The 122,195-nt window shown below is 53.4% G+C and overlaps 1 protein-coding gene across 1 annotated transcript; it reads left to right on the top strand.

Annotated features, from left to right (window-relative positions):
- The first annotated feature begins 45,400 nt into the window (after positions 1-45,400).
- On the top strand, positions 45,401-118,549 carry LOC140410707 (glutathione S-transferase theta-3-like). Its single transcript, XM_072499149.1, has 5 exons — positions 45,401-45,592; positions 103,856-103,943; positions 110,257-110,407; positions 115,320-115,496; positions 118,071-118,549. The coding sequence occupies exons 1-5, from the start codon at positions 45,481-45,483 to the stop codon at positions 118,272-118,274; spliced, it is 732 nt and encodes a 243-aa protein (XP_072355250.1). The 5' UTR covers positions 45,401-45,480; the 3' UTR covers positions 118,275-118,549.
- Positions 118,550-122,195: the final 3,646 nt, after the last annotated feature.

The following is a 122,195-nucleotide window of genomic DNA, read 5'->3' as shown; positions in this document are numbered from 1 at the left end:
GTTCCACGTGATCAGCCGGGTTGGGGGGCTCTTTACCACCCCCCCCCCCCCCCCTTGTCGACCAGCCATCCCCTTTTTTAACCCTGCTCCTCACCCGGTTCCCACGTACCCGTGTATCCCCCCGACGGTGCCCTCCCGCCTCGACCACCCCATCCCATAACAGCTCCCCTTCTCCTTAGCAGCAGCAGCCCAGTTAACCCCCCCTCCCCCCCCTCCGCTAGATCCCCCTCTAGCGTAGTTGCACCCCCCATGTTGCTCCCAGAAGTCAGCGAACTCTGGCTGACCTCGGCTTCCCCCCTTGTCCTCGGCCCCCACTGTGCAAGGCCCCCTCCTTCCTGCGTCCCTGTTCCCGCCATAATTACCGTAGCGCGGGAACAAAGCCCGCGTTTCCCACTCGGCCCCGCCCCTAATGGCCGGCGCCCACAGTTCCTCATACTCCCCCCCCCCCCCCAACATGGGGAAGAGAGAAAAGTTACAGGATCACAAAATTAACAAATTGAAAAATCATCCCCCCCTTTTCTCGCCCCACATAATCACCCCACCACTTTGTCCCAAAAGCTCTTTCTCTCGCCAGACTATCCCAGCTTCTCGTCCACAATGAATGTCCACACCTCTTCTGCCGTCTCAAAGTAGTGGTGCTTCCCTTGGTGTGTGACCCACAATCTCGCCAGTTGCAACATTCCAACTGGATCTTCTTTTTGTGAAGCACCGCCTTACCCCGATTAAAACTTGCCCTCCTTCTCGCCACCTCCGCACTCCAATCCTGGTATACGCGGATCACTGCGTTCTCCCACCTACAGCTCCGAGTTTTCTTCGCCCATCTGCGGACGATCTCTCTGTCGTTGTAGCGGAGAAACCTCACCACTACAGCTCGAGGTATTTCTCCAGCCTTTGGTCTTCGCGCCAGAACTCGATAGGCTCCCTCCACCTCCAAAGGGCCCGTCGGGGCCTCCGATCCCATTAGCGAGTGAAGCATCGTGCTCACATATGTTCCCACGTCCGCCCCTTCTGCACCTTCGAGAAGACCCAGAACTCTTAAATTCCTCCTCGAATTATTCTCCAGTACTTCCAGCCTTTCCACACACCTTTTGTGCTGTGCCTCGTGCGTCTCTGTCTTCACCACCAGGCCCTGTATTTCGTCTTCATTTTCAGCAGCCTTTGCCTTCATGACCCGAAGCTCCAGCTCTTGGGTCTTCTGCTCCTCCTTTAGCCCTTCAATCACCTGTAATATCGGGGCCAACAGCTCCTTCTTCAACTCCTTCTTCAGCTCTTCCACACAGCGCCGCAGGAACTCTTGTTGGTCCGGGCCCCATAACAAACGGCCACCTTCCGACGCCATCTTGCTTTGAGCTTCCCTTCCTTGCCGCTGCTCCAGAGGATCCTCCGCAATCCGGCCGCTATCCTCTCCCTTATCCATGCGTGTCCGGGGGAATTCCCTTCTGGTTTACCGCACAGTGTTTTTGGCCGTTTAAATTGCCGTTGGGGCTCCTATTAAGAGCCCAAAAGTCCGTTCCAATGGGAGCTGCCGAAACGTGCGACTCAGCTGGTCATCGCCGCACCCAGAAGTCACCAAAAGCCTTGCTGAAGACCAGTTAGACTACGTCAAATGCATTCCACTCATCTAAAAATCTGGTCACCTCTTTGAAAAATTCAATCAAGTAGGTCAGACATGACCTGCCCTTAACAAAGACCAGGGGTGCGATTCTCCGATCCCCCACCGAGTCGGAGAATCGCCGGGGGCTGGCGTGAATCCCGCCCCCGCCGTGTCCCGAATTCTCCGCCACCAGAGATTCGGCGGGGGCGGGAATCGGTCGGCGGGAATCGCGCCGGTTGGTTAGCCCACCCCCGGCGATTCTCCGGCCTGCGATGGGCCGAAGTCCCGCCACTGTCAACCCTTGCCAGCCGGCGTGGATTAAACCACCTACCTTACCGGCGGGACGAGGCGGCGCGGGCAGGCTCCGGGGTCCTTGTGGCGGGTGGCTATTTGGCCCCGGGGTGTGCCCCCACGGTGGGCTGGCCCGCGATCGGGGCCCACCGATCTGCGGGCGGGCCTGTGCCTTGGGGCACTCTTTTTCTTCCGCCTTCGCCATGGTCTTCACTATGGCGGAGGCGGAAGAGACCCCCTCCCCTGCGCATGCGCGGGGATGCCGTGAGCGGCCGCTAACGCTCCCGCGCATGCGTCGCCCGGCGAAGACATTTCGTCGCCGGCTGGCGTGGTGCCAAAGGCCTGTCCCGCCAGCGGAGCGGAAACCACTCCGGCGCAGGCCTAGCCCCTCAAGGTGAGGGCTTGGCCCCTAAAGGTGCGGAGAAATTCGCCCCTTTGGGCCGGCCCCACGCCGGAGTGGTTCCCGCCACTCCATTACGCCGGAACCCCCAGCCCCGTCGGGTAGCAGAGAATCCCGCCCACGATGTTTGTTTCATAGAAGCCCTATCTTGCAGAAGGAGGCCAATTGGCAGCCTTAGACTGGGTGAGGAAACCGGAGCACCAGGAGGAAATCCAGGTAGAGAAGGGGAGAATGTGCAAACTCCACACGGACAGTCGCCCAAGACCGGAATGGAACTTGGCAGTGCTAACCATTGTGCCACCGTGCTGTGATATATAGATAGAGTATCTCAACTGTGGCTATTTGAAAACTGGTGGACTGCACTCCACATTTCCCGCCCGAATTGAACTTTGCTAAAAAACAGCAGAATTCCACACATAGAATTGGTCGGAGGGTCCAATTTCCTCTAACTGGAAGGGTCCATGAACAAAGGATATGGATTTCCGGTGGGAGGTTCAGAACAGACTCAAGAGGAAATCATTTTCACCCAGAGTGGGGTTGGGATCTGGGAACCCGGCCTAAAAGAGTAGTAGAGACAGAAACCACCATCACATTTTTAAAATACTTGGGTAAGCATTTGAGGTGTTTTAAGAAAGAAATTTAGAGCACCCAATTATTTTTTTCCAATTTAAGGGGCAGTTTAACGTGGCCAATCCACCTACCCCGCACATCTTTTTAGATTCTGGGGGGGGAAACCCACGCAGACACGGGGAGAACGTGCAAACTCCACACGGACAGTGACCCGGGGCCGGGATTGAACCGCGTCCTCAGCGGCATATACTGCATTGCTAACCACTGAGCCACTGTGCTATCCTCTGGGTAAGCATTTGAGGATCTATGACCCTCAACAGTACAGTCCAAGTTCTGGATAGTGGGATTAGGGTGGATGACTGCTGTGGGACAACATGGGCCCAATGGACTGAATGATCTCCAAATGTGTTCTGGGAATGGTGTCCTCAAAGTCAGCATCGCAGAGAAGCTGTCTGGGAATGGAGACCTCACAGTCAGCGTCACAGTGAAGCAGTCTGGGAATGGTGTCCTCGCAGTCAGCGTCACAGTGAAGCAGTCTGGGAATGGTGTCCTCGCAGTCAGCGTCACAGTGAAGCTGTCTGGGAATGGTGTCCTCGCAGTCAGCCTCACAGTGAAGCAGTCTGGGAATGGTGTCCTCGCAGTCAGCGTCACAGTGAAGCTGTCTGGGAATGGTGTCCTCGCAGTCAGCGTCACAGTGAAGCAGTCTGGGAATGGTGTCCTCGCAGTCAGCGTCACAGTGAAACAGTCTGGGAATGGTGTCCTCGCAGTCAGCGTCACGGTGAAGCAGTCTGGGAATGGTGTCCTCGCAGTCAGCGTCACAGTGAAGCAGTCTGGGAATGGCGTCATCGCAGTCAGCGTCACAGTGAAGCAGTCTGGGAATGGTGTCCTCGCAGTCAGCGTCACTGAAGCATTCTGGGAATGGTGTCCTCGCAGTCAGCGTCACATTGAAGCAGTCTGGGAAAGGTGGCCTCACAGTCAGCACCACAGTGAAGCAGTCTGGGAATGGTGTCCTCGCAGTCAGCCTCACAGTGAATGAGTCTGGGAATGGTGTCTTCGCAGTCAGCGTCACGGTGAAGCAGTCTGGGAATGGTGTCCTCGCAGTCAGTGTCACAGTGGAGCAGTCTGGGAATGGTGTCCTCACAGTCAGTGTCACAGTGAAGCAGTCTGGGAATGGTGTCCTTGCAGTCAGCGTCACAGTGAAGCAGTCTGGGAATGGTGTCCTCGCAGTCAGCGTCACAGTTAAGCATTCTGGGAATGGTGTCCTCGCAATCAGCGTCACAGTGAAGCAGTCAGAGAATGGTATCCTCGCAGTCAGCGTCACAGTGAAGCAGTCTGGGAATGGTGTCCTCGCAGTCAGCGTCACAGTGAAGCAGTCTGGGAATGGTGTCCTCGCAATCAGCGTCACAGTGAAGCAGTCTGGGAATGGTGTCCTCGCAGTCAGCGTCACTGAAGCATTCTGGGAATGGTGTCTCCACTGTCAGTGTCACTGAAGCATTCTGGGAATGGTATCCTCGCAGTCAGCGTCACAGTGAAGCATTCAGAGAATGGTGTCCTCGCAGTCAGCGTCACAGTGAAGCAGTCTGGGAATGGTGTCCTCGCAGTCAGCATCAGTGAAGCAGTCTGGGAATTGTGTCCTCACAGTCAGTGTCACAGTGAAGCAGTCTGGGAATGGTGTCCTCGCAGTCAGCGTCACAGTGAAGCAGTCTGGGAATGGTGTCCTCGCTGTCAGTGTCACAGTGAAGCAGTCTGGGAATGGTGTCCTCGCAGTCAGTGTCACAGTGAAGCAGTCTGGGAATGGTGTCCTCACAGTCAGCGTCACAGTGAAGCAGTCTGGGAATGGTGTCCTCACAGTCAGTGTCACAGTGAAGCAGTCTGGGAATGGTGTCCTCGCAGTCAGTGTCACTGAAGCAGTCTGGGAATGGGGTCTCCACTGTCAGTGTCACTGAAGCATTCTGGGAATGGTGTCCTCGCAGTCAGCGTCACAGTGAAACAATCTGGGAATGATGTCTTCGCAGTCAGCGTCACAGTGAAGCAGTCTGGGAATGGTGTCCTCACAGTCAGTGTACTGAAGCATTCTGGGAATGGGGTCTCCACTGTCAGTGTCACTGAAGCATTCTGGGAATGGTGTCCTCGCAGTCAGCGTCACAGTGAAACAATCTGGGAATGATGTCTTCGCAGTCAGCGTCACAGTGAAGCAGTCTGGGAATGATGTCCTCGCAGTCAGCATTACAGTGAAGCAGTCTGGGAATGGTGTCCTCGCAGTCAGTGTCACAGTGAAGCAGTCTGGGAATGGTGTCCTCGCAGTCAGCGTCACAGTGAAGCAGTCTGGGAATGGTGTCCTCGCAGTCAGCGTCACAGTGAAGCAGTCTAGGAATGGTGTCCTCGCAGTCAGCGTCACAGTGAAGCAGTCTGGGAATGGTGTCCTCGCAGTCAGCGTCACGGTGAAGCAGTCTGGGAATGGAGACCTCGCAGTCAGCGTCACAGTGAAGCAGTCTAGGAATGGTGTCCTCGCAGTCAGCGTCACAGTGAAGCAGTCAGGGATGGTGTCCTCGCAGTCAGCGTCACAGTGAAGCAGTCAGGGAATGGTGTCTTTACAGTCTGCATCGCCGTGAAGCAGTCAGGGAATGGCGTCCACACTGACAGCATTACAGGGAAGCAGTCTGGGAATAGTGTCATCGCAGCTGTGTCACAGTGAAGCAGTCTGGAAATAGTGTCCTTGCAGCTGTGTCACAGTGAAGCAGTCTGGAAATGGTGTCCTTGCAGTCCAAGTCATAGTGAAGCAGTCTGGGATTCATGTCCTCACAGTCTGTAATGAAGTGAAGCAGTCTGGGAATTGTGTCCTTGCAACCAATATCACAGGGAACCAGTCCGGGAATTTTGGCCTAGCAGTCAGCATCACAGTGAAGCAGTCTCGGAATAATGTCCTCGCAGTCAGCGTCACAGTGAAGCAGTCTGGGAATGGTCTCCTCACAGTCAGCACCACATTGAAGCAGTCTGGGAATGGTGTCCTTGCAGTCAGCGACACAGTGAAGCAGTCTGGGAATGGTCTCCTCACAGTCAGCACCACAGTGAAGCAAACTGGGAATGGTGTCCTTGCAGTCAGCGACATAGTGAAGCAGTCTGGGAATGGTGTCTCCACTGTCAGTGTCACTGAAGCATTCTGGGAAAGGTGTCTCCATTGTCAGTGTCACTGAAGCATTCTGGGAATGGTGCCCTCGCAGTCAGCATCACACTGAAGCAGTCAGGGAATGGTGTCCGTACAGTCTGCATCACACTGAAGCAGTCAGGGAATGGTGTCCTCGCAGTCAGCGTCACAGTGAAGCAGTCTGGGAATGGGGTCCTCACAGTCAGCGTCACAGTGAAGCAGTCAGGGAATGGTGTCCTCGCAGTCAGCGTCACAGTGAAGCAGTCTGGGAATGATGTCCTCGCAGTCAGTGTCACAGTGAAGCAGTCAGGGAATGGTGTCCTCGCAGTCAGTGTCACAGTGAAGCAGTCTGGGAATGGTGTTTTTACAGTCTGCATCGCCATGAAGCAGTCAGGGAATGGAGTCCACACTGACACCATCACAGTGAAGCAGTCTGGGAATGGTGTCATCGCAGCTGTGTCACAGGGAACCAGTCTGGGAATTCTGTCCTTGCAGTCAGCGTCACAGTGAAGCAGTCTCGGAATAATGCCCTCGTAGTCAGCGACACAGTGAAGCCGTCTGGGAATGGTCTCCTCACAGTCAGCACCACAGTAAAGCAGTCTGGGAATGGTGTCCTTGCAGTCAGCGACATAGTGAAGCAGTCTGGGAATGGTGTCCTCGCAGTCAGCGTCACAGTGAAGCAGTCTGGGAATAGTGTCTCCACTGTCAGTGTCACTGAAGCATTCTGGGAAAGGTGTCTCCATTGTCAGTGTCACTGAAGCATTCTGGGAATGGTGTCCTCACAGTCAGCGTCACAGTGAAGCAGTCAGGGAATGGTGTCCTCGCAGTCAGTGTCACAGTGAAGCAGTCTGGGAATGGTGTTTTTACAGTCTGCATCGCCATGAAGCAGTCAGGGAATGGAGTCCACACTGACACCATCACAGTGAAGCAGTCTGGGAATGGTGTCATCGCAGCTGTGTCACAGGGAACCAGTCTGGGAATTCTGTCCTTGCAGTCAGCGTCACAGTGAAGCAGTCTCGGAATAATGCCCTCGCAGTCAGCGCCACAGTGAAGCCGTCTGGGAATGGTCTCCTCACAGTCAGCACCACAGTAAAGCAGTCTGGGAATGGTGTCCTTGCAGTCAGCGACATAGTGAAGCAGTCTGGGAATGGTGTCCTCGCAGTCAGCGTCACAGTGAAGCAGTCTGGGAATGGTGTCTCCACTGTCAGTGTCACTGAAGCATTCTGGGAAAGGTGTCTCCATTGTCAGTGTCACTGAAGCATTCTGGGAATGGTGTCCTCGCAGTCAGCGTCACAGTGAAGCAGTCTGGGAATGGTGTCCTTACAGTCAGCGTCACACTGAAGCAGTCAGGGAATGGTGTCCTCGCAGTCAGCGTCACAGTGAAGCAGTCTAGGAATGGTGTCATCGCAGCTGTGTCACAGGGAAACAGTCTGGGAAGTCTGTCCTTGCAGTCAGCGTCACAGTGAAGCAGTCTCGGAATAATGTCCTCGCAGTCAGCGTCACAGTGAAGCAGTCTGGGAATGATGTACTCGCAGTCAGCGTCACAGTGAAGCAGTCTCGGAATAATATCCTCGCAGTCAGCGTCACAGTGAAGCAGTCTGGGAATGACGTCCTCGCAGTCAGCACCACATTGAAGCAGTCTGGGAATGGTGTCCTTGCAGTCAGTGTCTCAGTGAAGCAGTCTGGGAATGGTGTACTCTCAGTCAGCGTCACGGTGAAGCAGTCTGGGAAAGGTGTCATCGCAGTCAGCGTCACAGTGAAGCAGTCTGGGAATGGTGTCCTCGCAGTCAGCGTCATGGTGAAGCAGTCTGGGAATGGTGTCCTCGCAGTCAGCGTCACAGTGAAGCAGTCTGGGTATGGTGTCCTCGCAGTCAGCGTCACAGTGAAGCAGTCTGGGAATGGTCTCCTCACAGTCAGCGTCACAGTGAAGCAGTCTGGGAATGGTGTCCTCGCAGTCAGCGTCACAGTGAAGCAGTCAGGGAATGGTCTCCTCACAGTCAGCACCACTGTGAAGCAGTCTGGGAATGGTGTCCTTGCAGTCAGCGACACAGTGAAGCAGTCTGGGAATGGTCTCCTCACAGTTAGCACCACTGTGAAGCAGTCTGGGAATGGTGTCCTTGCAGTCATGACATAGTGAAGCAGTCTGGGAATGGTGTCCTCGCAGTCAGCGTCACAGTGAAGCAGTCTGGGAATGGGGTCCTCACAGTCAGCGTCACAGTGAAGGGGTCTGGGAATGGTGTCCTCGCAGTCAGCGTCACAGTGAAGCAGTCTGGGAATGGTGTCCTCGCAGTCAGCCTCACAGTGAAGCAGTCTGGGAATGGTGTCCTCGCAGTCAGAGTCACACTGAAGCTGTCAGGGAATGGTGTTTTTACAGTCTGCATCGCCATGAAGCAGTCAGGGAATGGAGTCCACACTAACACCATCACAGTGAAGCAGTCTGGGAATGGTGTCATCGCAGCTGTGTCACAGGGAACCAGTCTGGGAATTCTGTCCTTGCAGTCAGCGTCACAGTGAAGCAGTCTCGGAATAATGCCCTCGCAGTCAGCGTGACAGTGAAGCAGTCTGGGAATGATGTACTCGCAGTCAGCACCACATTGAAGCAGTCTGGGAATGGTGTCCTTGCAGTCAGCGTCACAGTGAAGCAGTCTGGGAATGGTGTCCTCTCAGTCAGTGTCGCGGTGAAGCAGTCTGGGAATGGTGTCATCGCAGTCAGCGTCACAGTGAAGCAGTCTGGGAATGGTGTCCTCGCAGTCAGCTTCACAGTGAAGCAGTCTGGGAATGGTGTCCTCGCAGTCAGCGTCACAGTGAAGCAGTCTGGGAATGGTGTCCTCGCAGTCAGCGTCACAGTGAAGCAGTCTGGGAATGGTGTCCTCGCAGTCAGCGTCACAGTGAAGAAGTCTGGGAATGGTGTCCTCGCAGTCAGCGTCACAGTGAAGCAGTCTCGGAATGGTCTCCTCGCAGTCAGCGTCACAGTGAAGCAGTCTGGGAATGGTGTCCTCGCAGTCAGCGTCACAGTGAAGCAGTCAGGGAATGGTGTCCTCGCAGTCAGCCTCACAGTGAAGCAGTCAGGGAATGGTGTCCTTACAGTCTGCATCGCCGTGAAGCAGTCAGGGAATGGCGTCCACACTGACAGTATCACAGTGAAGCAGTCTGGGAATGGTGTCATCGCAGCTGTGTCACAGTGAAGTAGTCTGGGAATGGTGTCCTTGCAGTCAAAGTCATAGTGAAGCAGTCTGGGATTCATGTCCTCACAGTCAGTAATGAAGTGAAGCAGGCTGGGAATTGTGTCCTTGCAACCAATATCACAGGGAACCAGTCTGGAATTCTGTCCTAGCAGTCAGCGTCACAGTGAAGCAGTCTCGGAATAATGTCCTCGCAGTCAGCGTCACAGTGAAGCAGTCTGGGAATGATGTCCTCGCAGTCAGCACCACATTGAAGCAGTCTGGGAATGGTGTCCTTGCAGTCAGCGACACAGTGAAGCCGTCTGGGAATGGTCTCCTCACAGTCAGCACCACAGTAAAGCAGTCTGGGAATGGTGTCCTTGCAGTCAGCGACATAGTGAAGCAGTCTGGGAATGGTGTCCTCGCAGTCAGCGTCACAGTGAAGCAGTCTGGGAATGGTGTCTCCACTGTCAGTGTCACTGAAGCATTCTGGGAAAGGTGTCTCCATTGTCAGTGTCACTGAAGCATTCTGGGAATGGTGTCCTCACAGTCAGCGTCACAGTGAAGCAGTCAGGGAATGGTGTCCTCGCAGTCAGCGTCACAGTGAAGCAATCTGAGAATGGTGTCCTCGCAGTCAGCGTCACACTGAAGCAGTCAGGGAATGGTGTCCTTACAGTCTGCATCGCCGTGAAGCAGTCAGGGAATGGCGTCCACACTGACACCATCACAGTGAAGCAGTCTAGGAATGGTGTCATCGCAGCTGTGTCACAGGGAAACAGTCTGGGAAGTCTGTCCTTGCAGTCAGCGTCACAGTGACGCAGTCTCGGAATAATGTCCTCGCAGTCAGCGTCACAGTGAAGCAGTCTGGGAATGATGTCCTCGCAGTCAGCACCACATTGAAGCAGTCTCGGAATAATCTCCTTGCAGTCAGCGTCACAGTGAAGCAGTCTCGGAATAATGTCCTCACAGTCAGCGTCACAGTGAAGCAGTCTCGGAATAATGTCCTCGCAGTCAGCGTCACAGTGAAGCAGTCTGGGAATGATGTCCTCGCAGTCAGCACCACATTGAAGCAGTCTGGGAATGGTGTCCTTGCAGTCCGTGTCTCAGTGAAGCAGTCTGGGAATGGTGTCCTCTCAGTCAGCGTCACGGTGAAGCAGTCTGGGAAAGGTGTCATCGCAGTCAGCGTCACAGTGAAGCAGTCTGGGAATGGTGTCCTCGCAGTCAGCTTCACAGTGAAGCAGTCTGGGAATGGTGGCCTCGCAGTCAGCGTAACGGTGAAGCAGTCTGGGAATGGTGTCCTCGCAGTCAGCTTCACAGTGAAGCAGTCTGAGAATGGTGTCCTCGCAGTCAGTGTCACAGTGAAGCAGTCTGGGAATGGTGTTTTACAGTCTGCATCGCCATGAAGCAGTCAGGGAATGGAGTCCACACTGACACCATCACAGTGAAGCAGTCTGGGAATGGTGTCATCGCAGCTGTGTCACAGGGAACCAGTCTGGGAATTCTGTCCTTGCAGTCAGCGTCACAGTGAAGCAGTCTCGGAATAATGCCCTCGCAGTCAGCGTCACAGTGAAGCAGTCTGGGAATGATGTCCTCGCAGTCAGCACCACATTGAAGCAGTCAGGGAATGGTGTCCTTGCAGTCAGCTTCACAGTGAAGCAGTCTGGGAACGGTGTCCTCGCAGTCAGCGTCACAGTGAAGCAATCTGGGAATGGTGTCCTTGCAGTCAGCGTCACAGTGAAGCAGTCTGGGAATGGTGTCCTCTCAGTCAGCGTCACGGTGAGGCAGTCTGGGAATGGTGTCATCGCAGTCAGCGTCACAGTGAAGCAGTCTGGGAATGGTGTCCTCGCAGTCAGCTTCACAGTGAAGCAGTCTGAGAATGGTGTCCTCGCAGTCAGTGTCACAGTGAAGCAGTCTGGGAATGGTGTTTTACAGTCTGCATCGCCATGAAGCAGTCAGGGAATGGAGTCCACACTGACACCATCACAGTGAAGCAGTCTGGGAATGGTGTCATCGCAGCTGTGTCACAGGGAACCAGTCTGGGAATTCTGTCCTTGCAGTCAGCGTCACAGTGAAGCAGTCTCGGAATAATGCCCTCGCAGTCAGCGTCACAGTGAAGCAGTCTGGGAATGATGTCCTCGCAGTCAGCACCACATTGAAGCAGTCAGGGAATGGTGTCCTTGCAGTCAGCTTCACAGTGAAGCAGTCTGGGAACGGTGTCCTCGCAGTCAGCGTCACAGTGAAGCAGTCTGGGAATGGTGTCCTTGCAGTCAGCGTCACAGTGAAGCAGTCTGGGAATGGTGTGCTCTCAGTCAGCGTCACGGTGAGGCAGTCTGGGAATGGTGTCATCGCAGTCAGCGTCACAGTGAAGCAGTCTGGGAATGGTGTCCTTACAGTCAGCGTCACAGTGAAGCAGCCTGGGAATGGTGTCCTCGCAGTCAGCTTCACAGTGAAGCAGTCTGGGAATGGTGTCCTCGCAGTCAGCGTCACAGTGAAGCAGTCTCGGAATGGTCTCCTCGCAGCCAGCGTCACAGTGAAGCAGTCTGGGAATGGTCTCCTCGCAGTCAACGTCATGGTGAAGCAGTCTGGGAATGGTGTCCTCGCAGTCAGCGTCACAGTGAAGCAGTCAGGGAATGGTCTCCTCACAGTCAGCACCACTGTGAAGCAGTCTGGGAATGGTGTCCTTGCAGTCAGCGACACAGTGAAGCAGTCTGGGAATGGTCTCCTCACAGTTAGCACCACTGTGAAGCAGTCTGGGAATGGTGTCCTTGCAGTCATGACATAGTGAAGCAGTCTGGGAATGGTGTCCTCGCAGTCAGCGTCACAGTGAAGCAGTCTGGGAATGGGGTCCTCACAGTCAGCGTCACAGTGAAGGGGTCTGGGAATGGTGTCCTCGCAGTCAGCGTCACAGTGAAGCAGTCTGGGAATGGTGTCCTCGCAGTCAGCCTCACAGTGAAGCAGTCTGGGAATGGTGTCCTCGCAGTCAGAGTCACACTGAAGCTGTCAGGGAATGGTGTTTTTACAGTCTGCATCGCCATGAAGCAGTCAGGGAATGGAGTCCACACTGACACCATCACAGTGAAGCAGTCTGGGAATGGTGTCATCGCAGCTGTGTCACAGGGAACCAGTCTGGGAATTCTGTCCTTGCAGTCAGCGTCACAGTGAAGCAGTCTCGGAATAATGCCCTCGCAGTCAGCGTCACAGTGAAGCAGTCTGGGAATGATGTACTCGCAGTCAGCACCACATTGAAGCAGTCTGGGAATGGTGTCCTTGCAGTCAGCGTCACAGTGAAGCAGTCTGGGAATGGTGTCCTCTCAGTCAGTGTCGCGGTGAAGCAGTCTGGGAATGGTGTCATCGCAGTCAGCGTCACAGTGAAGCAGTCTGGGAATGGTGTCCTCGCAGTCAGCTTCACAGTGAAGCAGTCTGGGAATGGTGTCCTCGCAGTCAGCGTCACAGTGAAGCAGTCTGGGAATGGTGTCCTCGCAGTCAGCGTCACAGTGAAGCAGTCTGGGAATGGTGTCCTCGCAGTCAGCGTCACAGTGAAGAAGTCTGGGAATGGTGTCCTCGCAGTCAGCGTCACAGTGAAGCAGTCTCGGAATGGTCTCCTCGCAGTCAGCGTCACAGTGAAGCAGTCTGGGAATGGTGTCCTCGCAGTCAGCGTCACAGTGAAGCAGTCAGGGAATGGTGTCCTCGCAGTCAGCCTCACAGTGAAGCAGTCAGGGAATGGTGTCCTTACAGTCTGCATCGCCGTGAAGCAGTCAGGGAATGGCGTCCACACTGACAGTATCACAGTGAAGCAGTCTGGGAATGGTGTCATCGCAGCTGTGTCACAGTGAAGTAGTCTGGGAATGGTGTCCTTGCAGTCAAAGTCATAGTGAAGCAGTCTGGGATTCATGTCCTCACAGTCAGTAATGAAGTGAAGCAGGCTGGGAATTGTGTCCTCGCAACCAATATCACAGGGAACCAGTCTGGAACTCTGTCCTAGCAGTCAGCGTCACAGTGAAGCAGTCTCGGAATAATGTCCTCGCAGTCAGCGTCACAGTGAAGCAGTCTGGGAATGATGTCCTCGCAGTCAGCACCACATTGAAGCAGTCTGGGAATGGTGTCCTTGCAGTCAGCGACACAGTGAAGCCGTCTGGGAATGGTCTCCTCACAGTCAGCACCACAGTAAAGCAGTCTGGGAATGGTGTCCTTGCAGTCAGCGACATAGTGAAGCAGTCTGGGAATGGTGTCCTCGCAGTCAGCGTCACAGTGAAGCAGTCTGGGAATGGTGTCTCCACTGTCAGTGTCACTGAAGCATTCTGGGAAAGGTGTCTCCATTGTCAGTGTCACTGAAGCATTCTGGGAATGGTGTCCTCACAGTCAGCGTCACAGTGAAGCAGTCAGGGAATGGTGTCCTCGCAGTCAGCGTCACAGTGAAGCAATCTGAGAATGGTGTCCTCGCAGTCAGCGTCACACTGAAGCAGTCAGGGAATGGTGTCCTTACAGTCTGCATCGCCGTGAAGCAGTCAGGGATTGGCGTCCACACTGACACCATCACAGTGAAGCAGTCTAGGAATGGTGTCATCGCAGCTGTGTCACAGGGAAACAGTCTGGGAAGTCTGTCCTTGCAGTCAGCGTCACAGTGACGCAGTCTCGGAATAATGTCCTCGCAGTCAGCGTCACAGTGAAGCAGTCTGGGAATGATGTCCTCGCAGTCAGCACCACATTGAAGCAGTCTCGGAATAATGTCCTTGCAGTCAGCGTCACAGTGAAGCAGTCTCGGAATAATGTCCTCACAGTCAGCGTCACAGTGAAGCAGTCTCGGAATAATGTCCTCGCAGTCAGCGTCACAGTGAAGCAGTCTGGGAATGATGTCCTCGCAGTCAGCACCACATTGAAGCAGTCTGGGAATGGTGTCCTTGCAGTCCGTGTCTCAGTGAAGCAGTCTGGGAATGGTGTCCTCTCAGTCAGCGTCACGGTGAAGCAGTCTGGGAAAGGTGTCATCGCAGTCAGCGTCACAGTGAAGCAGTCTGGGAATGGTGTCCTCGCAGTCAGCTTCACAGTGAAGCAGTCTGGGAATGGTGGCCTCGCAGTCAGCGTAACGGTGAAGCAGTCTGGGAATGGTGTCCTCGCAGTCAGCTTCACAGTGAAGCAGTCTGAGAATGGTGTCCTCGCAGTCAGTGTCACAGTGAAGCAGTCTGGGAATGGTGTTTTACAGTCTGCATCGCCATGAAGCAGTCAGGGAATGGAGTCCACACTGACACCATCACAGTGAAGCAGTCTGGGAATGGTGTCATCGCAGCTGTGTCACAGGGAACCAGTCTGGGAATTCTGTCCTTGCAGTCAGCGTCACAGTGAAGCAGTCTCGGAATAATGCCCTCGCAGTCAGCGTCACAGTGAAGCAGTCTGGGAATGATGTCCTCGCAGTCAGCACCACATTGAAGCAGTCAGGGAATGGTGTCCTTGCAGTCAGCTTCACAGTGAAGCAGTCTGGGAACGGTGTCCTCGCAGTCAGCGTCACAGTGAAGCAGTCTGGGAATGGTGTCCTTGCAGTCAGCGTCACAGTGAAGCAGTCTGGGAATGGTGTCCTCTCAGTCAGCGTCACGGTGAAGCAGTCTGGGAATGGTGTCATCGCAGTCAGCGTCACAGTGAAGCAGTCTGGGAATGGTGTCCTTACAGTCAGCGTCACAGTGAAGCAGCCTGGGAATGGTGTCCTCGCAGTCAGCTTCACAGTGAAGCAGTCTGGGAATGGTGTCCTCGCAGTCAGCGTCACAGTGAAGCAGTCTCGGAATGGTCTCCTCGCAGCCAGCGTCACAGTGAAGCAGTCTGGGAATGGTCTCCTCGCAGTCAACGTCATGGTGAAGCAGTCTGGGAATGGTGTCCTCGCAGTCAGCGTCACAGTGAAGCAGTCTGGGAATGGTGTCCTCGCAGTCAGCGTCACAGTGAAGCAGTCTCGGAATGGTCTCCTCGCAGTCAGCGTCACACTGAAGCAGTCTGGGAATGGTGTTTTTACAGTCTGCATCGCCATGAAGCAGTCAGGGAATGGAGTCCACACTGACACCATCACAGTGAAGCAGTCTGGGAATGGTGTCATCGCAGCTGTGTCACAGGGAACCAGTCTGGGAATTCTGTCCTTGCAGTCAGCGTCACAGTGAAGCAGTCTCGGAATAATGCCCTCGCAGTCAGCGTCACAGTGAAGCAGTCTGGGAATGATGTACTCGCAGTCAGCACCACATTGAAGCAGTCTGGGAATGGTGTCCTTGCAGTCAGCGTCACAGTGAAGCAGTCTGGGAATGGTGTCCTCTCAGTCAGCGTCACGGTGAAACAGTCTGGGAATGGTGTCATCGCAGTCAGCGTCACAGTGCAGCAGTCTGGGAATGGTGTCCTCGCAGTCAGCTTCACAGTGAAGCAGTCTGGGAATGGTGTCCTCGCAGTCAGCGTCACAGTGAAGCAGTCAGGGAATGGTGTCCTCGCAGTCAGCGTCACAGTGAAGCAGTCTGGGAATGGTGTCCTCGCAGTCAGCGTCACAGTGAAGCAGTCAGGGAATGGTGTCCTCGCAGTCAGCCTCACAGTGAAGCAGTCAGGGATGGTGTCCTTACAGTCTGCATCGCCGTGAAGCAGTCAGGGAATGGCGTCCACACTGACAGTATCACAGTGAAGCAGTCTGGGAATGGTGTCCTCGCAGTCAGCGTCACAGTGAAGCAGTCTGGGAATGGTGTCCTCGCAGTCAGCATCAAATGAAGCAGTCTGGGAATGGTGTCCTCGCAGTCAGCGTCACAGTGAAGCAGTCTGGGAATGGTGTCCTCGCAGTCAGCGTCACAGTGAAGCATTCTGGGAATGGTGTCCTCGCAGTCAGCGTCACAGTGAAGCAGTCTGGGAATGATGTCCTCGCAGTCAGCGTCACAGTGAAGCAGTCTGGGAATGGTGTCCTCGCATTCAGCGTCACAGTGAAGGATTCTGGGAATGGTGTCCTCGCAGTCAGCGTCACAGTGAAGCATTCTGGGAATGGTGTCCTCGCAGGCAGTGTCGCAGTGAAGAAGTCTGGGAATGGTGTCCTCGCAGTCAGTGTCGCAGTGAAGCAGTCTGGGAATGGTGTCCTCGCAGTCAGCGTCACAGTGAAGCAGTCTGGCAATGGTGTCCTCGCAGTCAGCGTCACAGTGAAGCAATCTGGGAATGGTGTCCTCGCAGTCAGCGTCACAGTGAAGCAGTCTGGGAAAGGTGTCCTCGCAGTCAGCGTCACAGTGAAGCAGTCTGGCAATGGTGTCCTCGCAGTCAGTGTCACAGTGAAGCAGTCTGGGAATGGTGTCATCGCAGTCAGCGTCACAGTGAAGCAGTCTGGGAATGATGTCCTCGCAGTCAGCGCCACAGTGAAGCAGTCTGGGAATGGTGTCCTCGCAGTCAGCGTCACGGTGAAGTTGTCTGGGAATGGTGTCCTCGCATTCAGCGTCACAGCGAAGCAGTCTGGGAATGGAGACATCGCAGTCAGCATCACAGTGAAGCATTCTTGCAATGGTGTCCTCGCAGTCAGTGTCACAGTGTCGCAGTCTGGGAATGGTGTCATCGCAGTCAGCGTCACAGTGAAGCAGTCTGGGAATGATGTCCTCGCAGTCAGCGTCACAGTGAAGCAGTCTGGGAATGGTGTCCTCGCAGTCAGCGTCACAGTGAAGCAGTCTGGGAATGGTGTCCTCGCAGTCAGCGTCACGGTGAAGCAGTCTGGGAATGGTGTCCTCGCAGTCAGCGTCACAGTGAAGCAGTCTGGCAATGGTGTCCTCGCAGTCAGCCTCACAGTGAAGCAGTGTGGGAATGATGTCCTCGCAGTCAGCGTCACAGTGAAGCAGTCTGGGAATGGTGTCATCGCAGTCAGCGTCACAGTGAAGCAGTCTGGGAATGATGTCCTCGCAGTCAGCGTCACAGTGAAGCATTCTGGGAATGGTGTCCTCGCAGTCAGCGTCACATTGAATCAGTCTGGGAATGGTGTCCTCGCAGTCAGCATCACAGTGAAGCAGTCTGGGAACGGTGTCCTCGCAGTCAGCGTCACAGTGAAGCATTCTGGGAATGATGTCCTCGCAGTCAGCATCACAGTGAAGCATTCTGGGAATGATGTCCTCGCAGTCAGCGTCACAGTGAAGCATTCTGGGAATGATGTCCTCGCAGTCAGCGTCACAGTGAAGCAGTCTGGGAATGGTGTCCTCGCAGTCAGCATCAAATGAAGCAGTCTGGGAATGGTGTCCTCGCAGTCAGCGTCACAGTGAAGCATTCTGGGAATGGTGTCCTCGCAGTCAGTGTCACATTGAAGCAGTCTGGGAATGGTGTCCTCGCAGTCAGCATCACAGTGAAGCATTCTGGGAATGGTGACCTCGCAGTCAGCGTCACAGTGAAGCAGTCTGGGAATGATGTCCTCGCAGTCAGCATCACAGTGAAGCATTCTGGGAATGGTGTTCTCGCAGTCAGCGTCACAGTGAAGCAGTCTGGGAATGGTGTCCTCGCAGTCAGCGTCACAGTGAAGCAGTCTGGGAATGGTGGCCTCGCAGTCAGCGTCACAGTGAAGAAGTCTGGGAATGGTGTCCTCGCAGTCAGCATCACAGTGAAGCAGTCTGGGAATGGTGTCCTCGCAGTCAGCGTCACAGTGAAGCAGTCTGGGAATGGTGTCCTCGCAGTCAGCGTCACAGTGAAGAAGTCTGGGAATTGGTGTCCTCGCAGTCAGCGTCACAGTGAAGCAGTCTGGGAATGGTGTCCTCGCAGTCAGCGTCACAGTGAAGCAGTCTGGCAATGGTGTCCTCGCAGTCAGCGTCACGGTGAAGCAGTCTGGCAATGGTGTCCTCGCAGTCAGCGTCACGGTGAAGCAGTCTGGGAATGGTGTCCTCGCGGTCAGCGTCACAGTGAAGCAGTCTGGGAATGGTGTCCTCGCGGTCAGTGTCACAGTGAAGCAGTCTGGGAATGGTGTCCTCGCAGTCAGTGTCACAGTGAAGCAGTCTGGGAATGGTGTCCTCGCAGTCAGCGTCACAGTGAAGCAGTCAGGGAATGGTTTCCTCGCAGTCAGCCTCACAGTGAAGCAGTCAGGGAATGGTGTCCTTACAGTCTGCATCGCCGTGAAGCAGTCAGGGAATGGCGTCCACACTGACAGTATCACAGTGAAGCAGTCTGGGAATGGTGTCATCGCAGCTGTGTCACAGTGAAGCAGTCTGGGAATTGTGTCCTCACAGTCAGTGTCACAGTGAAGCAGTCTGGGAATGGTGTCCTTGCACTCAGTGTCACAGTGAAGCAGTCTGGGAATGATGTCCTCGCAGTCAGCACCACATTGAAGCAGTCTGGGAATGGTGTCCTTGCAGTCAGCGTCACAGTGAAGCAGTCTGGGAATGGTGTCCTCTCAGTCAGCGTCACGGTGAAGCAGTCTAGGAATGGTGTCCTCGCAGTCAGCGTCACAGTGAAGCAGTCTGGGAATGGTGTCCTCGCAGTCAGCGTCACTGAAGCATTCTGGGAATGGTGTCCTCGCAGTCAGCGTCACTGAAGCATTCTGGGAATGGTGTCATCGCAGTCAGCGTCACAGTGAAGCAGTCTGGGAATGGTGTCCCCGCAGTCAGCGTCACTGAAGCATTCTGGGAATGGTGTCCTCGCAGTCAGCGTCACAGTGAAGCAGTCTGGGAATGGTGTCATCGCAGTCAGCGTCACAGTGAAGCAGTCTGGGAATGGTGTCCTCGCAGTCAGCGTCACAGTGAAGCTGTCTGGGAATGGTGTCCTCGCAGTCAGCGTCACAGTGAAGCATTCTGGGAATGGTGTCCTCGCAGTCAACGTCACATTGAAGCAGTCTGGGAATGGTGTCCTTGCAGTCAGCGTCACAGTGAAGCATTCTGGGAATGGTGTCCTCGCAGTCAGCTTCACAGTGAAGCAGTCTGGGAATGGTGTCCTCGCAGTCAGCGTCACAGTGAAGCAGTCGGGGAATGGTGTCCTTATAGTCTGCATCGCCGTGAAGCAGTCAGGGAATGGCGTCCTCGCAGTCAGCATCACAGTGAAGCAGTCAGGGAATGGTGTCCTTACAGTCTGCATCGCCGTGAAGCAGTCAGGGAATGGCGTCCACACTGACACCATCACAGTGAAGCAGTCTAGTAATGGTGTCATCACACCTGTGTCACAGTGATGCAGTCTGGGAATTGTGTCCTCACAGTCAGTGTCACAGTGAAGCAGTCTGGGAATGGTGTCCTTGCACTCAGTGTCACAGTGAAGCAGTCTGGGAATTGTGTCCTCACAGTCAGTGTCACAGTGAAGCTGTCTGGGAATGGTGTCCTTGCAGTCAGCGTCACAGTGAAGCAGTCTGGGAATGGTGTCCTCGCAGTCAGCGTCACAGTGAAGCAGTCTGGGAATGGTGTCCTCGCAGTCAGCGTCACAGTGAAGCAGTCTGGGAATGGTGTCCTCGCATTCAGCGTCACAGTGAAGCAGTCTGGGAATGGAGACATCGCAGTCAGCGTCACAGTGAAGCAGTCAGGGAATGGTGTCCTTACAGTCTGCATCGCCGTGAAGCAGTCAGGGAATGGCGTCCACACTGACAGTATCACAGTGAAGCAGTCTGGGGATGGTGTCATCGCAGCTGGGTCACAGTGAAGCAGTCTGGGAATTGTGTCCTCACAGTCAGTGTCACAGTGAAGCAGTCTGGGAATTGTGTCCTCACAGTCAGTGTCACAGTGAAGCAGTCTGGGAATTGTGTCCTCTCAGTCAGTGTCACAGTGAAGCAGTCTGGGAATGATGTCCTCGCAGTCAGCACCACATTGAAGCAGTCTGGGAATGGTGTCCTTGCAGTCAGCGTCACAGTGAAGCAGTCTGGGAATGGTGTCCTCTCAGTCAGCGTCACGGTGAAGCAGTCTGGGAATGGTGTCCTCGCAGTCAGCGTCACGGTCAAGCAGTCTGGGAATGGTGTCCTCGCATTCAGCGTCACAGTGAAGCAGTCTGGGAATGGAGACATCGCAGTCAGCGTCACAGTGAAGCAGTCTGGCAATGGTGTCCTCGCAGTCAGTGTCACAGTGAAGCAGTCTGGGAATGGTGTCATCGCAGTCAGCGTCACAGTGAAGCAGTCTGGGAATGATGTCCTCGCAGTCAGCGTCACAGTGAAGCAGTCTGGGAATGGTGTCCTCGCAGTCAGCGTCACTGTGAAGCAGTCTGGGAATGGCGACCTCGCAGTCAGCGTCACGGTGAAGCAGTCTGGGAATGGTGTCCTCGCAGTCAGCGTCACAGTGAAGCAGTCTGGCAATGGTGTCCTCGCAGTCGGCCTCACAGTGAAGCAGTCTGGGAATGATGTCCTTGCAGTCAGCGTCACAGTGAAGCAGTCTGGGAATGGTGTCATCGCAGTCAGCGTCACAGTGAAGCAGTCTGGGAATGATGTCCTCGCAGTCAGCGTCACACTGAAGCAGTCTGGGAATGGTGTCCTCGCAGTAAGCATCAAATGAAGCAGTCTGGGAATGGTGTCCTCGCAGTCAGCGTCACAGTGAAGCATTCTGGGAATGGTGTCCTCGCAGTCAGCGTCACATTGAAGCAGTCTGGGAATGGTGTCCTCGCAGTCAGCATCACAGTGAAGCATTCTGGGAATGGTGTCCTCGCAGTCAGCGTCACAGTGAAGCATTCTGGGAATGGTGTCCTCGCAGTCAGCGTCACAGTGAAGCAGTCTGGGAATGGTGTCCTCGCAGTCAGCGTCACAGTGAAGCAGTCTGGGAATGGTGTCCTCGCAGTCAGCGTCACAGTGAAGAAGTCTGGGAATGGTGTCCTCGCAGTCAGCGTCACAGTGAAGCAGTCTCGGAATGGTGTCCTCGCAGTCAGCGTCACAGTGAAGCAGTCTGGGAATGGTGTCCTCGCAGTCAGCGTCACAGTGAAGCAGTCTGGCAATGGTGTCCTCGCAGTCAGAGTCACAGTGAAGCAGTCTGGGAATGGTGTCCTCGCAGTCAGCGTCACGGTGAAGCAGTCTGGCAATGGTGTCCTCGCAGTCAGCGTCACGGTGAAGCAGTCTGGGAATGGTGTTCTCGCAGTCAGCGTCACAGTGAAGCAGTCTGGGAATGGTGTCCTCGCATTCAGTGTCACAGTGAAGCAGTCTGGGAATGGTGTCATCGCAGCTGTGTCACAGTGAAGCAGTCTGGGAATTGTGTCCTCACAGTCAGTGTCACAGTGAAGCAGTCTGGGAATGGTGTCCTCGCAGTCAGTGTCACAGTGTAGCAGTCTGGGAATGATGTCCTCGCAGTCAGCACCACATTGAAGCAGTCTGGGAATGGTGTCCTTGCAGTCAGCGTCACAGTGAAGCAGTCTGGGAATGGTGTCCTCTCAGTCAGCGTCACGGTGAAGCAGTCTAGGAATGGTGTCCTCGCAGTCAGCGTCACAGTGAAGCAGTCTGGGAATGGTGTCCTCGCAGTCAGTGTCACTGAAGCATTCTGGGAATGGTGTCCTCGCAGTCAGCGTCACTGAAGCATTCTGGGAATGGTGTCATCGCAGTCAGCGTCACAGTGAAGCAGTCTGGGAATGGTGTCCCCGCAGTCAGCGTCACTGAAGCATTCTGGGAATGGTGTCCTCGCAGTCAGCGTCACAGTGAAGCAGTCTGGGAATGGTGTCATCGCAGTCAGCGTCACAGTGAAGCAGTCTGGGAATGGTGTCCTCGCAGTCAGCGTCACAGTGAAGCTGTCTGGGAATGGTGTCCTCGCAGTCAGCGTCACAGTGAAGCATTCTGGGAATGGTGTCCTCGAAGTCAACGTCACATTGAAGCAGTCTGGGAATGGTGTCCTTGCAGTCAGCGTCACAGTGAAGCATTCTGGGAATGGTGTCCTCGCAGTCAGCTTCACAGTGAAGCAGTCTGGGAATGGTGTCCTCGCAGTCAGCGTCACAGTGAAGCAGTCAGGGAATGGTGTCCTTACAGTCTGCATCGCCATGAAGCAGTCAGGGAATGGCGTCCACACTGACACCATCACAGTGAAGCAGTCTAGGAATGGTGTCATCACACCTGTGTCACAGTGAAGCAGCCTGGGAATTGTGTCCTCACAGTCAGTGTCACAGTGAAGCAGTCTGGGAATGGTGTCCTTGCACTCAGTGTCACAGTGAAGCAGTCTGGGAATTGTGTCCTCACAGTCAGTGTCACAGTGAAGCAGTCTGGGAATGGTGTCCTTGCAGTCAGCGTCACAGTGAAGCAGTCTGGGAATGGTGTCCTCGCAGTCAGCGTCACAGTGAAGCAGTCTGGGAATGGTGTCCTCGCAGTCAGCGTCACAGTGAAGCAGTCTGGGAATGGTGTCCTCGCATTCAGCGTCACAGTGAAGCAGTCTGGGAATGGAGACATCGCAGTCAGCGTCACAGTGAAGCTGTCAGGGAATGATGTCCTCGCAGTCAGCGTCACAGTGAAGCAGTCAGGGAATGGTGTCCTTACAGTCTGCATCGCCGTGAAGCAGTCAGGGAATGGCGTCCACACTGACACCATCACAGTGAAGCAGTCTGGGAATGGTGTCATCGCAGCTGTGTCACAGTGAAGCAGTCTGGGAATTGTGTCCTCACAGTCAGTGTCACAGTGAAGCAGTCTGGGAATTGTGTCCTCACAGTCAGTGTCAGTGTGAAGCAGTCTGGGAATTGTGTCCTCTCAGTCAGTGTCACAGTGAAGCAGTCTGGGAATGATGTCCTCGCAGTCAGCACCACATTGAAGCAGTCTGGGAATGGTGTCCTCGCAGTCAGCGTCACAGTGAAGCAGTCTGGGAATGGTGTCCTTGCAGTCAGCGTCACAGTGAAGCAGTCTGGGAATGGTGTCCTCTCAGTCAGCGTCACGGTGAAGCAGTCTGGGAATGGTGTCCTCGCAGTCAGCGTCACGGTCAAGCAGTCTGGGAATGGTGTCCTCGCATTCAGCGTCACAGTGAAGCAGTCTGGGAATGGAGACATCGCAGTCAGCGTCACAGTGAAGCAGTCTGGCAATGGTGTCCTCGCAGTCAGTGTCACAGTGAAGCAGTCTGGGAATGGTGTCATCGCAGTCAGCGTCACAGTGAAGCAGTCTGTGAATGATGTCCTCGCAGTCAGCGTCACAGTGAAGCAGTCTGGGAATGGTGTCCTCGCAGTCAGCGTCACAGTGAAGCAGTCTGGGAATGATGTCCTCGCAGTCAGCGTCACACTGAAGCAGTCTGGGAATGGTGTCCTCGCAGTTAGCATCAAATGAAGCAGTCTGGGAATGGTGTCCTCGTAGTCATCGTCACAGTGAAGCATTCTGGGAATGGTGTCCTCGCAGTCAGCGTCACATTGAAGCAGTCTGGGAATGGTGTCCTCGCAGTCAGCATCACAGTGAAGCATTCTGGGAATGGTGTCCTCGCAGTCAGCGTCACAGTGATGCAGTCTGGGAATGATGTCCTCGCAGTCAGCATCACAGTGAAGCATTCTGGGAATGGTGTCCTCGCAGTCAGCGTCACAGTGAAGCAGTCTGGGAATGGTGTCCTCGCAGTCAGCGTCACAGTGAAGCAGTCTGGGAATGGTGTCCTCGCAGTCAGCGTCACAGTGAAGAAGTCTGGGAATGGTGTCCTCGCAGTCAGCGTCACAGTGAAGCAGTCTCGGAATGGTGTCCTCGCAGTCAGCGTCACAGTGAAGCAGTCTGGGAATGGTGTCCTCGCAGTCAGCGTCACAGTGAAGCAGTCTGGCAATGGTGTCCTCGCAGTCAGCGTCACAGTGAAGCGGTCTGGGAATGGTGTCCTCGCAGTCAGCGTCACGGTGAAGCAGTCTGGCAATGGTGTCCTCGCAGTCAGCGTCACGGTGAAGCAGTCTGGGAATGGTGTTCTCGCAGTCAGCGTCACAGTGAAGCAGTCTGGGAATGGTGTCCTCGCATTCAGTGTCACAGTGAAGCAGTCTGGGAATGGTGTCCTCGCAGTCAGTGTCACAGTGAAGCAGTCTGGGAATGGTGTCCTCGCAGTCAGTGTCACAGTGAAGCAGTCTGGGAATGGTGTCCTCGCAGTCAGCGTCACAGTGAAGCAGTCAGGGAATGGTGTCCTCGCAGTCAGCCTCACAGTGAAGCAGTAAGGGAATGGTGTCCTTACAGTCTGCATCGCCGTGAACAGTCAGGGAATGGCGTCCACACTGACAGTATCACAGTGAAGCAGTCTGGGAATTGTGTCCTCACAGTCAGTGTCACAGTGAAGCAGTCTGGGAATGGTGTCCTCGCAGTCAGAGTCACAGTGAAGCAGTCTGGGAATGGTGTCATCGCAGCTGTGTCACAGTGAAGCAGTCTGGGAATTGTGTCCTCACAGTCAGTGTCACAGTGAAGCAGTCTGGGAATGGTGTCCTTGCACTCAGTGTCACAGTGAAGCAGTCTGGGAATCATGTCCTCGCAGTCAGCACCACATTGAAGCAGTCTGGGAATGGTGTCCTTGCAGTCAGCGTCACAGTGAAGCAGTCTGGGAATGGTGTCCTCTCAGTCAGCGTCACGGTGAAGCAGTCTAGGAATGGTGTCATCGCAGTCAGCGTCACAGTGAAGCAGTCTGGGAATGGTGTCCTCGCAGTCAGCGTCACTAAAGCATTCTGGGAATGGTGTCATCGCAGTCAGCGTCACACTGAAGCAGTCTGGGAATGGTGTCCTCGGAGTCAGCGTCACTGAAGCATTCTGGGAATGGTGTCATAGCAGTCAGCGTCACAGTGAAGCAGTCTGGGAATGGTGTCCCCGCAGTCAGCTTCACAGTGAAGCAGTCTGGGAATGGTGTCCTCGCAGTCAGCGTCACAGTGAAGCAGTCTGGGAATGGTGTCATCGCAGTCAGCGTCACAGTGAAGCAATCTGGGAATGGAGACATCGCAGTCAGCGTCACAGTGAAGCAGTCTGGGAATGATGTCCTCGCAGTCAGCGTCACAGTGAAGCTGTCTGGGAATGGTGTCCTCGCAGTCAGCGTCACAGTGAAGCAGTCTGGGAATGATGTCCTCGCAGTCAGCGTCACAGTGAAGCATTCTGGGAATGGTGTCCTCGCAGTCAGCGTCACATTGAAGCAGTCTGGGAATGGTGTCCTTGCAGTCAGCGTCACAGTGAAGCAGTCTGGGAATGGTGTCCTCGCAGTCAGCTTCACAGTGAAGCAGTCTGGGAATGGTGTCCTCGCAGTCAGCGTCACAGTGAAGCAGTCAGGGAATGGTGTCCTTACAGTCTGCATCGCCGTGAAGCAGTCAGGGAATGGCGTCCACACTGACACCATCACAGTGAAGCAGTCTAGGAATGGTGTCATCACAGCTGTGTCACAGTGAAGCAGTCTGGGAATTGTGTCCTGACAGTCAGTGTCACAGTGAAGCAGTCTGGGAATGGTGTCCTTGCACTCAGTGTCACAGTGAAGCAGTCTGGAAATTGGGTCCTCACAGTCAGTGTCACAGTGAAGCAATCTGGGAATGGTGTCCTTGCAGTCAGCACCACATTGAAGCAGTCTGGGAATGGTGTCCTCGCAGTCAGCGTCACGGTGAAGCAGTCTGGGAATGGTGTCCTTGCAGTCAGCGTCACAGTGAAGCAGTCTGGGAATGGTGTCCTCGCAGTCAGCGTCACAGTGAAGCAGTCTGGGAATGGTGTCCTCGCAGTCAGCGTCACAGTGAAGCAGTCTGGGAATGGTGTCCTCGCAGTCAGCGTCACAGTGAAGCAGTCTGGGAATGGTGTCCTCGCAGTCAGCGTCACAGTGAAGCAGTCTGGGAATGGTGTCCTCGCATTCAGCGTCACAGTGAAGCAGTCTGGGAATGGAGACATCGCAGTCAGCGTCACAGTGAAGCTGTCAGGGAATGATGTCCTCGCAGTCAGCGTCACAGTGAAGCAGTCAGGGAATGTTGTCCTTACAGTCTGCATCGCCGTGAAGCAGTCAGGGAATGGCGTCCACACTGACAGTATCACAGTGAAGCAGTCTGGGAATGGTGTCATCGCAGCTGTGTCACAGTGAAGCAGTCTGGGAATTGTGTCCTCACAGTCAGTGTCACAGTGAAGCAGTCTGGGAATTGTGTCCTCACAGTCAGCGTCACAGTGAAGCAGTCTGGGAATGATGTCCTCGCAGTCAGCACCACATTGAAGCAGTCTGGGAATGGTGTCCTTGCAGTCAGCGTCACAGTGAAGCAGTCTGGGAATGGTGTCCTCGCAGTCAGCACCACATTGAAGCAGTCTGGGAATGGTGTCCTTGCAGTCAGCGTCACAGTGAAGCAGTCTGGGAATGGTGTCCTCTCAGTCAGCCTCACAGTGAAGCAGTCTGGGAATGGTGTCCTCGCAGTCAGCGTCACAGTGAAGCAGTCTAGGAATGGTGTCATCGCAGTCAGCGTCACAGTGAAGCAGTCTGGCAATGGTGTCCTCGCAGTCAGCGTCACTGAAGCATTCTGGGAATGGTGTCCTCGCAGTCAGCGTCACTGAAGCATTCTGGGAATGGTGTCATCGCAGTCAGCGTCACAGTGAAGCAGTCTGGGAATGGTGTCCCCGCAGTCAGCTTCACCGTGAAGCAGTCTGGAAATGGTGTCCTCGCAGTCAGCGTCACAGTGAAGCAGTCTGGGAATGGTGTCCTCGCAGTCAGCGTCACAGTGAAGCAGTCTGGGAATGGTGTCCTCGCTGCCAGCGTCACAGTGAAGCAGTCTGGGAATGGAGACATCGCAGTCAGCATCACAGTGAAGCAGTCTGGGAATGATGTCCTCGCAGTCAGCGTCACAGTGAAGCTGTCTGGGAATGGTGTCCTCGCAGTCAGCGTCACAGTGAAGCAGTCTGGGAATGGTGTCCTCGCAGTCAGCGTCACAGTGATGCATTCTGGGAATGGTGTCCTCGCAGTCAGCGTCACATTGAAGCAGTCTGGGAATGGTGTCCTTGCAGTCAGCGTCACAGTGAAGCAGTCTGGGAATGGTGTCCTCGCAGTCAACACCACATTGAAGCAGTTTGGGAATGGTGTCCTTGCAGTCAGCGTCACTGTGAAGCAGTCTGGGAATGGTGTCCTCGCAGTCAGCTTCACATTGAAGCAGTCTGGGAATGGTGTCCTTGCAGTCAGCGTCACTGTGAAGCAGTCTGGGAATGGTGTCCTCGCAGTCAGCGTCACATTGAAGCAGTCTGGGAATGGTGTCCTCGCAGTCAGCGTCACAGTGAAGCATTCTGGGAATGGTGTCCTCGCAGTCAGCGTCACATTGAAGCAGTCTGGGAATGGTGTCCTTGCAGTCAGCGTCACAGTGAAGCAGTCTGGGAATGGTGTCCTTACAGTCTGCATCGCCGTGAAGCAGTCAGGGAATGGCGTCCACACTGACACCATCACAGTGAAGCAGTCTAGGAATGGTGTCATCACAGCTGTGTCACAGTGAAGCAGTCTGGGAATTGTGTCCTCACAGTCAGTGTCACAGTGAAGCAGTCTGGGAATGGTGTCCTTGCAGTCAGCACCACATTGAAGCAGCCTGGGAATGGTGTCCTCGCAGTCAGCGTCACGGTGAAGCAGTCTGGGAATGGTGTCCTTGCAGTCAGCGTCACAGTGAAGCAGTCTGGGAATGGTGTCCTCGCAGTCAGCGTCACAGTGAAGCAGTCTCGGAATGGTGTCCTCGCAGTCAGCGTCACAGTGAAGCAGTCTGGGAATGGTGTCCTCGCAGTCATCGTCACAGTGAAGCATTCTGGGAATGATGTCCTCGCAGTCAGCGTCACAGTGAAGCAGTCTGGGAATTATGTCCTCGCAGTCAGCGCCACAGTGAAGCATTCTGGGAATGGTGTCCTCGCAGTCAGCGTCACAGTGAAGCAGTCTGGGAATGATGTCCTCGCAGTCAGCGTCACAGTGAAGCATTCTGGGAATGATGTCCTCGCAGTCAGCGTCACAGTGAAGCAGTCTGGGAAAGGTGTCCTCACAGTCAGCGTTACAGTGAAGCAGTCTGGGAATGGTGTCCTCGCAGTCAGTGTCACAGTGAAGCAGTCTGGGAATGATGTCCTCGCAGTCAGCGTCAAATGAAGCAGTCTGGGAATGGTGTCCTCGCAGTCAGCGTCACAGTGATGCAGTCTGGGAATGGTGTCCTCGCAGTCAGCGTCACATTGAAGCAGTCTGGGAATGGTGTCCTTGCAGTCAGCGTCACAGTGAAGCAGTCTGGGAATGGTGTCCTCGCAGTCAGCTTCACAGTGAAGCAGTCTGGGAATGGTGTCCTCGCAGTCAGCGTCACAGTGAAGCAGTCAGGGAATGGTGTCCTTACAGTCTGCATCGCCGTGAAGCAGTCAGGGAATGGCGTCCACACTGACACCATCACAGTGAAGCAGTCTAGGAATGGTGTCATCACAGCTGTGTCACAGTGAAGCAGTCTGGGAATTGTGTCCTCACAGTCAGTGTCACAGTGAAGCAGTCTGGGAATGGTGTCCTCGCAGTCAGCGTCACAGTGAAGCAGTCTGGGAATGGTGTCCTCGCAGTCAGTGTCACAGTGAAGCAATCTGGGAATGGTGTCCTTGCAGTCAGCACCACATTGAAGCAGTCTGGGAATGGTGTCCTCGCAGTCAGTGTCACGGTGAAGCAGTCTGGGAATGGTGTCCTTGCAGTCAGCGTCACAGTGAAGCAGTCTGGGAATGGTGTCCTTGCACTCAGGGTCACAGTGAAGCAGTCTGGGAATTGTGTCCTCACAGTCAGTGTCACAGTGAAGCAATCTGGGAATGGTGTCCTTGCAGTCAGCACCACATTGAAGCAGTCTGGGAATGGTGTCCTCGCAGTCAGTGTCACGGTGAAGCAGTCTGGGAATGGTGTCCTTGCAGTCAGCGTCACAGTGAAGCAGTCTGGGAATGGTGTCCTCGCAGTCAGCGTCACAGTGAAGCAGTCTGGGAATGGTGTCCTCGCAGTCAGCGTCACAGTGAAGCAGTCTGGGAATGGTGTCCTCGCATTCAGCGTCACAGTGAAGCAGTCTGGGAATGGAGACATCGCAGTCAGCGTCACAGTGAAGCTGTCAGGGAATGATGTCCTCGCAGTCAGCGTCACAGTGAAGCAGTCAGGGAATGGTGTCCTTACAGTCTGCATCGCCGTGAAGCAGTCTGGGAATGGAGTCCACACTGACAGTATCACAGTGAAGCAGTCTGGGAATGGTGTCATCGCAGCTGTGTCACAGTGAAGCAGTCTGGGAATTGTGTCCTCACAGTCAGTGTCACAGTGAAGCAGTCTGGGAATTGTGTCCTCTCAGTCAGTGTCACAGTGAAGCAGTCTGGGAATGATGTCCTCGCAGTCAGCACCACATTGAAGCACTCTGGGAATGGTGTCCTTGCAGTCAGCGTCACAGTGAAGCAGTCTGGGAATGGTGTCCTCTCAGTCAGCGTCACGGTGAAGCAGTCTGGGAATGGTGTCCTTACAGTCTGCATCGCCGTGAAGCAGTCAGGGAATGGCGTCCACACTGACAGTATCACAGTGAAGCAGTCTGGGAATGGTGTCATCGCAGCTGTGTCACAGTGAAGCAGTCTGGGAATTGTGTCCTCACAGTCAGTGTCACAGTGAAGCAGTCTGGGAATTGTGTCCTCACAGTCAGCGTCACAGTGAAGCAGTCTGGGAATGATGTCCTCGCAGTCAGCACCACATTGAAGCAGTCTGGGAATGGTGTCCTTGCAGTCAGCGTCACAGTGAAGCAGTCTGGGAATGGTGTCCTCGCAGTCAGCACCACATTGAAGCAGTCTGGGAATGGTGTCCTTGCAGTCAGCGTCACAGTGAAGCAGTCTGGGAATGGTGTCCTCTCAGTCAGCCTCACAGTGAAGCAGTCTGGGAATGGTGTCCTCGCAGTCAGCGTCACAGTGAAGCAGTCTAGGAATGGTGTCATCGCAGTCAGCGTCACAGTGAAGCAGTCTGGGAATGGTGTCCTTGCAGTCAGCGTCACTGAAGCATTCTGGGAATGGTGTCCTCGCAGTCAGCGTCACTGAAGCATTCTGGGAATGGTGTCATCGCAGTCAGCGTCACAGTGAAGCAGTCTGGGAATGGTGCCCCCGCAGTCAGCTTCATAGTGAAGCAGTCTGGGAATGGTGTCCTCGCAGTCAGCGTCACAGTGAAGCAGTCTGGGAATGGTGTCCTCGCAGTCAGCGTCACAGTGAAGCAGTCTGGGAATGGTGTCCTCGCAGCCAGCGTCACAGTGAAGCAGTCTGGGAATGGAGACATCGCAGTCAGCGTCACAGTGAAGCAGTCTGGGAATGATGTCCTCGCAGTCAGCGTCACAGTGAAGCTGTCTGGGAATGGTGTCCTCGCAGTCAGCGTCACAGTGAAGCAGTCTGGGAATGGTGTCCTCGCAGTCAGCGTCACAGTGAAGCATTCTGGGAATGGTGTCCTCGCAGTCAGCGTCACATTGAAGCAGTCTGGGAATGGTGTCCTTGCAGTCAGCGTCACAGTGAAGCAGTCTGGGAATGGTGTCCTCGCAGTCAGCACCACATTGAAACAGTCTGGGAATGGTGTCCTTGCAGTCAGCGTCACTGTGAAGCAGTCTGGGAATGGTGTCCTCGCAGTCAGCTTCACATTGAAGCAGTCTGGGAATGGTGTCCTTGCAGTCAGCGTCACTGTGAAGCAGTCTGGGAATGGTGTCCTCGCAGTCAGCGTCACATTGAAGCAGTCTGGGAATGGTGTCCTCGCAATCAGCGTCACAGTGAAGCATTCTGGGAATGGTGTCCTCGCAGTCAGCGTCACATTGAAGCAGTCTGGGAATGGTGTCCTTGCAGTCAGCGTCACAGTGAAGCAGTCTGGGAATGGTGTCCTCGCAGTCAGCTTCACAGTGAAGCAGTCTGGGAATGGTGTCCTCGCAGTCAGCGTCACAGTGAAGCAGTCAGGGAATGGTGTCCTTACAGTCTGCATCGCCGTGAAGCAGTCAGGGAATGGCGTCCACACTGACACCATCACAGTGAAGCAGTCTAGGAATGGTGTCATCACAGCTGTGTCACAGTGAAGCAGTCTGGGAATTGTGTCCTCACAGTCAGTGTCACAGTGAAGCAGTCTGGGAATGGTGTCCTTGCAGTCAGCACCACATTGAAGCAGTCTGGGAATTGTGTCCTCACAGTCAGTGTCACAGTGAAGCAGTCTGGGAAAGGTGCCCTCGCAGTCAGCGTCACGATGAAGCAGTCTGGGAATGGTGTCCTTGCAGTCAGCGTCACAGTGAAGCAGTCTGGGAATGGTGTCCTCGCAGTCAGCGTCACAGTGAAGCAGTCTGGGAATGGTGTCCTCGCAGTCAGCGTCACAGTGAAGCAGTCTGGGAATGGTGTCCTCGCAGTCAGCGTCACAGTGAAGCATTCTGGGAATGATGTCCTCGCAGTCAGCGTCACAGTGAAGCAGTCTGGGAATGATGTCCTCGCAGTCAGCGCCACAGTGAAGCATTCTGGGAATGGTGTCCTCGCAGTCAGCGTCACACAGAAGCAGTCTGGGAATGATGTCCTCGCAGTCAGCGTCACAGTGAAGCATTCTGGGAATGATGTCCTCGCAGTCAGCGTCACAGTGAAGCAGTCTGGGAAAGGTGTCCTCACAATCAGCGTTACAGTGAAGCAGTCTGGGAATGGTGTCCTCGCAGTCAGTGTCACAGTGAAGCAGTCTGGGAATGATGTCCTCGCAGTCAGCGTCAAATGAAGCAGTCTGGGAATGGTGTCCTCGCAGTCAGCGTCACAGTGAAGCAGTCTGGGAATGGTGTCCTCGCAGTCAGCGTCACAGTGAAGCAGTCTGGGAATGGTGTCCTCGCAGTCAGCGTCACAGTGAAGCAGTCTGGGAATGGCGTCACAGTGAAGGGGTCTGGGAATGGTGTCCTCGCAGTCAGCGTCACAGTGAAGCAGTCTGGGAATGGAGACCTCGCAGTCAGCGTCACAGTGAAGCAGTCTGGGAATGGTGTCCTCACAGTCAGCGTCACAGTGAAGCAGTCTGGGAATGGTGTCATCGCAGTCAGTGTCACAGTGAAGCAGTCTGGGAATGGTGTCCTCGCAGTCAGCGTCACAGTGAATGAGTCTGGGAATGGTGTCCTCGCAGTCAGCGTCACAGTGAAGCAGTCTGGGAAATGTGTCCTCGCAGTCAGTGTCACAGTGAAGCAGTCTGGGAATGGTGTCCTCACAGTCAGCGTCACAGTGAAGCAGTCTGGGAATGGTGTCATCGCAGTCAGTGTCACAGTGAAGCAGTCTGGGAATGGTGTCCTCGCAGTCAGCGTCACAGTGAATGAGTCTGGGAATGGTGTCCTCGCAGTCAGCGTCACAGTGAAGCAGTCTGGGAAATGTGTCCTCGCAGTCAGCGTCACAGTGAAGCAGTCTGGGAATGGAGACCTCGCAGTCAGCGTCACAGTGAAGCAGTCCGCATTGCGATAAACCAGTCATGAGTTTAAAAAGTGTTTTTTGTTTTGAAAGAAGGGAGTAACAGGCAAACAACACAAATAAATGAAGGTTAAGGTCATGATAAAGTAATGTAAGGAAGCAAAGTAGGATAAAGGAAGTGAAGTTAGTGTAAGGGAGGTAAGTTAATCGTATTCTTATGTAAGGATAATGTTTTGAAGGGAGTAAATAATGGGTTAAGGGTAGTCATGGCAGGAGAGCTCACACCCATGATCTGCTTCTCCTGTGAGAAGTGGCCAATCATGGAAGCTTCAGTGGTCTCTGGTGACCACGTGTGTCCAACTGCAGCCACTGGCTAACCTCATTTTGGAGCTGAAGCTGAGGGTGGTATCAGTGGGGAGTCTACGTGATACTGAGCAGGTCGTGGCTAGCACGTTCAGTGAGGCAGTCACACCACAGGTGAGGATTGAACAAACAGAAAGGTCTGGGTAAGCACTGGGCAATCAGCTGTCCAGCTGTGTCAAGCTTGTAACTGATGTTCAGTTCAGACTGGTCGCACATTCATTCATTACCGGACAGACCGAGCCTGCCAGGCTGAGCGAGCGTGAGGCGACACAGCTATTGCTAGGTTCCCCTATACCCAGGGTGCCATTGTCTGCTCCAATGTGGCCATCAAGGCGGCAGCAGGTCATCTGAGTGTCTTTGTGAATAAGAAGAGTTACTACTTCATGAACGCCCAGATAGTACACAACCCCATGATCCAGATTCTTACCACAGGACCCAAATTCTTCAGATCTCTGTAAGATACCCTGACAGCTCCCATGATGCATAGAACCTGCGCCATTCCCTGGCACCAAGGCTATTTGTGACTCCAGCTCAGCTGGGTGGTTTGTTGTTGGGTTACAAAGGGGCTCATGATGCCACTCCGGCACCCTAGGACAGAGGCAGAAGAGAGGTATAAACGGTGTCCTGTCTCCACAAGTGTTGTAGTTGAGAGGACAATAAGGCTTTTCTTGTTTTTTCTTTTTTTTTGTTTTATAAATTTAGAGTACCCAATTACTTTTTTTCCAATTAAGGGGCAATTTAGAATGGATAATCCACCTAACCTGCACATCTTTGGGTTATTGGGGTGTAACCCACTCAGAACGGGGAGAATGTGCAAACCCCACACGGACCGTGACCCAGGGCTGGGATCAAACCAGGGTCCTCAGTGCCGCAGTCCCAGTGCTATCCACTGTGCTATCGTGCCGCCGCAACAATAGGGTTATTGAAGATGAGGTTCCACTCCCTGGACAATTCCATTGGTGACCTGCAGTAACCTGTAGAGCGAGTGTGGGTTATCATTGTGGTTTGCTGCGCTCTGTACAACTTGTCTGAGAAAAAGGGGGAGCTGAAACAAGCTGCGAAACAGCATCTGAAGACATACAGCCAGAGTTTCTGCATGGGTCTGACAGGAGTCTGATCTTATTTTTAAAGCAGCATCAAGAGATCACCCATTTCTTAAAGAGCTTCTTTGTAAAACAAGCATTCCTATGAGTCACTGGTTGTTACAGTGCATTGGGAGCTGAGATTTTTTTCCCCTTGATGTTTAAGTAGTAATAAAGAAAGCAGTTAATTATTTATTTTTAATTTTTCCGATTAAGGGGCAATTTAGCCATACAAATCCACTTACTCTGCGCATCTTTGGGATGGGGGGGGGAGACAGCAGTTAAGGATTATTGTGTCACTGAATTAATTAACATTGTTTAAGGGGTAATTGTAAGCTATTTTCTTTTGTGATGAAAAGATATTTTAACACTGTGTTAGTAATAAAGTTTGTTTTAATATACCATATCCCTATTTCTCCGTGAAATCACTCCTGGAGTGAGGTATCCTTTCCTCACAGTTCTTACAAAATTAAAGTAAAATATTGGGGTTTCTGCCCAGTATCCTAGCCACTGTTGGGGTCTGGACTGGGATCGTAATACCACTCACCTGGGCAACCAGCTCCCTCTAGGCCTTCTTTGTCCAGTGGGGTGGCCTCCTCTTGCCACCATTATTTTTTCATTTGCTGCCACCAGATCATGCAGACAGTCATCAGAGTATCATGGGGCAGAGTGCCCAGCGGCACTGCCTTCCCACCTGCCATGCCCGCTGGGTGCTGAGGCCATCACTTCTGCAAAAAGTGGCCGTGCTCGGCCAGACTTGATAAAGCTCAAATTGGCTTCTGTCTCAAACTGTCAAATCATATTTCGATACTAGGTACTGGATTATCCCAGGTCTGGGGCATAGTCCTATCCATAATCTTTTAGCCAAGGTAATTAACCTTTTAAATGTCGCAGCCATCAGCATTTGTGAGGTAGGAAAGCAATTCAAATAATCGTTTGGTAGGACAGGACGTGAGTGGCAGTTACAAAAAGGGGGGTGAAGAGGGACATGTCAAAGTTTTTCACCCCACACTCGTGAGGGCACTTTGCAACAATACCAGGAGAAGGGGATACAACAAAAGAGCTGTCCACACCACCAAGGAACATATTATTGATGAGTTTCTGTTTACTCTTGTGGAAATGCAGATTGAATTTCAAATATCTTCACAGATCTCGATATGTCTGCTAGCTTTCCAGAAACTTGGCCATATTGCAGTTGTGAAAGGTCAGGTGGTCCCTGGCAGCCACTTTCAAGGTTTCCTCTGTCTATTTAAAAGAAAGATTAATTTTTTTTACAAGATCTATAATATCACAACTTCATGTTTGTGATCAATGTATCCAAGCACTGCTGCTTCACAGCGCCAGGGACGCGGGTTCGATTTCCGCCTTGGGTGTCTGTGTGGGATTCCTCCGGGTGCTCCGATTTCCTCCCACAAGTCCCAAAAGACGTGATGTTAGGTGAATTGGACATTCTGAACTCTCCCTCTGTGTACCCGAACAGGTGCCGGAGTGTGGCGACTAGGGGATTTTCACAGTAACTTCATTGCAGTGTTAATGTAAGCCTATTCGTGACACTGATAAAGATTATTATTATAAACCACATTGTGATGTACAAAGAAAGACGTTAATCTTTGTGACAAATGGATCTAAACCACATTGTGACGTACAAGGCAAGATGTTGATCTTTTAGTAGGTTTAATCACAGTCTTCTAGCTCTCTCTGCCTCCTAACTACTCACCCAGCGTCCCAGATCACCCTCTCCATAGAATCATAGAATTTACATTGCAGAAGGAGGCCATTTGGCCCATCGAGTCTGCACTGGCCCTTGGAAAGAGCATCCTACCCCATCGCCACAACCCAGTAACCCCACCTTTTGGATACTAAGGAGCAATTTAGCATGGCCAATCCACCTGACCTGCTAACCACTGTGCCACCATACTGCCCAAGGTGATCCCATATGTGTGATCCCAGTCCTGGCAGCACTGCTGCCTCACTGCTCCAGGGACCTGGGTTCAATTCGGGCCTCAGGTCACTGTCTGTGTGGAGTTTGCACTACTCCCCGTATCTGCGTGGGTTTCCTCCGGGTGCTCCGGTTTCCTCCCACAGTCCAAACGTTTGCAGGTTAGGTGGATTGGCCACACTAAATTGCCCCTAAGTGTCCAGGGATGTGTTTGTTAGGTTAAGGGGTTATTGAAATAGGGTGGGGAATGGGCTTGAGTGGAGTGCACTTTCAGAGGGTTGGTGCAGACCTGATGGGCCGAATGGCCTCCTTCTGCACTGTAAATTCTATGATTAATCAAACAATGCCGATTAACTATATATCTTGGACTTCCGGGTGCGGCTATGCAGAGCTAGGTCGCATATTCGGTAGCTCCCGCTTGGAACGGACTTTTGGGCTCTTTTACAGGGCCCCCACGGCATTTGTTTGACATTTCCCGGATGGGAAGAAGACTGCAACATTCCCCTGACAGTGTCCCCCAGGAATGTTATGCCTTTTGGTTACCAGACCCGGCAGAAACAGTAAAAGATTTGTCTGTAACTGCAGGGGAAAGAGGAGCCTCTTCCAGCATGCAGGCGGGGTAAGGGCAAGCTTAAAGCTGCAACCTGACTTGAGGGCCTCTATTAAAGGTGAATTCTAGCAGCAGAGGGAACAAAGAACAAAGAACAAAGAAATGTACAGCACAGGAACAGGCCCTTCGGCCCTCCAAGCCCGTGCCGACCATGCTGCCCAACTAAACTACAATCTTCTACACTTCCTGGGTCCGTATCCCTCTATTCCCATCCTATTCATGTATTTGTCAAGATGCCCCTTAAATGTCACTATCGTCCCTGCTTCCACCACCTCCTCCGGTAGCGAGTTCCAGGCACCCACTACCCTCTGCGTAAAAAACTTGCCTCGTACATCTACTCTAAACCTTGCCCCTCTCACCTTAAACCTATGCCCTGGGGAAAAGCCTCTGACTATCCACTCTGTCTATGCCCCTCATAATTTTGTATACCTCTATCAGGTCTCCCCTCAACCTCCTTCGTTCCAGTGAGAACAAACCGAGTTTATTCAACCGCTCCTCATAGCTAATGCCCTCCATACCAGGCAACATTCTGGTAAATCTCTTCTGCACCCTCTCTAAAGCCTCCACATCCTTCTGGTAGTGTGGCGACCAGAATTGAACACTATACTCCAAGTGTGGCCTAACTAAGGTTCTATACAGCTGCAACATGACTTGCCAATTCTTATACTCAATGCCCCGGCCAATGAAGGCAAGCATGCCGTATGCCTTCTTGACTACCTTCTCCACCTGTGTTGCCCCTTTCAGTGACCTGTGGACCTGTACTCCGAGATCTCTTTGACTTTCAATACTCTTGCGGGTTCTACCATTCACCGTATATTCCCAACCTGCATTAGACCTTCCAAAATGCATTACCTCACATTTGTCCAGATTAAACTCCATCTGCCATCTCTCCGCCCAAGTCTCCAAACAATCTAAATCCTGCTGTATCCTCCGACAGTCCTCATCGCTATCCGCAATTCCACCAACCTTTGTGTCGTCTGCAAACTTACTAATCAGACCAGTTACATTTTCCTCCAAATCATTTATATATACTACAAAGAGCAAAGGCCCCAGCACTGATCCCTGTGGAACACCACTGGTCACAGCCCTCCAATTAGAAAAGCATCCTTCCATTGCTACTCTCTGCCTTCTATGGCCTAGCCAGTTCTGTATCCACCTTGCCAGCTCACCCCTGATCCCGTGTGACTTCACCTTTTGTACTGGTCTACCATGAGGGACCTTGTCAAAGGCCTTACTGAAGTCCATATAGACAACATCCACTGCCCTACCTGCATCAATCATCTTAGTGACCTCCTCGAAAAACTCTATCAAGTTAGTGAGACACGACCTCCCCTTCACAAAACCGTGCTGCCTCTCACTAATACGTCCATTTGCTTCCAAATGGGAGTAGATCCTGTCTCGAAGAATTCTCTCCAGTAATTTCCCTACCACTGAAGTAAGGCTCACCGGCCTGTAGTTCCCGGGATTATCCTTGCTACCCTTCTTAAACAGAGGAACAACATTGGCTATTCTCCAGTCTTCCGGGGCATCCCCCGAAGACAGCGAGGATCCAAAGATTTCCGTCAAGGCCTCAGCAATTTCCTCTCCAGCCTCCTTCAGTATTCTGGGGTACATCCCATCAGGCCCTGGGGACTTATCTACCTTAATATTTTTTAAGACACCCAACACCTCTTCTTTTTGGATCTCAATGTGACCCAGGCTATCTACACACCCTTCTCCAGACTCAACATCTACCAATTCCTTCTCTTTGGTGAATACTGATGCAAATTATTCATTTAGTACCTCGCCCATTTCCTCTGGCTCCACACATAGATTCCCTTGCCTATCCTTCAGTGGGCCAACCCTTTCCCTGGCTACCCTTTTGCTTTTTATGTACGTGTAAAAAGCCTTGGGATTTTCCTTAACCCTATTTGCCAATGACTTTTCGTGACCCCTTCTAGCCCTCCTTGCTTAAGTTCCTTCCTACTTTCCTTATATGCCACACAGGCGTCGTCTGTTCCCAGCCTTTTAGCCCTGATAAATGCCTCCTTTTTCTTTTTGACGAGGCCTACAATATCTCTCGTCATCCAAGGTTCCCGAAAATTGCCGTATTTATCCTTCTTCCTCACAGGAACATGCCGGTCCTGAATCCCTTTCAACTGCCACTTGAAAGCCTCCCACATGTCAGATGTTGATTTGCCCTCAAACATCCGCCCCCAATCTATGTTCTTCAGTTCCCGCCTAATATTGTTATAATTAGTCTTCCCCCAATTTAGCACATTCATCCTAGGACCACCCTTACCCTTGTCCACCAGTACTTTAAAACTTACTGAATTGTGATCACTGTTACCGAAATGCTCCCCTACTGAAACATCTACCACCTGGCCGGGCTCATTCCCCAATACCAGGTCCAGTACCGCCCCTTCCCTAGTTGGACTGTCTACATATTGTTTTAAGAAGCCCTCCTGGATGCTCCTTACAAACTCCGCCCCGTCTAAGCCCCTGGCACTAAGTGAGTCCCAGTCAATATTGGGGAAGTTGAAGTCTCCCATCACCACAACCCTGTTGTTTTTACTCTTTTCCAAAATCTGTCTACCTATCTGCTCCTCTATCTCCCGCTGGCTGTTGGGAGGCCTGTAGAACAACTGTGAAAAGATCTACCAAGGCCATTGAAGAAGCGGGGACGAGGCTTCCAGTGGCGGCCATGGAGGAGTAGGTCGCGCATTCAGCAGCTCCCGTCTGGAACTTACTCTCAGACCTTTTTCAGGAGTTTTCACAGACTTTTTGGGGCAGATTGGTGAAGTGAACACTGCCAAAAGGATTCCCTCTCGAGACTTCCGGTTGCGGCTATGCGGAGCTAAGTCGCACATTCGGCGGCTCCCGCAAAAACTGACTTTTGGGCTCTTTTCAGGGCCCCCATGGGCACTTTTTCGACGTTTCCCGGTGTGGGAAGGAGTTAATAAAAGCTCCCCATCAGTATATGGCTTTAACTAGGAGCGGGGCGAGAAAAAAGGTGGTGGTGGAACAGAAGAAGGGAGGGAAGAAGGACAAAATGGCGGCGGGCGGAGACCAGGCTGCGTGGAGGCAGTGGGCGGAGGAGCAACAGGAGGGTATCCAGCGCTGCCTCAGAGAGATTAAAACGGACCTGCTAGAGACGATGAAGGCTTCTATTGATAAGCTGCTGGAGACACAGACGGCCCAGGGGGTGGCGATCCGAGAGGCTCGACAAAAGATCTCTGACAATGAGGACGAGATCTTAGGCCTGGCGGTAAAGGTGGAGGCGCACGAGGCGCTCCACAAGAAATGGCAGGAGCGGTTCAAGGAGATGGAGAATCGGTCGAGGCGGAAGAATCTGCGGATTCTGGGCCTCCCGGAGGGGCTGGAGGGGCCGGACATGGGGGCCTATGTGGTCACCATGTTGAACTCGCTGATGGGAGCGGGGTCCTTCCAGGGGCCCCTGGAGCTGGAAGGGGCCCATAGAGTATTGGCGAGGAAGCCCAAGGCTAACGAGCCTCCGCGGGCGGTGCTGGTGCGATTCCATCGGTTCGTCGATCGGGAGTGTGTGCTCAGGTGGGCCAAGAAGGAGAGGAGCAGCAGGTGGGAGAACGCGGAGGTTCGGATATACCAGGACTGGAGTGCGGAGGTGGCGAAGAGGAGGGCCGGGTACAATCGAGCGAAGGCGGTGCTGCACAGGAAGGGGGAGAAGTTTGGCATGTTGCAGCCGGCGCGACTGTGGGTTACCTACAAGGACCGGCACCATTATTTGGAGTCTCCAGAGGAGGCGTGGGCCTTTGTTCAGGCCGAGATGTTGGACACAGACTGAGGGCCGGGATGGGCGATTGGGGACTGCGGTGGATATGTTATGCCTATTTTTGGTTCGCGGGGGCGGGGGGGGGGGCCCTTTGCATTGTTTTGAGTTTCTTTTTCTCTGTGTTTTTCTCTTTCGGGTTGGGGAGGGTGGATGGGGCGGGTTGGGCACTGTTTTGGTTGGTGGCGGGGCCTGGTAGGTGGAGAGCGCGGGCTTTTTTCCCGCGCCGAAGACTGGGGGGGGCGGGGCCAGGGCGGGGAAGCGAGGATTGTTTCCCGCGCTTAGAATGGAGGGGGGAGGGGGGGAGCCTGTCGATGGGGAGCGGGAGAGGAGGGTGTGCCACACAATGGGAGGAGTCGAAGGGGAGGCGGGAGTGGCTGGGGTCAGCAGGAGTCAGCTGACTTGCGGAAGTGCAATGGGGGGAGTAAACCAGCTAGGATGGGTCCTAGCCGGGGGGGGTGAGGGGTCGGGGGGTGGGTGGGGGGGAATCGGGTTGCTGCTGCTAAGGTCAAGGAGGAGCTGGAGCGAGTGGGGGGGGGGGGGGGGGGGGGGGTCGAGACGGGGGTATGCCGCTGTGGGGAACAGGCCGGGTGTGGGGTGCGGGCACGTGGCTGGCCGAGGAGGGGGTCATGGCTAGTCGGCGGGGGAAGGGGGCGGGTAGCCCCCTGATCCGGCTGATAACCTGGAATGTAAGGGGACTGAATGGGCCGGTTAATCAGGCCCGCGTGTTCGCGCACCTGAAGGGGCTCAAGGCGGATGTGGTTATGCTCCAGGATACACACCTGAAGGTGGCAGACCAGGTAAGACTGAGGAAAGGGTGGGTAGGTCAGGTGTTTCACTCGGGGCTAGATGCCAAAAATCGAGGGGTGGCGATCTTGGTGGGAAAGAAGGTGTCATTCGAGGCGTCGAGCATTGTGCAGACAATGGCGGTAGGTACATAATGGTAAGTGGTAAGTTGCAGGGAGAGAGAGTGGTACTGGTCAATGTGTATGCTCCGAACTGGGACGATGTGGGTTTTATGTGGCGTATGTTGGGTCGGATCCCAGACTTGGAAGTGGGGGGCCTGATAATGGGGGGAGACTTTAACACGGTGTTGGATCCGGCACTGGATCGCTCCAGGTCTAGGACGGGTAGGAAGCCGGCGGCGGCTAGAGTGTTGAGGGGATTTATGGACCAAATGGGAGGGGTGGACCCTTGGAGATTTGCAAGGCCGGGGGCTAGGGAATTTTCATTCTTCTCACGTGTCCATATGGCTTATTCTCGAATCGACTTTTTCATTTTGAGTAGGGCGCTGATAGCGAGAGTGGAGGATACCGAGTATTCGGCAATAGCCATTTCGGACCACGCCCCGCATTGGGTGGACTTGGAGATGGGGGAGGAGAGGGACCAGCGCCCGCTGTGGCGCTTGGAGGTGGGGCTGTTGGCAGACGAGGAGGTGAGCGAGCGGGTCCGAGGAAGTATAGAGAGGTACTTGGAGACCAACGACAATGGGGAGGTCCGAGTTGGGATGGTATGGGAGGCACTGAAGGCGGTGGTGAGGGGAGAGCTGATCTCCATTAGGGCCCACAAGGAGCGGAGGGAGCAGGGGGAGAGGGAGAAGCTGGTGGGGGAGATGGTGAGGGTAGACAGGAGGTATGCAGAAGAACCTGAGGAAGGATTGTTGAGGAAGAGGCGCAGCCTCCAGGCCGAATTCGACCTGGTGACCACCAGGCAGGCGGAGGTGCAGTGGAGGAAGGCCCAGGGGGCGGTCTACGAGTATGGGGAAAAGGCAAGCCGGATGCTGGCGCATCAGCTTTGGAAGCGGGACGCAGCTAGGGAGATCGGGGGAGTTAAGGACAGGGGAGGGAGTGTGGTGGGGAGTGGGGTTGGCATCAATGGGGTCTTCAGGGACTTCTACGAGGAATTGTACCGATCCGAGCCCCCACGGGAGGAGGGAGGGATGGGCCGTTTCCTGGACCAATTGAGGTTTCCAAAGGTGGAAGAGGGACTGGTGGCGGGACTGGGGGCCCCGATTGGGCTGGAGGAGCTGATCAAAGGGATAGGAAGCATGCAGGCGGGGAAGGCACCGGGGCCGGATGGTTTCCCGGTTGAATTCTATAAAAAATATATGGACCTATTGGGCCCGCTGTTAGTTAGGACCTTTAATGAGGCAAAGGAGGGGGGGACTTTACCCCCGACGATGTCCCAGGCACTGATCTCCTTGATCCTGAAGCGGGACAAGGATCCTCTGCAGTGTGGGTCTTACAGACCGATTTCCTTGCTAAATGTAGATGCCAAGGTGCTGGCGAAGGTCTTAGCCATGAGGATTGAGGATTGTGTGCCGCAGATCATCCATGAAGACCAGACGGGGTTTGTGAAGGGGAGACAGTTGAACGCGAATGTGCGGAGGCTTTTGAACGTTATCATGATGCCGGCGAGGGAGGGGGAGGCGGAGATAGTGGTGGCGATGGACGCTGAGAAAGCCTTCGATAGGGTAGAGTGGGGGTACCTATGGGAGGTGCTGAAGAGGTTCAGGTTTGGGGAGGGGTTTGTCAGGTGGGTTAGGCTGTTGTATGAGGTCCCGATGGCGAGTGTGGCCACAAATAGGAGGAGGTCCGAGTACTTTCGGTTGCATCGAGGGACGAGACAGGGGTGTCTCCTGTCACCCCTGCTATTCGCACTGGCGATTGAACCCCTGGCTATGGCACTGAGAGAGTCGAGGAACTGGAGGGGGTTGGTGCGGGGTGGGGAGGAGCATAGGGTGTCGCTTTATGCGTATGACCTGCTGCTGTATGTGGCGGGCCCGGTGGGGGGAATGCCAGAAGTAATGAGGATCCTTAGGGAATTCGGGGACTTTTCGGGGTACAAGCTCAACATGGGGAAGAGCGAGCTGTTCGTAGTTCACCCAGGGGACCAGAAGAGGGGGATTGGCGAGCTCCCACTAAAAAGGGCGGAGAGGAGTTTCAGATATTTGGGGATCCAGGTGGCCAGGAGCTGGGGGACCCTGCATAGGCTTAACTTTACAAGGCTGGTGGAGCAAATGGAGGAGGAGTTCAAGAGGTGGGACGCGCTGCCGCTGTCCCTGGCGGGTAGGGTGCAGTCAATCAAAATGACGGTGCTCCCATGGTTTTTGTTCCTGTTCCAGTGCCTCTCGTGTTTATCCCGAAGGCTTTTATCAGGCAGGTTAACAGGAGTATAATGGGGTTTGTGTGGGCGCGAGGGACTCCGAGGGTGAGAAGGATGTTCCTGGAGCGGAGTAGAGATAGGGGGAGGCTGGCGCTGCCCAACCTCTGTGGGTACTACTGGGCCGCCAATGCGACGATGGTGCGCAAGTGGGTGATGGAGGGGGAGGGGGCTGCATGAAAGAGGCTGGAGACGGCGTCCTGTGTGGGTACGAGTCTGGGGGCGCTGGCAACGGTGCCGCTGCCGCTCCCTCCAAGGAGGTATACCACAAGTCCGGTGGTGGTGGCTGCCCTCAAAATTTGGGGGCAGTGGAGGCGGCATACGGGGGAAGTTGGGGCCTCGGCGTGGACCCCATTACGGGGGAACCACAGGTGGAGGGTTTTCGGGTGGCACAGGGCAGGGATACGAAAGTTGGGGGACCTGTTTGTGGACGGGAAGTTCGCGAGCTTGGGTGAGCTGGAGGAGAAGTACGGGCTCCCCCCCGGGGAACACCTTCAGGTACTTACAGGTAAGGGTGTTTGCCAGACGGCAGGTGGTGGAATTCCCGCGGTACTGCCACACACAGTACAGGACAGGGTGCTCTCGGGGGGGTGGGTGGGAGTGGGGAAGATCTCGGAAACTTACCAGGTGATGCAGGAGGAGGAGGAGGCCTTGGTGGTGGAGTTGTAAGGTAAGTGGGAGGAGGAGTTGGGAGAGGAGATCAAAGAGGAGACGTGGGCAGATGCCCTAGGGAGGGTGAATTCTTCCTCTTCGTGAGCGAGGCTCAGCCTCATACAGTTTAAGGTGCTGCACAGGGCACACATGACCGGGACAAGGATGAGCCGGTTCTTTGGGGGTGAGGACAGGTGTGTTAGGTGCTCAGGGAGCCCAGCAAATCACACCCAGATGTTCTGGGCATGCCCAGCGCTGGAGGAATTTTGGAAGGGCGTAGCGAGGACGGTGTTGAGGGTGGCAGGATCCAGGGTCAGACCGGGCTGGGGGCTCGCAATATTTGGGGTGGCAGAGGAGCCGGGAGTGCAGGAGGCGAAAGAGGCCGGAATTCTGGCCTTTGCGTCCCTGGTAGCCCGGCGAAGGATTCTCCTTCAGTGGAAAGATGCGAGGCCCCCAAGCGTGGAATCCTGGATCAGCGATATGGCAGGGTTCATTAAATTGGAGAGGGTGTAATTCGCCTTGAGAGGGTCAGTACAAGGGTTCTTTAGGTGGTGGCAACCGTTCTTAGACTTTCTGGCAGAACAATAGACATTGGTCAATGGCAGCAGCAGCTCGGTGGGGGGGGGTTAACTTTATTTTTGTTTATGTTACTTACACTGGAAGGGTCTGAGGGGGTGTATACACCTGTTGTGTTAAGTCGGGGTGTTAATGTTAATTTATTATATAGGTACGGGGGGGGGGGGGTTGGGGGGTTGCTTTTTTAGATTGTGTTTTGTACTTAACCCTGTTGGGTTCTTTTTTCTTTCTCATTTTGTTATTGATATTTTATGAAAACCTTTAATAAAAATTATTTTTAAAAATTAAAAAAAACTATATATCTTGAACATCATAATCAACAAACCATTATCATTTGTTAAACTGTGTTATATTTACAGGACACATCAGGTAATCATTCATTTTTACAGCGATTTTTAAACTGGGGGTTCCTGCTCTGCCTTCCATCTGGGCTGAAGGCAGATCCCTGCACTGGAAACATCGTTCACATTTCTGTCCAGTTTAAAAACAAACAGACATTCTGTGAAACAAATGCCCAAATTTTTAAGGAATATGATCACTTTTTCTTCTGTTGTACGCACTGAAACTTTTGGGTTTGGCAAGTCACAGGGGGGTTGTTTTCACAGCGGAGTAGAATTTGTTTCCACTCCCCCCTCATTGAGAGATTCTGTGGGACAGTGGATAATGTCCCTGCTTCGGACTCTGAGGCTCCCGGTTCAGATCCCATTCCAAGGCTTGCTGAAACTTTCATAACGGGATCACCCATTTGATAGGAAAGAATGTTGAAGCTGTTACAAAATCTATCCGTGTCTCCAGGTGATAACATGCATGTAAAGGTGTATGTTGGCACTGCAACTCAGAGTCTTGAGTGAACTATAACACACACACTCCCTCACTGATTAACATCACTTGATCTTTGGCCTCTATTTCCAACCAGTCTTTTCCTGAGCATTGGGGGAGGGATTGACTTTATATAAGCAAGGACTGAACCGCCAGCACCTTGAGTCTTGTTGCTCTGAAAAGTGTGAAGAACAAAATGGGCCTGGAGCTGTACTTGGATCTGCATTCCCAGCCCTGCCGAGCAGTCTACATTTTTGCCAAGAAGAACAACATTGCATTTGAGTTTAAACTTGTTAATCTGTTAACAGGTAAGGGTTGGTGCAATGTCAGGGGTCAGTTTACACCACTGTCCGCTATTTAATAATACTCAGAATGAGATGGGAAACTTTATCACTGTGCGTCTTCATTGAGGCTCAAGTGGGAGACAGTGACTTTCCAGGAGCCTGTGTCTGTCCAGGAACCTGTGTGTGTACAAGAGCCTGTGACTGTCCTGGAACCTGTGTCTGTCCAGGAGCCTGTGTGTGTCCAAGAGCCTGTGACTGTCCAGGAACCTGTGTCTGTCCAGGAGCCTGTATCTGTCCAAGAGCCTGTGTCCGTCCTTGAGCCTGTGTGTGTCCAGCAACCTGTGTCTGTCCAGGAACCTGTGTGTGTCCAGGAGCCTGTGACTGTCCAGCAACCTGTGTCTGTCCAAGAGCCTGTGTCTGCCCAGCAACCTGTGTCTGTCCAGTAGCCTGTGTCTGTTCAGCAACCTGCGTCTATCCAGGAGGCTGTGTCTGTCCAGGAGTTTGCGTCTGTCCAGGAGCCTGTGTCTGTCCAGCAATCTGTGACGGTCCAGCAATCTGTGTCTGTCCAGGAGCCTGTGTGTGTCCAAGAGCCTGTGACTGTCCAGGAACCTGTGTCTGTCCAGGAGCCTGTATCTGTCCAAGAGCCTGTGTCTGTCCTTGAGCCTGTGTGTGTCCAGCAACCTGTGTCTGTCCAGGAACCTGTGTGTGTCCAGGAGCCTGTGACTGTCCAGCAACCTGTGTCTGTCCAAGAGCCTGTGTCTGCCCAGCAACCTGTGTCTGTCCAGTAGCCTGTGTCTGTCCAGCAACCTGCGTCTATCCAGGAGGCTGTGTCTGTTCAGGAGCTTGCGTCTGTCCAGGAGCCTGTGTCTGTCCAGCAATCTGTGACTGTCCAGCAATCTGTGTCTGTCCAGGAGGCTGTGTCTGTCCAGCAACCAGTGTCTGTCCAGGAAGCTGTGCCTGTCCAACACCCTGTGTCAGTCCAGGAGCCTGTACCTGTCCAGGAGACTGCATCTGTCCAGGAGACTGTGTCAGTCCAGGAGACTATACCAGTCTTGGAGCCTGTGTCTGTCCAGCAACCTGTGTCTGTCCAGCAACCTGTGTCTGTCCAGGAGTCCGTGTGTGTCTGTCCAACAACCTGTGTCAATCTAGGAGCCTGTGTCTGTCCAGGCTCCTGTGTCTGTCCAGCAACCTGTGTCTGTCCAGGAGCCTGTGCCGGTCCTGCAACATGTGTCTGTCCAGGAAACAGTGTCTGTCCAGGAGCCTGTGTCTGTCCTGGAGCCTGTGTCTGTCCAGGAACCTGTGTCTGTCCAGGAGCCTGTATCTGTCCAAGAGCCTGTGTCTGTCCTTGAGCCTGTGTGTGTCCAGCAACCTGTGTCTGTCCAGGAACCTGTGTGTGTCCAGGAGCCTGTGACTGTCCAGCAACCTGTGTCTGTCCAAGAGCCTGTGTCTGCCCAGCAACCTGTGTCTGTCCAGTAGCCTGTGTCTGTCCAACAACCTGCGTCTATCCTGGAGGCTGTGTCTGTTCAGGAGCTTGCGTCTGTCCAGGAGCCTGTGTCTGTACAGCAATCTGTGACTGTCCAGCAATCTGTGTCTGTCCAGGAGGCTGTGTCTGTCCAGCAACCAGTGTCTGTCCAGGAAGCTGTGCCTGTCCAACACCCTGTGTCAGTCCAGGAGCCTGTACCTGTCCAGGAGACTGCATCTGTCCAGGAGACTGTGTCAGTCCAGGAGGCTATACCAGTCTTGGAGCCTGTGTCTGTCCAGCAACCTGTGTCTGTCCAGCAACCTGTGTCTGTCCAGGAGTCCGTGTGTGTCTGTCCAACAACCTGTGTCAATCTAGGAGCCTGTGTCTGTCCAGGCTCCTGTGTCTGTCCAGTAACCTGTGCCTGTCCAGGAGCCTGTGCCGGTCCTGCAACCTGTGTCTGTCCAGGAAACAGTGTCTGTCCAGGAGCCTGTGTCTGTCCTGGAGCCTGTGTCTGTCCAGGAACCTGTGTCTGTCCAGGAGGCTGTGTCTGTCCAGGAGGCTGTGTCTGTCCTGGAGCCTGTGTCTGTCCAGGAGACTGTATCTCCCTAGGAGACTGTGACTGTCCAGGAGCCTGTGTCTGTCCAGGAAACTGTGTCTGTCCAGGAGATTGTGTCTGTCCAGGAAACTGTGTCTGTCCAGCAACCTGTGTCTGTCCAGCAACCTGTGACTGTCCAGGAGCCTGTGTCTGTCCAGGAACCTGTGTCTGTCCAGCAACCTGTGTCTGTCCAGGAACCTGTGTCTGTCCAGCAACATGTGTTTGTCCAGGAACCTGTGTGTCGAGGAGGCTGTGTCTGTCCAGGAGGCTGTGTCTGTCCTGGAGCCTGTGTCTGTCCAGGAGACTGGATCTGTCCAGGAGACTGTGTCAGTCCAGGAGACTATGTCTGTCCTGGAGCCTGTGTCTGTCCAACAACCTGTGTCAGTCTAGGAGCCTGTGTCTGTCCAGGAGCCAGTGTCTGTCCAGCAACCTGTGTCTGTCCAGGAGCCTGTGTCTGTCCAGGAGCCTGTGTCTGTCCAGGAAACTGTGTCTGTCCAGGAGATTGTGTGTGTCCAGGAAACTGTGTCTGTCCAGCAACCTGTGTCTGTCCAGCAACATGTGTCTGTCCAGGAGCCTGTGTCTGTCCAGGAGATTGTGTCTGTCCAGGAAACTGTGTCTGTCCAGCAACCTGTGTTTGTCCAGGAACCTGTGTCTGTCCAGGAGGCTGTGTCTGTCCAGGAGGCTGTGTCTGTCCTGGAGCCTGTGTCTGTCCAGGAGACTGTATCTCCCTAGGAGACTGTGACTGTCCAGGAGCCTGTGTCTGTCCAGGAAACTGTGTCTGTCCAGGAGATTGTGTCTGTCCAGGAAACTGTGTCTGTCCAGCAACCTGTGTCTGTCCAGCAACCTGTGACTGTCCAGGAGCCTGTGTCTGTCCAGGAACCTGTGTCTGTCCAGGAGATTGTGTCTGTCCAGGAAACTGTGTCTGTCCAGCAACCTGTGTTTGTCCAGGAACCTGTGTCTGTCCAGGAGGCTGTGTCGGTCCTGGAGCCTGTGTCTGTCCAGGAGACTGTGTCTGTCCAGGAACCTGTGTCTGTCCAGCACCCTGTGTTTGTCCAGGAACCTGTGTCTGTCCAGGAGGCTGTGTCTGGCCAGGAGGCTGTGTCTGTCCTGGAGCCTGTGTCTGTCCAAGAGGCTGTGTCTGTCCAGCAACCTGTGCCTGTCCAGGAGCCAGTGTCGGTCCAGGAGGCTGTGTCTGTCTAGGAGCCTGTGACTGACCAGCAGACGGTCTTTCCAGGAGGCTGTGTTGGTCCAGGAGCCTGTGTCTTCCAGGAGACTGTCTGTCCAGGAGGCTGTGTCTATCCAGGAGTCTGTGTCTGTCGAAGAGGCTGTGTCTGTCCAACAACATGTGTCTGTCCAGCAACCTGTCTCTGTCCAGCAACCTGTGTCTATCGAGCGACCTCTGTCCGTCCAAGTGCCGGTGTTGGTCCAGGAGCCTGTGTCTGTCCAGGAGACTGTCTGTCCAGGAGGCTGTGTCTATCCAGGAGCCTGTGTCTGTCGAAGAGGCTGTGTCTGTCCAGCAACCTGTGTCTGTCCAGCAACCTGTGTCTATCTAGCGACCTCTGTCTGTCCAAGTGCCTGTGTCTGTCCAGGAAACTGTGTCTGTCCAGGATCCTGTATCTGTCCAACAACCTGTGTCTGTCCAGCAACCTGTGTCTGTCCAACAACCTGTGTCTGTCCAACAACCTGTGTCAGTCCAGGAGCTTGTGTCTGTCCAGCGACCTGTGTCTGTCCAACAACCTGTGTCTGTCCAGCAACCTGTGTCTGTCCAACAACCTGTGTCTGTCCAACAACCTGTGTCTGTCCAGGAGCTTGTGACTGTCCAGCGACCTGTGTCTGTCCAACAACCTGTGTCTGTCCAACAACCTGCCTCTGTCCAGGAGCTTGTGTCTGTCCAGCGACCTGTGTCTGTCCAACAACCTGTGTCTGTCCAACAACCTGTGTCTGTCAGGAGCTTGTGTCTGTCCAGCGACCTGTGTCTGTACAACAACCTGTGTCTGTCCAACAACCTTTTCCTGTCCAACAACCTCTGTCTGTCCAGTAACCTGTGTCAGTCAAGGAGCCTGTGTCTGTCCAGCAACCTGTGTCTGTCCAACAACTTGTGCCTGTCCAGTAACCTGTGTCTGTCCAGGAACCTGTGTCTGTCCAACAACCTTTTCCTGTCCAACAACCTTTTCCTGTCCAGGAGGCTGTTTCTGTCCAACAACCTGTGTCAGTCCAGGAGCCTGTGTCTGTCCAGGAACCTGTGTCTGTCCAGCAACCTGTGTCTGTCCAGGAGCCTGTGTCTGTCCAGGAGCCTGTGTCTGTCCAACACCTGTGTCTGTCCAGGAGCCTGTGTCTGTCCAACAACCTGTGTCTGTCCAACAACCTGTGTCTGTCCAGGAGGCTGTGCCTGTCCAGGAGCCCGTGTCGGTCCAGGACCCTGTGTCTGTCCAGCAACCTGTGTCTGTCCAGGATCCTGTATCTGTCCAACAACCTGTGTCTGTCCAGCAACCTGTGTCTGTCCAGCAACCTGTGTCTGTCCAGGAGCCTGTGTCTGTCCAGGAGCCTGTGTCTGTCCAACACCTGTGTCTGTCCAGGAGCCTGTGTCTGTCCAACAACCTGTGTCTGTCCAACAACCTGTGTCTGTCCAGGAGGCTGTGCCTGTCCAGGAGCCCGAGTCGGTCCAGGAGCCTGTGTCTGTCCAGGAGCCTGTGCCTGTACAGGTGGCAGTGTCTGTCCGGGAGGCTGTGTCTGTCCAGGAGCCTGTGTCTGTCCAGGACCCTGTGTCTGTCCAGCAACCTGTGTCTATCTAGCGACCTCTGTCTGTCCAAGTGCCTGTGTCTGTCCAGGAACCTGTGTCTGTCCAGGATCCTGTATCTGTCCAACAGCCTGTGTCTGTCCAGGAACCTGTGTCTGTCCAGCATCCTGTATCTGTCCAACAACCTGTGTCTGTCCAGCAACCTGTGTCTGTCCAACAACCTGTGTCTGTCCAACAACCTGTGTCTGTCCAGGAGCTTGTGTCTGTCCAGCGACCTGTGTCTGTCCAACAACCTGTGTCTGTCCAGCAACCTGTGTCTGTCCAACAACCTGTGTCTGTCCAACAACCTGTGTCTGTCCAGGAGCTTGTGACTGTCCAGCGACCTGTGTCTGTCCAACAACCTTTGTCTGTCCAACAACCTGTCTCTGTCCAGGAGCTTGTGTCTGTCCAGCGACCTGTGTCTGTCCAACAACCTGTGTCTGTCCAACAACCTGTGTCTGTCAGGAGCTTGTGTCTGTCCAGCGACCTGTGTCTGTACAACAACCTGTGTCTGTCCAGGAGTCTGTGTGTGTCTGTCCAACAACCTGTGTCAATCTAGGAGCCTGTGTCTGTCCAGGCTCCCGTGTCTGTCCAGCAACCTGTGTCTGTCCAGGAGCCGGTGCCGGTCCTGCAACCTGTGTCTGTCCAGGAAACAGTGTCTGTCCAGGAGCCTGTGTCTGTCCTGGAGCCTGTGTCTGTCCAGGAACCTGTGTCTGTCCAGCAACCTGTGTCTGTCCAGGAACCTGATCCTGTCCAAGAGGCTGTGTCTGTCCAGGAACCTGTGTCTGTCCAGCAACCTGTGTCTGTCCAGGAACCTGTGTCTGTCCAGCAACATGTGTGTGTCCAGGAACCTCTGTGTCGAGGAGGCTGTGTCTGTCCAGGAGGCTGTGTCTGTCCTGGAGCCTGTGTCTGTCCAGGAGACTGGATCTGTCCAGGAGACTGTGTCAGTCCAGGAGACTATGTCTGTCCTGGAGCCTGTGTCTGTCCAACAACCTGTGTCAGTCTAGGAGCCTGTGTCTGTCCAGGAGCCTGTGTCTGTCCAGCAACCTGTGTCTGTCCAGGAGCCTGTGTCTGTCCAGGAGCCTGTGTCTGTCCAGGAAACTGTGTCTGTCCAGGAGATTGTGTCTGTCCAGGAAACTGTGTCTGTCCAGCAACCTGTGTCTGTCCATCAACCTGTGTCTGTCCAGGAGCCTGTGTCTGTCCAGGAGATTGTGTCTGTCCAGGAAACTGTGTCTGTCCAGCAACCTGTGTTTGTCCAGGAACCTGTGTCTGTCCAGGAGGCTGTGTCTGTCCAGGAGGCTGTGTCTGTCCTGGAGCCTGTGTCTGTCCAGGAGACTGTATCTCCCTAGGAGACTGTGACTGTCCAGGAGCCTGTGTCTGTCCAGGAAACTGTGTCTGTCCAGGAAACTGTGTTTGTCCAGCAACCTGTGTCTGTCCAGGAAACTGTGTCTGTCCAGCAACCTGTGTCTGTCCAGCAACCTGTGACTGTCCAGGAGCCTGTGTCTGCCCAGGAACCTGTGTCTGTCCAGGAGATTGTGTCTGTCCAGGAAACTGTGTCTGTCCAGCAACCTGTGTTTGTCCAGGAACCTGTGTCTGTCCAGGAGGCTGTGTCTGTCCTGGAGCCTGTGTCTGTCCAGGAGACTGTGTCTGTCCAGGAACCTGTGTCTGTCCAGCACCCTGTGTTTGTCCAGGAACCTGTGTCTGTCCAGGAGGCTGTGTCTGGCCAGGAGGCTGTGTCTGTCCTGGAGCCTGTGTCTGTCCAAGAGGCTGTGTCTGTCCAGCAACCTGTGCCTGTCCAGGAGCCAGTGTCGGTCCAGGACGCTGTGTCTGTCTAGGAGCCTGTGACGGACCAGCAGACTGTCTTTCCAGGAGGCTGTGTCGGTCCAGGAGCCTGTGTCTGTCCAGGAGACTGTCTGTCCAGGAGGCTGTGTCTATCCAGGAGTCTGTGTCTGTCGAAGAGGCTGTGTCTGTCCAACAACATGTGTCTGTCCAGCAACCTGTGTCTGTCCAGCAACCTGTGTCTGTCCAAGTGCCTGTGTCTGTCCAGGAACCTGTGTCTGTCCAGGATCCTGTATCCGTCCAACAACCTGTGTCTGTCCAGCAACCTGTGTCTGTCCAACAACCTGTGTCTGTCCAACAACCTGTGTCTGTCCAGGAGCTTGTGTCTGTCCAGCGACCTGTGTCTGTCCAACAATCGGTGTCTGTCCAGCAACCTGTGTCTGTCCAACAACCTGTGTCTGTCCAACAACCTGTGTCTGTCCAGGAGCTTGTGACTGTCCAGCGACCTGTGTCTGTCCAACAACCTGTGTCTGTCCAACAACCTGTCTCTGTCCAGGAGCTTGTGTCTGTCCAGCGACCTGTGTCTGTCCAACAACCTGTGTCTGTCCAACAACCTGTGTCTGTCAGGAGCTTGTGTCTGTCCAGCGACCTGTGTCTGTACAACAACATGTGTCTGTCCAACAACCTTTTCCTGTCCAACAACCTCTGTCTGTCCAATAACCTGTGTCAGTCAAGGAGCCTATGTCTGTCCAGCAACCTGTGTCTGTCCAACAACTTGTGCCTGTCCAGTAACCTGTGTCTGTCCAGGAACCTGTGTCTGTCCAACAACCTTTTCCTGTCCAACAACCTTTTCCTGTCCAGGAGGCTGGTTCTGTCCAACAACCTGTGTCAGTCCAGGAGCATGTGTCTGTCCAGGAACCTGTGTCTGTCCAGCAACCTGTGTCTGTCCAGGAGCCTGTGTCTGTCCAGGAGCCTGTGTCTGTCCAACACCTGTGTCTGTCCAGGAGCCTGTGTCTGTCCAACAACCTGTGTCTGTCCAACAACCTGTGTCTGTCCAGAGGCTGTGCCTGTCCAGGAGCCCGTGTCGGTCCAGGAGCCTGTGTCTGTCCAGGAGCCTGTGCCTGTACAGGTGGCAGTGTCTGTCCAGGAGGCTGTGTCTGTCCAGGAGCCTGTGTCTGTCCAGGACCCTGTGTCTGTCCAGCAACCTGTGTCTATCTAGCGACCTCTGTCTGTCCAAGTGCTTGTGTCTGTCCAGGAACCTGTGTCTGTCCAGGATCCTGTTTCTGTCCAACAGCCTGTGTCTGTCCAGGAACCTGTGTCTGTCCAGGATCCTGTATCTGTCCAACAATCTGTGTCTGTCCAGCAACCTGTGTCTGTACAACAACCTGTGTCTGTCCAACAACCTGTGTCTGTCCAGGAGCTTGTGTCTGTCCAGCGACCTGTGTCTGTCCAACAACCTGTGTCTGTCCAGCAACTGTGTCTGTCCAACAACCTGTGTCTGTCCAACAACCTGTGTCTGTCCAGGAGCTTGTGACTGTCCAGCAACCTGTGTCTGTCCAACAACCTTTGTCTGTCCAACAACCTGTCTCTGTCCAGGAGCTTGTGTCTGTCCAGCGACCTGTGTCTGTCCAACAACCTGTGTCTGTCCAACAACCTGTGTCTGTCAGGAGCTTGTGTCTGTCCAGCGACCTGTGTCTGTACAACAACCTGTGTCTGTCCAACAACCTTTTCCTGTCCAACAACCTGTGTCTGTCCAGTAACCTGTGTCAGTCAAGGAGCCTGTGTCTGTCCAGCAACCTGTGTCTGTCCAACAACTTGTGCCTGTCCAGTAACCTGTGTCTGTCCAGGAACCTGTGTCTGTCCAACAACCTTTTCCTGTCCAACAAACTTTTCCTGTCCAGGAGGCTGTTTCTGTCCAACAACCTGTGTCAGTCCAGGAGCCTGTGTCTGTCCAGGAACCTGTGTCTGTCCAGCAACCTGTGTCTGTCCAGGAGCCTGTGTCTATCCAGGAGACTGTGTCTGTCCAACACCTGTGTCTGTCCAGGAGCCTGTGTCTGTCCAACAACCTGTGTCTGTCCAACAACCTGTGTCTGTCCAGGAGACTGTGCCTGTCCAGGAGCCCGTGTCGGTCCAGGAGCCTGTGTCTGTCCAGGAGCCTGTGTCTGTACAGGTGGCAGTGTCTGTCCAGGAGGCTGTGTCTGTCCAGGAGCCTGAGTCTGTCCAGGACCCTGTGTCTGTCCAGCAACCTGTGTCTATCTAGCGACCTCTGTCTGTCCAAGTGCCTTTGTCTGTCCAGGAACCTGTGTCTGTCTAGGATCCTGTATCTGTCCAACAACCTTTGTCTGTCCAGCAACCTGTGTCTGTCCAACAACCTGTGTCTGTCCAACAACCTGTGTCAGTCCAGGAGCTTGTGTCTGTCCAGCGACCTGTGTCTGTCCAACAACCTGTGTCTGTCCAGCAACCTGTGTCTGTCCAACAACCTGTGTCTGTCCAACAACCTGTGTCTGTCCAGGAGCTTGTGTCTGTCCAGCGACCTGTGTCTGTCCAACAACCTGTGTCTGTCCAGGAGACTGTGTCTGTCCAGGAACCTGTGTCTGTCCAGCACCCTGTGTTTGTCCAGGAACCTGTGTCTGTCCAGGAGGCTGTGTCTGGCCAGGAGGCTGTGTCTGTCCTGGAGCCTGTGTCTGTCCAAGAGGCTGTGTCTGTCCAGCAACCTGTGCCTGTCCAGGAGCCAGTGTCAGTCCAGGATGCTGTGTCTGTCTAGGAGCCTGTGACTGACCAGCAGACTGTCTTTCCAGGAGGCTGTGTCGGTCCAGGAGCCTGTGTCTGTCCAGGAGACTGTCTGTCCAGGAGGCTGTGTCTATCCAGGAGCCTGTGTCTGTCGAAGAGGCTGTGTCTGTCCAACAACATGTGTCTGTCCAGCAACCTGTGTCTGTCCAGCAACCTGTGTCTGTCCAAGTGCCTGTGTCTGTCCAGGAACCTGTGTCTGTCCAGGATCCTGTATCCGTCCAACAACCTGTGTCTGTCCAGCAACCTGTGCCTGTCCAATAACCTGTGTCTGTCCAGGAGCTTGTGTCTGTCCAGTGAACTGTGTCTGTCCAACAATCGGTGTCTGTCCAGCAACCTGTGTCTGTCCAACAACCTGTGTCTGTCCAACAACCTGTGTCTGTCCAGGAGCTTGTGACTGTCCAGCGACCTGTGTCTGTCCAACAACCTGTGTCTGTCCAACAACCTGTCTCTGTCCAGGAGCTTGTGTCTGTCCAGCGACCTGTGTCTGTCCAACAACCTGTGTCTGTCCAACAACCTGTGTCTGTCAGGAGCTTGTGTCTGTCCAGCGACCTGTGTCTGTACAACAACATGTGTCTGTCCAACAACCTTTTCCTGTCCAACAACCTCTGTCTGTCCAATAACCTGTGTCAGTCAAGGAGCCTGTGTCCGTCCAGCAACCTGTGTCTGTCCAACAACTTGTGCCTGTCCAGTAACCTGTGTCTGTCCAGGAACCTGTGTCTGTCCAACAACCTTTTCCTGTCCAACAACCTTTTCCTGTCCAGGAGGCTGTTTCTGTCCAACAACCTGTGTCAGTCCAGGAGCATGTGTCTGTCCAGGAACCTGTGTCTGTCCAGCAACCTGTGTCTGTCCAGGAGCCTGTGTCTGTCCAGGAGCCTGTGTCTGTCCAACACCTGTGTCTGTCCAGGAGCCTGTGTCTGTCCAACAACCTGTGTCTGTCCAACAACCTGTGTCTGTCCAGAGGCTGTGCCTGTCCAGGAGCCCGTGTCGGTCCAGGAGCCTGTGTCTGTCCAGGAGCCTGTGCCTGTACAGGTGGCAGTGTCTGTCCACGAGGCTGTGTCTGTCCAGGAGCCTGTGTCTGTCCAGGACCCTGTGTCTGTCCAGCAACCTGTGTCTATCTAGCGACCTCGGTCTGTCCAAGTGCCTGTGTCTGTCCAGGAACCTGTGTCTGTCCAGGATCCTGTATCTGTCCAACAGCCTGTGTCTGTCCAGGAACCTGTGTCTGTCCAGGATCCTGTATCTGTCCAACAACCTGTGTCTGTCCAGCAACCTGTGTCTGTCCAACAACCTGTGTCTGTCCAACAACCTGTGTCTGTCCAGTAGCTTGTGTCTGTCCAGCGACCTGTGTCTGTCCAACAACCTATGTCTGTCCAACAACCTGTGTCTGTCCAACAACCTGTGTCTGTCCAACAACCTGTGTCTGTCCAGGAGCTTGTGACTGTCCAGCAACCTGTGTCTGTCCAACAACCTTTGTCTGTCCAACAACCTGTCTCTGTCCAGGAGCTTGTGTCTGTCCAGCGACCTGTGTCTGTCCAACAACCTGTGTCTGTCCAACAACCTGTGTCTGTCAGGAGCTTGTGTCTGTCCAGCGACCTGTGTCTGTACAACAACCTGTGTCTGTCCAACAACCTTTTCCTGTCCAACAACCTGTGTCTGTCCAGTAACCTGTGTCAGTCAAGGAGCCTGTGTCTGTCCAACAACTTGTGCCTGTCCAGTAACCTGTGTCTGTCCAGGAACCTGTGTCTGTCCAACAACTTGTGCCTGTCCAGTAACCTGTGTCTGTCCAGGAACCTGTGTCTGTCCAACAACCTTTTCCTGTCCAACAACCTTTTCCTGTCCAGGAGGCTGTTTCTGTCCAACAACCTGTGTCGGTCCAGGAGCCTGTGTCTGTCCAGGAACCTGTGTCTGTCCAGCAACCTGTGTCTGTCCAGGAGCCTGTGTCTGTCCAACACCTGTGTCTGTCCAGGAGCCTGTGTCTGTCCAACAACCTGTGTCTGTCCAACAACCTGTGTCTGTCCAGGAGACTGTGCCTGTCCAGGAGCCCGTGTCGGTCCAGGAGCCTGTGTCTGTCCAGGAGCCTGTGTCTGTACAAGTGGCAGTGTCTGTCCAGGAGGCTGTGTCTGTCCAGGAGCCTGTGTCTGTCCAGGACCCTGTGTCTGTCCAGCAACCTGTGTCTATCTAGCGACCTCTGTCTGTCCAAGTGCCTGTGTCTGTCCAGGAACCTGTGTCTGTCTAGGATCCTGTATCTGTCCAACAACCTGTGTCTGTCCAGCAACCTGTGTCTGTCCAACAACCTGTGTCTGTCCAACAACCTGTGTCAGTCCAGGAGCTTGTGTCTGTCCAGCGACCTGTGTCTGTCCAACAACCTGTGTCTGTCCAGCAACCTGTGTCTGTCCAACAACCTGTGTCTGTCCATCAACCTGTGTCTGTCCAGGAGCTTGTGTCTGTCCAGCGACCTGTGTCTGTCCAACAACCTGTGTCTGTCCAGCAACCGGTGTCTGTCCAACAACCTGTGTCTGTCCAACAACCTGTGTCTGTCCAGGAGCTTGTGTCTGTCCAGCGACCTGTGTCTGTCCAACAACCTGTGTCTGTCCAGGAGCTTGTGTCTGTCCAGCGACCTGTGTCTGTCCAACAACCTGTGTCTGTCCAACAACCAGTGTCTGTCAGGAGCTTGTGTCTGTCCAGCGACCTGTGTCTGTACAACAACCTGTGTCTGTCCAACAACCTGTGTCTGTCAGGAGCTTGTGTCTGTCCAGCGACCTGTGTCTGTACAACAACCTGTGTCTGTCCAACAACCTTTTCCTGTCCAACAACCTGTGTCTGTCCAGTAACCTGTGTCAGTCAAGGAGCCTGTGTCTGTCCAGCAACCTGTGTCTGTCCAACAACTTGTGCCTGTCCAGTAACCTGTGTCTGTCCAGTAACCTGTGTCAGTCAAGGAGCCTGTGTCTGTCCAGCAAACTGTGTCTGTCCAACAACTTGTGCCTGTCCAGTAACCTGTGTCTGTCCAGGAACCAGTGTCTGTCCAACAACCTTTTCCTGTCCAACAACCTTTTCCTGTCCAGGAGGCTGTTTCTGTCCAACAACCTGTGTCGGTCCAGGAGGCTGTGTCTGTCCAGGAGCCTGTGTCTGTCCAGGAGCCTGTGTCTGTCCAACACCTGTGTCTGTCCAGGAGCCTGTGTCTGTCCAACAACCTGTGTCTATCCAACAACCTGTGTCTGTCCAGGAGGCTGTGCCTGTCCAGGAGCCCGTGTCGGTCCAGAAGCCTGTGTCTGTCCAGGAGCCTGTGTCTGTACAGGTGGCAGTGTCTGTCCAGGAGGCTGTGTCTGTCCAGGAGCCTGTGTCTTTCCAGGAGCCTGTGTCTGTCCGGGAGCCTGTGTCTGTCCAACAAACTGTGCCTGTCCCACAACCTGTGTCTGTCCAGGGCACTGTGTTTGTCCAGGAGCTTGTCTCTGTCCAGGAGCTTGTGTCTGTTCAGCAGCCTGTGTCTGTCCAGCAGCCTGTGTCTGTCCAAGAACCTGTACCTGTCCAAGAACCTGTGTCTGTCCAGGAACCTGTGTCTTTCCAGGAGCCTGTGTCAGTCCAGGAGCCTGTGTCTGTCCAGCAACCTGTGTCTGTCCAACAACCTGTGCCTGTCCAAGAACCTGTGTCTGTCCAGGAGCCTATGTCTGTCCAACAACCTGTGTCTGTCCAACAACCTGTGTCTGTCCAGGAGCCTGTGTCTGTCCAGCAACCTGTGTCTGTCCAACAACCTGTGCCTGTCCAAGAACCTGTGTCTGTCCAGGAACGTGTGTCTGTCCAAGAACCTGTGTCTGTCCAGGAACCTGTGTGTATCCAGCAACCTGTGTCTGTCCAACAACCTGTGTCTGTCCAGGAACCTGTGTCTGTCCAACAACCTGTGTCTATCCAGGAGCCTGTGTCTGTCCAGCAACCTGTGTCTATCTAGCGACCTCTGTCTGTCCAAGTGCCTGTGTCTGTCCAGGAACCTGTGTCTGTCCAGGATCCTGTATCTGTCCAACAGCCTGTGTCTGTCCAGGAACCTGTGTCTGTCCAGGATCCTGTATCTGTCCAACAACCTGTGTCTGTCCAGCAACCTGTGTCTGTCCAACAACCTTTTCCTGTCCAACAACCTTTTCCTGTCCAGGAGGCTGTTTCTGTCCAACAACCTGTGTCGGTCCAGGAGCCTGTGTCTGTCCAGGAACCTGTGTCTGTCCAGCAACCTGTGTCTGTCCAGGAGCCTGTGTCTGTCCAACAACCTTTGTCTGTCCAACAACCTGTCTCTGTCCAGGAGCTTGTGTCTGTCCAGCGACCTGTGTCTGTCCAACAACCTGTGTCTGTCCAACAACCTGTGTCTGTCAGGAGCTTGTGTCTGTCCAGCGACCTGTGTCTGTACAACAACCTGTGTCTGTCCAACAACCTATTCCTGTCCAACAACCTGTGTCTGTCCAGTAACCTGTGTCAGTCAAGGAGCCTGTGTCTGTCCAACAACTTGTGCCTGTCCAGTAACCTGTGTCTGTCCAGGAACCTGTGTCTGTCCAACAACTTGTGCCTGTCCAGTAACCTGTGTCTGTCCAGGAACCTGTGTCTGTCCAACAACCTTTTCCTGTCCAACAACCTTTTCCTGTCCAGGAGGCTGTTTCTGTCCAACAACCTGTGTCGGTCCAGGAGCCTGTGTCTGTCCAGGAACCTGTGTCTGTCCAGCAACCTGTGTCTGTCCAGGAGCCTGTGTCTGTCCAGGAGCCTGTGTCTGTCCAACACCTGTGTCTGTCCAGGAGCCTGTGTCTGTCCAACAACCTGTGTCTGTCCAACAACCTGTGTCTGTCCAGGAGACTGTGCCTGTCCAGGAGCCCGTGTCGGTCCAGGAGCCTGTGTCTGTCCAGGAGCCTGTGTCTGTACAGGTGGCAGTGTCTGTCCAGGAGGCTGTGTCTGTCCAGGAGCCTGTGTCTGTCCAGGACCCTGTGTCTGTCCAGCAACCTGTGTCTATCTAGTGACCTCTGTCTGTCCAAGTGCCTGTGTCTGTCCAGGAACCTGTGTCTGTCTAGGATCCTGTATCTGTCCAACAACCTGTGTCTGTCCAGCAACCTGTGTCTGTCCAACAACCTGTGTCTGTCCAACAACCTGTGTCAGTCCAGGAGCTTGTGTCTGTCCAGCGACCTGTGTCTGTCCAACAACCTGTGTCTGTCCAGCAACCTGTGTCTGTCCAACAACCTGTGTCTGTCCAACAACCTGTGTCTGTCCAGGAGCTTGTGTCTGTCCAGCGACCTGTGTCTGTCCAACAACCTGTGTCTGTCCAGCAACCGGTGTCTGTCGAACAACCTGTGTCTGTCCAACAACCTGTGTCTGTCCAGGAGCTTGTGTCTGTCCAGCGACCTGTGTCTGTCCAACAACCTGTGTCTGTCCAGGAGCTTGTGTCTGTCCAGCGACCTGTGTCTGTCCAACAACCTGTGTCTGTCCAACAACCTGTGTCTGTCAGGAGCTTGTGTCTGTCTAGCGACCTGTGTCTGTACAACAACCTGTGTCTGTCCAACAACCTGTGTCTGTCAGGTGCTTGTGTCTGTCCAGCGACCTGTGTCTGTACAACAACCTGTGTCTGTCCAACAACCTTTTCCTGTCCAACAACCTGTGTCTGTCCAGTAACCTGTGTCAGTCAAGGAGCCTGTGTCTGTCCAGCAACCTGTGTCTGTCCAACAACTTGTGCCTGTCCAGTAACCTGTGTCTGTCCAGTAACCTGTGTCAGTCAAGGAGCCTGTGTCTGTCCAGCAACCTGTGTCTGTCCAACAACTTGTGCCTGTCCAGTAACCTGTGTCTGTCCAGGAACCTGTGTCTGTCCAACAACCTTTTCCTGTCCAACAACCTTTTCCTGTCCAGGAGGCTGTTTCTGTCCAACAACCTGTGTCGGTCCAGGAGGCTGTGTCTGTCCAGGAGCCTGTGTCTGTCCAGGAGCCTGTGTCTGTCCAACACCTGTGTCTGTCCAGGAGCCTGTGTCTGTCCAACAACCTGTGTCTGTCCAACAACCTGTGTCTGTCCAGGAGGCTGTGCCTGTCCAGGAGCCCGTGTCGGTCCAGAAGCCTGTGTCTGTCCAGGAGCCTGTGTCTTTCCAGGAGCCTGTGTCTGTCCGGGAGCCTGTGTCTGTCCAACAAACTGTGCCTGTCCCACAACCTGTGTCTGTCCAGGGCACTGTGTTTGTCCAGGAGCTTGTCTCTGTCCAGGAGCTTGTGACTGTCCAGCAGCCTGTGTCTGTCCAGCAGCCTGTGTCTGTCCAAGAACCTGTACCTGTCCAAGAACCTGTGTCTGTCCAGGAACCTGTGTCTTTCCAGGAGCCTGTGTCAGTCCAGGAGCCTGTGTCTGTCCAGCAACCTGTGTCTGTCCAACAACCTGTGCCTGTCCAAGAACCTGTGTCTGTCCAGGAGCCTATGTCTGTCCAACAACCTGTGTCTGTCCAACAACCTGTGTCTGTCCAGGAGCCTGTGTCTGTCCAGCAACCTGTGTCTGTCCAACAACCTGTGCCTGTCCAAGAATCTGTGTCTGTCCAGGAACGTGTGTCTGTCCAAGAACCTGTGTCTGTCCAGGAACCTGTGTGTATCCAGCAACCTGTGTCTGTCCAACAACCTGTGTCTGTCCAGGAACCTGTGTCTGTCCAACAACCTGTGTCTATCCAGGAGCCTGAGTCTGTCCAGCAACCTGTGTCTATCTAGCGACCTCTGTCTGTCCAAGTGCCTGTGTCTGTCCAGGAACCTATGTCTGTCCAGGATCCTGTATCTGTCCAACAGCCTGTGTCTGTCCAGGAACCTGTGTCTGTCCAGGATCCTGTATCTGTCCAACAACCTGTGTCTGTCCAGCAACCTGTGTCTGTCCAACAACCTTTTCCTGTCCAACAACCTTTTCCTGTCCAGGAGGCTGTTTCTGTCCAACAACCTGTGTCGGTCCAGGAGCCTGTGTCTGTCCAGGAACCTGTGTCTGTCCAGCAACCTGTGTCTGTCCAGGAGCCTGTGTCTGTCCAGGAGCCTGTGTCTGTCCAACACCTGTGTCTGTCCAGGAGCCTGTGTCTGTCCAACAACCTGTGTCTGTCCAACAACCTGTTTCTGTCCAGGAGGCTGTGCCTGTCCAGGAGCCCGTGTCGGTCCAGGAGCCTGTGTCTGTCCAGGAGCCTGTGTCTGTACAGGTGGCAGTGTCTGTCCAGGAGGCTGTGTCTGTCCAGGAGCCTGTGTCTGTCCAGGATCCTGTGTCTGTCCAGCAACCTGTGTCTATCTAGCGACCTCTGTCTGTCCAAGTGCCTGTCTCTGTCCAGGAACCTGTGTCTGTCCAGGATCCTGTATCTGTCCAACAACCTGTGTCTGTCCAACAACCTGTGTCTGTCCAACAACCTGTGTCAGTCCAGGAGCTTGTGTCTGTCCAGCGACCTGTGTCTGTCCAACAACCTGTGTCTGTCCAGCAACCTGTGTCTGTCCAACAACCTGTGTCTGTCCAACAACCTGTGTCTGTCCAGGAGCTTCTGTCTGTCCAGCGACCTGTGTCTGTCCAACAACCTGTGTCTGTCCAGCAACCTGTGTCTGTCCAACAACCTGTGTCTGTCCAACAACCTGTGTCTGTCCAGGAGCTTGTGTCTGTCCAGCGACCTGTGTCTGTCCAACAACCTGTGTCTGTCCAACAACCTGTGTCTGTCAGGAGCTTGTGTCTGTCCAGCGACCTGTGTCTGTACAACAACCTGTGTCTGTCCAACACCTGTGTCTGTCCAGGAGCCTGTGTCTGTCCAACAACCTGTGTCTGTCCAACAACCTGTGTCTGTCCAGGAGACTGTGCCTGTCCAGGAGCCCGTGTCGGTCCAGGAGCCTGTGTCTGTCCAGGAGCCTGTGTCTGTACAAGTGGCAGTGTCTGTCCAGGAGGCTGTGTCTGTCCAGGAGCCTGTGTCTGTCCAGGACCCTGTGTCTGTCCAGCAACCTGTGTCTATCTAGCGACCTCTGTCTGTCCAAGTGCCTGTGTCTGTCCAGGAACCTGTGTCTGTCTAGGATCCTGTATCTGTCCAACAACCTGTGTCTGTCCAGCAACCTGTGTCTGTCCAACAACCTGTGTCTGTCCAACAACCTGTGTCAGTCCAGGAGCTTGTGTCTGTCCAGCGACCTGTGTCTGTCCAACAACCTGTGTCTGTCCGGCAACCTGTGTCTGTCCAACAACCTGTGTCTGTCCATCAACCTGTGTCTGTCCAGGAGCTTGTGTCTGTCCAGCGACCTGTGTCTGTCCAACAACCTGTGTCTGTCCAGCAACCGGTGTCTGTCCAACAACCTGTGTCTGTCCAACAACCTGTGTCTGTCCAGGAGCTTGTGTCTGTCCAGCGACCTGTGTCTGTCCAACAACCTGTGTCTGTCCAGGAGCTTGTGTCTGTCCAGCGACCTGTGTCTGTCCAACAACCTGTGTCTGTCCAACAACCAGTGTCTGTCAGGAGCTTGTGTCTGTCCAGCGACCTGTGTCTGTACAACAACCTGTGTCTGTCCAACAACCTGTGTCTGTCAGGAGCTTGTGTCTGTCCAGCGACCTGTGTCTGTACAACAACCTGTGTCTGTCCAACAACCTTTTCCTGTCCAACAACCTGTGTCTGTCCAGTAACCTGTGTCAGTCAAGGAGCCTGTGTCTGTCCAGCAACCTGTGTCTGTCCAACAACTTGTGCCTGTCCAGTAACCTGTGTCTGTCCAGTAACCTGTGTCAGTCAAGGAGCCTGTGTCTGTCCAGCAAACTGTGTCTGTCCAACAACTTGTGCCTGTCCAGTAACCTGTGTCTGTCCAGGAACCAGTGTCTGTCCAACAACCTTTTCCTGTCCAACAACCTTTTCCTGTCCAGGAGGCTGTTTCTGTCCAACAACCTGTGTCGGTCCAGGAGGCTGTGTCTGTCCAGGAGCCTGTGTCTGTCCAGGAGCCTGTGTCTGTCCAACACCTGTGTCTGTCCAGGAGCCTGTGTCTGTCCAACAACCTGTGTCTATCCAACAACCTGTGTCTGTCCAGGAGGCTGTGCCTGTCCAGGAGCCCGTGTCGGTCCAGAAGCCTGTGTCTGTCCAGGAGCCTGTGTCTGTACAGGTGGCAGTGTCTGTCCAGGAGGCTGTGTCTGTCCAGGAGCCTGTGTCTTTCCAGGAGCCTGTGTCTGTCCGGGAGCCTGTGTCTGTCCAACAAACTGTGCCTGTCCCACAACCTGTGTCTGTCCAGGGCACTGTGTTTGTCCAGGAGCTTGTCTCTGTCCAGGAGCTTGTGTCTGTTCAGCAGCCTGTGTCTGTCCAGCAGCCTGTGTCTGTCCAAGAACCTGTACCTGTCCAAGAACCTGTGTCTGTCCAGGAACCTGTGTCTTTCCAGGAGCCTGTGTCAGTCCAGGAGCCTGTGTCTGTCCAGCAACCTGTGTCTGTCCAACAACCTGTGCCTGTCCAAGAACCTGTGTCTGTCCAGGAGCCTATGTCTGTCCAACAACCTGTGTCTGTCCAACAACCTGTGTCTGTCCAGGAGCCTGTGTCTGTCCAGCAACCTGTGTCTGTCCAACAACCTGTGCCTGTCCAAGAACCTGTGTCTGTCCAGGAACGTGTGTCTGTCCAAGAACCTGTGTCTGTCCAGGAACCTGTGTGTATCCAGCAACCTGTGTCTGTCCAACAACCTGTGTCTGTCCAGGAACCTGTGTCTGTCCAACAACCTGTGTCTATCCAGGAGCCTGTGTCTGTCCAGCAACCTGTGTCTATCTAGCGACCTCTGTCTGTCCAAGTGCCTGTGTCTGTCCAGGAACCTGTGTCTGTCCAGGATCCTGTATCTGTCCAACAGCCTGTGTCTGTCCAGGAACCTGTGTCTGTCCAGGATCCTGTATCTGTCCAACAACCTGTGTCTGTCCAGCAACCTGTGTCTGTCCAACAACCTTTTCCTGTCCAACAACCTTTTCCTGTCCAGGAGGCTGTTTCTGTCCAACAACCTGTGTCGGTCCAGGAGCCTGTGTCTGTCCAGGAACCTGTGTCTGTCCAGCAACCTGTGTCTGACCAGGAGCCTGTGTCTGTCCAACAACCTTTGTCTGTCCAACAACCTGTCTCTGTCCAGGAGCTTGTGTCTGTCCAGCGACCTGTGTCTGTCCAACAACCTGTGTCTGTCCAACAACCTGTGTCTGTCAGGAGCTTGTGTCTGTCCAGCGACCTGTGTCTGTACAACAACCTGTGTCTGTCCAACAACCTATTCCTGTCCAACAACCTGTGTCTGTCCAGTAACCTGTGTCAGTCAAGGAGCCTGTGTCTGTCCAACAACTTGTGCCTGTCCAGTAACCTGTGTCTGTCCAGGAACCTGTGTCTGTCCAACAACTTGTGCCTGTCCAGTAACCTGTGTCTGTCCAGGAACCTGTGTCTGTCCAACAACCTTTTCCTGTCCAACAACCTTTTCCTGTCCAGGAGGCTGTTTCTGTCCAACAACCTGTGTCGGTCCAGGAGCCTGTGTCTGTCCAGGAACCTGTGTCTGTCCAGCAACCTGTGTCTGTCCAGGAGCCTGTGTCTGTCCAGGAGCCTGTGTCTGTCCAACACCTGTGTCTGTCCAGGAGCCTGTGTCTGTCCAACAACCTGTGTCTGTCCAACAACCTGTGTCTGTCCAGGAGACTGTGCCTGTCCAGGAGCCCGTGTCGGTCCAGGAGCCTGTGTCTGTCCAGGAGCCTGTGTCTGTACAGGTGGCAGTGTCTGTCCAGGAGGCTGTGTCTGTCCAGGAGCCTGTGTCTGTCCAGGACCCTGTGTCTGTCCAGCAACCTGTGTCTATCTAGTGACCTCTGTCTGTCCAAGTGCCTGTGTCTGTCCAGGAACCTGTGTCTGTCTAGGATCCTGTATCTGTCCAACAACCTGTGTCTGTCCAGCAACCTGTGTCTGTCCAACAACCTGTGTCTGTCCAACAACCTGTGTCAGTGCAGGAGCTTGTGTCTGTCCAGCGACCTGTGTCTGTCCAACAACCTGTGTCTGTCCAGCAACCTGTGTCTGTCCAACAACCTGTGTCTGTCCAACAACCTGTGTCTGTCCAGGAGCTTGTGTCTGTCCAGCGACCTGTGTCTGTCCAACAACCTGTGTCTGTCCAGCAACCGGTGTCTGTCGAACAACCTGTGTCTGTCCAACAACCTGTGTCTGTCCAGGAGCTTGTGTCTGTCCAGCGACCTGTGTCTGTCCAACAACCTGTGTCTGTCCAGGAGCTTGTGTCTGTCCAGCGACCTGTGTCTGTCCAACAACCTGTGTCTGTCCAACAACCTGTGTCTGTCAGGAGCTTGTGTCTGTCTAGCGACCTGTGTCTGTACAACAACCTGTGTCTGTCCAACAACCTGTGTCTGTCAGGTGCTTGTGTCTGTCCAGCGACCTGTGTCTGTACAACAGCCTGTGTCTGTCCAACAACCTTTTCCTGTCCAACAACCTGTGTCTGTCCAGTAACCTGTGTCAGTCAAGGAGCCTGTGTCTGTCCAGCAACCTGTGTCTGTCCAACAACTTGTGCCTGTCCAGTAACCTGTGTCTGTCCAGTAACCTGTGTCAGTCAAGGAGCCTGTGTCTGTCCAGCAACCTGTGTCTGTCCAACAACTTGTGCCTGTCCAGTAACCTGTGTCTGTCCAGGAACCTGTGTCTGTCCAACAACCTTTTCCTGTCCAACAACCTTTTCCTGTCCAGGAGGCTGTTTCTGTCCAACAACCTGTGTCGGTCCAGGAGGCTGTGTCTGTCCAGGAGCCTGTGTCTGTCCAGGAGCCTGTGTCTGTCCAACACCTGTGTCTGTCCAGGAGCCTGTGTCTGTCCAACAACCTGTGTCTGTCCAACAACCTGTGTCTGTCCAGGAGGCTGTGCCTGTCCAGGAGCCCGTGTCGGTCCAGAAGCCTGTGTCTGTCCAGGAGCCTGTGTCTTTCCAGGAGCCTGTGTCTGTCCGGGAGCCTGTGTCTGTCCAACAAACTGTGCCTGTCCCACAACCTGTGTCTGTCCAGGGCACTGTGTTTGTCCAGGAGCTTGTCTCTGTCCAGGAGCTTGTGACTGTCCAGCAGCCTGTGTCTGTCCAGCAGCCTGTGTCTGTCCAAGAACCTGTACCTGTCCAAGAACCTGTGTCTGTCCAGGAACCTGTGTCTTTCCAGGAGCCTGTGTCAGTCCAGGAGCCTGTGTCTGTCCAGCAACCTGTGTCTGTCCAACAACCTGTGCCTGTCCAAGAACCTGTGTCTGTCCAGGAGCCTATGTCTGTCCAACAACCTGTGTCTGTCCAACAACCTGTGTCTGTCCAGGAGCCTGTGTCTGTCCAGCAACCTGTGTCTGTCCAACAACCTGTGCCTGTCCAAGAATCTGTGTCTGTCCAGGAACGTGTGTCTGTCCAAGAACCTGTGTCTGTCCAGGAACCTGTGTGTATCCAGCAACCTGTGTCTGTCCAACAACCTGTGTCTGTCCAGGAACCTGTGTCTGTCCAACAACCTGTGTCTATCCAGGAGCCTGTGTCTGTCCAGCAACCTGTGTCTATCTAGCGACCTCTGTCTGTCCAAGTGCCTGTGTCTGTCCAGGAACCTATGTCTGTCCAGGATCCTGTATCTGTCCAACAGCCTGTGTCTGTCCAGGAACCTGTGTCTGTCCAGGATCCTGTATCTGTCCAACAACCTGTGTCTGTCCAGCAACCTGTGTCTGTCCAACAACCTTTTCCTGTCCAACAACCTTTTCCTGTCCAGGAGGCTGTTTCTGTCCAACAACCTGTGTCGGTCCAGGAGCCTGTGTCTGTCCAGGAACCTGTGTCTGTCCAGCAACCTGTGTCTGTCCAGGAGCCTGTGTCTGTCCAGGAGCCTGTGTCTGTCCAACACCTGTGTCTGTCCAGGAGCCTGTGTCTGTCCAACAACCTGTGTCTGTCCAACAACCTGTTTCTGTCCAGGAGGCTGTGCCTGTCCAGGAGCCCGTGTCGGTCCAGGAGCCTGTGTCTGTCCAGGAGCCTGTGTCTGTACAGGTGGCAGTGTCTGTCCAGGAGGCTGTGTCTGTCCAGGAGCCTGTGTCTGTCCAGGATCCTGTGTCTGTCCAGCAACCTGTGTCTATCTAGCGACCTCTGTCTGTCCAAGTGCCTGTCTCTGTCCAGGAACCTGTGTCTGTCCAGGATCCTGTATCTGTCCAACAACCTGTGTCTGTCCAACAACCTGTGTCTGTCCAACAACCTGTGTCAGTCCAGGAGCTTGTGTCTGTCCAGCGACCTGTGTCTGTCCAACAACCTGTGTCTGTCCAGCAACCTGTGTCTGTCCAACAACCTGTGTCTGTCCAACAACCTGTGTCTGTCCAGGAGCTTCTGTCTGTCCAGCGACCTGTGTCTGTCCAACAACCTGTGTCTGTCCAGCAACCTGTGTCTGTCCAACAACCTGTGTCTGTCCAACAACCTGTGTCTGTCCAGGAGCTTGTGTCTGTCCAGCGACCTGTGTCTGTCCAACAACCTGTGTCTGTCCAACAACCTGTGTCTGTCAGGAGCTTGTGTCTGTCCAGCGACCTGTGTCTGTACAACAACCTGTGTCTGTCCAACAACCTTTTCCTGTCCAACAACCTGTGTCTGTCCAGTAACGTGTCAGTCAAGGAGCCTGTGTCTGTCCAGCAACCTGTGTCTGTCCAACAACTTGTGCCTGTCCAGTAACCTGTGTCTGTCCAGTAACCTGTGTCAGTCAAGGAGCCTGTGTCTGTCCAGAAACCTGTGTCTGTCCAACAACTTATGCCTGTCCAGTAACCTGTGTCTGTCCAGGAACCTGTGTCTGTCCAACAACCTTTTCCTGTCCAACAACCTTTTCCTGTCCAGGAGGCTGTTTCTATCCAACAACCTGTGTCGGTCCAGGAGGCTGTGTCTGTCCAGGAGCCTGTGTCTGTCCAGCAACCTGTGTCTGTCCAACAACTTGTGCCTGTCCAGTAACCTGTGTCTGTCCAGTAACCTGTGTCAGTCAAGGAGCCTGTGTCTGTCCAGAAACCTGTGTCTGTCCAACAACTTGTGCCTGTCCAGTAACCTGTGTCTGTCCAGGAACCTGTATCTGTCCAACAACCTTTTCCTGTCCAACAACCTTTTCCTGTCCAGGAGGCTGTTTCTGTCCAACAACCTGTGTCGGTCCAGGAGGCTGTGTCTGTCCAGGAGGCTTTGTCTGTCCAGGAGCCTGTGTCTGTCCAACACCTGTGTCTGTCCAGCAACCTGTGTCTATCTAGCGACCTCTGTCTGTCCAAGTGCCTGTGTCTGTCCAGGAACCTGTGTCTGTCTAGGATCCTGTATCTGTCCAACAACCTGTGTCTGTCCAGCAACCTGTGTCTGTCCAACAACCTGTGTCTGTCCAACAACCTGTGTCAGTCCAGGAGCTTGTGTCTGTCCAGCGACCTGTGTCTGTCCAACAACCTGTGTCTGTCCAGCAACCTGTGTCTGTCCAACAACCTGTGTCTGTCCAACAACCTGTGTCTGTCCAGGAGCTTGTGTCTGTCCAGCGACCTGTGTCTGTCCAACAACCTGTGTCTGTCCAGCAACCGGTGTCTGTCCAACAACCTGTGTCTGTCCAACAACCTGTGTCTGTCCAGGAGCTTGTGTCTGTCCAGCGACCTGTGTCTGTCCAACAACCTGTGTCTGTCCAGGAGCTTGTGTCTGTCCAGCGACCTGTGTCTGTCCAACAACCTGTGTCTGTCCAACAACCTGTGTCTGTCAGGAGCTTGTGTCTGTCTAGCGACCTGTGTCTGTACAACAACCTGTGTCTGTCCAACAACCTGTGTCTGTCAGGAGCTTGTGTCTGTCCAGCGACCTGTGTCTGTACAACAACCTGTGTCTGTCCAACAACCTTTTCCTGTCCAACAACCTGTGTCTGTCCAGTAACCTGTGTCAGTCAAGGAGCCTGTGTCTGTCCAGCAACCTGTGTCTGTCCAACAACTTGTGCCTGTCCAGTAACCTGTGTCTGTCCAGTAACCTGTGTCAGTCAAGGAGCCTGTGTCTGTCCAGCAACCTGTGTCTGTCCAACAACTTGTGCCTGTCCAGTAACCTGAGTCTGTCCAGGAACCTGTGTCTGTCCAACAACCTTTTCCTGTCCAACAACCTTTTCATGTCCAGGAGGCTGTTTCTGTCCAACAACCTGTGTCGGTCCAGGAGGCTGTGTCTGTCCAGGAGCCTGTGTCTGTCCAGGAGCCTGTGTCTGTCCAACACCTGTGTCTGTCCAGGAGCCTGTGTCTGTCCAACAACCTGTGTCTGTCCAACAACCTGTGTCTGTCCAGGAGGCTGTGCCTGTCCAGGAGCCCGTGTCGGTCCAGAAGCCTGTGTCTGTCCAGGAGCCTGTGTCTGTACAGGTGGCAGTGTCTGTCCAGGAGGCTGTGTCTGTCCAGGAGCCTGTGTCTTTCCAGGAGCCTGTGTCTGTCCGGGAGCCTGTGTCTGTCCAACAAACTGTGCCTGTCCCACAACCTGTGTCTGTCCAGGGCACTGTGTTTGTCCAGGAGCTTGTCTCTGTCCAGGAGCTTGTGTCTGTCCAGCAGCCTGTGTCTGTCCAGCAGCCTGTGTCTGTCCAAGAACCTGTACCTGTCCAAGAACCTGTGTCTGTCCAGGAACCTGTGTCTTTCCAGGAGCCTGTGTCAGTCCAGGAGCCTGTGTCTGTCCAGCAACCTGTGTCTGTCCAACAACCTGTGCCTGTCCAAGAACCTGTGTCTGTCCAGGAGCCTATGTCTGTCCAACAACCTGTGTCTGTCCAACAACCTGTGTCTGTCCAGGAGCCTGTGTCTGTCCAGCAACCTGTGTCTGTCCAACAACCTGTGCCTGTCCAAGAACCTGTGTCTGTCCAGGAACGTGTGTCTGTCCAAGAACCTGTGTCTGTCCAGGAACCTGTGTGTATCCAGCAACCTGTGTCTGTCCAACAACCTGTGTCTGTCCAGGAACCTGTGTCTGTCCAACAACCTGTGTCTATCCAGGAGCCTGTGTCTGTCCAGCAACCTGTGTCTATCTAGCGACCTCTGTCTGTCCAAGTGCCTGTGTCTGTCCAGGAACCTGTGTCTGTCCAGGATCCTGTATCTGTCCAACAGCCTGTGTCTGTCCAGGAACCTGTGTCTGTCCAGGATCCTGTATCTGTCCAACAACCTGTGTCTGTCCAGCAACCTGTGTCTGTCCAACAACCTTTTCCTGTCCAACAACCTTTTCCTGTCCAGGAGGCTGTTTCTGTCCAACAACCTGTGTCGGTCCAGGAGCCTGTGTCTGTCCAGGAACCTGTGTCTGTCCAGCAACCTGTGTCTGTCCAGGAGCCTGTGTCTGTCCAGGAGCCTGTGTCTGTCCAACACCTGTGTCTGTCCAGGAGCCTGTGTCTGTCCAACAACCTGTGTCTGTCCAACAACCTGTGTCTGTCCAGGAGGCTGTGCCTGTCCAGGAGACCGTGTCGGTCCAGGAGCCTGTGTCTGTCCAGGAGCCTGTGTCTGTACAGGTGGCAGTGTCTGTCCAGGAGGCTGTGTCTGTCCAGGAGCCTGTGTCTGTCCAGGATCCTGTGTCTGTCCAGCAACCTGTGTCTATCTAGCGACCTCTGTCTGTCCAAGTGCCTGTGTCTGTCCAGGAACCTGTGTCTGTCCAGGATCCTGTATCTGTCCAACAACATGTGTCTGTCCAACAACCTGTGTCTGTCCAACAACCTGTGTCAGTCCAGGAGCTTGTGTCTGTCCAGCGACCTGTGTCTGTCCAACAACCTGTGTCTGTCCAGCAACCTGTGTCTGTCCAACAACCTGTGTCTGTCCAGGAGCCTGTGTCTGTCCAGGAGCTTCTGTCTGTCCAGCGACCTGTGTCTGTCCAACAACCTGTGTCTGTCCAGCAACCTGTGTCTGTCCAACAACCTGTGTCTGTCCAACAACCTGTGTCTGTCCAGGAGCTTGTGTCTGTCCAGCGACCTGTGTCTGTCCAACAACCTGTGTCTGTCCAACAACCTGTGTCTGTCAGGAGCTTGTGTCTGTCCAGCGACCTGTGTCTGTACAACAACCTGTGTCTGTCCAACAACCTCTTCCTGTCCAACAACCTGTGTCTGTCCAGTAACGTGTCAGTCAAGGAGCCTGTGTCTGTCCAGCAACCTGTGTCTGTCCAACAACTTGTGCCTGTCCAGTAACCTGTGTCTGTCCAGTAACCTGTGTCAGTCAAGGAGCCTGTGTCTGTCCAGAAACCTGTGTCTGTCCAACAACTTGTGCCTGTCCAGTAACCTGTGTCTGTCCAGGAACCTGTGTCTGTCCAACAACCTTTTCCTGTCCAACAACCTTTTCCTGTCCAGGAGGCTGTTTCTATCCAACAACCTGTGTCGGTCCAGGAGGCTGTGTCTGTCCAGGAGCCTGTGTCTGTCCAGGAGCCTGTGTCTGTCCAACACCTGTGTCTGTCCAGGAGCCTGTGTCTGTCCAACAACCTGTGTCTGTCCAACAACCTGTGTCTGTCAAGGAGGCTGTGCCTGTCCAGGTTCCCGTGTCGGTCCAGGAGCCTGTGTCTGTCCAGGAGCCTGTGTCTGTACAGGTGGCAGTGTCTGTCCAGGAGGCTGTGTCTGTCCAAGAACCTGTGTCTGTCCAGGAACCTGTGTGTATCCAGCAACCTGTGTCTGTGCAACAACCTGTGTCTGTCCAGGAACCTGTGTCTGTCCAACAACCTGTGTCTATCCAGGAGCCTGTGTCTGTCCAGCAACCTGTGTCTGTCCAGGAGCCTGTGTCTGTCCAGGATCCTGTATCTGTCCAACAGCCTGTGACTGTCCAGGAACCTGTGTCTGTCCAGGATCCTGTATCTGTCCAACAACCTGTGTCTGTCCAGCAACCTGTGTCTGTCCAACAACCTGTGTCTGTCCAACAACCTGTGTCTGTCCAGGAGCTTGTGTCTGTCCAGCGACCTGTGTCTGTCCAACAAGCTGTGTCTGTCCAGCAACCTGTGTCTGTCCAACAACCTGTGTCTGTCCAACAACCTGTGTCTGTCCAGGAGCTTGTGACTGTCCAGCGACCTGTGTCTGTCCAACAACCTGTGTCTGTCCAACAACCTGTCTCTGTCCAGGAGCTTGTGTCTGTCCAGCGACCTGTGTCTGTCCAACAACCTGTGTCTGTCCAACAACCTGTGTCTGTCAGGAGCTTGTGTCTGTCCAGCGACCTGTGTCTGTACAACAACCTGTGTCTGTCCAACAACCTTTTCCTGTCCAACAACCTGTGTCTGTCCAGTAACCTGTGTCAGTCAAGGAGCCTGTGTCTGTCCAGCAACCTGTGTCTGTCCAACTACTTGTGCCTGTCCAGTAACCTGTGTCTGTCCAGGAACCTGTGTCTGTCCAACAACCTTTTCCTGTCCAACAACCTTTTCCTGTCCAGGAGGCTGTTTCTGTCCAACAACCTGTGTCAGTCCAGGAGGCTGTGTCTGTCCAGGAGCCTGTGTCTGTCCAGGAGCCTGTGTCTGTCCAACACCTGTGTCTGTCCAGGAGCCTGTGTCTGTCCAACAACCTGTGTCTGTCCAACAACCTGTGTCTGTCCAGGAGGCTGTGCCTGTCCAGGAGCCCGTGTCGGTCCAGAAGCCTGTGTCTGTCCAGGAGCCTGTGTCTGTACAGGTGGCAGTGTCTGTCCAGGAGGCTGTGTCTGTCCAGGAGCCTTTGTCTTTCCAGGAGCCTGTGTCTGTCCGGGAGCCTGTGTCTGTCCAACAAACTGTGCCTGTCCCACAACCTGTGTCTGTCCAGGGCACTGTGTTTGTCCAGGAGCTTGTCTCTGTCCAGGAGCTTGTGTCTGTCCAGCAGCCTGTGTCTGTCCAGCAGCCTGTGTCTGTCCAAGAACCTGTACCTGTCCAAGAACCTGTGTCTGTCCAGGAACCTGTGTCTTTCCAGGAGCCTGTGTCAGTCCAGGAGCCTGTGTCTGTCCAGCAACCTGTGTCTGTCCAACAACCTGTGCCTGTCCAAGAACCTGTGTCTGTCCAGGAGCCTATGTCTGTCCAACAACCTGTGTCTGTCCAACAACCTGTGTCTGTCCAGCAACCTGTGTCTGTCCAACAACCTGTGCCTGTCCAAGAACCTGTGTCTGTCCAGGAACGTGTGTCTGTCCAAGAACCTGTGTCTGTCCAGGAACCTGTGTGTATCCAGCAACCTGTGTCTGTCCAACAACCTGTGTCTGTCCAGGAACCTGTGTCTGTCCAACAACCTGTGTCTATCCAGGAGCCTGTGTCTGTCCAGCAACCTGTGTCTATCTAGCGACCTCTGTCTGTCCAAGTGTCTGTGTCTGTCCAGGAACCTGTGTCTGTCCAACAACCTGTGTCTGTCCAACAACCTGTGTCTGTCAGGAGCTTGTGTCTGTCCAGCGACCTGTGTCTGTACAACAACCTGTGTCTGTCCAACAACCTTTTCCTGTCCAACAACCTTTTCCTGTCCAACAACCTTTTCCTGTCCAGGAGGCTGTTTCTGTCCAACAACCTGTGTCGGTCCAGGAGCCTGTGTCTGTCCAGGAACCTGTGTCTGTCCAGCAACCTGTGTCTGTCCAGGAGCCTGTGTCTGTCCAGGAGCCTGTGTCTGTCCAACACCTGTGTCTGTCCAGGAGCCTGGGTCTGTCCAACAACCTGTGTCTGTCCAACAACCTGTGTCTGTCCAGGAGGCTGTGCCTGTCCAGGAGACCGTGTCGGTCCAGGAGCCTGTGTCTGTCCAGGAGCCTGTGTCTGTACAGGTGGCAGTGTCTGTCCAGGAGGCTGTGTCTGTCCAGGAGCCTGTGTCTGTCCAGGATCCTGTGTCTGTCCAGCAACCTGTGTCTATCTAGCGACCTCTGTCTGTCCAAGTGCCTGTCTCTGTCCAGGAACCTGTGTCTGTCCAGGATCCTGTATCTGTCCAACAACATGTGTCTGTCCAACAACCTGTGTCTGTCCAACAACCTGTGTCAGTCCAGGAGCTTGTGTCTGTCCAGCGACCTGTGTCTGTCCAACAACCTGTGTCTGTCCAGCAACCTGTGTCTGTCCAACAACCTGTGTCTGTCCAACAACCTGTGTCTGTCCAGGAGCTTCTGTCTGTCCAGCGACCTGTGTCTGTCCAACAACCTGTGTCTGTCCAGCAACCTGTGTCTGTCCAACAACCTGTGTCTGTCCAACAACCTGTGTCTGTCCAGGAGCTTGTGTCTGTCCAGCGACCTGTGTCTGTCCAACAACCTGTGTCTGTCCAACAACCTGTGTCTGTCAGGAGCTTGTGTCTGTCCAGCGACCTGTGTCTGTACAACAACCTGTGTCTGTCCAACAACCTCTTCCTGTCCAACAACCTGTGTCTGTCCAGGAACGTGTCAGTCAAGGAGCCTGTGTCTGTCCAGCAACCTGTGTCTGTCCAACAACTTGTGCCTGTCCAGTAACCTGTGTCTGTCCAGTAACCTGTGTCAGTCAAGGAGCCTGTGTCTGTCCAGAAACCTGTGTCTGTCCAACAACTTGTGCCTGTCCAGTAACCTGTGTCTGTCCAGGAACCTGTGTCTGTCCAACAACCTTTTCCTGTCCAACAACCTTTTCCTGTCCAGGAGGCTGTTTCTATCCAACAACCTGTGTCGGTCCAGGAGGCTGTGTCTGTCCAGGAGCCTGTGTCTGTCCAGGAGCCTGTGTCTGTCCAACACCTGTGTCTGTCCAGGAGCCTGTGTCTGTCCAACAACCTGTGTCTGTCCAACAACCTGTGTCTTTCAAGGAGGCTGTGCCTGTCCAGGTTCCCGTGTCGGTCCAGGAGCCTGTGTCTGTCCAGGAGCCTGTGTCTGTACAGGTGGCAGTGTCTGTCCAGGAGGCTGTGTCTGTCCAAGAACCTGTGTCTGTCCAGGAACCTGTGTGTATCCAGCAACCTGTGTCTGTGCAACAACCTGTGTCTGTCCAGGAACCTGTGTCTGTCCAACAACCCTTGTCTATCCAGGAGCCTGTGTCTGTCCAGCAACCTGTGTCTGTCCAGGAGCCTGTGTCTGTCCAGGATCCTGTATCTGTCCAACAGCCTGTGACTGTCCAGGAACCTGTGTCTGTCCAGGATCCTGTATCTGTCCAACAACCTGTGTCTGTCCAGCAACCTGTGTCTGTCCAACAACCTGTGTCTGTCCAACAACCTGTGTCTGTCCAGGAGCTTGTGTCTGTCCAGCGACCTGTGTCTGTCCAACAAGCTGTGTCTGTCCAGCAACCTGTGTCTGTCCAACAACCTGTGTCTGTCCAACAACCTGTGTCTGTCCAGGAGCTTGTGACTGTCCAGCGACCTGTGTCTGTCCAACAACCTGTGTCTGTCCAACAACCTGTCTCTGTCCAGGAGCTTGTGTCTGTCCAGCGACCTGTGTCTGTCCAACAACCTGTGTCTGTCCAACAACCTGTGTCTGTCAGGACCTTGTGTCTGTCCAGCGACCTGTGTCTGTACAACAACCTGTGTCTGTCCAACAACCTTTTCCTGTCCAACAACCTGTGTCTGTCCAGTAACCTGTGTCAGTCAAGGAGCCTGTGTCTGTCCAGCAACCTGTGTCTGTCCAACTACTTGTGCCTGTCCAGTAACCTGTGTCTGTCCAGGAACCTGTGTCTGTCCAACAACCTTTTCCTGTCCAACAACCTTTTCCTGTCCAGGAGGCTGTTTCTGTCCAACAACCTGTGTCGGTCCAGGAGCCTGTGTCTGTCCAGGAACCTGTGTCTGTCCAGCAACCTGTGTCTGTCCAGGAGCCTGTGTCTGTCCAGGAGCCTGTGTCTGTCCAGGAGCCTGTGTCTGTCCAACAACCTGTGTCTGTCCAACAACCTGTGTCTGTCCAGGAGGCTGTGCCTGTCCAGGAGCCCGTGTCGGTCCAGGAGCCTGTGTCTGTCCAGGAGCCTGTGTCTGTCCAGGACCCTGTGTCTGTCCAGCAACCTGTGTCTATCTAGCGACCTCTGTCTGCCCAAGTGCCTGTCTCTGTCCAGGAACCTGTGTCTGTCCAGGATCCTGTATCTGTCCAACAACCTGTGTCTGTCCAGCAACCTGTGTCTGTCCAACAACCTGTGTCTGTCCAACAACCTGTGTCAGTCCAGGAGCTTGTGTCTGTCCAGCGACCTGTGTCTGTCCAACAACCTGTGTCTGTCCAGCAACCTGTGTCTGTCCAACAACCTGTGTCTGTCCAACAACCTGTGTCTGTCCAGGAGCTTGTGTCTGTCCAGCGACCTGTGTCGGTCCAACAACCTGTGTCTGTCCAACAACCTGTGTCTGTCAGAAGCTTGTGTCTGTCCAGCGACCTGTGTCTGTACAACAACCTGTGTCTGTCCAACAACCTGTGTCTGTCAGGAGCTTGTGTCTGTCCAGCGACCTGTGTCTGTACAACAACTTGTGCCTGTCCAGTAACCTGTGTCTGTCCAGGAGGCTGTGCCTGTCCAGGAGCCCGTGTCGGTCCAGGAGCCTGTGTCTGTCCAGTAACCTGTGTCAGTCAAGGAGCCTGTGTCTGTCCAGCAACCTGTGTCTGTCCAACAACTTGTGCCTGTCCAGTAACCTGTGTCTGTCCAGTAACCTGTGTCAGTCAAGGAGCCTGTGTCTGTCCAGCAACCTGTGTCTGTCCAACAACTTGTGCCTGTCCAGTAACAGTTGTCTGTCCAGGAACCTGTGTCTGTCCAACAACCTTTTCCTGTCCAACAAACTTTTCCTGTCCAGGAGGCTGTTTCTATCCAACAACCTGTGTCGGTCCAGGAGGCTGTATCTGTCCAACAACCTGTGTCTGTCCAGCAACCTGTGTCTGTCCAACAACCTGTGTCTGTCCAACAACCTGTGTCAGTCCAGGAGCTTGTGTCTGTCCAGCGACCTGTGTCTGTCCAACAACCTGTGTCTGTCCAGCAACCTGTGTCTGTCCAACAACCTGTGTCTGTCCAACAACCTGTGTCTGTCCAGGAGCTTGTGTCTGTCCAGCGACCTGTGTCTGTCCAACAACCTGTGTCTGTCCAACAACCTGTGTCTGTCAGGAGCTTGTGTCTGTCTAGCGACCTGTGTCTGTACAACTACTTGTGCCTGTCCAGTAACCTGTGTCTGTCCAGGAACCTGTGTCTGTCCAACAACCTTTTCCTGTCCAACAACCTTTTCCTGTCCAGGAGGCTGTTTCTGTCCAACAACCTGTGTCGGTCCAGGAGGCTGTGTCTGTCCAGGAGCCTGTGTCTGTCCAGGAGCCTGTGTCTGTCCAACACCTGTGTCTGTCCAGGAGCCTGTGTCTGTCCAACAACCTGTGTCTGTCCAGGAGGCTGTGCCTGTCCAGGAGCCCGTGTCGGTCCAGAAGCCTGTGTCTGTCCAGGAGCCTGTGTCTGTACAGGTGGCAGTGTCTGTCCAGGAGGCTGTGTCTGTCCAGGAGCCTTTGTCTTTCCAGGAGCCTGTGTCTGTCCGGGAGCCTGTGTCTGTCCAACAAACTGTGCCTGTCCCACAACCTGTGTCTGTCCAGGGCACTGTGTTTGTCCAGGAGCTTGTCTCTGTCCAGGAGCTTGTGTCTGTCCAGCAGCCTGTGTCTGTCCAGCAGCCTGTGTCTGTCCAAGAACCTGTACCTGTCCAAGAACCTGTGTCTGTCCAGGAACCTGTGTCTTTCCAGGAGCCTGTGTCAGTCCAGGAGCCTGTGTCTGTCCAGCAACCTGTGTCTGTCCAACAACCTGTGCCTGTCCAAGAACCTGTGTCTGTCCAGGAGCCTATGTCTGTCCAACAACCTGTGTCTGTCCAACAACCTGTGTCTGTCCAGGAGCCTGTGTCTGTCCAGCAACCTGTGTCTGTCCAACAACCTGTGCCTGTCCAAGAACCTGTGTCTGTCCAGGAACATGTGTCTGTCCAAGAACCTGTGTCTGTCCAGGAACCTGTGTGTATCCAGCAACCTGTGTCTGTCCAACAACCTGTGTCTATCCAGGAGCCTGTGTCTGTCCAGCAACCTGTGTCTATCTAGCGACCTCTGTCTGTCCAAGTGCCTGTGTCTGTCCAGGAACCTGTGTCTGTCCAGGATCCTGTATCTGTCCAACAGCCTGTGTCTGTCCAGAAACCTGTGTCTGTCCAGGATCCTGTATCTGTCCAACAACCTGTGTCTGTCCAGCAACCTGTGTCTGTCCAACAACCTTTTCCTGTCCAACAACCTTTTCCTGTCCAGGAGGCTGTTTCTGTCCAACAACCTGTCTCTGTCCAGGAACCTGTGTCTGTCCAGGATCCTGTATCTGTCCAACAACCTGTGTCTGTCCAGCAACCTGTGTCTGTCCAACAACCTGTGTCTGTCCAACAACCTGTGTCAGTCCAGGAGCTTGTGTCTGTCCAGCGACCTGTGTCTGTCCAACAACCTGTGTCTGTCCAGCAACCTGTGTCTGTCCAACAACCTGTGTCTGTCCAACAACCTGTGTCTGTCCAGGAGCTTGTGTCTGTCCAGCGACCTGTGTCGGTCCAACAACCTGTGTCTGTCCAACAACCTGTGTCTGTCAGGAGCTTGTGTCTGTCCAGCGACCTGTGTCTGTACAACAACCTGTGTCTGTCCAACAACCTGTGTCTGTCAGGAGCTTGTGTCTGTCCAGCGACCTGTGTCTGTACAACAACTTGTGCCTGTCCAGTAACCTGTGTCTGTCCAGGAGGCTGTGCCTGTCCAGGAGCCCGTGTCGGTCCAGGAGCCTGTGTCTGTCCAGTAACCTGTGTCAGTCAAGGAGCCTGTGTCTGTCCAGCAACCTGTGTCTGTCCAACAACTTGTGCCTGTCCAGTAACCTGTGTCTGTCCAGTAACCTGTGTCAGTCAAGGAGCCTGTGTCTGTCCAGCAACCTGTGTCTGTCCAACAACTTGTGCCTGTCCAGTAACAGTTGTCTGTCCAGGAACCTGTGTCTGTCCAACAACCTTTTCCTGTCCAACAAACTTTTCCTGTCCAGGAGGCTGTTTCTATCCAACAACCTGTGTCGGTCCAGGAGGCTGTATCTGTCCAACAACCTGTGTCTGTCCAGCAACCTGTGTCTGTCCAACAACCTGTGTCTGTCCAACAACCTGTGTCAATCCAGGAGCTTGTGTCTGTCCAGCGACCTGTGTCTGTCCAACAACCTGTGTCTGTCCAGCAACCTGTGTCTGTCCAACAACCTGTGTCTGTCGAACAACCTGTGTCTGTCCAGGAGCTTGTGTCTGTCCAGCGACCTGTGTCTGTCCAACAACCTGTGTCTGTCCAACAACCTGTGTCTGTCAGGAGCTTGTGTCTGTCTAGCGACCTGTGTCTGTACAACTACTTGTGCCTGTCCAGTAACCTGTGTCTGTCCAGGAACCTGTGTCTGTCCAACAACCTTTTCCTGTCCAACAACCTTTTCCTGTCCAGGAGGCTGTTTCTGTCCAACAACCTGTGTCGGTCCAGGAGGCTGTGTCTGTCCAGGAGCCTGTGTCTGTCCAGGAGCCTGTGTCTGTCCAACACCTGTGTCTGTCCAGGAGCCTGTGTCTGTCCAACAACCTGTGTCTGTCCAACAACCTGTGTCTGTCCAGGAGGCTGTGCCTGTCCAGGAGCCCGTGTCGGTCCAGAAGCCTGTGTCTGTCCAGGAGCCTGTGTCTGTACAGGTGGCAGTGTCTGTCCAGGAGGCTGTGTCTGTCCAGGAGCCTTTGTCTTTCCAGGAGCCTGTGTCTGTCCGGGAGCCTGTGTCTGTCCAACAAACTGTGCCTGTCCCACAACCTGTGTCTGTCCAGGGCACTGTGTTTGTCCAGGAGCTTGTCTCTGTCCAGGAGCTTGTGTCTGTCCAGCAGCCTGTGTCTGTCCAGCAGCCTGTGTCTGTCCAAGAACCTGTACCTGTCCAAGAACCTGTGTCTGTCCAGGAACCTGTGTCTTTCCAGGAGCCTGTGTCAGTCCAGGAGCCTGTGTCTGTCCAGCAACCTGTGTCTGTCCAACAACCTGTGCCTGTCCAAGAACCTGTGTCTGTCCAGGAGCCTATGTCTGTCCAACAACCTGTGTCTGTCCAACAAACTGTGCCTGTCCCACAACCTGTGTCTGTCCAGGGCACTGTGTTTGTCCAGGAGCTTGTCTCTGTCCAGGAGCTTGTGTCTGTCCAGCAGCCTGTGTCTGTCCAGCAGCCTGTGTCTGTCCAAGAACCTGTACCTGTCCAAGAACCTGTGTCTGTCCAGGAACCTGTGTCTTTCCAGGAGCCTGTGTCAGTCCAGGAGCCTGTGTCTGTCCAGCAACCTGTGTCTGTCCAACAACCTGTGCCTGTCCAAGAACCTGTGTCTGTCCAGGAGCCTATGTCTGTCCAACAACCTGTGTCTGTCCAACAACCTGTGTCTGTCCAGGAGCCTGTGTCTGTCCAGCAACCTGTGTCTGTCCAACAACCTGTGCCTGTCCAAGAACCTGTGTCTGTCCAGGAACGTGTGTCTGTCCAAGAACCTGTGTCTGTCCAGGAACCTGTGTGTATCCAGCAACCTGTGTCTGTCCAACAACCTGTGTCTGTCCAGGAACCTGTGTCTGTCCAACAACCTGTGTCTATCCAGGAGCCTGTGTCTGTCCAGCAACCTGTGTCTATCTAGCGACCTCTGTCTGTCCAAGTGCCTGTGTCTGTCCAGGAACCTGTGTCTGTCCAGGATCCTGTATCTGTCCAACAGCCTGTGTCTGTCCAGGAACCTGTGTCTGTCCAGGATCCTGTATCTGTCCAACAACCTGTGTCTGTCCAGCAACCTGTGTCTGTCCAACAACCTTTTCCTGTCCAACAACCTTTTCCTGTCCAGGAGGCTGTTTCTGTCCAACAACCTGTGTCGGTACAGGAGCCTGTGTCTGTCCAGGAACCTGTGTCTGTCCAGCAACCTGTGTCTGTCCAGGAGCCTGTGTCTGTCCAGGAGCCTGTGTCTGTCCAACACCTGTGTCTGTCCAGGAGCCTGGGTCTGTCCAACAACCTGTGTCTGTCCAACAACCTGTGTCTGTCCAGGAGGCTGTGCCTGTCCAGGAGACCGTGTCGGTCCAGGAGCCTGTGTCTGTCCAGGAGCCTGTGTCTGTACAGGTGGCAGTGTCTGTCCAGGAGGCTGTGTCTGTCCAGGAGCCTGTGTCTGTCCAGGATCCTGTGTCTGTCCAGCAACCTGTGTCTATCTAGCGACCTCTGTCTGTCCAAGTGCCTGTCTCTGTCCAGGAACCTGTGTCTGTCCAGGATCCTGTATCTGTCCAACAACATGTGTCTGTCCAACAACCTGTGTCTGTCCAACAACCTGTGTCAGTCCAGGAGCTTGTGTCTGTCCAGCGACCTGTGTCTGTCCAACAACCTGTGTCTGTCCAGCAACCTGTGTCTGTCCAACAACCTGTGTCTGTCCAACAACCTGTGTCTGTCCAGGAGCTTCTGTCTGTCCAGCGACCTGTGTCTGTCCAACAACCTGTGTCTGTCCAGCAACCTGTGTCTGTCCAACAACCTGTGTCTGTCCAACAACCTGTGTCTGTCCAGGAGCTTGTGTCTGTCCAGCGACCTGTGTCTGTCCAACAACCTGTGTCTGTCCAACAACCTGTGTCTGTCAGGAGCTTGTGTCTGTCCAGCGACCTGTGTCTGTACAACAACCTGTGTCTGTCCAACAACCTCTTCCTGTCCAACAACCTGTGTCTGTCCAGGAACGTGTCAGTCAAGGAGCCTGTGTCTGTCCAGCAACCTGTGTCTGTCCAACAACTTGTGCCTGTCCAGTAACCTGTGTCTGTCCAGTAACCTGTGTCAGTCAAGGAGCCTGTGTCTGTCCAGAAACCTGTGTCTGTCCAACAACTTGTGCCTGTCCAGTAACCTGTGTCTGTCCAGGAACCTGTGTCTGTCCAACAACCTTTTCCTGTCCAACAACCTTTTCCTGTCCAGGAGGCTGTTTCTATCCAACAACCTGTGTCGGTCCAGGAGGCTGTGTCTGTCCAGGAGCCTGTGTCTGTCCAGGAGCCTGTGTCTGTCCAACACCTGTGTCTGTCCAGGAGCCTGTGTCTGTCCAACAACCTGTGTCTGTCCAACAACCTGTGTCTGTCAAGGAGGCTGTGCCTGTCCAGGTTCCCGTGTCGGTCCAGGAGCATGTGTCTGTCCAGGAGCCTGTGTCTGTACAGGTGGCAGTGTCTGTCCAGGAGGCTGTGTCTGTCCAAGAACCTGTGTCTGTCCAGGAACCTGTGTGTATCCAGCAACCTGTGTCTGTGCAACAACCTGTGTCTGTCCAGGAACCTGTGTCTGTCCAACAACCTGTGTCTATCCAGGAGCCTGTGTCTGTCCAGCAACCTGTGTCTGTCCAGGAGCCTGTGTCTGTCCAGGATCCTGTATCTGTCCAACAGCCTGTGACTGTCCAGGAACCTGTGTCTGTCCAGGATCCTGTATCTGTCCAACAACCTGTGTCTGTCCAGCAACCTGTGTCTGTCCAACAACCTGTGTCTGTCCAACAACCTGTGTCTGTCCAGGAGCTTGTGTCTGTCCAGCGACCTGTGTCTGTCCAACAAGCTGTGTCTGTCCAGCAACCTGTGTCTGTCCAACAACCTGTGTCTGTCCATCAACCTGTGTCTGTCCAGGAGCTTGCGACTGTCCAGCGACCTGTGTCTGTCCAACAACCTGTGTCTGTCCAACAACCTGTCTCTGTCCAGGAGCTTGTGTCTGTCCAGCGACCTGTGTCTGTCCAACAACCTGTGTCTGTCCAACAACCTGTGTCTGTCAGGAGCTTGTGTCTGTCCAGCGACCTGTGTCTGTACAACAACCTGTGTCTGTCCAACAACCTTTTCCTGTCCAACAACCTGTGTCTGTCCAGTAACCTGTGTCAGTCAAGGAGCCTGTGTCTGTCCAGCAAGCTGTGTCTGTCCAACTACTTGTGCCTGTCCAGTAACCTGTGTCTGTCCAGGAACCTGTGTCTGTCCAACAACCTTTTCCTGTCCAACAACCTTTTCCTGTCCAGGAGGCTGTTTCTATCCAACAACCTGTGTCGGTCCAGGAGGCTGTATCTGTCCAACAACCTGTGTCTGTCCAGCAACCTGTGTCTGTCCAACAACCTGTGTCTGTCCAACAACCTGTGTCAGTCCAGGAGCTTGTGTCTGTCCAGCGACCTGTGTCTGTCCAACAACCTGTGTCTGTCCAGCAACCTGTGTCTGTCCAACAACCTGTGTCTGTCCAACAACCTGTGTCTGTCCAGGAGCTTGTGTCTGTCCAGCGACCTGTGTCTGTCCAACAACCTGTGTCTGCCCAACAACCTGTGTCTGTCAGGAGCTTGTGTCTGTCTAGCGACCTGTGTCTGTACAACTACTTGTGCCTGTCCAGTAACCTGTGTCTGTCCAGGAACCTGTGTCTGTCCAACAACCTTTTCCTGTCCAACAACCTTTTCCTGTCCAGGAGGCTGTTTCTGTCCAACAACCTGTGTCGGTCCAGGAGGCTGTGTCTGTCCAGGAGCCTGTGTCTGTCCAGGAGCCTGTGTCTGTCCAACACCTGTGTCTGTCCAGGAGCCTGTGTCTGTCCAACAACCTGTGTCTGTCCAACAACCTGTGTCTGTCCAGGAGGCTGTGCCTGTCCAGGAGCCCGTGTCGGTCCAGAAGCCTGTGTCTGTCCAGGAGCCTGTGTCTGTACAGGTGGCAGTGTCTGTCCAGGAGGCTGTGTCTGTCCAGGAGCCTTTGTCTTTCCAGGAGCCTGTGTCTGTCCGGGAGCCTGTGTCTGTCCAACAAACTGTGCCTGTCCCACAACCTGTGTCTGTCCAGGGCACTGTGTTTGTCCAGGAGCTTGTCTCTGTCCAGGAGCTTGTGTCTGTCCAGCAGCCTGTGTCTGTCCAGCAGCCTGTGTCTGTCCAAGAACCTGTACCTGTCCAAGAACCTGTGTCTGTCCAGGAACCTGTGTCTTTCCAGGAGCCTGTGTCAGTCCAGGAGCCTGTGTCTGTCCAGCAACCTGTGTCTGTCCAACAACCTGTGCCTGTCCAAGAACCTGTGTCTGTCCAGGAGCCTATGTCTGTCCAACAACCTGTGTCTGTCCAACAACCTGTGTCTGTCCAGGAGCCTGTGTCTGTCCAGCAACCTGTGTCTGTCCAACAACCTGTGCCTGTCCAAGAACCTGTGTCTGTCCAGGAACGTGTGTCTGTCCAAGAACCTGTGTCTGTCCAGGAACCTGTGTGTATCCAGCAACCTGTGTCTGTCCAACAACCTGTGTCTGTCCAGGAACCTGTGTCTGTCCAACAACCTGTGTCTATCCAGGAGCCTGTGTCTGTCCAGCAACCTGTGTCTATCTAGCGACCTCTGTCTGTCCAAGTGCCTGTGTCTGTCCAGGAACCTGTGTCTGTCCAGGATCCTGTATCTGTCCAACAGCCTGTGTCTGTCCAGGAACCTGTGTCTGTCCAGGATCCTGTATCTGTCCAACAACCTGTGTCTGTCCAGCAACCTGTGTCTGTCCAACAACCTGTGTCTGTCCAGGAGGCTGTGCCTGTCCAGGAGCCCGTGTCGGTCCAGAAGCCTGTGTCTGTCCAGGAGCCTGTGTCTGTACAGGTGGCAGTGTCTGTCCAGGAGGCTGTGTCTGTCCAGGAGCCTTTGTCTTTCCAGGAGCCTGTGTCTGTCCGGGAGCCTGTGTCTGTCCAACAAACTGTGCCTGTCCCACAACCTGTGTCTGTCCAGGGCACTGTGTTTGTCCAGGAGCTTGTCTCTGTCCTGGAGCTTGTGTCTGTCCAGCAGCCTGTGTCTGTCCAGCAGCCTGTGTCTGTCCAAGAACCTGTACCTGTCCAAGAACCTGTGTCTGTCCAGGAACCTGTGTCTTTCCAGGAGCCTGTGTCAGTCCAGGAGCCTGTGTCTGTCCAGCAACCTGTGTCTGTCCAACAACCTGTGCCTGTCCAAGAACCTGTGTCTGTCCAGGAGCCTATGTCTGTCCAACAACCTGTGTCTGTCCAACAACCTGTGTCTGTCCAGCAACCTGTGTCTGTCCAACAACCTGTGCCTGTCCAAGAACCTGTGTCTGTCCAGGAACGTGTGTCTGTCCAAGAACCTGTGTCTGTCCAGGAACCTGTGTGTATCCAGCAACCTGTGTCTGTCCAACAACCTGTGTCTGTCCAGGAACCTGTGTCTGTCCAACAACCTGTGTCTATCCAGGAGCCTGTGTCTGTCCAGCAACCTGTGTCTATCTAGCGACCTCTGTCTGTCCAAGTGTCTGTGTCTGTCCAGGAACCTGTGTCTGTCCAACAACCTGTGTCTGTCCAACAACCTGTGTCTGTCAGGAGCTTGTGTCTGTCCAGCGACCTGTGTCTGTACAACAACCTGTGTCTGTCCAACAACATTTTCCTGTCCAACAACCTTTTCCTGTCCAACAACCTTTTCCTGTCCAGGAGGCTGTTTCTGTCCAACAACCTGTGTCGGTCCAGGAGCCTGTGTCTGTCCAGGAACCTGTGTCTGTCCAGCAACCTGTGTCTGTCCAGGAGCCTGTGTCTGTCCAGGAGCCTGTGTCTGTCCAACACCTGTGTCTGTCCAGGAGCCTGGGTCTGTCCAACAACCTGTGTCTGTCCAACAACCTGTGTCTGTCCAGGAGGCTGTGCCTGTCCAGGAGACCGTGTCGGTCCAGGAGCCTGTGTCTGTCCAGGAGCCTGTGTCTGTACAGGTGGCAGTGTCTGTCCAGGAGGCTGTGTCTGTCCAGGAGCCTGTGTCTGTCCAGGATCCTGTGTCTGTCCAGCAACCTGTGTCTATCTAGCGACCTCTGTCTGTCCAAGTGCCTGTCTCTGTCCAGGAACCTGTGTCTGTCCAGGATCCTGTATCTGTCCAACAACATGTGTCTGTCCAACAACCTGTGTCTGTCCAACAACCTGTGTCAGTCCAGGAGCTTGTGTCTGTCCAGCGACCTGTGTCTGTCCAACAACCTGTGTCTGTCCAGCAACCTGTGTCTGTCCAACAACCTGTGTCTGTCCAACAACCTGTGTCTGTCCAGGAGCTTCTGTCTGTCCAGCGACCTGTGTCTGTCCAACAACCTGTGTCTGTCCAGCAACCTGTGTCTGTCCAACAACCTGTGTCTGTCCAACAACCTGTGTCTGTCCAGGAGCTTGTGTCTGTCCAGCGACCTGTGTCTGTCCAACAACCTGTGTCTGTCCAACAACCTGTGTCTGTCAGGAGCTTGTGTCTGTCCAGCGACCTGTGTCTGTACAACAACCTGTGTCTGTCCAACAACCTCTTCCTGTCCAACAACCTGTGTCTGTCCAGGAACGTGTCAGTCAAGGAGCCTGTGTCTGTCCAGCAACCTGTGTCTGTCCAACAACTTGTGCCTGTCCAGTAACCTGTGTCTGTCCAGTAACCTGTGTCAGTCAAGGAGCCTGTGTCTGTCCAGAAACCTGTGTCTGTCCAACAACTTGTGCCTGTCCAGTAACCTGTGTCTGTCCAGGAACCTGTGTCTGTCCAACAACCTTTTCCTGTCCAACAACCTTTTCCTGTCCAGGAGGCTGTTTCTATCCAACAACCTGTGTCGGTCCAGGAGGCTGTGTCTGTCCAGGAGCCTGTGTCTGTCCAGGAGCCTGTGTCTGTCCAACACCTGTGTCTGTCCAGGAGCCTGTGTCTGTCCAACAACCTGTGTCTGTCCAACAACCTGTGTCTGTCAAGGAGGCTGTGCCTGTCCAGGTTCCCGTGTCGGTCCAGGAGCCTGTGTCTGTCCAGGAGCCTGTGTCTGTACAGGTGGCAGTGTCTGTCCAGGAGGCTGTGTCTGTCCAAGAACCTGTGTCTGTCCAGGAACCTGTGTGTATCCAGCAACCTGTGTCTGTGCAACAACCTGTGTCTGTCCAGGAACCTGTGTCTGTCCAACAACCTGTGGTTATCCAGGAGCCTGTGTCTGTCCAGCAACCTGTGTCTGTCCAGGAGCCTGTGTCTGTCCAGGATCCTGTATCTGTCCAACAGCCTGTGACTGTCCAGGAACCTGTGTCTGTCCAGGATCCTGTATCTGTCCAACAACCTGTGTCTGTCCAGCAACCTGTGTCTGTCCAACAACCTGTGTCTGTCCAACAACCTGTGTCTGTCCAGGAGCTTGTGTCTGTCCAGCGACCTGTGTCTGTCCAACAAGCTGTGTCTGTCCAGCAACCTGTGTCTGTCCAACAACCTGTGTCTGTCCAACAACCTGTGTCTGTCCAGGAGCTTGTGACTGTCCAGCGACCTGTGTCTGTCCAACAACCTGTGTCTGTCCAACAACCTGTCTCTGTCCAGGAGCTTGTGTCTGTCCAGCGACCTGTGTCTGTCCAACAACCTGTGTCTGTCCAACAACCTGTGTCTGTCAGGAGCTTGTGTCTGTCCAGCGACCTGTGTCTGTACAACAACCTGTGTCTGTCCAACAACCTTTTCCTGTCCAACAACCTGTGTCTGTCCAGTAACCTGTGTCAGTCAAGGAGCCTGTGTCTGTCCAGCAACCTGTGTCTGTCCAACTACTTGTGCCTGTCCAGTAACCTGTGTCTGTCCAGGAACCTGTGTCTGTCCAACAACCTTTTCCTGTCCAACAACCTTTTCCTGTCCAGGAGGCTGTTTCTGTCCAACAACCTGTGTCGGTCCAGGAGCCTGTGTCTGTCCAGGAACCTGTGTCTGTCCAGCAACCTGTGTCTGTCCAGGAGCCTGTGTCTGTCCAGGAGCCTGTGTCTGTCCAGGAGCCTGTGTCTGTCCAACAACCTGTGTCTGTCCAACAACCTGTGTCTGTCCAGGAGGCTGTGCCTGTCCAGGAGCCCGTGTCGGTCCAGGAGCCTGTGTCTGTCCAGGAGCCTGTGTCTGTCCAGGACCCTGTGTCTGTCCAGCAACCTGTGTCTATCTAGCGACCTCTGTCTGCCCAAGTGCCTGTCTCTGTCCAGGAACCTGTGTCTGTCCAGGATCCTGTATCTGTCCAACAACCTGTGTCTGTCCAGCAACCTGTGTCTGTCCAACAACCTGTGTCTGTCCAACAACCTGTGTCAGTCCAGGAGCTTGTGTCTGTCCAGCGACCTGTGTCTGTCCAACAACCTGTGTCTGTCCAGCAACCTGTGTCTGTCCAACAACCTGTGTCTGTCCAACAACCTGTGTCTGTCCAGGAGCTTGTGTCTGTCCAGCGACCTGTGTCGGTCCAACAACCTGTGTCTGTCCAACAACCTGTGTCTGTCAGAAGCTTGTGTCTGTCCAGCGACCTGTGTCTGTACAACAACCTGTGTCTGTCCAACAACCTGTGTCTGTCAGGAGCTTGTGTCTGTCCAGCGACCTGTGTCTGTACAACAACTTGTGCCTGTCCAGTAACCTGTGTCTGTCCAGGAGGCTGTGCCTGTCCAGGAGCCCGTGTCGGTCCAGGAGCCTGTGTCTGTCCAGTAACCTGTGTCAGTCAAGGAGCCTGTGTCTGTCCAGCAACCTGTGTCTGTCCAACAACTTGTGCCTGTCCAGTAACCTGTGTCTGTCCAGTAACCTGTGTCAGTCAAGGAGCCTGTGTCTGTCCAGCAACCTGTGTCTGTCCAACAACTTGTGCCTGTCCAGTAACAGTTGTCTGTCCAGGAACCTGTGTCTGTCCAACAACCTTTTCCTGTCCAACAAACTTTTCCTGTCCAGGAGGCTGTTTCTATCAAACAACCTGTGTCGGTCCAGGAGGCTGTATCTGTCCAACAACCTGTGTCTGTCCAGCAACCTGTGTCTGTCCAACAACCTGTGTCTGTCCAACAACCTGTGTCAGTCCAGGAGCTTGTGTCTGTCCAGCGACCTGTGTCTGTCCAACAACCTGTGTCTGTCCAGCAACCTGTGTCTGTCCAACAACCTGTGTCTGTCCAACAACCTGTGTCTGTCCAGGAGCTTGTGTCTGTCCAGCGACCTGTGTCTGTCCAACAACCTGTGTCTGTCCAACAACCTGTGTCTGTCAGGAGCTTGTGTCTGTCTAGCGACCTGTGTCTGTACAACTACTTGTGCCTGTCCAGTAACCTGTGTCTGTCCAGGAACCTGTGTCTGTCCAACAACCTTTTCCTGTCCAACAACCTTTTCCTGTCCAGGAGGCTGTTTCTGTCCAACAACCTGTGTCGGTCCAGGAGGCTGTGTCTGTCCAGGAGCCTGTGTCTGTCCAGGAGCCTGTGTCTGTCCAACACCTGTGTCTGTCCAGGAGCCTGTGTCTGTCCAACAACCTGTGTCTGTCCAACAACCTGTGTCTGTCCAGGAGGCTGTGCCTGTCCAGGAGCCCGTGTCGGTCCAGAAGCCTGTGTCTGTCCAGGAGCCTGTGTCTGTACAGGTGGCAGTGTCTGTCCAGGAGGCTGTGTCTGTCCAGGAGCCTTTGTCTTTCCAGGAGCCTGTGTCTGTCCGGGAGCCTGTGTCTGTCCAACAAACTGTGCCTGTCCCACAACCTGTGTCTGTCCAGGGCACTGTGTTTGTCCAGGAGCTTGTCTCTGTCCAGGAGCTTGTGTCTGTCCAGCAGCCTGTGTCTGTCCAGCAGCCTGTGTCTGTCCAAGAACCTGTACCTGTCCAAGAACCTGTGTCTGTCCAGGAACCTGTGTCTTTCCAGGAGCCTGTGTCAGTCCAGGAGCCTGTGTCTGTCCAGCAACCTGTGTCTGTCCAACAACCTGTGCCTGTCCAAGAACCTGTGTCTGTCCAGGAGCCTATGTCTGTCCAACAACCTGTGTCTGTCCAACAACCTGTGTCTGTCCAGGAGCCTGTGTCTGTCCAGCAACCTGTGTCTGTCCAACAACCTGTGCCTGTCCAAGAACCTGTGTCTGTCCAGGAACATGTGTCTGTCCAAGAACCTGTGTCTGTCCAGGAACCTGTGTGTATCCAGCAACCTGTGTCTGTCCAACAACCTGTGTCTGTCCAGGAACCTGTGTCTGTCCAACAACCTGTGTCTATCCAGGAGCCTGTGTCTGTCCAGCAACCTGTGTCTATCTAGCGACCTCTGTCTGTCCAAGTGCCTGTGTCTGTCCAGGAACCTGTGTCTGTCCAGGATCCTGTATCTGTCCAACAGCCTGTGTCTGTCCAGAAACCTGTGTCTGTCCAGGATCCTGTATCTGTCCAACAACCTGTGTCTGTCCAGCAACCTGTGTCTGTCCAACAACCTTTTCCTGTCCAACAACCTTTTCCTGTCCAGGAGGCTGTTTCTGTCCAACAACCTGTCTCTGTCCAGGAACCTGTGTCTGTCCAGGATCCTGTATCTGTCCAACAACCTGTGTCTGTCCAGCAACCTGTGTCTGTCCAACAACCTGTGTCTGTCCAACAACCTGTGTCAGTCCAGGAGCTTGTGTCTGTCCAGCGACCTGTGTCTGTCCAACAACCTGTGTCTGTCCAGCAACCTGTGTCTGTCCAACAACCTGTGTCTGTCCAACAACCTGTGTCTGTCCAGGAGCTTGTGTCTGTCCAGCGACCTGTGTCGGTCCAACAACCTGTGTCTGTCCAACAACCTGTGTCTGTCAGGAGCTTGTGTCTGTCCAGCGACCTGTGTCTGTACAACAACCTGTGTCTGTCCAACAACCTGTGTCTGTCAGGAGCTTGTGTCTGTCCAGCGACCTATGTCTGTACAACAACTTGTGCCTGTCCAGTAACCTGTGTCTGTCCAGGAGGCTGTGCCTGTCCAGGAGCCCGTGTCGGTCCAGGAGCCTGTGTCTGTCCAGTAACCTGTGTCAGTCAAGGAGCCTGTGTCTGTCCAGCAACCTGTGTCTGTCCAACAACTTGTGCCTGTCCAGTAACCTGTGTCTGTCCAGTAACCTGTGTCAGTCAAGGAGCCTGTGTCTGTCCAGCAACCTGTGTCTGTCCAACAACTTGTGCCTGTCCAGTAACAGTTGTCTGTCCAGGAACCTGTGTCTGTCCAACAACCTTTTCCTGTCCAACAAACTTTTCCTGTCCAGGAGGCTGTTTCTATCCAACAACCTGTGTCGGTCCAGGAGGCTGTATCTGTCCAACAACCTGTGTCTGTCCAGCAACCTGTGTCTGTCCAACAACCTGTGTCTGTCCAACAACCTGTGTCAATCCAGGAGCTTGTGTCTGTCCAGCGACCTGTGTCTGTCCAACAACCTGTGTCTGTCCAGCAACCTGTGTCTGTCCAACAACCTGTGTCTGTCCAACAACCTGTGTCTGTCCAGGAGCTTGTGTCTGTCCAGCGACCTGTGTCTGTCCAACAACCTGTGTCTGTCCAACAACCTGTGTCTGTCAGGAGCTTGTGTCTGTCTAGCGACCTGTGTCTGTACAACTACTTGTGCCTGTCCAGTAACCTGTGTCTGTCCAGGAACCTGTGTCTGTCCAACAACCTTTTCCTGTCCAACAACCTTTTCCTGTCCAGGAGGCTGTTTCTGTCCAACAACCTGTGTCGGTCCAGGAGGCTGTGTCTGTCCAGGAGCCTGTGTCTGTCCAGGAGCCTGTGTCTGTCCAACACCTGTGTCTGTCCAGGAGCCTGTGTCTGTCCAACAACCTGTGTCTGTCCAACAACCTGTGTCTGTCCAGGAGGCTGTGCCTGTCCAGGAGCCCGTGTCGGTCCAGAAGCCTGTGTCTGTCCAGGAGCCTGTGTCTGTACAGGTGGCAGTGTCTGTCCAGGAGGCTGTGTCTGTCCAGGAGCCTTTGTCTTTCCAGGAGCCTGTGTCTGTCCGGGAGCCTGTGTCTGTCCAACAAACTGTGCCTGTCCCACAACCTGTGTCTGTCCAGGGCACTGTGTTTGTCCAGGAGCTTGTCTCTGTCCAGGAGCTTGTGTCTGTCCAGCAGCCTGTGTCTGTCCAGCAGCCTGTGTCTGTCCAAGAACCTGTACCTGTCCAAGAACCTGTGTCTGTCCAGGAACCTGTATCTTTCCAGGAGCCTGTGTCAGTCCAGGAGCCTGTGTCTGTCCAGCAACCTGTGTCTGTCCAACAACCTGTGCCTGTCCAAGAACCTGTGTCTGTCCAGGAGCCTATGTCTGTCCAACAACCTGTGTCTGTCCAACAAACTGTGCCTGTCCCACAACCTGTGTCTGTCCAGGGCACTGTGTTTGTCCAGGAGCTTGTCTCTGTCCAGGAGCTTGTGTCTGTCCAGCAGCCTGTGTCTGTCCAGCAGCCTGTGTCTGTCCAAGAACCTGTACCTGTCCAAGAACCTGTGTCTGTCCAGGAACCTGTGTCTTTCCAGGAGCCTGTGTCAGTCCAGGAGCCTGTGTCTGTCCAGCAACCTGTGTCTGTCCAACAACCTGTGCCTGTCCAAGAACCTGTGTCTGTCCAGGAGCCTATGTCTGTCCAACAACCTGTGTCTGTCCAACAACCTGTGTCTGTCCAGGAGCCTGTGTCTGTCCAGCAACCTGTGTCTGTCCAACAACCTGTGCCTGTCCAAGAACCTGTGTCTGTCCAGGAACGTGTGTCTGTCCAAGAACCTGTGTCTGTCCAGGAACCTGTGTGTATCCAGCAACCTGTGTCTGTCCAACAACCTGTGTCTGTCCAGGAACCTGTGTCTGTCCAACAACCTGTGTCTATCCAGGAGCCTGTGTCTGTCCAGCAACCTGTGTCTATCTAGCGACCTCTGTCTGTCCAAGTGCCTGTGTCTGTCCAGGAACCTGTGTCTGTCCAGGATCCTGTATCTGTCCAACAGCCTGTGTCTGTCCAGGAACCTGTGTCTGTCCAGGATCCTGTATCTGTCCAACAACCTGTGTCTGTCCAGCAACCTGTGTCTGTCCAACAACCTTTTCCTGTCCAACAACCTTTTCCTGTCCAGGAGGCTGTTTCTGTCCAACAACCTGTGTCGGTCCAGGAGCCTGTGTCTGTCCAGGAACCTGTGTCTGTCCAGCAACCTGTGTCTGTCCAGGAGCCTGTGTCTGTCCAGGAGCCTGTGTCTGTCCAACACCTGTGTCTGTCCAGGAGCCTGGGTCTGTCCAACAACCTGTGTCTGTCCAACAACCTGTGTCTGTCCAGGAGGCTGTGCCTGTCCAGGAGACCGTGTCGGTCCAGGAGCCTGTGTCTGTCCAGGAGCCTGTGTCTGTACAGGTGGCAGTGTCTGTCCAGGAGGCTGTGTCTGTCCAGGAGCCTGTGTCTGTCCAGGATCCTGTGTCTGTCCAGCAACCTGTGTCTATCTAGCGACCTCTGTCTGTCCAAGTGCCTGTCTCTGTCCAGGAACCTGTGTCTGTCCAGGATCCTGTATCTGTCCAACAACATGTGTCTGTCCAACAACCTGTGTCTGTCCAACAACCTGTGTCAGTCCAGGAGCTTGTGTCTGTCCAGCGACCTGTGTCTGTCCAACAACCTGTGTCTGTCCAGCAAACTGTGTCTGTCCAACAACCTGTGTCTGTCCAACAACCTGTGTCTGTCCAGGAGCTTCTGTCTGTCCAGCGACCTGTGTCTGTCCAACAACCTGTGTCTGTCCAGCAACCTGTGTCTGTCCAACAACCTGTGTCTGTCCAACAACCTGTGTCTGTCCAGGAGCTTGTGTCTGTCCAGCGACCTGTGTCTGTCCAACAACCTGTGTCTGTCCAACAACCTGTGTCTGTCAGGAGCTTGTGTCTGTCCAGCGACCTGTGTCTGTACAACAACCTGTGTCTGTCCAACAACCTCTTCCTGTCCAACAACCTGTGTCTGTCCAGGAACGTGTCAGTCAAGGAGCCTGTGTCTGTCCAGCAACCTGTGTCTGTCCAACAACTTGTGCCTGTCCAGTAACCTGTGTCTGTCCAGTAACCTGTGTCAGTCAAGGAGCCTGTGTCTGTCCAGAAACCTGTGTCTGTCCAACAACTTGTGCCTGTCCAGTAACCTGTGTCTGTCCAGGAACCTGTGTCTGTCCAACAACCTTTTCCTGTCCAACAACCTTTTCCTGTCCAGGAGGCTGTTTCTATCCAACAACCTGTGTCGGTCCAGGAGGCTGTGTCTGTCCAGGAGCCTGTGTCTGTCCAGGAGCCTGTGTCTGTCCAACACCATTGTCTGTCCAGGAGCCTGTGTCTGTCCAACAACCTGTGTCTGTCCAACAACCTGTGTCTGTCAAGGAGGCTGTGCCTGTCCAGGTTCCCGTGTCGGTCCAGGAGCATGTGTCTGTCCAGGAGCCTGTGTCTGTACAGGTGGCAGTGTCTGTCCAGGAGGCTGTGTCTGTCCAAGAACCTGTGTCTGTCCAGGAACCTGTGTGTATCCAGCAACCTGTGTCTGTGCAACAACCTGTGTCTGTCCAGGAACCTGTGTCTGTCCAACAACCTGTGTCTATCCAGGAGCCTGTGTCTGTCCAGCAACCTGTGTCTGTCCAGGAGCCTGTGTCTGTCCAGGATCCTGTATCTGTCCAACAGCCTGTGACTGTCCAGGAACCTGTGTCTGTCCAGGATCCTGTATCTGTCCAACAACCTGTGTCTGTCCAGCAACCTGTGTCTGTCCAACAACCTGTGTCTGTCCAACAACCTGTGTCTGTCCAGGAGCTTGTGTCTGTCCAGCGACCTGTGTCTGTCCAACAAGCTGTGTCTGTCCAGCAACCTGTGTCTGTCCAACAACCTGTGTCTGTCCAACAAGCTGTGTCTGTCCAGGAGCTTGCGACTGTCCAGCGACCTGTGTCTGTCCAACAACCTGTGTCTGTCCAACAACCTGTCTCTGTCCAGGAGCTTGTGTCTGTCCAGCGACCTGTGTCTGTCCAACAACCTGTGTCTGTCCAACAACCTGTGTCTGTCAGGAGCTTGTGTCTGTCCAGCGACCTGTGTCTGTACAACAACCTGTGTCTGTCCAACAACCTTTTCCTGTCCAACAACCTGTGTCTGTCCAGTAACCTGTGTCAGTCAAGGAGCCTGTGTCTGTCCAGCAAGCTGTGTCTGTCCAACTACTTGTGCCTGTCCAGTAACCTGTGTCTGTCCAGGAACCTGTGTCTGTCCAACAACCTTTTCCTGTCCAACAACCTTTTCCTGTCCAGGAGGCTGTTTCTGTCCAACAACCTGTGTCGGTCCAGGAGCCTGTGTCTGTCCAGGAACCTGTGTCTGTCCAGCAACCTGTGTCTGTCCAGGAGCCTGTGTCTGTCCAGGAGCCTGTGTCTGTCCAACACCTGTGTCTGTCCAGGAGCCTGTGTCTGTCCAACAACCTGTGTCTGTCCAACAACCTGTGTCTGTCCAGGAGGCTGTGCCTGTCCAGGATCCCGTGTCGGTCCAGGAGCCTGTGTCTGTCCAGGAGCCTGTGTCTGTCCAGGACCCTGTGTCTGTCCAGCAACCTGTGTCTATCTAGCGACCTCTGTCTGCCCAAGTGCCTGTCTCTGTCCAGGAACCTGTGTCTGTCCAGGATCCTGTATCTGTCCAACAACCTGTGTCTGTCCAGCAACCTGTGACTGTCCAACAACCTGTGTCTGTCCAACAACCTGTGTCAGTCCAGGAGCTTGTGTGTGTCCAGCGACCTGTGTCTGTCCAACAACCTGTGTCTGTCCAGCAACCTGTGTCTGTCCAACAACCTGTGTCTGTCCAACAACCTGTGTCTGTCCAGGAGCTTGTGTCTGTCCAGCGACCTGTGTCTGTCCAACAACCTGTGTCTGTCCAACAACCTGTGTCTGTCAGGAGCTTGTGTCTGTCCAGCGACCTGTGTCTGTACAACAACCTGTGTCTGTCCAACAACCTGTGTCTGTCAGGAGCTTGTGTCTGTCCAGCGACCTGTGTCTGTACAACAACTTGTGCCTGTCCAGTAACCTGTGTCTGTCCAGGAGGCTGTGCCTGTCCAGGAGCCCGTGTCGGTCCAGGAGCCTGTGTCTGTCCAGTAACCTGTGTCAGTCAAGGAGCCTGTGTCTGTCCAGCAACCTGTGTCTGTCCAACAACTTGTGCCTGTCCAGTAACCTGTGTCTGTCCAGTAACCTGTGTCAGTCAAGGAGCCTGTGTCTGTCCAGCAACCTGTGTCTGTCCAACAACTTGTGCCTGTCCAGTAACAGTTGTCTGTCCAGGAACCTGTGTCTGTCCAACAACCTTTTCCTGTCCAACAAACTTTTCCTGTCCAGGAGGCTGTTTCTATCCAACAACCTGTGTCGGTCCAGGAGGCTGTATCTGTCCAACGACCTGTGTCTGTCCAGCAACCTGTGTCTGTCCAACAACCTGTGTCTGTCCAACAACCTTTGTCAGTCCAGGAGCTTGTGTCTGTCCAGCGACCTGTGTCTGTCCAACAACCTGTGTCTGTCCAGCAACCTGTGTCTGTCCAACAACCTGTGTCTGTCCAACAACCTGTGTCTGTCCAGGAGCTTGTGTCTGTCCAGCGACCTGTGTCTGTCCAACAACCTGTGTCTGTCCAGCAACCTGTGTCTGTCCAACAACCTGTGTCTGTCCAACAACCTGTGTCTGTCCAGGAGCTTGTGTCTGTCCAGCGACCTGTGTCTGTCCAACAACCTGTGTTTGTCCAACAACCTGTGACTGTCCAGGAGCTTGTGTCTGTCCAGCGACCTGTGTCTGTCCAACAACCTGTGTCTGTCCAACAACCTGTGTCTGTCAGGAGCTTGTGTCTGTCCAGCGACCTGTGTCTGTACAACAACCTGTGTCTGTCCAACAACCTGTGTCTGTCAGGAGCTTGTGTCTGTCCAGCGACCTGTGTCTGTACAACAACCTGTGTCTGTCCAACAACCTTTTCCTGTCCAACATCCTGTGTCTGTCCAGTAACCTGTGTCAGTCAAGGAGCCTGTGTCTGTCCAGCAACCTGTGTCTGTCCAACAACTTGTGCCTGTCCAGTAACCTGTGTCTGTCCAGTAACCTGTGTCAGTCAAGGAGCCTGTGTCTGTCCAGCAACCTGTGTCTGTCCAACAACTTGTGCCTGTCCAGTAACCTGTGTCTGTCCAGGAACCTGTGTCTGTCCAACAACCTTTTCCTGTCCAACAAACTTTTCCTGTCCAGGAGGCTGTTTCTATCCAACAACCTGTGTCGGTCCAGGAGCCTGTGTCTGTCCAACAACTTGTGCCTGTCCAGTAACAGTTGTCTGTCCAGGAACCTGTGTCTGTCCAACAACCTTTTCCTGTCCAACAAACTTTTCCTGTCCAGGAGGCTGTTTCTATCCAACAACCTGTGTCGGTCCAGGAGGCTGTATCTGTCCAACAACCTGTGTCTGTCCAGCAACCTGTGTCTGTCCAACAACCTGTGTCTGTCCAACAACCTGTGTCAGTCCAGGAGCTTGTGTCTGTCCAGCGACCTGTGTCTGTCCAACAACCTGTGTCTGTCCAGCAACCTGTGTCTGTCCAACAACCTGTGTCTGTCCAACAACCTGTGTCTGTCCAGGAGCTTGTGTCTGTCCAGCGACCTGTGTCTGTCCAACAACCTGTGTCTGTCCAGCAACCTGTGTCTGTCCAACAACCTGTGTCTGTCCAACAACCTGTGTCTGTCCAGGAGCTTGTGTCTGTCCAGCGACCTGTGTCTGTCCAACAACCTGTGTTTGTCCAACAACCTGTGTCTGTCCAGGAGCTTGTGTCTGTCCAGCGACCTGTGTCTGTCCAACAACCTGTGTTGTCCAACAACCTGTGTCTGTCAGGAGCTTGTGTCTGTCCAGCGACCTGTGTCTGTACAACAACCTGTGTCTGTCCAACAACCTGTGTCTGTCAGGAGCTTGTGTCTGTCCAGCGACCTGTGTCTGTACAACAACCTGTGTCTGTCCAACAACCTTTTCCTGTCCAACAACCTGTGTCTGTCCAGTAACCTGTGTCAGTCAAGGAGCCTGTGTCTGTCCAGCAACCTGTGTCTGTCCAACAACTTGTGCCTGTCCAGTAACCTGTGTCTGTCCAGTAAACTGTGTCAGTCAAGGAGCCTGTGTCTGTCCAGCAACCTGTGTCTGTCCAACAACTTGTGCCTGTCCAGTAACCTGTGTCTGTCCAGGAACCTGTGTCTGTCCAACAACCTTTTCCTGTCCAACAAACTTTTCCTGTCCAGGAGGCTGTTTCTATCCAACAACCTGTGTCGGTCCAGGAGCCTGTGTCTGTCCAGGAGCCTGTGTCTGTCCAGGAGCCTATGTCTGTCCAACACATGTGTCTGTCCAGGAGCCTATGTCTGTCCAACACCTGTGTCTGTCCAGGAGCCTGTGTCTGTCCAACAACCTGTGTCTGTCCAACAACCTTTTCCTGTCCAACAACCTGTGTCTGTCCAGTAACGTGTCAGTCAAGGAGCCTGTGTCTGTCCAGCAACCTGTGTCTGTCCAACAACTTGTGCCTGTCAAGTAACCTGTGTCTGTCCAGTAACCTGTGTCAGTCAAGGAGCCTGTGTCTGTCCAGAAACCTGTGTCTGTCCAACAACTTGTGCCTGTCCAGTAACCTGTGTCTGTCCAGGAACCTGTGTCTGTCCAACAACCTTTTCCTGTCCAACAACCTTTTCCTGTCCAGGAGGCTGTTTCTATCCAACAACCTGTGTCGGTCCAGGAGGCTGTGTCTGTCCAGGAGCCTGTGTCTGTCCAGGAGCCTGTGTCTGTCCAACACCTGTGTCTGTCCAGGAGCCTGTGTCTGTCCAACAACCTGTGTCTGTCCAACAACCTGTGTCTGTCCAGGAGGCTGTGCCTGTCCAGGAGCCCGTGTCGGTCCAGGAGCCTGTGTCTGTCCAGGAGCCTGTGTCTGTACAGGTGGCAGTGTCTGTCCAGGAGGCTGTGTCTGTCCAAGATCCTGTGTCTGTCCAGGAACCTGTGTGTATCCAGCAACCTGTGTCTGTCCAACAACCTGTGTCTGTCCAGGAACCTGTGTCTGTCCAACAACCTGTGTCTATCCAGGAGCCTGTGTCTGTCCAGCAACCTGTGTCTGTCCAGGAGCCTGTGTCTGTCCAGGATCCTGTATCTGTCCAACAGCCTGTGACTGTCCAGGAACCTGTGTCTGTCCAGGATCCTGTATCTGTCCAACAACCTGTGTCTGTCCAGCAACCTGTGTCTGTCCAACAACCTGTGTCTGTCCAACAACCTGTGTCTGTCCAGGAGCTTGTGACTGTCCAGCGACCTGTGTCTGTCCAACAACCTGTGTCTGTCCAACAACCTGTCTCTGTCCAGGAGCTTGTGTCTGTCCAGCGACCTGTGTCTGTCCAACAACCTGTGTCTGTCCAACAACCTGTGTCTGTCAGGAGCTTGTGTCTGTCCAGCGACCTGTGTCTGTACAACAACCTGTGTCTGTCCAACAACCTTTTCCTGTCCAACAACCTGTGTCTGTCCAGTAACCTGTGTCAGTCAAGGAGCCTGTGTCTGTCCAGCAACCTGTGTCTGTCCAACTACTTGTGCCTGTCCAGTAACCTGTGTCTGTCCAGGAACCTGTGTCTGTCCAACAACCTTTTCCTGTCCAACAACCTTTTCCTGTCCAGGAGGCTGTTTCTGTCCAACAACCTGTGTCGGTCCAGGAGCCTGTGTCTGTCCAGGAACCTGTGTCTGTCCAGCAACCTGTGTCTGTCCAGGAGCCTGTGTCTGTCCAGGAGCCTGTGTCTGTCCAACACCTGTGTCTGTCCAGGAGCCTGTGTCTGTCCAACAACCTGTGTCTGTCCAACAACCTGTGTCTGTCCAGGAGGCTGTGCCTGTCCAGGAGCCCGTGTCGGTCCAGGAGCCTGTGTCTGTCCAGGAGCCTGTGTCTGTCCAGGACCCTGTGTCTGTCCAGCAACCTGTGTCTATCTAGCGACCTCTGTCTGTCCAAGTGCCTGTCTCTGTCCAGGAACCTGTGTCTGTCCAGGATCCTGTATCTGTCCAACAACCTGTGTCTGTCCAGCAACCTGTGTCTGTCCAACAACCTGTGTCTGTCCAACAACCTGTGTCAGTCCAGGAGCTTGTGTCTGTCCAGCGACCTGTGTCTGTCCAACAACCTGTGTCTGTCCAGCAACCTGTGTCTGTCCAACAACCTGTGTCTGTCCAACAACCTGTGTCTGTCCAGGAGCTTGTGTCTGTCCAGCGACCTGTGTCTGTCCAACAACCTGTGTCTGTCCAGCAACCTGTGTCTGTCCAACAACCTGTGTCTGTCCAACAACCTGTGTCTGTCCAGGAGCTTGTGTCTGTCCAGCGACCTGTGTCTGTCCAACAACCTGTGTTTGTCCAACAACCTGTGTCTGTCCAGGAGCTTGTGTCTGTCCAGCGACCTGTGTCTGTCCAACAACCTGTGTCTGTCCAACAACCTGTGTCTGTCAGGAGCTTGTGTCTGTCCAGCGACCTGTGTCTGTCCAACAACCTGTCTCTGTCCAGGAGCTTGTGTCTGTCCAGCGACCTGTGTCTGTCCAACAACCTGTGTCTGTCCAACAACCTGTGTCTGTCAGGAGCTTGTGTCTGTCCAGCGACCTGTGTCTGTACAACAACCTGTGTCTGTCCAACAACCTTTTCCTGTCCAACAACCTGTGTCTGTCCAGTAACCTGTGTCAGTCAAGGAGCCTGTGTCTGTCCAGCAACCTGTGTCTGTCCAACTACTTGTGCCTGTCCAGTAACCTGTGTCTGTCCAGGAACCTGTGTCTGTCCAACAACCTTTTCCTGTCCAACAACCTTTTCCTGTCCAGGAGGCTGTTTCTGTCCAACAACCTGTGTCGGTCCAGGAGCCTGTGTCTGTCCAGGAACCTGTGTCTGTCCAGCAACCTGTGTCTGTCCAGGAGCCTGTGTCTGTCCAGGAGCCTGTGTGTCCAACACCTGTGTCTGTCCAGGAGCCTGTGTCTGTCCAACAACCTGTGTCTGTCCAACAACCTGTGTCTGTCCAGGAGGCTGTGCCTGTCCAGGAGCCCGTGTCGGTCCAGGAGCCTGTGTCTGTCCAGGAGCCTGTGTCTGTCCAGGACCCTGTGTCTGTCCAGCAACCTGTGTCTATCTAGCGACCTCTGTCTGTCCAAGTGCCTGTCTCTGTCCAGGAACCTGTGTCTGTCCAGGATCCTGTATCTGTCCAACAACCTGTGTCTGTCCAGCAACCTGTGTCTGTCCAACAACCTGTGTCGGTCCAACAACCTGTGTCAGTCCAGGAGCATGTGTCTGTCCAGCGACCTGTGTCTGTCCAACAACCAGTGTCTGTCCAGCAACCTGTGTCTGTCCAACAACCTGTGTCTGTCCAACAACCTGTGTCTGTCCAGGAGCTTGTGTCTGTCCAGCGACCTGTGTCTGTCCAACAACCTGTGTCTGTCCAGCAACCTGTGTCTGTCCAACAACCTGTGTCTGTCCAACAACCTGTGTCTGTCCAGGAGCTTGTGTCTGTCCAGCGACCTGTGTCTGTCCAACAACCTGTGTTTGTCCAACAACCTGTGTCTGTCCAGGAGCTTGTGTCTGTCCAGCGACCTGTGTCTGTCCAACAACCTGTGTCTGTCCAACAACCTGTGTCTGTCAGGAGCTTGTGTCTGTCCAGCGACCTGTGTCTGTACAACAACCTGTGTCTGTCGAACAACCTGTGTCTGTCAGGAGCTTGTGTCTGTCCAGCGACCTGTGTCTGTACAACAACCTGTGTCTGTCCAACAACCTTTTCCTGTCCAACAACCTGTGTCTGTCCAGTAACCTGTGTCAGTCAAGGAGCCTGTGTCTGTCCAGCAACCTGTGTCTGTCCAACAACTTGTGCCTGTCCAGTAACCTGTGTCTGTCCAGTAACCTGTGTCAGTCAAGGAGCCTGTGTCTGTCCAGCAACCTGTGTCTGTCCAACAACTTGTGCCTGTCCAGTAACCTGTGTCTGTCCAGGAACCTGTGTCTGTCCAACAACCTTTTCCTGTCCAACAAACTTTTCCTGTCCAGGAGGCTGTTTCTATCCAACAACCTGTGTCGGTCCAGGAGCCTGTGTCTGTCCAGGAGCCTGTGTCTGTCCAGGAGCCTATGTCTGTCCAACACATGTGTCTGTCCAGGAGCCTATGTCTGTCCAACACCTGTGTCTGTCCAGGAACCTGTGTCTGTCCAACAACCTGTGTCTGTCCAACAACCTGTGTCTGTCCAGGAGGCTTTGCCTGTCCAGGAGCCCGTGTCCGTCCAGGAGCCTGTGTCTGTCCAGGAGCCTGTGTCTGTACAGGTGGCAGTGTCTGTCCAGAAGGCTGTGTCTGTCCAGGAGCCTGTGTCTGTCCAGGACCCTGTGTCTGTCCAACAACCTGCGCCTGTCCAGCAACGTGTTTCTGTCCAGGAGCCTGTTTCTGTCCAGGAGCCTGTGTCTGTCCGGGAGGCTTTGTCTGGCCAGGAGGCTGTATCTGTCCAGGAGCCTGTGTCTGTCCAACAAACTGTGCCTGTCCCACAACCTGTGTCTGTCCAGGGCACTGTGTTTGTCCAGGAGCTTGTCTCTGTCCAGGAGCTTGTGTCTGTCCAGCAGCCTGTGTCTGTCCAGCAGCCTGTGTCTGTCCAAGAACCTGTACCTGTCCAAGAACCTGTGTCTGTCCAGGAACCTGTGTCTTTCCAGGAGCCTGTGTCAGTCCAGGAGCCTGTGTCTGTCCAGCAACCTGTGTCTGTCCAACAACCTGTGCCTGTCCAAGAACCTGTGTCTGTCCAGGAGCCTATGTCTGTCCAACAACCTGTGTCTGTCCAACGACCTGTGTCTGTCCAGGAGCCTGTGTCTGTCCAGCAACCTGTGTCTGTCCAACAACCTGTGCCTGTCCAAGAACCTGTGTCTGTCCAGGAACGTGTGTCTGTCCAAGAACCTGTGTCTGTCCAGGAACCTGTGTGTATCCAGCAACCTGTGTCTGTCCAACAACCTGTGTCTGTCCAGGAACCTGTGTCTGTCCAACAACCTGTGTCTATCCAGGAGCCTGTGTCTGTCCAGCAACCTGTGCCTGTCCAGGAGGCTGTGTCTGTCCAACAACCTGTGTCTGTCCAACAACCTGTGTCTGTCCAGGAGGCTGTACCTGTCCAGGAGCCCATGTCTGTCCAGGAGCCTGTATCTGTCCAGGAGCATGTGTCTGTCCAACAACCTGTTCCTGTCCAGCAACGTGTTTCTGTCCAGGAACCTGTGTTTGTCCAGGAGCCTGTGTCTGTCCAGGAGCCTGTGTCTGTCCAGGAGGCTTTGTCTGTCCAGGAGGCTGTGTCTGTCCAGGAGCCTGTGTCTGTCCCACAACCTGTGCCTGTCCCGCAACCTGTGTCTGTCCTAGAGCCTTGTGTCTGTCCAGAAACCGCTGTCTCTCTTGATCTGTGCCTGTCTCCCCCTCTCCATCAGCCTGTCTCCTGTCTCTCTCTCCCGCTTTCTCTGTCCATCTGTCCCTCTCCACTCCCTCTCTCCCTCTTCCCTTCTCTCCTCTCTGCCTCGCCCTCTTTCCATCTTTTCAATCTGTCCCTCTCGTTCTCCGCTTTCTTCTATCCGTCTGTCAGGCTTTTAACTAGAAACAGGAGGTGCCTTTCCGTGGCCATGCTGTGATATCTGATCAATGGTAAGTTCTGTCTCTTATGTTCTTGCATTGTCCGCAGGTCAGCAGTTCAATGAGGAACTTGGAAAGGTTAATGCGCTGAGACTGGTTCCAGCGATGAAGGATGGAGACTTCACACTGGGCGAGAGGTGAGCACATGCTTCGAATCCCAAACTCTAAACAGATTCTGTGCAAAGGTGCGGGGTTTGTGGATGATGGGTTTGGGAGAGCAGCCGTTTTATTGTAAATTTATTTCCAATTAAAGTGAAATTTAGCATGGCCATTCTATCTACCCAGCACATCTTTGGGTTGTGGGGGTGAGACCCACGCAGACTCGGGGAGAATGTACAAACTCCACAAGGACAGTGACCCGGGGCCATATTGTCAATTTATGAAGTTTATTGGACCAGAGCAACTGAGCAAGTGAAGCCTTGGACAGAAACCAGGGGCGGGATTCTCCCCTACCCAGCGGGGCGGGGGGTCCCGGCGGGATGGAGTGGCGGGAACCACTCCGGCGTCGGGCCGCCCCAAAGGTGCGGAGCTTCCGCACCTTCAGCGGCCAAGCCGTCACCTTGAGGGGCTAGGCCCGCGCCGGAGTGGTTGGCGCTCCGCCGGCTGGCGGGAAAGGCCTTTGGCGCCACACCAGCCGGGGCCGAAAGGTCTTCGCCGGGCGACGCGGGTCCGCGCATGCGCAGGGGAGGGGGTCTCTTCCGCCTCCACCATAGTGAAACCATGGCGAAGGCGGAAGGGAATGAGTGCCCCCATGGCACAGGCCCGCCCGCCGATCGGTGGGCCCCGATCGCGGGCCAGGCCACCGTGGGGGCACCCCCCGGGGCCAGATCGCCCCGCGCCCCCCACAGGACCCCGGAGCCTGCCCGCGCCGCCTCGTCCCGCCGTTCAAAAGGTGGTTTAATCCACGCTGGCGGGACAGGCATTCCAGCAGCGGGACTTCGGCCCATTGCGGGCCGGAGAATCAGCGGGGGTGGGCCCGCCGACCGGCGCGGTGCGATTCCCACCCCCGCTGAATCTCTGGTGGCGGAGACTTCGGGACACAGCGGGGGCGGGATTCACGCCAGCCCCCGGCGATTCTCCGACCCGGTGGGGGATCGGAAAATCCCGCCCCAGGTATTAGAAAGAAAGGTTAATATCTCTATAGTGCTTTTAGTAATCTCAGCGTATCCAAAAGCATTGTGCTGCCAATGAAAACTATGTGATCGCTGTTGTAACATAGGAATTGGGTCACTGAATCTGTACACAGCAAGATCCCTCAAATGTAATGAGAGAACTGATCAGACCACTTGTTTTATGATGTCGATTGAAGGATAATTATTGGCCAAGACACCAGGTGGAACTTCCCTCCTCACCTTGAAAGTACTTCAACAGGCTTGTTTCATCCAGATGAGAGGGCCGGCTTTCCCTTCATGAATGGACTTGTTTAATATTCCATGTGAACGGTAGGAGATTGGATTCCCTGCACCCCGACGCCGACATTGCGGATGGTGCTGGGGCGGACACAAAATCGGGATCGACACCGATTCTCCATTTCTCCATGCCCCGAAAAGCACCTACCTGTGGCCATTGCTGGAGGCCTGCCCCGCCATTCCGCCGCCCCCTCCCCCACGACTGGCCGAAGTCCCGACTGATGGAGAGTGACTCTGATGGAGAGTGACTCTGATGGAGAGTGACTCTAATGGAGAGTGACTCTGACGGAGAGTGACTCTGATGGAGAGTGACTCTGATGGAGAGTGACCCTGATGGAGAGTGACCCTGATGGAGAGTGACTCTAATGGAGAGTGACTCTGACGGGGAGCGACTCTGACGGAGAGTGACTCTGATGGAGAGTGACTCTGATGGAGAGTGACTCTGATGGAGAGTGACTCTGACGGAGAGTGACTCTGACGGAGAGTGACTCTGATGGAGAGTGACTCTGATGGAGAGTGACTCTAATGGAGAGTGATTCTGATGGAGAGTGACTCTGATGGAGAGTGACCCTGATGGAGAGTGACCCTGATGGAGAGTGACTCTGACGGGGAGTGACTCTGACGGAGAGTGACTCTGATGGAGAGTGACTCTGATGGAGAGTGACTCTAATGGAGAGTGATTCTGATGGAGAGTGACTCTGATGGAGAGTGACTCTGATGGAGAGTGACTCTGATGGAGTGTGACTCTGACGGGGAGTGACTCTGACGGAGAGTGACTCTGATGGAGAGTGACTCTGATGGAGAGTGACTCTAATGGAGAGTGATTCTGATGGAGAGTGACTCTGATGGAGAGTGACCCTGATGGAGAGTGACCCTGATGGAGAGTGACTCTGATGGAGAGTGACTCTAATGGAGAGTGATTCTGATGGAGAGTGACTCTGATGGAGAGTGACCCTGATGGAGAGTGACTCTGATGGAAAGTGACTCTGATGGACAGTGACTCTGATGGGGAGTGACTCTGATGGGGAGTGACTCTGATGGAGAGTGACTCTGATGGAGAGTGACTTAGATGGAAAGGGACTCTGATGGAGAGTGACTCTGATGGAGAGTGACTCTGATGTGGAGTGACTCTGATGGGGAGTGAGGTTGATGGAGAGTGACTCTGACGGAGAGTGACTCTGATGGAGAGGGACTCTGATGGGGAGTGAGGTTGATGGAGAGTGACTCTGATGTGGAGTGACTCTGATGGGGAGTGAGGTTGATGGAGAGTGACTCTGACGGAGAGTGACTCTGATGGAGAGGGACTCTGATGGGGAGTGAGGTTGATGGAGAGTGACTCTGATGGAGAGTGACTCTGATGGAGAGTGACTCTGATGGACAGTGACTCTGATGGAGAGTGACTCTGATTGAGAGTGACTCTGATGGAGAGTGACTCTGATGGGGAGTGACTCTGACGGAGAGTGACTCTGATGGAGAGTGACTCTGATGGAGAGTGACTCTGATGGAGAGTGACTCTGATGGAGAGTGACTCTGACGGAGAGTGACTCTGACGGAGAGTGACTCTGATGGAGAGTGACTCTGATGGAGAGGGACCCTGACGGGGAGTGACTCTGATGGAGAGAGACTCTGATGGAGAGTGACTCTGATGGAGAGTGACTCTGGTGGAGAGTGACTCTGATGGAGAGTGTCTCTGATGGGGAGTGACTCTGATGGAGAGTGACTCTGATGGAGAGTGACTCTGATGGAAAGTGACTCTGACGGAGAGTGACTCTGACGGAGAGTGACTCTGATGGAGAGTGACTCTGATGGAGAGGGACTCTGATGGGGAGTGACTCTGACGGAGAGTGACTCTGATGGAGAGTGACTCTGACGGAGAGTGACTCTGATGGAGAGTGACTCTGATGGAGAGTGACTCTGACGGAGAGTGACTCTGATGGAGAGTGACTCTGATGGAGAGTGACTGATGGAGAGTGACTCTGATGGAGAGTGACTCTGATGGAGAGTGACTGATGGAGAGTGACTCTGATGGAGAATGACTCTGATGGAAAGTGACTCTGACGGAGAGTGACTCTGATGGAGAGTGACTCTGATGGAGAGTGACTCTGAGGGAGAGTGACTCTGATGGGGAGTGACTCTGATGGAGAGTGACGTTGATGGAAAGTGACTCTGACGGAGAGTGACTCTGATGGAGAGTGACTCTGATCGAGACTGACTCTGATGGAGAGGGACTCTGATGGGGAGTGACTCTGATGGAGAGTGACTCTGATGGAGAGTGACGTTGATGGAGAGTGACTCTGATGGAGAGTGACTCTGATGGAGAGTGACTCTGACGGAGAGTGACTCTGATGGAGAGTGACTCTGATGGGGAGTGACACTGATGGGGAGTGACTCTGATGGAGAGTGACTCTGATGGAGAGGGACTCTGACGGAGTGACTCTGATGGAGAGTGACTCTGATGGAGAGTGACTCTGATGGGAAGTGACTCTGATGTAGAGTGACTCTGACGGGGAGTGACTCTGATGGAGAGTGACTCTGATGGAGAGTGACTCTGATGGGGAGTGACTCTGATGGAGAGTGACTCTGATGGAGAGTGGCTCTGATGGAGAGTGACTCTGATGGAGAGGGACTCTGATGGAGAGTGACTCTGACGGAGAGTGACTCTGATGGAGAGTGACTCTGATGGAGAGTGACTCTGATGGATAGGGACTCTGATGGGGAGTGACTCTGATGGGGAGTGACTCTGATGGGGAGTGACTCTGATGGGGAGTGACTCTGATGGGGAGTGACTCTGACGGAGAGTGACTCTGATGGAGAGTGACTCTGATGGAGAGGGACTCTGATGGAGAGTGATTCTGATGGAGAGTGACTCTGATGGGGAGTGACTCTGATGGGGAGTGACTCTGACGGAGAGTGACTCTGATGGAGAGGGACTCTGATGGAGAGTGATTCTGATGGAGAGTGAATCTGATGGAGAGTGTCTCTGATGGGGAGTGACTCTGATGGAGAGTGACTCTGATGGAGAGTGACTCTGATGGAAAGTGACTCTGACGGAGAGTGACTCTGACGGAGAGTGACTCTGATGGAGAGTGACTCTGATGGAGAGGGACTCTGATGGGGAGTGACTCTGACGGAGAGTGACTCTGATGGAGAGTGACTCTGACGGAGAGTGACTCTGATGGAGAGTGACTCTGATGGAGAGTGACTCTGACGGAGAGTGACTCTGATGGAGAGTGACTCTGATGGAGAGTGACTGATGGAGAGTGACTCTGATGGAGAGTGACTCTGATGGAGAGTGACTGATGGAGAGTGACTCTGATGGAGAATGACTCTGATGGAAAGTGACTCTGACGGAGAGTGACTCTGATGGAGAGTGACTCTGATGGAGAGTGACTCTGAGGGAGAGTGACTCTGATGGGGAGTGACTCTGATGGAGAGTGACGTTGATGGAAAGTGACTCTGACGGAGAGTGACTCTGATGGAGAGTGACTCTGATCGAGACTGACTCTGATGGAGAGGGACTCTGATGGGGAGTGACTCTGATGGAGAGTGACTCTGATGGAGAGTGACGTTGATGGAGAGTGACTCTGATGGAGAGTGACTCTGATGGAGAGTGACTCTGACGGAGAGTGACTCTGATGGAGAGTGACTCTGATGGGGAGTGACACTGATGGGGAGTGACTCTGATGGAGAGTGACTCTGATGGAGAGGGACTCTGACGGAGTGACTCTGATGGAGAGTGACTCTGATGGAGAGTGACTCTGATGGGAAGTGACTCTGATGTAGAGTGACTCTGACGGGGAGTGACTCTGATGGAGAGTGACTCTGATGGAGAGTGACTCTGATGGGGAGTGACTCTGATGGAGAGTGACTCTGATGGAGAGTGGCTCTGATGGAGAGTGACTCTGATGGAGAGGGACTCTGATGGAGAGTGACTCTGACGGAGAGTGACTCTGATGGAGAGTGACTCTGATGGAGAGTGACTCTGATGGATAGGGACTCTGATGGGGAGTGACTCTGATGGGGAGTGACTCTGATGGGGAGTGACTCTGATGGGGAGTGACTCTGATGGGGAGTGACTCTGACGGAGAGTGACTCTGATGGAGAGTGACTCTGATGGAGAGGGACTCTGATGGAGAGTGATTCTGATGGAGAGTGACTCTGATGGGGAGTGACTCTGATGGGGAGTGACTCTGACGGAGAGTGACTCTGATGGAGAGGGACTCTGATGGAGAGTGATTCTGATGGAGAGTGAATCTGATGGAGAGTGACTCTGATGGGGAGTGACTCTGATGGAGAGTGACTCTGATGGAGAGGGACTCTGATGGAGAGTGATTCTCATGGAGAGTGACTCTGATGGGGAGTGACTCTGATGGGGAGTGACTCTGACGGAGAGTGACTTTGATGGAGAGGGACTCTGATGGAGAGTGATTCTGATGGAGAGTGACTCTGATGGAGAGTGACTCTGATGGGGAGTGACTCTGATGGAGAGTGACTCTGATGGAGAGTGACTCTGATGGAGAGTTACTCTGACGGAGAGTGACTCTGATGGAGAGTGACTCTGATGGAGAGTGACTCTGATGGAGAGTGACTCTGATGGGGAGTGACACTGATGGAGAGTGACTCTGATGGAGAGTGACTCTGATGGAGAGTGACCCTGATGGGGAGTGACACTGATGGAGAGTGACTCTGATGTAGAGTGTCTCTGATGGAGAGTGACTCTGATGGAGAGTGACTCTGATGGAGTGTGACTCTGATGGAGAGTGACTCTGACGGAGAGTGACTCTGATGGAGAGTGACTCTGTTGGGGAGTGACTCTGATGGAGAGTGACTCTGATGGAGAGTGACTCTGACGGAGAGTGACTCTGACGGAGAATGACTCTGATGGGGAGTGACTCTGATGGAGAGTGACTCTGATGGAGAGTGACTCTGATGGAGAGTGACTCTGATGGAGAGTGACTCTGACGGAGAGGGACTCTGATGGAGAGTGACTCTGACAGACAATGACTCTGATGGAGAATGACTCTAACTCTTTCTCTTGCAGTGTGGCAATTCTGAAATACCTGGCTTGTAAATACCCGACCCCTGACCACTGGTACCCAGCAGACCTGCAGAAACGGGCTCGGGTGGATGAATATCTCTCCTGGCAGCACATGACAATTCGTTATCACGGATCCAGGATTTTCATGTTGAGGGTAAAATCAGCTATTTGCTTGCTATATTTCTTGGAAAAGATCGATTCAATCCTCACCCACAAAGCAGCCAGATTCACATTCTCCTTTCAGGAATCATTCCCAACACTCCATTTTTGCTCGGAATGACTCCCTGCCCTGCTTGACATTTTGTGAGTCCTCACGTCCTACCCCCACCTGTGTCAAAGGCCTAAGCTCTCAAATTCCTTCCCTAAACCTCTCCGAGTCACTGGCTCTCTCTACTTTAAAAAAATATATTTTTATTCACAATTTTCACTTTAGAGAATACAAAATCTTTGAAGAGATAACAAATAGGTTAGACCAAGGAGAGCCAATGGATGTTATCTACCTTGACTTCCAAAAGGCCTTTGATAAGGTGCCTCACGGGAGACTGCTGAGTAAAATAAGGGCCCATGGTATTCGAGGCAAGGTACTAACATGGATTGACGATTGGCTGTCAGGCAGAAGGCAGAGAGTTGGGATAAAAGGTTCTTTTTCGGAATGGCAACCAGTGACGAGTGGTGTCCCGCAGGGTTCAGTGTTGGGGCCACAGCTGTTCTCTTTATATATTAACGATCTAGGTGACGGGACTGGGGGCATTCTGGCTAAGTTTGCCGATGATACAAAGATAGGTGGAGGGCAGGTAGTATGGAGGAGGTGGGGAGGCTGCAGAAAGATTCAGACAGTTTAGGAGAGTGGTCCAAGAAATGGCTGATGAAATTCAACGTGGGCAAGTGCGAGGTCTTGCACTTTGGAAAAAAGAATAGAGGCATGGACTATTTTCTAAACGGTGACAAAATTCATAATGCTGAAGTGCAAAGGGACTTGGGAGTCCTAGTCCAGATTCTCTAAAGGTAAACTTGCAGGTTGAGTCCGTAATTAAGAAAGCAAATGCAATGTTGTCATTCATCTCAAGAGGCTTGGAATATAAAAGCAGGGATGTACTTCTGAAGCTTTATAAAGCATTAGTTAGGCCCCATTTAGAATACTGTGAGCAATTTTGGGTCCCACACCTCAGGAAGGACATACTGGCACTGGAGCGGGTCCAGCGGAGATTCACACGGATGATCCCAGGAATGGTAGGCCTAACATACGATGAACGTCTGAGGATCCTGGGATTATATTCATTGGAGTTTAGGAGGTTGAGGGGAGATCTAATAGAAACTTACAAGATAATGAATGGCTTAGATAGGGTGGATGTAGGGAAGTTGTTTCCATTAGCAGGGGAGACTAGGACCCGGGGGCACAGCCTTAGAATAAAAGGGAGTCACTTTAGAACAGAGATGAGGAGAAATTTCTTCAGCCAGAGAGTGGTGGGTCTGTGGAATTCATTGCCACAGAGGGCGGTGGAGGCCAGGACGTTGAGTGTCTTTAAGGCAGAAGTTGATGAATTCTTGATTTCTCGAGGAATTAAGGGCTATGGAGAGAGAGCGGGTAAATGGAGTTGAACTCAGCCATGATTGAATGGTGGAGTGGACTCGATGGGCTGAATGGCCTTACTTCCGCTCCTATGTCTTATGGTCTTATGGTCTTAAAATAACAAGAAAGAGTAAACACAATTACATACATTAAAAAAAACACAAAACAACCCTTCACAAAAACTTGACCTCCCCTTCCCTTTCCCCTTAACAACTAATGGTGACCAATTCTTTGAAATAAACAATAAGCGGCTGCCATCTCTATTAGAACCCCTTGATTGCTCTCCTCATTGTGTACTTGTCCCGTAACAGCCTCCCCGAACAGGCGCCGGAAATGTGGCGACTAGGGGCTTTTCACAGTAACTTCATTTGAAGCCTACTTGTGACAATAAGCGATTTTCATTTCATTTTCATAAATTGACTTCCTCGATTTATAGGAACTCCATTCAGTCTCCCAGCCACACTGAGGCACTGGCTGGAGCCCCACCCCAGCAGCACTCGTCTCCGGTCCCAACACCCTTCTGCAGCCCCGGCGAGTCTTGACACCCAAAATATGGTCACTAATGGAAGGGCTCCAACTCAATCTCCAGAATTGCCGTCATGGTGCTAAAAGGAGACCCAGAAACCCACGAGCTTGGACCAAGACCAGGAGATGTGTGTGTGTGATTAGCCAGACCTCCTGAACAGCGCTCGCACCTGTCCTCCACCACTGCAAAGAAGTGACTCATTCTGGACTTGGTCAGGTGCTCCCTAAAAACTACCTTAAGTTGGATCAAACCAAGCCTCGTGCACAAGGATGTGGAGTTCACTGTGCAAAGAGCCTCATTCCACACCTCATCATCCACTATGGACCCTTCCCTCGCCTCCACTGACACCAAATCGCCTGACGGAATCCATCCATAAATACCAGACGTGCCTACGTCCTCCTACCCTGTGAGCGAAAGAACCCTCTCCATTAGAGATGTTGGCGGCGCCACGGGGAATGTCGGGAAAATCCATTTTGCAAAGTTGCGGACTTGGAGATATCTGAATGAAACTTAACCCGAGAGCTCAAACTTTCCTGTCAATTCCTCTAGACTGGAAAACTGCCCCTCCAGGAACAAATCGACCACTTTCTCCAGCTCCTTCCCGGATAACTACACCAATGCAACACCTTCTTTGCATTAGCTGCCCAATATTAAAATACCAGGATCGGCAATGCCAGGCCCCCTGACGAGGGACTGCCCTACGAATCCTCGAGGTTCTCTTTCAACAGGTTCCTGAACACATTCCTTTTTGAGCCAGCTTTTAGAACTATCCTCATGTTGCCTTTCAGGATTCAATGTTAATTTTTGTACTATAACATTCACTATGAAGTACTACAAGATGATTTATTACTACATTAATGGTAGTTTGGGTATATCTGCCCCGTGACTAAATATTTCTCAAAATATTTACTCATTTCTCCTCTGTCCCATCAACAACTTTTTCTTCATTTAACTCTCCAATCTGACTCTGCGTTTGAAGGTAGTTTCCAACTCAACCTTTAACCCTGGAAGTGAATCCCACCTCCTCGCCACTCTGTGTGACTCTCCTGGTCTCTGTTTTAAATCTGTTATATTGATTCTTGTGCCTATGGCCTCTGCTTCTGTTTGACACAATCTGTCCTCCATTGTCCATCTCGGTAGGGCTGCCCTTACTTGGATCCACTTTGATCTTGATCAGGTCATAGCAGAGTGCCCTCCCGCAATGGCTTCTCTTCCTCTTCTTGCACTGTGAGCTCTGGGAATTAGGGATCTTTCCCTGACTCCCTCCTTTTCCTTTCCTTCATGTTGATTCTTAATTGGTCACGTTAACCGAGTCACATACAAGTTGATGACACTTAACTCTATCTCTCACCTCCTCTCTCAGCCCCTCCAATGCCTCTGTGTTGTCAGACTGCTGACCCAACATCTAGTCCTCGATGAGCTGCAGTTTTTCCCAAGGTAACTTTGCGAAGGCCAAAGCCATTGTCCTCAGCCTGGACTACAAGCTCTGTTTCTGAGTCACTGACTCCAGCCCTCTCCCTGGCCACTGGCCGGCATTTTCCAGACCCCCGTCCCTGCTGTAAATCTGGCATGCCACTGACCCATGGCGGGATCTTCCAGTTCTGCTGATGTCCCGGACGGGGTCGATGGGACCGGAATATCCTATGGGGTAGGAAGGGCCGGAAGATCTCACCCAGGATCTGAAACTGAACCAGACTATTCATAACCTCGCCATCGTGTTTCTTGTTCTGCCCAGTCACACCTCATCTGCTACTGATAACCTGAACAATACCCTGTTACACCCAGAATCAATTTCTAAATTCCCGTGAACCACTCCATCAATCAACGCATGAGGGATATATCTTTCCAGCTTGGCAAGGGACCAAAATCCAGGCCAATCAGGCAATCAGGTAGACGCCGGTTCCGCTATTTTCCGCCGCGAGTACTCCGCGCCGAGTATCCACTGCCTCAAGCCAACGCCTGAGGCCCGCCCGTGATTCTCCATCCCTGACCAGCCGAATTCCCAACGGCGTGGTTCTAACATGGTCCTGCCATGCAGGAACCTCGCGTGGCGGCTGCGGACTCAGTCCAGGGCCGCCACAGTCAGGAGAGGGCCAATCGGAGGGTGGGGGGGCTTCATTCGGGACTGGGGGCTATGTGTGCGGGCGGCCCATTTCGGGCGAGCGGCTGATGCGGGCACTATTTCGGCAGTCGAGGTCCGTGGGCTGAATGCGCCATGGAGCACGGCTCGGAGGCGTCCGCTGTGCGCATGCGCGGCCTCTGACCCGGAAGTGTGGGGGGCTGTATCAGCAGCTATACGGTGAATCTATGGCCTTTTGACGCCAGTTTTCCTGACCACAATTCCCCCAAAAATCACCCCCCAATAAACATCCCTTCCCAATAAACACTCCTTTCCAATAAACATTCCCTCCTCAATAAACATCCCCTCCCCCAAAAATCACCCCTCCCTAATAAACACCCCTTCCCAATAAACATCACCCTCCCCAATAAATATCCCCTGCCGAATAAATGTTTCCTCCCCATAAACATATCCTCCTCAATAAATGTTTGCTGCCCAATAAACAGGAAAAAGACCACAATTTTCTCGACTGCGTGAGGACATAGTCCCAAAAACGAAGAATCCAGCCCCATTTCTGGTCAAGAGGGATCCAAATAGAGGGAATAGATATTCTTTGGACTTCAAGGAGATAGGGATGGAGGGAATGTTTATTTGATGTTGAGATCACAGCCAGTGGGAGAGGAGGAGTTGGCCAGGGAGAGAGATACACAAACGCTGATAGTGGAGGGACATGTTCACCAGTTAGATTCTAACGGGCACTTGCAAAATGTGAGTGAGTTTGACGGTTCACTGAACACAATCCCAATGGCTGGGTTTAGTCTTCTGCTGTGTTAAGGTTCCTCAGGGCTGTGTATTACCATCTTGTGAGAGCGCCTTGTGCTGCTGACCTGTCCTCATCTGTTTTATCCTAGGGCCTATTGCCAACTTTAACTGGGCAGCCAATTCCCAAGGACAGAATGGATGAGGCCCTGGAGGATCTGCAAAAATCAATACAGACCTTCGAAGATAAGTTCCTTCAGGGCAAACCGTACATTGTGGGCGAGAAAGTATCCCTGGCAGACCTGGTCGCACTCGTTGAACTGATGCAGGTGAGAGAATTGGAATCGGCTCAATTAGATTTCCAAACAGGGCAGCATGCTGGCGCAGTGGTTAGCACTGCTGCCTCACGGCACCGAGGACCCGGATTCGATCCCAGCCCTGGGTCACTGTCCGTGTGGAATTTGTACAATCTCCCCGTGTCTGCGTGGGTGTCGCCCCCACAACCCAAAAGATGTGCAGAGTAGGTGGATTGGCCACGCTAAATTGCCTCTTAATTTAAAAAAAAAATTGGGTACGCTAAATTTTAAAAAAATTACACTTCCAACCAATAGAGTGTCATCATGGTCGTACAAAGAGATCAATTGGTCTTGATGGATCCAGAGAGTTTTCAGAAATTATTCCTTTACAATGGCCTAGGCAGCTCTTCAATACATTGTTCAAATGACCAATAGTCACAATGAGAGATTAGAGAGAGAGAGACTGGGAGTGAGAGATTAGAGAGAGAGAGACTGGGAGTGAGAGATTAGAGAGAGAGAGACTGGGAATGAGAGATTAGAGAGAGAGACTGGGCCTGAGAGATTAGAGAGAGAGAGACTGGGAGTGAGAGATTAGAGAGAGAGAGACTGGGAGTGAGAGATTAGAGAGAGAGAGACTGGGAATGAGAGATTAGAGAGAGAGACTGGGCCTGAGAGATTAGAGAGAGAGAGACTGGGAATGAGTGACGAGAGAGAGAGAGAGACTCTCATTCAGTGACTGCCCATTGAGATTATCTCTCAATCCCAGTTTCTCACTCTCTCTCGCTCTCTAATCTCCCAGTCCCAGTCTCTCTTGCTCTCTAATCTTTTAATCCCAGGCTCTCTCTTCAATCTCTCATTCCCAGACTCTCTCTAATCCCTTAGTCCCAGTCTCTCCCCCACTCTGATCTCTCCACCCCAGACTCATTTCTCAGTCTCACTCTTCACTCTCTCTGATCTCTCAGTCCCAGTCTCAACACAACAACTCAACACAATAGCTGACAGCCTTCCATCCTGTGTTAACCATTTCCGGATGTGCCTCAGGAGCCCCATCTGACCTGGCCCGTCTCTGGAACACTTGCTGCAGATGTGCACAGTGGGCTGAGAGGGTGCAATGTTCCCTGGCCTCTCTTTTCTCTGGACCACCTTCTCCACAAGCTGAGCTTCTTGTTTCTGCTCAGCTCTTCCAATGCCCTTCCAAACTTTCAGCCTCTAGACGTCACAGCAATCAGCAACTGTCTCCCAGTCATCAGTGTCAATGTCTGCCATCTTCATATGAATTCATTTATTTATATAGTGCCTTTAATGTAATGAAATGTCCCAAGGTGCTTCACAGAAACATTATAAAACACAGTATGATACCGAGACAAGAGTCTAGGTCAGGTGACCAAAAGCGGGGTCGCAGAGATAGGTTTTAGGAAGTGTCTTGAAGGAGGAACGAGAGAGCGAGGGGCAGAGATGAGGGGTTGCCAGACTGAAGGCATGGCCACCAATGGAGGAGCAAATATGAGTTCATAGAATTTACAGTGCAGAAGGAGGCCATTCGGCCCATCGAGTCTGCACCGGCTCTTGGAAAGAGCACCCTACCCAAGCCCACACCTCCAACCTATCCCCATAACCCAGTAACCCCACCCAACACTAAGGGCAATTTTGGACACTAAGGGCAATTTTTCATGGCCAATCCACCTAACCTGCACATCTTTGGACTGTGGGAGGAAACCGGAGCACCCGGAGGAAACCCACGCACACACGGGGAGAACATGCAGACTCCGCACAGACAGTGACCCAAGCCGGGAATCGCTACCACTATGCTACCGTGCATTGGAATGCACAAGAGGCCCAAATTAGAATAAAGCAGAGATTTCAGAGGGTTGTGGGGCTGGAGGAGATTACAGAGATAGGGAGGGGATGAGGCCATTGAGGGATTTGATAACGAGCCTGAGAATTTTAAGATCAAGGCACTGCTTGACCAGGAGCCAGTGTTGGGCAGGGTGATGGGGGAACAGGACTTGCTGTGAGTTAAGACACTGGCAGTAGAGTTTTAGATGACTTCAAGATGATGTGAGGGTAGAATGTGGAAGGGCAGCCAGGAATGTGTTGGAATAGTCAAGTGCAGAGGTGATGAGAGCGTGGATGAGGGTTTCAGCAGCAGATCAGCTGAGACAGGGGCAAAGTTGGGCCATGTTATGGAGGTGGAAATAGGAGGCCTTAGAGATGGTGTCCAAATGAGATTGAAAAGTCATCTTGGGATCAAATGTGGCACAACAAGGCTGGATTAATCTCAGACTTTTACCAGGATGACGGGAGTCAGTAGCTAATAATAATGATTATTATTATTAGTTAGGGAACAGCGTTTGGAGCAGAGCCCAAATACAATAGCTTCAGGCTTCCCAATATGTAATTGGAGCACCCGGTAATTTGACCAAGGAGAGATGGGGAGAAGTGGAGAAAGATGGTGGTGAGGTAGAGTTGGGTGTCATCAGTGTCTTTGTGAAAATTAACACCAAGCCTTAGGATCATGTTGCCAAGGGACAGCATATAAATGAGAAATAGAAGGAGGGAGGGGCAAGGTCTCTCACTCGTTGATCTCCTGTTGTATCTCCTTTACAGCCTCTAGGTACTGGATTTGACCCTTTGGAAGGTCGACCCAAGCTCATCGAATGGCGTGAGCGAGTCAAGGGTGATGTGGGAAAGGCGTTATTTGATGAGGCCCATGAGAAGACGATGAAGATTAAGGCTTCGCTAAAGGCTTTAGACCGTAACTCTCCTACGATGCAGCAACTTGCAAAGCACCTGCAGAAAATATACAGATAAAGGGATTCTCCGTCCCGCCGCGCCCGTTTTCTGTTGCAGCGCGACCCCGTCGGCAGCAGGATTCTCCCACCCGTCAGCTGGTCAATGGGGTTTCCCATTGTGGGAACCCCCACGCCGTCGGGAAATCTGCAGGCGTGAGTGCTCTGCCGGTGAAACGGAGGATCCCGCTGGCGGAAAATCCAGCTGCTGGTGTCTGAGGTGCCTGTTAACTGCAGCTCGGCCTAGCATGGTCCAACATCGCCTACAATCAAATAAACTGCCAGAAACAATGAGAACTTTGGCTCCTGTGTTTTTCTAATTTGTTTGGCCTCCATTTTTTTCATTATTTCTCCCTTTTCTGAAGGTGCCAACTCTCGCTGAGGTGATCTCGCTGAATTTATAGGCTTTTAGTTCATCCATGGGTCAGCCTGCACGTTTTCAACTTCGGGGACAGGCTCCCTCAAGAGTCAGTGAGAGGAGTTTTCCTTGATACGTTCAAATGTAAATAAGATAACTCCTTTCAGAAAATAATATTTTTAGATAGATTGCATAGTATTTTTTAAAAATAATATTTAATTTAAGGTTTTATATTTAACAAGCACAAACTAAACTACAACACAACTATGAAATTCGTTCAAACATGAATTGTCACATTAACAAGAAATCAGTGATATAGAAAAATACACAACTAAAGCTACATCCAAATGCCCCCGTATCCCCCTAACCCCACCAATAAACCCGACCTCCCCCTCATCCCAACAGCTGATGGTGAGTAACTCTTTGAACTGAGAGATAAATGGCTGCCACTTCATGCAAAATCCCTCCACCGATCCCCTGATGGTGTACTTGACCTTTTCCAGGTATAAAAAGTCCATAAGGTCACCCAAGGCCGAGGCATTAGGCGGAGCGGACACACTCCATCCCAGCAGAACTCGCCTTTGAGCTATCAGTGAAGCAAAGGCGAGGGCATCCACCCTCACCCCGGCCCGCCACACTGTAAAATGGCCACCAATGGGACAAGGCTCCAGATCAATGTCAAGAATCGCTGACACGGTGCTAAAGAAGGAGATCCAAAAGTTCACCATCTTGGGCAGGAGCAGAACATGTACGTATGGTTGCCGGGTGCACGAGATCACCACTCGCACCTGTCCTCCATTTCATCAAAGAAGCCGCTCATCCTACTTTTGGTTAGATGAGCTCCATGAACCCCCTTGAGTTGGTTCAGGCTGAGCCATGCGCAGGATGACCTGGAATTTACCTTACAAAGGGCCTCATTCCACACATCCTCATCTAAGATGGCAGTGGTGCCGTTATTAGGGCCCAGAGGCTCGACCCTTTACCGAAACTTGCCTCCATCTTCCCCCATATGGTGTCCGATTCTCTGTGCCACCCCAACACCTTCTCCATGTTGGCTGCTCAGTAATACATGAGGAAATTGGGTAGTGCTAGACCACCCAACTGTTGGCCCCTCTGGAAGTACACCCTGAAAATTTCTTGGCACCCTACCCGCCTATATAAAGGAATTCACTAACTTGTTCACCCCAGCAAAGAATGATTTAGCGAGAAAAATAGGAAGGCATTGGAACAAAACTAGGAACCTCGGCAGAATGTTCATTTTGATGATTTGAACTCTGCCCGCCAGGGACAACGGGAGACTACTCCATCTCTGCAAATCGAGTCTCACCTAACAAATTTAGAAAGTTTAACTGCTGAAGCCAATGCCAACCATTTTGTCACTTGGATGCCCAGATACCGGAAGCTACCACTGGCCCGGCGGAAGGGTAATACTCCCAGGTATGCTGCCCTCCCTGGGGGAATTAACCGGAAATGTACTCACTTTTCCCCAGATTTAATTTATTGTCCGAGAAGGAACCAAAGCCGCTCAGCAGTCTCACAATCTCGTCTATAGAGGAGACCGGATCTGTGACTTACATCAGCATAAAGAGACACCCTGGGCTGGATTCTCCGATTTTGAGGCTATGTCTGGAGGAAGTATCTAGTTGTACAATGAAAAAATCGGCGCGGCCCCAGCACCGACCCTCCGACCGGTGAGGGGCTAGCAACCGCGCCACGTAAAACACACGGCCTTTAGGAAATAAACGGCCGGAGAATTGCCAGGTCCGTGGCCCTCTTGCACATGGCGATGACCTGCAGCGGTCGCGCCGTACAACATGGCGCCAGCATCGAGCGGACCCGATCTGCTAGATAGTGCCCCCATGGACACCGCCTCGCCACATCCGGACCAGCCCCCTCTAGTGCCCCCAGCCCTCGCCGAAGTCCCCCCGGACAGCGGCACATCTCCCCTCCCCCCCCCAACTGTGGCGGCGCTGGACGCAGTCCACAGCCGCCATGCCAGGTTCACAAACACTGAGAGCACACGAGCTCGGCGCCGTCGTGAACACGGCCCATCGGGGGCGGAGCATTTGGGGAGGGCCTTTAGGTAACGTCCTGAGGTCATCCCAACGGCGTGCGGTGTACTCCCTGATGATGCCGTTTTGGAGGGGGCGGAGCATCCAAACACAGACGTCGCCCCAGATTCGGTCGTAAAAAGGGATTCTCCGCCCGATCGCCGATTACGAAATCGGAGTCAGGGAACGGAGAATCCCACCCCCGATGTTCCCTTCCCCTCCGATCAATCCCCCTCCATTACCCAGAAGCCCTCAGCCTCATTGCCAGAGGTCCTATTGCCAGAGCAAAAAGGAGCGACGACAATGGGCATCCCTGTCATGTACTCCTGCTCAGGGAGAAGTGTCCCGATCTTGTCACATTGGTACGAATGCTAATCATGGGGTTCGTGGACAGCAGCTATATCCATGAAATAAATTTCTGCCCAAACTCAAACTCCCTTGTAGCTCAAAGAGGTACTTCCAGTCCACTCAGTCAAATGCTTTCTCTCCATCCATAGCTATAATCACCTCTGGTTCGGGGGCCGAAGAACGCGAGCGGACAACATTCAGAACCCGTTGTGTATTAGAGGAGAGATGCCTAACCTTCACAATTCCTGTCTGGTCTTTCTTTAATAAATGTATTTTATCCCATCTGGCCTTCTACCACTATTGTTATGGGCCAAGGTTTAGAGAACCCCAAAGTGTATCATGGAGTTTACCTGACCCACAACTTTTAATAGATTGTGGTATGGGGAGCACACGGCTCACTCTACAGGTGTGACACAGCAGAAATAGAAAAGTATTTTTTAAAGCAAAACAATGTTTATTCTGTGAACTCAAGTTAACCTTTTTAAAACATACAGTGAACATCTTAGCAACCGTTAATTCAAATACAACAACCAAAAACTACAACACTAAGTAATCCTTTAAGCTTTCCTTTTAACATCCATAAGACTTAAAAACACCGTTTTACAGAAAGACATCATGCTCAACTTCACTATTGATAACAGTTACCACGTTGAACTCAGCAAATGGACACTCATAAGCTTGCAGAGATTCACACGCATCCTGCTGTGATTGCAGCTTCTCCAAAACTAAAATGAAAACCAAACACACCCTGCAGCAAAAAAACCTAAAGCGAAAGTAAAAAGCTGACAGACAGCCCAGCTCCACCCACTCTCTGACATCATTGTAGTAATAAACACCCATTTCTTAAAGGTACTCTCACTCTCAATATTTATACACACCCATTTATAAACACCCATTTCTTAAAGGTGCTCTCACATGATACCTCCCCCAAAGAAAAAAAAATAAACCATCAACTTTAAGATGCTTTCATTTTTCACCTTTTCACTATCCTTTAAGAAATGCACAGTAAATATACTTTTCATTTAAAAAAACAACACACGCAAACAGGTATAATAATATAGTCCATTTCTTTTTTTTTCTTCTTCCTCCAACTGGAATCCCTCTTGATTGACAGTCTCTTTGAACAAGAAGGTTTCTGCACGATCCATCCATTTCTCTACGCCTCGACATTTCTCTTTAATGTCAG

This window comes from Scyliorhinus torazame, chromosome 1, assembly GCF_047496885.1.
Source record: "Scyliorhinus torazame isolate Kashiwa2021f chromosome 1, sScyTor2.1, whole genome shotgun sequence".
Classification (NCBI taxonomy): Eukaryota; Metazoa; Chordata; class Chondrichthyes; order Carcharhiniformes; family Scyliorhinidae; genus Scyliorhinus; species Scyliorhinus torazame.
The sequence above is the reverse complement of the archived record's forward strand: the minus strand, read 5'-3'. Positions and strand labels throughout refer to the sequence as shown.

Bases quoted from the DNA above. Each gene is read 5' to 3' on its own strand.
- LOC140410707 (XM_072499149.1), top strand. From the start codon at position 45,481: ATGGGCCTGGAGCTGTACTTGGATCTGCATTCCCAGCCCTGCCGAGCA. The intron at 103,944-110,256 runs GTGAGCACATGC...TTTCTCTTGCAG, and splicing joins GACTTCACACTGGGCGAGAG to TGTGGCAATTCTGAAATACC. The intron at 110,408-115,319 runs GTAAAATCAGCT...GTTTTATCCTAG, and splicing joins CCAGGATTTTCATGTTGAGG to GGCCTATTGCCAACTTTAAC.